The sequence below is a fragment of the Haplochromis burtoni genome, unplaced genomic scaffold (genome assembly GCF_018398535.1).
Source record: "Haplochromis burtoni strain Fernald_Lab_line unplaced genomic scaffold, NCSU_Asbu1 Contig_17, whole genome shotgun sequence".
Classification (NCBI taxonomy): Eukaryota; Metazoa; Chordata; class Actinopteri; order Cichliformes; family Cichlidae; genus Haplochromis; species Haplochromis burtoni.
The window spans coordinates 1,958,798-2,074,446 of record NW_024582378.1 but is presented as its reverse complement, the minus strand read 5'-3'; the positions used below and the strand labels follow the sequence as shown (position 1 = coordinate 2,074,446).

General features: G+C 40.9%; 4 protein-coding genes across 6 annotated transcripts in view; 2 read left to right on the top strand and 2 right to left on the bottom strand.

The window, feature by feature from the left end:
• Positions 1–5,092: 5,092 nt before the first annotated feature.
• On the bottom strand, positions 5,093–44,218 carry LOC102313901 (F-BAR and double SH3 domains protein 2; the record flags this gene model as incomplete). The annotated part of the gene is given in 19 exon segments (XM_005916043.3): positions 5,093–5,115; positions 5,203–5,413; positions 5,650–5,873; positions 5,958–6,141; positions 7,633–7,716; positions 8,997–9,131; positions 9,228–9,380; positions 9,670–9,768; positions 11,709–11,825; positions 16,510–16,605; positions 21,486–21,608; positions 21,690–21,818; positions 21,901–21,955; positions 24,719–24,852; positions 27,532–27,676; positions 29,621–29,691; positions 36,515–36,560; positions 40,583–40,680; positions 43,979–44,218. Coding segments are annotated over 19 exon segments (2,148 nt in total), but the record flags the coding sequence as incomplete, so codon positions are not given.
• Positions 44,219–48,379: 4,161 nt separating this feature from the next.
• Positions 48,380–60,631, top strand: foxred1 (FAD-dependent oxidoreductase domain containing 1). Its single transcript, XM_005916042.3, has 11 exons — positions 48,380–48,679; positions 49,091–49,311; positions 49,511–49,621; positions 49,900–50,018; positions 50,371–50,465; positions 52,577–52,678; positions 55,456–55,532; positions 57,200–57,360; positions 58,768–58,897; positions 59,485–59,589; positions 59,829–60,631. Exons 1-11 carry the CDS (start codon positions 48,520–48,522, stop codon positions 60,081–60,083), a joined length of 1,536 nt encoding a protein of 511 aa, XP_005916104.1. The 5' UTR covers positions 48,380–48,519; the 3' UTR covers positions 60,084–60,631.
• Positions 60,632–65,772: 5,141 nt separating this feature from the next.
• LOC102313312 (ATP-sensitive inward rectifier potassium channel 1-like) lies at positions 65,773–70,695 on the top strand. Its single transcript, XM_005916041.2, has 2 exons — positions 65,773–66,285; positions 68,343–70,695. Exons 1-2 carry the CDS (start codon positions 66,269–66,271, stop codon positions 69,496–69,498), a joined length of 1,173 nt encoding a protein of 390 aa, XP_005916103.1. The 5' UTR covers positions 65,773–66,268; the 3' UTR covers positions 69,499–70,695.
• Positions 70,696–79,696: 9,001 nt separating this feature from the next.
• vps37d (VPS37D subunit of ESCRT-I) overlaps positions 79,697–115,649 on the bottom strand; it is a 44,432-nt gene continuing 8,479 nt past the window's right edge. For all 3 annotated transcript variants that reach the window (XM_005916037.3, XM_005916039.3, XM_042218294.1), the window contains 3 exons: positions 114,793–114,964; positions 95,109–95,191; positions 79,697–84,511 (listed from right to left, as the gene is read on the bottom strand). In XM_005916037.3, coding sequence (XP_005916099.1) covers positions 83,975–84,511; positions 95,109–95,191; positions 114,793–114,964 — 792 coding nt within the window. In that variant the 3' untranslated portion in view covers positions 79,697–83,974. The remainder of the gene's footprint in view (positions 84,512–95,108; positions 95,192–114,792; positions 114,965–115,649) is intronic.

The following is a 115,649-nucleotide window of genomic DNA, read 5'->3' as shown; positions in this document are numbered from 1 at the left end:
CCCACCATAAAAGGTGGAGGCTCACCAGGACATGCACACCTCACAAGTTCCCGGCTCTCTCGACTCGGTTGAAGACGGGTTTCTTGGAGAAGGGGAGGGCAGTGAGGCACAGTCCCCCGTCCCCCGACGCCCCTCGCGATGCCCCTCCTTCTTCGACTAACCCTCTGCATAGGAGCCGTGAGAGCCAGGAACTTGTGAGTTTTGTATGTCCACTCAGGCATCATTCATACCTGGTGTGTAGGAAGTTCCTGTCAGAAGGAGGGGGCACCGCGAGGGCGTCGAGGGGCGGAAGGCGGTGCCTTAGTGCCTCCCTCCTTCTGACATTGTAAAGGAACTCTAACAATATTCTTTTTTTTAATACTAAGATATATATATATATGTATATGTATGTATGTATGTATATGTTGTTTGTCCTCAGATGAGGTTTGAAGTGTCTGTGTGGTGCAGCTGGTCTGGTCTGTCTCTGTACAGTCGAGGCTGCACCCACCTATAAAAGGTGGAGGCTCACCAGGACATGCACACCTCACAAGTTCCCGGCTCTCTCGACTCGGTTGAAGACGGGTTTCTTGGAGAAGGGGAGGGCAGTGAGGCACAGTCCCCCGTCCCCCGACGCCCCTCGCGATGCCCCTCCTTCTTCGACTAACCCTCTGCATAGGAGCCGTGAGAGCCAGGAACTTGTGAGTTTTGTATGTCCACTCAGGCATCATTCATACCTGGTGTGTAGGAAGTTCCTGTCAGAAGGAGGGGGCACCGCGAGGGCGTCGAGGGGCGGAAGGCGGTGCCTTAGTGCCTCCCTCCTTCTGACATTGTAAAGGAACTCTAACAATATTCTTTTTTTTAATACTAAGATATATATATATGTATATGTATGTTATGTATGTATGTATGTATATGTTGTTTGTCCTCAGATGAGGTTTGAAGTGTCTGTGTGGTGCAGCTGGTCTGGTCTGTCTCTGTACAGTCGAGGCTGCACCCACCTATAAAAGGTGGAGGCTCACCAGGACATGCACACCTCACAAGTTCCCGGCTCTCTCGACTCGGTTGAAGACGGGTTTCTTGGAGAAGGGGAGGGCAGTGAGGCACAGTCCCCCGTCCCCCGACGCCCCTCGCGATGCCCCTCCTTCTTCGACTAACCCTCTGCATAGGAGCCGTGAGAGCCAGGAACTTGTGAGTTTTGTATGTCCACTCAGGCATCATTCATACCTGGTGTGTAGGAAGTTCCTGTCAGAAGGAGGGGGCACCGCGAGGGCGTCGAGGGGCGGAAGGCGGTGCCTTAGTGCCTCCCTCCTTCTGACATTGTAAAGGAACCCTAACAATATTCTTTTTTTTAATACTAAGATATATATATATGTATATGTATTGTATGTTATGTATGTATATGTTGTTTGTCCTCAGATGAGGTTTGAAGTGTCTGTGTGGTGCAGCTGGTCTGGTCTGTCTCTGTACAGTCGAGGCTGCACCCACCTATAAAAGGTGGAGGCTCACCAGGACATGCACACCTCACAAGTTCCCGGCTCTCTCGACTCGGTTGAAGACGGGTTTCTTGGAGAAGGGGAGGGCAGTGAGGCACAGTCCCCCGTCCCCCGACGCCCCTCGCGATGCCCCTCCTTCTTCGACTAACCCTCTGCATAGGAGCCGTGAGAGCCAGGAACTTGTGAGTTTTGTATGTCCACTCAGGCATCATTCATACCTGGTGTGTAGGAAGTTCCTGTCAGAAGGAGGGGGCACCGCGAGGGCGTCGAGGGGCGGAAGGCGGTGCCTTAGTGCCTCCCTCCTTCTGACATTGTAAAGGAACCCTAACAATATTCTTTTTTTAATACTAAGAATATATATATATGTATATTATTTTGTATGTATATGTTGTTTGTCCTCAGATGAGGTTTGAAGTGTCTGTGTGGTGCAGCTGGTCTGGTCTGTCTCTGTACAGTCGAGGCTGCACCCACCTATAAAAGGTGGAGGCTCACCAGGACATGCACACCTCACAAGTTCCCGGCTCTCTCGACTCGGTTGAAGACGGGTTTCTTGGAGAAGGGGAGGGCAGTGAGGCACAGTCCCCCGTCCCCCGACGCCCCTCGCGATGCCCCTCCTTCTTCGACTAACCCTCTGCATAGGAGCCGTGAGAGCCAGGAACTTGTGAGTTTTGTATGTCCAGTCAGGCATCATTCATACCTGGTGTGTAGGAAGTTCCTGTCAGAAGGAGGTGGGCACCGCGAGGGCGTCGAGGGGCGGAAGGCGGTGCCTTAGTGCCTCCCTCCTTCTGACATTGTAAAGGGACCCTAACTATTCTTTTTTAATACTAAGATATATATGTATGATATGTTATGTATGTATGTATGTATATGTTGTTTGTCCTCAGATGAGGTTTGAAGTGTCTGTGTGGTGCAGCTGGTCTGGTCTGTCTCTGTACAGTCGAGGCTGCACCCACCTATAAAAGGTGGAGGCTCACCAGGACATGCACACCTCACAAGTTCCCGGCTCTCTCGACTCGGTTGAAGACGGGTTTCTTGGAGAAGGGGAGGGCAGTGAGGCACAGTCCCCCGTCCCCCGACGCCCCTCGCGATGCCCCTCCTTCTTCGACTAACCCTCTGCATAGGAGCCGTGAGAGCCAGGAACTTGTGAGTTTTGTATGTCCACTCAGGCATCATTCATACCTGGTGTGTAGGAAGTTCCTGTCAGAAGGAGGGGGCACCGCGAGGGCGTCGAGGGGCGGAAGGCGGTGCCTTAGTGCCTCCCTCCTTCTGACATTGTAAAGGAACTCCTAACAATACTTTTTTTTAATACTAAGATATATATATATATATGTATATGTATGTATGTATGTATGTTGTTTGTCCTCAGATGAGGTTTGAAGTGTCTGTGTGGTGCAGCTGGTCTGGTCTGTCTCTGTACAGTCGAGGCTGCACCCACCTATAAAAGGTGGAGGCTCACCAGGGACATGCACACCTCACAAGTTCCGGCTCTCTCGACTCGGTTGAAGACGGTTTCTTGGAGAAGGCGGAGGGCAGTGAGGCACAGTCCCCCGTCCCCCGACGCCCCTCGCGATGCCCCTCCTTCTTCGACTAACCCTCTGCATAGGAGCCGTGAGAGCCAGGAACTTGTGAGTTTTGTATGTCCACTCAGGCATCATTCATACCTGGTGTGTAGGAAGTTCCTGTCAGAAGGAGGGGGCACCGCGAGGGCGTCGAGGGGCGGAAGGCGGTGCCTTAGTGCCTCCCTCCTTCTGACATTGTAAAGGAACTCTAACAATATTCTTTTTTTTAATACTAAGAATATATATATATGTATATGTATGTTTGTATGTATGTATGTATATGTTGTTTGTCCTCAGATGAGGTTTGAAGTGTCTGTGTGGTGCAGCTGGTCTGGTCTGTCTCTGTACAGTCGAGGCTGCACCCACCTATAAAAGGTGGAGGCTCACCAGGACATGCACACCTCACAAGTTCCCGGCTCTCTCGACTCGGTTGAAGACGGGTTTCTTGGAGAAGGGGAGGGCAGTGAGGCACAGTCCCCCGTCCCCCGACGCCCCTCGCGATGCCCCTCCTTCTTCGACTAACCCTCTGCATAGGAGCCGTGAGAGCCAGGAACTTGTGAGTTTTGTATGTCCACTCAGGCATCATTCATACCTGGTGTGTAGGAAGTTCCTGTCAGAAGGAGGGGGCACCGCGAGGGCGTCGAGGGGCGGAAGGCGGTGCCTTAGTGCCTCCCTCCTTCTGACATTGTAAAGGAACCCTAACAATATTCTTTTTTTTAATACTAAGATATATATATATGTATATGTATGTATGTATGTATATGTTGTTTGTCCTCAGATGAGGTTTGAAGTGTCTGTGTGGTGCAGCTGGTCTGGTCTGTCTCTGTACAGTCGAGGCTGCACCCACCTATAAAAGGTGGAGGCTCACCAGGACATGCACACCTCACAAGTTCCCGGCTCTCTCGACTCGGTTGAAGACGGGTTTCTTGGAGAAGGGGAGGGCAGTGAGGCACAGTCCCCCGTCCCCCGACGCCCCTCGCGATGCCCCTCCTTCTTCGACTAACCCTCTGCATAGGAGCCGTGAGAGCCAGGAACTTGTGAGTTTTGTATGTCCACTCAGGCATCCTTCATACCTGGTCTGTAGGAAGTTCCTGTCAGAAGGAGGGGCACCGCGAGGGCGTCGAGGGGCGGAAGGCGGTGCCTTAGTGCCTCCCTCCTTCTGACATTGTAAAGGAACCTCTAACTATTATTTTTTTTAATTGACTAAGTATATATATATATATATGGTCAGTGAACATTTTAAGCCCACTCGGCAGCGACAGATGGCCACCCCTTCCTGAGCCTGGTTCTGTCGGAGGTTTCTCCCCGTTAAAAGGGAGTTTTTCCTCCCCACCGTCGCCAAGTGCTTGCTCATAGGGGATTTTTTGGGCTTTTTTTTTAAAACCAACCGCTGATAAGTTCACTGGCATCAAGTTTAGGACTCTGCAAATATTTAAATGGATAATTCGTCATCAAGTGAGGAATGATCCATTTAAATCATATTTGAGAGTCACATATATTTGTATATAAATATGATTTGTTGGACAATAAGGCAAATCACAGACTAATTTGGACAATTGGGAAAAATTAAATAAATAAAAAAATTGGATAAAATGCATGTGTCATTGTTTCATATTGATTTCAAATAACATACCATTTGATTTCAACATATTTTTGTTACACTTGCAGTGGTGTTATTTTGTTATGATCCTGTTCATTTTAAATATAAATATAAATCATCTAAATAGAAATGGAAAACTAGAAAAATTAAAAATATAGCTTTACTAATCTGAAAGTTATTTGTCATTGGATCCATCATTCCCACAGTGGAAACACATTATTTCATATTATGTTCAATTCAGTAGTTAAAAGTATAAAATTTAATAATGTCTATTTTTAGTTTACTTTGTTAATAAACACATTTTTTAGTATTTTAGAAACACTAACATCATACATATCCAAATATGAAGCAATGTTTTAACTCCCATTTACATACAGACCTGTGGCCAACTTTATAAACCATTTTGAATTTTTTCCAGCTGAGGCGTTCAAAATAGATATACTTTTGATTGTCACAGTGTATTGGGGGGAGCTTTGTGCTGGACCTGAAGAGGGCAGAGGAGGCAGATTATTATTCACACCGGCCTTTTTTCTTACAGATAACCACTCACAGACAAACCAGAGATTCTTACTGTGAAAGGGGCTTTTGTGTGGAGCTGGCGGCGGTCTGTGGTGTCCGTTGTGATAGGAGGGTGGTCGGCCAATGGGAGAGGCTGTGGCGCTGCAGGGACTCGACACTGGAGAGGACACGGTGGGGGTCTGAAGGGGGCTGCTGTGGAGAGGTCCCGACTGGAAGGGACCACGAGGGGAGCGGTCGCACTGAGAGAGTGTGGACGGGGAAGACTTCAACACAAACAGTGGACAGGTGTGCAAACTTTAATATTTTATATAAAATAAAAAGAAATAAATTATTTAACAACACAGGACTTAGTGTCATAAATAAGTTGCTACAGTAGATTCGTACTGCGCTGATGTAGAGGCAGCTGATCCAGGGGGGGACATAGTGTGTGTGCGTTCAACCAGAAGAACTTTAATTGTGTAGAACATGAAATTTAGCGGCTAAGTCAGCGTGAGCCTACCTGTGCGCTGCCGTCTCTTTGCCCATCTCCATTCTCGCTGGTCACGGTGAGATCCTCCACAAGAACTGCGGGGAACATACCAACAACGCCGTTAAACTCGCCCTCCCAGAAGCCATCGTCCTCGTGGGTCTCTCTGCTCAGGATGCGGATGATGGCGCCTTCTGGGAACGACAGCTCATCTTCCGTTTGTCCCGCGTAGTCGTACAAAGCCTTTGCGAATGAAACTGCAACACAGACAGTGGCAACGAGGGTATTAAACAAAGCAGGAAATCAAAACTCCGATATTATCTGGTGGAGGCGGATCTCACCACTGGAGTCTCCGTTGACGGAGCCGGTTGGGAGTTCGGTTTCAGGTTCGGTGGAGTTGCTGGAGGAATGGGATCGGGCGTCCAGCGCGGCCAGCGACTGCAGCATGCTCAGCAGGCTGTTGGAGGAGGGCAGCTGCAGGTATTTCTCCGGGACGTAGCCCACCTGTCCGCTACGGTTTCTGGCCTGGAAACACAGACAATGCACACAGACGATGACAACAGCCAAAAATGTTTCAACAGGAAAACTCCTACTGAGAAAAAATAAAGTCAGATGTAAAGAGTAGGGCTGTAACAATATCACTGCATCGTCGCCAGAATTTAATAACAGCCACAAAGAGAATAATAGGAGAGCTTTTGTTCTCTCTTCCTGAATTAATGAGAAATCTAAAATCCTAAACAAGCCTCTGCTGAATTCATGAAGCTTGATTTCATGAACACCGGTGGCCTCCCCTCCCGCTGCTTACTTATTTTCATTCAGATTGAAAACACTCAGAGGTATTGGGATCTCTTTTGGGGCATGCTGTGGGGAATCACAGCACTAAAACAGATCTATATAAATGATATTGCTCACATTTTTATGTATGATTATATTCATTAAAATAAATACCCCATTAAAACACTATATCTGTATATGAAAAGATAATCACCTAAGTAAATATACATAAAATATTGGCTCAACACGTGGAACATTTGCACAATGGCTCACAGGAAAGCCAGACTTGCACAATAAACAAAAGTAAAACAGCAACAATGCACAATGTTCCTTCAGGGAAATGATCTGAAAACAACCACACACAAAGTACACAATGACTACACACCAGCAGCTCTGCAGAGGCGTTTATAAAAGAATGACTTCACACAATGATGGGAGCATCCACAGCTGACATTTCTACATTTAAGTATACACCACTGACCACCCGAAAAATGTCCTCAAAGACTTCTCAAATTTTCTCCCAAAGGTCCAGGAGCAACTTTGTAACAGTCTGTGACAAACAAAGTGAAAATGATAACTAAGTAGCTGGGAGATCATGAAATTAACATTTTATATCCATGACCAGGTCACTCCGCAGATCTAAAACTGATCAAGAGTCCACGAACGGCTGTTAAAAAGCAGAAGCTGACAAACTGTGATCAAACCGGAGCGCTGCTGAGGCAGGATTGGATCACCATCAATCAGGATTTGGCCCAGATTTTCAGTAGCTGCACTTAAGGTATGAATTTAAAAACTGCCTCATTCATGAATTATTGCATTCACAAACTTGGGTGCCATGCCCGCCCACCTGCCTGCCCGGCTGGGTGACGAGAATCTCCCATCAGCCCTTTACGGCTGCGGGGCCAAAAAACGAAGCAGAGAACTGTGTATTTGTACATTTTTTGATTTGTCTTTATGTTCAGCAGAGCTTCTACCACCCAGGCCAACCTGACCTGCCTCAATGCACCGCACGCATTTTAGTTGAATTATTCTAATTCCTGAAGCCACATCAGACCAACTGATCCCAGAGAAACACTAAAACGTCCAGTAGATAGTCTGTACCGGTGCGAGTTCTTATAAAAACTGAAACTAAATGTTTGTCAAACAGTCTAAGAGCCAGAGAGTGAACTAATACACAAAACAACCAACCCTCAAACATGAGAGTGCTTCTGCTACATAACTGTGTTTGTGTTATTTTTGTACCTTGACCCAGTCCTCCATGTCGCCATCATCGATGACCTCCAAGATTTCCTGCTCCTCGATGGTCAGCTCGTCTGGCTGAGAAGCCTGCAGACAGACAAACACGTTAATTCAAATTAAAGCTGCGATGTAACAGTTTAACCATCTTCATTTCACCCGTGATGTATATTTTTCAAATACCGTCACACTGGTGAACGGACAAAAATGCTCACTGTGGCTTCAATAACATCAGCCAGAACACTGAAGAAAACACTGAGACCATGCCTGCATTTATACCACACTTTACTCAGGACTCAGGTAATATAAAACAACTAATACTCCAAAGCAGCATAAAACTCAGACTTACAGTAGAATTTCTGTACAAATTCAGAGAGCAGGTGTTTTAAACCTGGACACAGAATCATTAGTGCCACAAAGTTTGGGAAAGTAAATCTAAATGGGGGTTAAACACGACTGGAACTGATTAAAAACAGCCAAAACAAAAAGTGGCTTTACTTCAAAGTCAGAATTATAATTGGTGACATGTTAAAGATCCACGTCCAATCCAAATATTTAAATCATGTGTGGAGAGGTTAACCGTATTTACATCTTAATAGATTTTATGACAACATCCATCCAGCAGGGATGGAGGAAATCCCAGCCAGCTTTGTAGGCTAACACAGAGAGCATCCACATTATAATGCACCACACAGACGGCAGACTTCAACCACACTTTCAGAAAATATAACAGGAATGAGTCTCCAGCTGTCTGCGTCAGTAACAGAAGCTTTAATCTAACAAGTTTGTCTTTTAATGAAGGAGGAACCTGGAGAGAACCACAGAGGCACAGGAGAACATGACAAGACACTTAAAAAGATTTAAATATTAATCATATAATTACCAGAAAATATGGTTAAACCTACAGAATCTTAAAAATACTTCTCCTTTCACTTCCAGCCATTTTATGTATTCTGCATGAAAATGAGGTTTACAGAGGACAGAACGTGTAACTCTGCAAGTCACTGTTCTTCTAAAAACACATTTTTTGTGGCTCCTGAATCTTCATCCATCAATATCCAGCTACGCCAGCTTCCTGCATTTTCTAATAATGACTGCTTCTGTAACTCCCAACACGCACTCCCCGTGCCTCGAGCTCGAGGCAAGGCCGGCCTCTACACGTATTTTAACGAGTTGTGAATACAGAAAGCGCAGAGATGCTGCAACAGCAATCAAACAGTGTTTTTTTCCAGAGCAGCGACACTGAATGTTTAGAAGACTAAACTCAAGACTCGACTCGCTGCAAACACATGAGGCTTTGTAGATGTCACCATTTCTCTGGGCACTGACCGACTCATCGGCTACGACCCTGCTTAAGCGTGTGTCGTTACCTTGTAGGAGTAGAGCACTTTGCAGGTGAGTGGATAGTTTTTCAAGGTGCTGGAGGGGCTGGAGCTGCTGTCATCCAACACTTCACCGCTGTCCTCCATCTCCTCTTCATCCTCGCGCTCCAAATCTGCTGTTACCTACGGATGTTAGACCGACATCTGTGTTTAGGGCACAAATCTACAGCGCATATACTTCAAAACTACAGCACTGTGGAATTGGAGTTTTCGTCTTACGGAGAGTGAAGGATCGTGGGTACTGAGGTTGTTCCAGCGCTCGTTCTCCAGCTCCTCCATCACCTGGTTCATCGCACTCTTCAGCCACGTTTCAACCGGGACTCCCGCCTCCCTTAGCAGGTCCAGCCGGGCCTCGGCTTTTGCTTTCACCGTCTAGCAGCAAAAAAAAATAAAGGTGAGTTAAAGACCACCAGACTTTCACAACCCACTGACAAGCCCCCCACCCCCCAAAGAATAAAGAAAACACAATGAGATTAGTATGAAAATAAAATAAATACTTAGTGTGTTTTAAACACCTCTGCTCTCTTCTAACAGAACATTAATCCTTTAAATCTGTCACTTCACCTTTCAAACCAGCAGGTGGCGCACTGGGGCAACTTTAAATAAGGAGAAACTGATTCAGAAGATGGAGAAATCGCTGATCTAGAAGTTCAAAGGTTACCTCTGCCCTCCGGAGACTCTGTCTGGCCACCTCCATCTTGATCTCCAGCTCGCTGTTGTTTGGCTCCGAAGCTTCCTGGGTCCCGTACTCCTCCAGGGCCTGAAAAAAACCCAATTACAACTATTGTGGTGACGTATACAAAGGCACACATGGAATAGATGGAAACGGTCCAACAATAAAGCGATCAACATAACCAGGGACATCTGGAAACAGGTCGCTGCACGAGCTGTGCTCACTTATCTTAAACCAGCTTTCGCAATAAACCAGTGAGACGGAGCTCTTATCAATTTTATCCTTTCATGCCACAGTAAAATATGGAGAAGTTTATGATGCCGAGGTTTATTATTATCATCTAGCTGACCGGCTTCGCTGCATTAAAGGCCAAATTCCAGTTTAATGGAAAAAAGTGACACATCAGTGCATTTTGTACACTTCCTGCAAAGATTTTCCAGGGATTGTGTGAGTAAGGAGTGACAAACCACATCAGAATAACTCCAAACCCAAACACAGACATAACACGCACGTTTAGATTCAGAGACTTAAACTTCCCACAGGATTTCCTTCTCTTTGCAGAACGTCACACTCATCATGTTCAAAGGGTCATTTTGACTCCTCTGGAATTGTAAAAACTGTTAAATTAAAATTCCATGATCATCATATTTCATGACTTTTCCTTATATGGGTTTATTCATTATATAGTGAAAGCAAAAGCAACAAAAATGACCACCACTCATACCTTTAACTGCTGAGGATATCATTTTGATAGGCATAGAAATTTATGTCAATGCCAATTTTATTTATAGAGCACATTTCATTACATGCAAAATGTGCTTAAACAGAAGAGGCTCAAGGCAGTGAGAACGAGAAAATAAAATTTAAAATAGAGATTGCAAATGCATTTTGATTAGAAGGCTGCAGTAACGTGAGCCAGAGCTACCTAGACATGACTGATGGGTAAATATATTGCCTCAACTGCTGCTGTTGCAGGATGGGGGCAGGTCTAGCATTACATTTTTTCTCAATATGAAAACATGGACTAATTTTAACATATTTTTAAATCCACAGATTCTCCAAAAAAGCTACAGGATCTATTTTTAACAATAGAGGGCTCAACAAGTAATCTGTAGCTCTAAAACTAGCAGATTTTTACCTAAAAGAGAATTTAAACATCAACTTTGTGGGACTTTTTTTTTAAAGGTGTTTTATGTTTAAAACCTGAATTTGCCAATTTTTTTGCTTCGCTTTATGAATCTAACAAAACACAGAAAAGTTGTTTCTGTTGTGAAACAGCAGATGGTGCTACGCTGGCACTGACCGGATCGTAACAGATGGACTTTCAGGACGTTTCTGTGTCGAACAGCCATCCAGTCAGATCGTCTCTTACACAACAAGAAAAGAACATGCTTATGTCATTACAATAAAGAAAACCTATCTCCTATGTGTGTCTGATGTTTTAAATATAACATCTTATTTGACTGACTGATTGATTCGATTTGAACTAATTCGATTACTGGATCGAATAACGATCACACGCTTTACTCGGAGCACAAGGACCAGTGTTACCTGCTGTGTTTTCAAATATCCACACCGTGCTTTAATCATTTACATACACCATGTGTAACTTAATTCACTGCCCGGTGTCTGGACTGTTACACCACGTCAGCATTATAAACCCTTTCTTAGTCGTCTCATGAACGACATGGTTATATTTGTTTCTATTTTCTTCTAATCAATAAAAATATAATTAAACAATTTCAGCCCTCCCCCCCCCCCCCCCCCCCCCCCCCCCCCCCCCCCCCCCCCCTGATGCATTTATGGACCCATTTTGCACCCACATGCATACAGAACAGAAAATTGACACCCTATGTACTTATTGTTTTATTGTAATATAAGGAACTAATTGTATTACAGGGAGAAGTTGTGCACTGGATATGTGCACATTGAAAATAAAGTACTTCAGTAAACACACAGACTGACATGGTTACACCATCTTTGTCCTGATGCCTGCAGAAACTGTCTGTGTTTGATGAGGTTCTCACCTTCTGAGTGTGGATGATGCTCTTGTATTCTCGGGCCACGCGGCTCGCCCATTTCCTCGCCTCCTTATCCAGAGTGTGCTCCTCTGCCGTCCCGCTCTCTTTCTGCAGTTGCACCACCTACAGCGAAGGCAAACACACCAGCGTATAACAAAGAATGTTTTTACTAATAAGTAAATATTATCAGTCAGACAGTTTTTGAAGTGTTTTATTCTTCAGTGAATTTTAAATATTTTTTAAATCCCAGTCATCACTGAAATGTAAGTTACAGCTTTTTCCCCAGTGATACAGATACAGGCTTTAAACTAACTGCCCTGATTTGCTCCAGGATGGCTGGTGAGTTTCAAGACTTCTGACGAGCCAGGTTTATATTTGTTGACTTTAAGGTGTGACGGTCTTCAGTTTTTATTTTCTTCTAAACCCCGACAAAATGAGTTAAGCCATTTCCACATGACATCAGCTGTGTGTCTGAATATGGAGGGGAGAGGCTGGGTGGAGGGAGTGTGGGGGTCAGTGCACTCTGGTGAGGCCCGCTCACAATGCCTCCTTTTCACAGATGGGCTGTTCACAGGGCCCGGCCTACCTCCTGCCCCTCCCTCCCTCCCAAACTCAGCTCTATTCCTTACCGGATCCCTCCGTCTGGTGCAAGTGGTATGAAGGGTGGGTGCAGGGGGAGGCAGGGGAGGCTCTCCACCACTAATGTTTTCTTTAGGAACAGGCTGCTGCTTGTTTGACTTCCAATGAAAACAACACCAGCGTTTGCAGTTTGAACAAATTGTCTAGTGTTGTCCGGCGGGGCAGAGGAGAAAAGGAGCGGCGGAGCTGGGCGGCAGAATCGGACTCTTTTACATCCACGAACGGGAGTCGTAACACATCGCTTGGCAGACCTGCGGCGTCACCTTGCAGCCTGATAGGAAAATATTTTTGGACCAAAGCTGACATTTACATTAATTTTTATAGTGGGCAAAGAATCCAATAAAAGCCAAATGTGGCTGTAAAATTATTTAAAATAGACTTAAGGCCACAAGGAGACACTGCGGGCTTCATGAGCAGGTGCACCTGAATTGCACCCATGTCTGCAATGGGACTCGTAAAGGAGTTTAGGATGTGTATTTTATATACGCATATCTACTAAAGTGCAGCTCCCAGGGCAGATTTTGACCACAGCAGAGGTTTCAGACCTGAACTGGCACTGAAAAACGATCCAGGCAGTCAAGTTGAACTGAGAAATCCATAAAGCTGAGAGCGTAACAGATGCAAAACAGTCGGAGGGAAGCAAAGAAGGAAGGAAGGAAGAATTTAGCAACTCTGGAAAGTTATCTCAGCAGCATCATTTCACCAGCCATATTGTGGCAATCATGAGGTGAACAGCAGCATTCGATTTTCTGTAAACTTCTTACCTAACTTTAAAGGCCTGTTACATGTTACATGACCTGTTGCAGAGGGCTATCATGTAGGAAGGGAGGTTCAGACCTGCGGGTAGGGCTGCCACAAACTATTATTTTGATAGTCGACTAGTCACCGATTATTTATGCGATTAGTCGACTAATCAGATCATCATCCACTGGACGTAAAACTACAGCTTATTGCACCAGCAGCATCTGCTCTTATATAACTATCATTAGCTTACAGCTTTAAGCTTTTAAGGTGCTAACTAAAAATAAAGACAAGATGATAGTTTATTCAATTTTAATGAAATTTGCAGATTGTTTCGGTAAAGTTTAATAAACTCCTTGCTATCTAAAATATAACAGGACACCGGAGTATATTCTCCAGCATCTCACACTTCTGATAATCAGCTGTCTGCTTGAGGTTTATTCAGCTGTGTAAAAACTATAACTTTAATCTCAGCCAAACTGATTTACTCAGGAACAAATAAAATACTAAAAAAAAAAAATCCAAACAACAACATTTTTAATTTATCTAAGTGACTCATATATATTTAACCTGAGTCGCGAAAGACGGCGGTGGGTTTGAAAACAATTTGCGGGAGTCCGGTGTTCTCACGGCGCTAGTGACCTAGCCCCCGGCTAGCTATCGAGCTAGTGGGTAACAGACATCTCCGAAAACGTCGGAGCGCTTTTGAAAATATGTGGTGTCCTGATAAACTGAGCCAATATTTGAGGTTTACACAGCTACATTCTCGCCTGAAAATATGTTAAACGTTTATTTTGTGACCCAGAAAGAATAATAAGAGTAATATTAAAACTAACTAGCTACCGCCATTGTTGGAAACTGAGCTGGGCTGCGCTATGAATTCTGGGACACAGCTGCTTCTTCTTCTTCGGGGTTTAACGGCAGCTGGCATCCTTGTACATGCAGTGCTGCCATCTTCTGTTTCAGTCCGTTATTACACTCTTAAATCCTGCTATTATTCCTGCGTCTTTTGCGATCTTACAAAGCTTCAAACGACACGTCGACTATTAAATCAGTTGTCGACGATTTTGATAGTCGACGTAATCGTGACTAGTCGACAAATCGTGGCAGCCCTACCTGCGGGTGTTTTATAAAATAAAAATCCTGGGTCATTCCACACACACATGACCCCACATGACCCCGTTACAATCAGCTGAATATATATGTGTAATAACTTTAGTACATTTTTATGAATTATAGGCACAGAAAGTGCATAGTGGTGGGTTGAAATGTAAAACTTTTTCAACTGCGCTTTTGAAGATTCATAATTTTATAAGTACAGGAGATATCTATGTGAAATTAACAGGGCTGGAAAAACACATTAAAGCTCTGGTAAAAAACAAACAAACAAAAAAACTGCAAATAATCAACTTTAACCCACATGCCACAATCTAAAGCCAAAATCTTGTTTCCTTTAATCAACTTTGAGTTGTTTCAAGTAGTTTCAAACAGCAATCCTGCACCAATTTAATCTCTATGATGTGGAGAAACAGAAGCAAACATCGGTGCTGCCGGATGTTTTGTGTGTTTTCTATTAATTCACCGGCGAATACAGCATTTTGAGTAAAACTCTCAAAGCTCTTAACATGTGTGCTACCAAGTGAGTGCAAATGAAACTTCTCCATATTTATACCAGAATCATCTTCTAGCTGGCATCTGTCAGATATCAGTTAGGTAGATTTTGCCTGATGCTGCCGGATGGATTTTGATGGCCTCTAAAATAACTGAAATAGACCAGGTAATCGCAGATAAAGAAGACTGCAGATACTCTGTCTCTTTTCATAACCTTATGGCTCAAGATGAATAAACAACAAGTGTTTGGACTTCTAAAACGAGGCGAAACTCTTTGATTTAAAGCACAAGACAAAACGAGAGCTTGGAAGCAAAAGTAAATGGAAAACAGTGACAGTCTTTTCCAGATTACTGTGTCTGTATCTTGTCTTATAATCACAGGTCATTTAGCAGTGAGGACAATGAGCTGAGACAATCTTTAAAGCACGCGTTTATCTGTTTACACTTCCTGGAAGTGTGAAGTTCAGAGGAATAAGTGCGTGGTGTGCATTAACAATAAAAATGGAAAATGTCATTATATTGTGCAGATATTCCTCTGGGTTTAGGACAGCAACTAGTTAAGATATGCTTTTTAAAAGGTGTGTGTGTGTGTGTGTGTGTGTGTGTGTGTGTACTGAAGTGCAAATTACAAGTAGAGGTTGTGCATTTATTTAGGAAGATAAACAGTCTGATAAAGTCGGAACAAACACGAGCTGGAAATAGTCCCACGGTGAGGAAATGAGACGACACATCTGTAAATAAAAACTAAAAATGGGAAATAATCTAAGTTCCTGTGCAGGGCGAGGAGTACAGTACAAAGTCAAGAGTTCACTGTTCTGCCTTCAGGCTCATAGTTCAGACTAACAAAGATAAAGACCAATCACGCAGGACTTATTATGTTTCCTGCTTTGACTTCTTACCCAGACTTTTCCATAATGTGTGTGCAGCACTTTTGTGATTAAAATATATTTAAATTAATTGTTTATTTCAGTGCAGACAGATTATTGACACTCAAACAATGGAGCTACTTTGTCTGTTACTTACAAATTTTTAGAAAATTAGAAAAATTTGAACATTTTTTCCTGCTTGTGTATCAATTTAGAGGAAAAGTCATCCCCCAGCTTCTCAAGCTTCATACTCCAGTGATCATGAATGTCTAAAAAAAAATAATAAATCTTTTCTGCATCTGGTATTGTTGAGATGTTTAACTCTGGACCAAAAAGGTGGATCTGCTCTGCCTAAAGCCACTTTGAGCATCAAGGTCTTGAGCCGAGTCCAGTCCGGGCTTTTGTGGCCACGGCCAGCTCAGCTTTCAGGATGCCCGTGAGCTGCTTGTTCCACTCGTCTGATTTTGTATTGATTGTTGTCTAAACAAATTAATCTGTCATCTGTTGAGCTTTGTTCCACTTCTCAACAATCTCCTCTTATCTGTTTTCATTACAGCATTTTATCTGTGGTTTCCAACCTGTGCAGTTCAAACCTGAAGGATCCACATTTCACTTCACTTTTCTGTAGAAATAGATTTTCCAGTAAACTGATCAACACCTCCTGCCGACTAAATTAGTCAAACACGAACCTTATTTTATGCTACAAAATTTGTATTAAAAGCAACCCTAACACTTTGAGATTTGGATTTTAATAGTTTCAACAATTATTCTTCAAGTTTTACTTGAACATTTTAGAGAAATCATGTTAAGTTCTAGATTTTTAAGGTTGGGGATTTTATTCCATGCATAATAAATACGAGTTTATCTTCCGCAATAATCACTAAAAGCAATCGCATGTGATATTTTATGCATTTAATAATGAATAAAAAGAGAAAAACATCAGTATTTACCGTGTCTGAGTCGACAGGCTGGAACATCAAGTCTGGTGCTTGCTGGAACGCCATGTTCTTCTGCACAAACAGCTGCTGGTGAAACTCCTGCAGAACCTGCATGTGTTTCAAGGGAACAGACAAAAATATACATATATACTTATTTAAGGTTTATCACAAGCTTACAAATCAGCCCATGTCTAAACCTGCATAATTAACACTTCGTAAAGCCTTTAGGGTTCAGGCTTGCTCCCTATTTAGTTTTAATTTCTTGTTCTATTTAAAATTAACTTGAACCCAAATCAGCTTTTTATTATTTTACACAAGTCAAACGAAAGAAAACGGCAATAACAATTAAGAGAATGACCATAAAGCCGTTTCTGGTTACTATCAGCTGATCTGAATGCTGATGACCACTCTGGTGTTTGTGGTCACAGCCTGACATTAAAAACGTATCACAGGCTCGAGTTCACCGCCTGCCTATTTTCACACAGACTATTTTTAACAAACGCTCACCCTCCAGCTGCTGAAAGCTTAAAGAGACAGTAAACAAATTACATAACATATCACTGTAAGTAACACAGGTGAAGGCACAAACAGTTTTAATTCTAATTTCAGGTTTTTTCTAAAGCCAGCTAAAGCAGCCGGGGACTGGACCACCACCTGGACCACAAAGCTCTCTGCCCACCCGAGGGAGGACGAAGTACCTGTGTGGATATTTTAAGCTGAACTCATGGGGCACAGCTATCAGCTGTTCTGGAAAACAAAGAAACCTCCCCAGTACTGGTCCCAGGCTGGTAACTTTGGTCTTTTGAATTGTACTTAAGTTTGGCCCCTCATCAAGAACCAGTTGCCTTGGGGAGACCATACCAGGGGACAGCATAGCTTCTCCTCCTCAACTGTGATCATTCACAGAAAGGAAAGGAGCCAGTGTAGGTGGTTTGACTGGCATCTGAAATAGGAGGCCTCCAGAATGTCTCCTAGACGAGCTGGTAAGGGCAGACCAAACACACACTGGACACATTGGGACACATTATGTATCTTGGCCGGCTCGCCGTGGTATCCCAGTATTCGCTGCCTGTCTGTTGTCAGACGCATTTGTGTGACCATAAATACCACTTAAGTGGGAAAAGGAACTTCTGGACATCTCTGCTTGGACTGCTGACTCAAGTGTCAAAAAATGATTTGATAGAGGAACTTGTATTGGAAAAAAGAGGAGCAGGGTATTGATCCCTGTTGATTTACCCGTCAGTCTACAGTCATACCTTTACCTATGACTAAAATCTGACACAAATGAGCATCTTCTGAAGGATGTCTGAGCTCTGCCTTAGAAACATGATGAAGAGCTGAGTTATTTGGAAAGCTACTCGTTTACACCAAAAGGCACCAGAGTGGCGGCTCGCTGTTCTCCAGGAAGAGCAGGAGTAGGTGGCTGGGGAGGGGGACGTCTGGGCATCTGCTTAGATTGCTGCCCCATGACCGGACTCAGATAAGCAAGAGAAAATAGATGGAAGGAAATCAGGTTTAGTAATATCAGTTTTATATTCTTTAAATCAAAATCTCTGATGTATCATGACAAATATTTCTTATTAAGGTCTTTATCCACTTTTATCTTTATCTCCACACAGTAACATTACATTATATTTTCTCATATCAGTATGAGATTACAACAACAGCTTTTTTTGGCCCCCAAACTCCAGATAAACAGGAAAAAGGAGCATTTGGACAGTCATTTGTCACAGTTTGGGTCAAATCTGGACAGAGCAGGCGGTGTATACAGAACATTCTCAGTTTACTACTGAACTGAAACTAAAGAGGAGAAAGAACTGGAGTATAAAAAATGAAACATGAATGCACTGTTGGGAGTAAACTGTGATAATAGCAATCTAAGTTCAACAATTGTATTTATCTGAGAGGCATTACTTTCCTCCCATCAGACCTGTAGAATACAATTTAAACTCACTTTAAACATGCTGTTGTGCAACCCCTGCTTTAAAATACCAAGCTTAGATCCTTCTGTGAAATGTCAAACCAAACTCCAGACTAACTTTTCAGTCTAAACTGGAAAAAAAACCCTTTTAGACCCAAATGAAGTCCTTCCTGGATGAACAAGCAATTTTGGAAGTGTTCCAATCTGGCACTAAAACTCACTGAGTCCGCTCTGTTAAGACTTTTTAAATTACATTTTTTAGCAGCTGACTCGGGTGACTGTGTGCTGCTTGTGTTTTTGGACTTAACACCTGCCTTGGGCCATGGACACACCATGGACCATGAGATCTTTATCTATAGGTTGGTGTGGTGGGTGGGCATCACTGGCTAAGCTCTCTGGTGGTTTACGTCCTACCTCTCTGACAGAAGTTTCTGTGTCAGCACTGATGATTTTACCTCCACCTTTACTCCCATCCCTGGGGTGGGGGGCCACAAGGCTGAATTCTTGGACCTCTACTTTTCTCTCTGTACCTGCTGCCTCTTATTGTTTTTCAGAAACACGGCATTTCTTTTCCTTGTTACAAGGATGACTGTCAAGTTTATTTCCCAGTAAAGCACATTGCTGTGTTCCCTGTTCAGCCTCACCTTGACCTCCTTATTGACATTGAGATGGACCATCATTACATATTTGGGTGATGATACCCAGTGGTAAAATACTGTCAAAATTAAGACCCTTCTCTTTAAATGCAATCTTAAAACAGTAACGCTTGCTCTTATAATAATCTCCTCCCACTGCTGCAATATGCTTCTTATTGGAATAAGCCAGGTCTCCTTTGCTGACCTACAGACGCTCGATTTGTAACAGGTACAAGTAAAGAAGAGCACATCACGCCAACTTTGGCTTCCCTTTACTAGCTTAAGGTTCATTTAAAAATACACTTACATTATTTTTAATAGTTATGCCCCATTAAAATGGGGAAAAACTATTAAAAATGAGATGTTGACTGTGACCTTACCTTTCTCTTTAAGCAGTCCTTTATTGTTAACGTCTACATCTCTTATGTATCTTTTACTCTCTGGCCTGTGTTTGTCTTTCATGTTTGGTTTTATTGTGCGGCCCTGTTGTTTTAAAGTGCTTTATGAATAAAAATTGGATCCTATGGTATATTTAGACCACAGAACTCAAAACAAACAATAAAACATTCATGAGAGTTTCGTCCAGTCAAATCAGAACGTCACTTTACGCAGAGCACACATAAGATCTGTTTCTGTGTTGACACAGGAAGCACATGGGCTGTAATGTGAGCCCTGCCGAAAACCGCTGCACCCACCGCTTCCCTCACTCTTCCCTCTGATTTGTTCAGATTCAGGCCTGAGCAGCAACAAGATGCCCCTCTGAAGGTGACCTGAGAGGCCAACGGGAGCAGCGTGTAACCAAGGAGCGGCAACGTAACTCAACCCATTTAAATTAATTAGCAGTTGGTGAGGCGCTCGACTTCAGCTCTTCTAAGGTTCGCAAAGCAAGTTACTGAATTTTTAGAGCCCTCCAAAAGTGATCAAAAGAAGGACTGATCCACATTTACAATAACAGACCTAATGACTACAGCACTGCACTGGGATCAACAATATGACTGCATGAACATAAAAAACTGGGTCATCAGAGAAAGGTCAAAAACATAGATGGTATCTGAGAGATGGACTCAAAGTGAGCTTTTGCCCTCTGCCACGTTACATTTCTGTAGCCAGAAGTTACCAAATTCGGATGAGAGGGTGGATTGCTATCATGCATATATATGTATATATATGTACTGCTAAGTGGCAGATTAAAAACTATAGAAGTATAGACTTCTTGGATGGTCTGTGTTAGGGTTAAACATCAATCAAAGCAGTCACAACACAGTCAACTCCAGTCTCTACATGGATGGCTTATGGAATAAAGTCACCCCTCCCAGAGTTCTTAGAAAAGGAGAAACTATCCATAAAGACCAAACTACTTTATATACTAGGCTGTAAACATGCTTATAAGTGTACGGGGACTGACTCATTTACTTTGAGACTGACTCCAACAACCGTGTGACATGACTGGTGAGCTTCCCAGTGTGTCAACAGTAGGCATAACCAGTGCCAGTGTTTATTTTACTCCTACATCATAAGTGTCATTATTGCAAAGCTGTATCAAACACAGCTTGTTCAAGCATAACTATGCATATTTTTGAAAAAACTGTTTTGGTTTTGCCAAAATTACGTTTGTGTCCAAAGTAAATTTTGAATTTTAGGACCAGATGCAGTAAACACCTTACGGCATAAACTGACTGACAAAAATATTTTTACACAGAAAGCCAAGTGGTTTAACAAAACCCAGTCTATTATACACAAAAAAGTGCTGCACATGTTCCAGCTTTATTCCTGGAAAATGTGGTGGACACAGTTTATAATATAGTCTGACTCATCTTTCATTTAATATCAGTCTGTAGTCCTTAGCGGTAACTTTAAACCTTACTCTAATGACATACAACCAGAGCGGCCAGGCCTTTCAAACAACAGCTGAAGTTACAGAAAAACAAAACAAACATGCAGCTGCACACCTGAAGATATCTTTGGTACAAGCATTTATTTCAGGATAAAATTAAAAATGTATTTATTTACAGTGTGATTTTCTGGTCTTACTGACCCACTACAAGCCACAGTCACCCTTTTTTCTGACACAGCGCTTTATCTTAACTAACGCTGGGTTGTGGGAAGGCTGGAGTCTATCCCAGCCGTCACAGGGTGAGATGCGGGGTTACACCCTGGACAGGCTGACAGTCCAGTGCAGTCCAGTCGAGTTTTTGCAAACCACTTGGAGTCTACCTAAAAAACGCATGCTTAGCTGTTACATCTGACTCACTCTCACATTCACACCTACAACCACAGTGTTACGGTTAATCACAGCACCACCATGCTCTCTTACTCCACATTCAGCTTTAAGGTTAAGCAGGTTAATTAACCACAAACGGGTCTCTGTACCTGCCTATTTGGTACAGACATGGGTGTGAGGTGGTGGATGTCCTGCAGGCTTTAAGACTCACCCCATTTGAGCTGTTGAGGATCTGGTTGAAGATGTTGTGGACAGCCTGGTAGGCTTCTAGCTCTGTCTGACACAGTGACACCAGGTAATCCTTTACCTGCTCGTAGATCCTCCCATCTAAAATCTGTATACAGTGATAGAAAGGTGTGTTTAGATTTACACCATGTCTCCTTTCACCCACCAATTCAGATGTATATATGCTCACCTTGATGCAGTCAATGAGGTCTGTGTTGTAGTAGCGCTGCTGGTGCGCATTCGCGGCTGCAAGCATGAGAAGGTAGTCGTTTCTGGCGTGCGTGGCTTTGGAGTTGCACTCGCTCCGCTTTGCTTTCAGCTAGAAGAGGAAGAAAAGTTTAAACAGCTCATACAACAAAAACGCCACTAAACGTTGGGCTCGTGGACTCAAGATCTTATACCTTTACGCTGGCCCTCTGAAGACTGGATCTGGACTGGAAGAGACTCAGCTTTGACCTGCAGATAAGATACAAAATCATTTCTCTTTGGTTTTTAACATGAGCATCAATGTTTTGCCTTTTCCAGTTTAACCAAGTAATCAAATTTAGGCTGACAACATAAAAAAGGAGCCTCAGTTGGATGTGCAATTACAATAAGTACAAGAATGTACCAAAAGGTGTCAATACCTCACATGGAGGAGAGGTCAAGTTCAGGGACAGTTATTTAAGGTGAGCCCAACAACTGCCCATGTAGAAACATCTATCAATCAAACAGGCCACGCCCCTAAATCCAATAGCCAGGTACTCACAAAACAAATAAATATCTAAAACAAAATAAAACTCATTCTCTGTGCTGTTAGGAAAAGGAAAAATACCCACAGAGGCAAAAACTGCGAATGGCACTTTACATTAGTTAGCCATCAAGTGTGTAGATAAGCTGAGGTTGCAGTAAAGTAATTAATGAAACAGAAGAGTGTTGATAAACTATGAAACGAGCCTGACTGTAGAAGGAGATTATACTCTGTGGTCATGGATGAGAGGCCTTTCGTTTTATAATTTTATCAAATCTGCTTCATGTCTGCTTGAGAGACACAGGAGCAGCTCATGAACTATAGCGTTGTATCTTATTTGTCTCATTATGACAAATTAAAACCTACATTAGAAGGAAGTAAAAATCGAAAGACAGCAGAACAATCAAAACAATGGAATCTGTGTAATGACCATTAACACTACTACAGTGACACATTTAATACCCACGTTACTCTGCTGGAAGCGGATTGTTTACAAAATTAACATATGTGCATTTTGAACATGATATTTCCTTTTAATTTTAATGCTTTTTAATGTTTGATGGTAATTACCTTTGTCCACCTATAGTAAATCAAAAATTAAAATCCATGCTCTTGTTTAATCAGGTAACTCAGTCAGATGACTTTTATCTAATGCAGTTTGAGCCTCAATATTTATTTCCAAATAATTATTGGAATTTTAACCTCATGGCACACCTGCAGTAATGTCGAAAACTACAAGAGATTCCCTTCCACAGTGTGACCACGAACAAAGATATCACTATAGTCATTTCACATTGCTTCTTTTTTTCCTCTGATTTATAGTTTGAACCCAATTTTAGACATATTGTAAACAAGAAACACATCATCATCACCTGTTTAACTCCTGGAGAATAACACGATATATATACAAATAACCAGGTCTCTCATCTGATTTTTATGCATGCGCAGGGTGGATGAAACGACGGCAGGAAGAAGAGTAAATAATCGTTTCCACTGCTGAATGTTTAAACCAAGCTGCTATCATAATGCGTTTAAGATAATAAGAGATCCACTTTGATAAAAAAAATAAATCTGAGCAAAGGCTGGAACTGATTACAGACCTGCTGCTTCCAATTTAAACCCTGACGATGTGCAATAACAGCTGCATGAGTGTAAACAATTGTGAGCAGAGCAGTTTGTGTGAAATTATTAAACTTTAGTCTTCTCTTCTTACTGGAGTGTTTCATTCTGCAGATTTTCAAAAGGCAAACCTCAGAGGAGTCATCTGAGAATGTGTGCGTGTGTGGACACAACAGACCAGAAAAACACAGCATTTATAGTATTATTTGTAAGTGGTGGCCCAGCTATCAATCCTCTCCGACAGCCTGGTAATAAACTTTCCTGATGAGCAGAAAAATGTCTGCTATGTGGTGAGTCAAAGTGCCAGCTGTTCATGTCGTGCCAGGCCAAAGTGCCTCCATCGAGTCATGCAAAGAGCCTGAGAGCTGCTTGTTTGATAAAACTAAAAAATGTTGTTTTTTTAGAATTTTCTTCTCTCGACTAAAATGTGCTTTGATTTTCGTTGGAACTTTTGATCCACTCAGAGCAAAATAATGTGCTCAGATCTGAATTTAAGAGCTGATTTGTGACATCTGATTTGGAAACTATTTCTGTTAACTTAAACCTCGGAAATTTCTCATTTTCAGTGAAATAGGAGAGATTATGTCGAAGTTTTGCAAGTTTTTAATACGAAGGAGTTTTCAGTGACAGAAGAAAGGCAAATCAATTAATTTACAGAAGAACCCCAGTACATACAAGTGATAATTGCTTGCTGTGCTTTTCAGCACATCTGGAGTTTGTTCTAATTAACTGATCTGCAAACAGGCGTCAACAACATCACTGTCATATTATTAATCAGTTTATTTCCAGTGCAGCATGGCGGTCTGCTTTTTCTGACTCCCTTTGAGTGACTTCAAGAGGTTTTTATTTCTGATCTGACTGAGAAACTCCACACATATTGGCTCACAGGTTGTGAAAAAAAGAAGATAGCCCATGACGATACCTCTTTCTGACTCTTAGGATCACTGTAATTTACCAAATGCACTTTATGTTTCATTCAGTGTGATCTAGAATTAGACACTGAGTCCATAAACTTCTCGGGAAAGTGCTTACAGAGGTCACAGACCAAAGGGACATTTTCCCGTAGCCATGTGTGGATCAAACGTTACAGTTAGAAGCGCTACCAATGAGAGAGTGGTGAAAGTTTTTCAAAATAAATGACAGAAAGTCATGAAACTGTCTGATTTTTGGTACAGAAAAGAAGAAAGATACCATTTTTTCCATTACTACCCTGATCTACTGAGGCCATTTTCCACAAACAAATACTTATCATTAAAATGTAGGGGTTTTTTCATCATAACTGCCTCTACAGGCAGCAGCAGAGGCAGATCTGGTTTTACCTTAAACTTTAGCATAGTCTAACAAAGAGAGTAGAGTAATTTGGATCATACTTTGCGTCCAGCTCTGCCTTCTCTCGGACTGCCTGCGCCATCGTCTCGGCCTCCTGGTACTTCTTCCTGCTCTTGGTCAGCTCCTTCACTGACTCCTGCAGCTCAGCTTGGACCACAGTCAGCTGCTCAATACACTGATGACATCAAATTGGAGACATCGAGAACAAAAAACAAAACAAATAAGGGCTTTTACATCTACATGCAACCGCTGAGAAATATGCAAATGCCCTTCAGGCATATCTATACAACACATGGAGTGAGTAATGACATCATGGCACACGCTACATACAGGAGCTTTGATGGAAACTCCCAAAAAGGTGAGGCCCAACAAGAGCAGCACTGTAGGCTGCAGGCATTGGAACGTGGCCATTAGAAACCAGAACGTGGCACAGAGGCGTCAGACATTACGATGAGGAAAAAAACTCCAGACGTGCAGAGCTAACTGCAGAGCTGATAGCAGCTCTAAATGATAATAGGAGACAGTATTGTGAACTCTGCCCTTCAAAGGCTGACTGTTTATTACACCGTTTACAAGAACCTGCACTTTCCACTGGGTAGTAACACTGACCTGAAGACGAGGAAGATGTGACTATGTCTACTCTGCAACGTCATCGTTGTGATGGATTTTTACCAGAAAGTGACGCTGCGTTCCAGGAGCACCATAACGGCAAGCCTGTCTGAAGTTATGAAGTTTCTTTTTTAGTGACTTGCCTGCTCAGATGTTTGCTCCCTCCTGTGAGCACTCTTTTCCCATTAACCTTCATTTTGTATGTCTTGAACAGTCCTCCTTTCAGTGCATACACCCTCTCGTCTCAAAAACTGCCTGACTTTCAAAATAAACTTTAACTAGGAATACATAAAGTTATGTGAAAATTCAAAGTTTTGTGTATCAGAGCACAACAAAAATTAAGAAAATTATCTGGTCTTTACCAAGTCCTAATAAATTAGGTAATTACAAGCTCAGATGAATAATAACACATGACATATTCCACTGTCATTTATTTAAAAAGATCTAAACACACCCTTACCTCCTCTGTGCGAATTAAGAGGGTAAGTAGTAGCCAGGTGCTACTTAATCAACTGTGATCACCTCAATTAAAGCAGAAGTTTTTGCAAGTTTTCAGGTCTGAAGCTTTCAGGTGTGTGATAACACAAAGCCCCAAACTTACCAGGAGTCAGTGTTCCAGCAAAATCACCACAAGGTCAGACTATCAGCACAAACACCTCAAACCAACTGTCAGCACAGCAGTTAAGGGGTCATGATCTGGGCTTGTTTTGCAGCCACAGGAACTGGGCACTTTCCAGAACTCCTCCGTATAACAAAGTACTCTAGATTTAGAGCTGTTCAATAGCTGAAGCTTGGCTGAATTTAAATCATGCAGCAGGACAATGATTATGAGCACAGAAGTAAATCTACAATCGAATGGCTTAATAAGAAATTAATCATAATGTTAGAATGGCCCATCAAAGTCCAGACCTCAACTTGACTGAAAAACTGTGGTGGCAGCTTAATAGAGCTGTACATAAATGAATGCCTGCAAATCCCAACTTTTCAAGCAGAGAGGGTTAAAATTCCCCTATGATGTGAGAGACTGAATAATTCAGAAAACAATTACTTCAAGTTATAGATCCACCTTTACCAGCTACCGAATCACGCAGTGTACTTAGTTTTTCTACACACTTCATAAGCATGTTGACTTAGTGTTTACACAACGACACAGTTCAATATGATTATTTTATATTATGTTTTCTTTCAGTTTGGGCTGGACTGACATGGTCACCATATGGGCAAACCCATGTGTGTCTTAAACCACATCTGTGTGGTCCTGTGTGTAGCCACAGGTTCAGCCACTGGTAACTGATAATTACCGATGCCTGCTCCTTATCAGAAACTTTCACATAATGCAAACAGTCTGACAGATTCTGTTGAAGTCGGCCATGGTTCTCTCAGAAGTGGAATTTAGCTTGTGGCACCACAACCTAATGTTGGCGTCAGCCAACTTCTCCAGACACTTGGGCTGAGGGCTGTTGAAGTCAAACGTTAGGAAGCTTTAGGTGTTATGTTGTCCTTTGATTTGCCCATAAAAGAAAGGGATTCATTTTCCATCTTATCAACCTTACTGATGTTAAACATGGCCTTTCATGTGTCACAATTAAATAACTCCCACCATGCAAAAGGTACATAAACAAACTGGGGTTAACATCATATTTTTAAACTATTTTTCAGGATAATTAGTACTATATAGCAATTTAACAACTTTATCACAACATTTTTTTCCCATTTTGTGCTGCAATCATAACTGATGCACACTATCTGGGGATGACAGCACTACACGAAATGGAAAAAAGGGCAGATAAAAATGACATCAGGGAAAACTGCAGTCGAGCAGTCTGTGACTTCATCATTGTTTTACAGAAACAGGCAAGTATGAAAAGCAGAACTTTATCATTAGTGTGTGGGCATGTCACACCATTTGTGTGTTGTGTGTTAAAAATAATGAAAGCCACTTTGTTCCTGTTGGTGTGCATGAAATAGGAAGCCAGCCGACTTGACTTCAGCTTCCACTGTCACAATTTTGAGGTGGTTGTTTGAGGACAGAAGGCGTCTTCGGATTTAGTTCACGAGAGCCATTAACATCTGGTTAAACAGCATCATTTAGTGTCTGAAGGTCTAAACAGTAACCAATGTGAGCATCATGCTTCTAAAACCATCAACTTCCCTTTTTCACTTTGGGGAAACAAGATAAACACCCTGCATTGCATCAGTACAGCAGTGCACGTCAATGTAAGGACAGAAGTGAGACCTGCAATACCTTCCTAAGCTGCTGCTCCTTCTGCAGTCGTGCTGTCTTGGCTGCGTCGGCCACCTGGACTTTGTAGTTGTCGCAGGTGCTTATTCTGGACTGCGTTGCCTGGACCATACCCTCCAAATAGGCCCTCCAAACACAATACATGTTCCTAAAAACAAACAAACGCAGATTGATGCAGTGAGACATTTTTCGCCATAACGAATGGTAAGTGAGTAACTAAACAGCTAGAGATGCACTATTAAACAAAATAGGATATGGTCTGACGTCCCATCGGGCTATTGCGTGAACTCAAATGTATGACGACCCTGCAAACAAGCAAACAATCCAAAATTCTCCCTGATTTGAACCAACAATGATAAATGTGTGAGTAAATACAGGCAACAACCTGTATACAGGAAGGATGGAAAGTCTAGGCTTCATTATTTACTAACATAATTATTTAAGACTAGATGTTTAGTCTGTTTGTGATTAATGAGAAATGTGTGTTATAAATTCCCACAGGCCAAAATGACGTCCATGTCCGATATAATCAGCTCACTGTTATGTGACATTTGACAAGCTGGATTTCAGTGTTTCAGACGCCCAGCTGTTTTAACCACCACCCAAATACATTTTTTGTTTCTTTTTTTTTTTTTTCAATCACCCGAGATAACATCGTCATTGACTTATTGTCGAACAATACCCTTGCTTTTACTTTGAAAGTTCAGCCGCTGCTATCAAGCTGTTGGAATGCTGGTTAGGTCACTGCTGTGGTGGTCCTCCGTCAAATAAAGGAGGAACAACTTTAACTACAACCTGAAGCAGGTGGAGAGCTTGTGATATATCTGATACCCTGAGCTCAGAGCAGAATAAACTACTGCAAAAATGAAACATATTTAGTGTTTTTTCTGTATCTTCTCTATGATACAGTTATGAAGTAGAGTAAAGACAGTTTAGCAATCTAAACCAAAGGGATGGAAATAGGAGTCTGAGGCTGGCTCTTAAAGCTGTCGTAGAAGCCAACAGTTGGTAAAGACGCAAAGTTTCGGTGTTTTTTTGCTTCAGGCTGGGGTCCTTCTAGTGACAATGGTCAGATCTATTTAATTCAACTCTATGCTGTTCTTTGTTTTATGTGCTGAGTAAAGGATGGAGGAAGCACAGCATGGCAACCTGCAGGTATTTCCTACCTGCTCCAACAAATTTTATTTCTCTTTTTTAAATTTTAACTGCAAACTGTGGTCGAAGTGAGCTGACACGACGTAAAAGATCTGGTGATAACAATGCTTTGGTTCGCCTTCTCTCCCTAGTTTACTTTCACTGTCATTGTGTTCGGCCAGGTAGACGTTATCTCTAGACTATATTCTAGACAACGTCATAAAAGGGAAAAAAATGTCCTATTCTGATTGCACAGAGTTAGTGTTTCCACTGATGACTTGAGATCAAAGGGTTAATGTCAGAGGTAGAATCCAGGAAGGCCTTGGCGTGTTGTAACACTTGTTGTAATGCTTTTATTGCGCTTACTGTATGACAACACGTTGTCACCTCAGTTAATGCTATTTCCTTTCAGCTGTGTCTGTCAGCTTCACACCCAACTCATGAATGTGAGAAAGTTCAGGAAAGGGAGAAACCGTGTGACCGTAAATGACAGCAGCCTGATGACTCTCTCTCTCTCTCTCTCTCTCTGTTTATTAATTTGATATAGTTGGATGTATTGTTCAGTCATATCTTATTTTACAAAGTTAGGAAAGCCATTTTACGTTGCATTACATGTAAAGGAGTGATTCACAACTTAGCACTAGTTTTAGATCAAATAGCCAAAGCGAGGCGCTGGTATCGTTGCAGAAAGGGAAAAAGTTGTACTTGTGCATGTCTTTAATAATAATGAGACCAGAAAAGATTAAATTCAAGAGAAATTATTGTCATAGTATGAGATGAACGTGCCATGTTTTATCTTTTCTTGATGTGATTGAGAGTGCACAAAATTTTAACAAGGACCCCTCACCACAGCTTAACCCCCCCAACCCCACACACACAAAAACAACAACAATAAACAAAATCAATAAACAATAAACAGTCCAAAGCAGCATCTGTGTGTTTTGGAGAAGGAATTTACCTGTGGTCTGACGGTTCTTCTGTCTCTGGCCATTCTCTCTTTAAATACTGATTTGCCAGCTTCTGCAGGGCCTGCAAAAGAGGAAGTGAAAAACAAAAGCAGCGGTGACCTTTCACCTTTGACACCACTCCACATTTCACACGTCTCTTCTTCACAGAAGATGCACTCAGAGGACTGTGACCCTCCCTGACCTTGTCCTATAAACCAGCGGGTGGGCAGAGCACGAAGAGACAAACTCTACTCTACCCTTCAGGCACAGATAGAGTAAACTCAGTAAAAACAGCTGTGATAAAAGTAAGCCATATGAAACTGTCCACATTCACTATAAAGTATGTTCTCTATGGAATGACTTCACAGTGCATGGACTCGTTCACCTGTCAGCCAAAGCCTTGTTTGGATGCTGGCTCACTTGCTGGTTTTTATGCTGACGTGGGCTCTTTTTTTTTTTAGCAGAAAAATGTAATTTATTTAGACCACATTCAGCCCTGGAGATATATTAGGTTCCTCCACCTCAGCCAATGGTGAGGTTAACCTTTGAAGGGCCAAAATAGCAGGACAGGGTGAGAGCAGGAGAAGACTGAGTATGTTTGGTATGTCAGAGAGGTGCGCTAACCTGAATAAACTGACGAAAAGCAAACATGAATATCTTTAGCAGCAGACATATAATGTTGGAGCGACAGTATTCGTATTAAAAATAATCAACGCTTTAAATAAAAAGGCTGGAGTATTAGTACTAGTTATTTATCCTACAAACATATCTGTGTGATGAGAATCTGCAGGCGAGTAGCAGCCTGAGCTACACTGAAAACTGGCATTTAAGTGAAATATGAAGGAAGTTCAGCAAATCCAGGTCACCTTATCTGGCTTCCCTTAACCTAACATCATGAATCAGGCTAAGTGGTCACATGTAGGTGGCTATCAACTGAATAACTCAATGCAATGTTTCCCAATTTGGCTACAAGCGAGTTAAGATGGAAAAGGCGCGGTTGGGAGCAGAAACATGGATATGTCTACTGGGCTTATATTTATTTTATTGTATTCTTTTAAACAAACAATGATAAAACTGTAATTTTAGAAAAATATTTGGCAGTATAACACATAATACAGGCGGAAAGCAGCACAGCTGCTGCAGACAAAGCAGCAGTATGACTTAGAGGGAAAGCGTATTATTAAAAATGTTGTCTAAATGTGTGTAAGCCTTAATCAGTAAGGCTGGAAAAGTGTTTGACTGTGTAAGTTAGCAGTCTTATCACAGCTCTGTCATTAAAGGCAATGGATAATCTGATGTATAATTACAATTTTTATTTTGTTAAATTAATGTTTACACGACTGTAAGATCATTTCAATCTTCCAGCTCGGTAGCATTTAACAGTCTGACACAGAGTAAAGAATAGAAAACAACATTAAAACACAGGCTTAGACTGCTTCCAAATTTAATTTAAGAGCTATGAGGCTTATAGAATAAAACTGTTTTCAAACTGCAGCCAAGAGGAGTATGAAAGGAATAAAAGAAGAATAATAATTCATGTTTCTTGCTGATGCTCATCAGGGAAAGAACCTCTCACTATCTGCACACAGTGGTCTGAGAGATCTTCCTGGATTGGATCGATATTTTCCAGAGATTTTATTGGTCAGTAGTAGGTGGTTTTGTACCTGCTGACCTCTAATCCTGAACACAACCTGTTCCACAGCAGGTTAGGTCTGCAACAGAGCTTACCATGGCGATCTAATGTGGAAAAAAGTGAGCTGCTTTCTGAAAACTGAGGGTTACACCTGAAGCTACCTTCACTAAGCCCCAATTCTTGCCTTGTACTCCAAGGCTTCGGTTTTGTCCCATGTAGGTAAACACTTGTGTGGAGAGCAGAAAAGGGAACACATTTCCCAAATTACAACCTGGGAAACAAATCTAATCTCACCCTGGACACAAATGAAAACCCAAATCTTGTCTGTTGTCTCCAGATAACAGCCTCAGGTAGCCTGTTAGTGGTGTGCTTGAAGCATTTGCTACTGTTTTCAAATGGTATGTGCAGACATTTATCTCATACAGCAATATATGAATCCCACAAAAGTAAAATAAATACCTAAAATTTATTTGTATTAATTTCATGCCAGAATCAAACTCATTATATTCAATATAGTGATGCATGTGAGAACACCAGGAGAAAAAAAAAGCAGCAAAACTTCATTTATAGATCAGTTATAATAGTAATAACAGATTGGCTTCACTTCATTTAAACATCTTATTTTGTGAGGATTACCGGGCTTAAACTGGGGAACAATACCACCAGAACAGAATTTAGAGTGGATAGATCTGGGTGCAGACAAACTGACTTTCCACTTCATGTCAACATTTTCTTTTTATTTAACTCGTGCCTATCAAGAATGTGAGCCTGTCTATCCTCTCTCTGTCCACTGTGAAAAGACAGGCCCTGTCATGCGCTCCTGAGGCAGGCTAGGCCGGGACTCTGAACCCACTGGTCTTGGTGATCTTGGTGCCAAAGCTTCAAAGGCACTACAGACCAGGCCATTGTGAGCTGCAGATAGAGAGATTCGCCTACTGAGCTAGCATCGCAGACACGCCTGAATGGTGTGATGGGAAAAAGGACAGGGGAGGAGGAGGAGGGATGTGAGGATGGCAGAGGAAGAGCCACACAGAGGGGGACATTTAAATCACACCGTGTGGTCTGAATAGCAATCGGCTAATGGCTATAGCAGCTTGCAGGTGTAAGGGACCAAGAAAAAGGCGCATAAAGAAAAGAGATTTGGTAGAAAAAACTGGAAAGAGGGGGGTGTTACCAAAAGGAACAAGAAATCCAGAGACACTCTGACCCACTTTGATTCAACCATTGGCAGCGGGTCTCTAACTGATCACATAACTGAGAGGCAGCCCAACCCAGGCACACAGAACACCTTTGAACCTAATGCAGCACTCAATGAAGACATTTACTTCATTTCAGGCCTGCAACGAAAGATTAATGAGTCTGCCAAATTTACAATACATATACGAGACGATATTATTAAGTGTGTTTAGTCAACTTATTTTTCTTCTGTTTAAGGCTCATTTTTGACATGTAAAGAAGCAAAAGAGCCAACATAGAAACTTCATATGATGTTTAAACAGGTCACAAAACATTGGACTTTTGATTACGGATGTTTTGTGCTGTGGTATTTTCTGGTATCAGTTAATCTAGGGATCATTTTCCCCATTAATTGGTTAATCCTTTAGCCTGTAAAACATCTGAAAATTTGAAAAACAGCTTATCAGATCATCTCAGAGCTCAAGGAAACGATTTCTACTTATCAAATACTCAAATAAAGGAAAATATGATGGCGTCAGTTGTCTTATTTGCCAAGTTTTGGCTGATAAATAACATAAAACTGAGAAAAATCAGATCATGCATATAGTTAGTGAAGAACAACTGATTATCATTTTGGAAATACGGACGCCATAATTTAGTCCCCTACAAACAGACTGGGTTTGATTACTGTTCTCCTGTTTATGGCTCAAAGTAACATTTCATTAAGCGTCTGATCCTTTAAATCTTTGAATGCAGCAAAAAATAAATGCCCGATTCTCACGCAGACATTAATCCAAACTCTTTTTTCTGTCTGATCAAACACTTAAAGCCCAAGACATTTAGCTTACTGCCATAATATTTACAAATATCAGACAAAAAAACCCTGAACTTTGCACACCTGAGAATCTGGAACAACTAAGTTTTTAAAAACCCAGGTGATTCATTATTAATCAAAATACTTTCTCACAGTTATGTTATAAAAGACCACCTGATGTGCTCTCATCTGACAAAGATCTGTCAAGGTCTCGTGTTTATTAAACATGCGAGGATAAAATGTTTGAAACGTTGTGGCATGCATATCCAATAAAACACACATGCACCGGGTTACTGAAGCTCATCTGCAGCCTGAGCTCAACTCTCAGCTGGATACTCACACGTTTCTATTTGAATGTCCTCTCTGCATTTGTGTCAAAAGGGATTTTTATTTAAAAGCTTTACTTCCTCTTAGTCTACCTACAGATCAGCTGATAAGTACCTTTAAATATTAATATCACATCCACATAATTTTAACCTAGCCTATGAGGCTATAAGCCCAAATTCATTTTGTGATGTTATAGATGAATTTATAATTGGAGACACATTAATCTATTGTTGTTCAGTGGTTTTGAAGTTTGCTATTTTCTTGGTATACGAAAATGTATTTTATGTGAGGTGACGTTTCCTCTTTTACAATCTGTAAAGAACAATATATTTGAATGTGTGTGTGTTTTGTCCACATGACGGGTATTGAAGCTGTCTAATTCAGTGTGGCCCGTACACACCTAGTACATTTAAACCTGGTTTATTAAGTCAGGCTTATTTAACAGCTCATTTCAAATACTCGTCTCTCTCAAAGAAGTTTAAATAAATATTTCTCTTAGTTCACCACAAAAATATTCACCTTCACACTACCCCGGTCCTGTTGTCATGCCTCTTACAATCAAGTTCCTCCACAAAAGTCCCTTTTTACTTCTGCATTGTTAAAAAATTGTGTGAAGCCAATCGAGCAACTATTATGTACCCACACTGGAAGTTTTGACAGCATCAATGGAGGAAATTGGTCCATAGACCTGCATTAACAACAACAACAACAACAAAAAAAACCCACACAAATCAAAACTTCAAACTTTAAAGTCCAACCAATCATTGATTAATCTGGCAATAAATAAATAATTAAATAAAATCAAGCATTTATGTGCCTCAGCCAATCTGACCAAATTAAAGAATCTGCAGAGGATCCCAGTAAGTTATACTTGTAATACCTGTATTCCATTTAAAATCTTAAAGGCTGGGTAAATTACACATTTTCAGCATTACTAGACAAAAATAGGTCTTCCACTTGTGAGAGTATAAAAGCCAAAGGTCAAGATTCACTCATTTGTACGCACATTAATTAAGGGGAGAGCTACAGGTAGGGTTGACTGATTATGGGAAAAATCTAAATCCAAATAATAAAGATTAAATGTAACTTTCTTTTCTTTTCTTTTTTTTTGGGTCAACACAAAAATCGAGCATTAAACATCGTGATCTCAGTACTCACACCTTCTGATTGTCTCCTTGAGGATCACAAATAGGATACAGGAGACAAGGGGGTGAAACTGGCCAACAGCCAGTGAGAATGCGCTTGACTCTGTGCCAAGGACACCAACACAGCTCACACTTAAGTTATACAAAGACTGATGTTGTGTAACACTGACCCCAGTACCCTGTAGCCCCACAGTACTCCCAAAAGGATTGCCTGGGGAACCTCACAGATCCATAAAACGCATGCAAACTGTACAGTCAAACTCCTATGACCCCTCCAGGAGTTCTGCAAAGGCAATGAGCGGGATTCACATATTTCAATTAACTGAACAGCCTTGGCTGCAAGAGTGTTTTTTCCTTCTACAGAGTTTGACATAACTGATGGCCAGTAAAAAAAATAGTTTTTTGGGTCAGTGATGATGTTTCCACTAAATGCAATTATGTGAGACAAACAGCTAGATGAATGCTATTTTTCTGGCTGTCAATGCTGTCATTTAAATCAAAGGAAGCATTTCAGGTAATAAAAATCACGTTCTTATTGTCATGGTCAATGACTCCGGTCATGCAGCATTTCACTTTCATTTGAGACTGTAAAACATATTTAAGAGCATGTGTGAATAAAATTATTTACACACGCCCACACATATTATTAGAAAAACCTTATTAGCCTGTTTATCTATAGGAAAAAGCTGCTATCACAGCTGAAGTGAAGATGTTACTTTCATAGATTAACGAGGATCTGCAGCTTCTCATCTCTGACATACAGCGAGCAGCAAAGATGCAACAGCACAACTACAACAACGAACCCAGGTGGAGTGACAGAAAACACTTTTCTAGAGTCGACAACAGCTGTGATCACAACCAAAACCTCTGTTAATAAAAAGCCAGTGGGGTTCTTAATAAAACCAACTTTTCAATGGAGTTTAAGGGAAAAGAAAAACAGTCTTTGGTTAGATTGCCACGATCACTTTCATTGGCATTTCCCTTGTAATTTTTCCAGGCTAACAGTGTCCATCCTCTCTGCAAGTCAAAAAAAGGGGCGCGGAGTATTCATTTCAAAGCTTGATCAGCTTATTTTACCCAACAGTGTATGAAGTAAAAGAAATTAGCTTCTTAAACAAAAGGCTAGTAAAGTTGACATAAAATACTGACACTGCACTGTCTAGTGGAATGTTAACCAAAGCTCTGTAAGGACGATAAGCTCTTGAGCATGACAGAACAATCAGGAACAGATATATACACACTGCAGAAAAGCATTCATTTTCTCTTCTTCTGCTGATGTTCTTTCCCTTCAGCTACCAGCTGGGCTTATAAAACAGATTAATCCTGTTTCCGTTTGTTTGACTTTTCACAATAAACCTCTTGAGCACCAGACACACATGTAAGGTTGCTGGTTAGATAACTACAGATGAGTCCCCTCTTTTCACAGAGCTGGTGGACATTCCTCACAGGGCTGCAAGACCTGAACAGAGAGGGGATTTTCAAACATTCGACTGGCGTCTCTAGGAAGCTGCGGGCAAAAACAACAGAGCGAGGAGGAAACGAGCCAGCGGATGGCTGGTGGATGCTGTTCTTCTCTCTGTTGTGGTGTTTTTTTCTGCGGCTGGTTTCCATTCATGAGCTATCTGGCCACATGAGAACTAAAAGCTTTCTTAGGGCCACATCCTCAACCTCACTGTCATATGGTGTGTTTGGTGGGCTGCATCGTAACAAATAAACGTATTTTTAGCAACAGAAATGACAAGGCAGCACAGCAGCGATGCTAACGCGCATCAGTAGTGGCGTGAAGAAGACGACAAAGAGATTTACTTACCTGGGCGTAGTCCCGCTCTATAGCTGCCCTCTTTTGGCTGAAAGTCCTAAACAGAAGAAAAGGGAGTACATTTGTAAAACAGCACAGCACAATTATGGATAAGACAACATACAACAAATCTACTGTTTGCATCCATAAATAAAACCAGGATTGCAAAGACAATATGAGTTGTGTTTACTTGAACTTCAGATTTTCTTGCCAGTATATACAGATTTCCAGTCAAAATGATCTTTCACTGTCATCTAATAACACACAGACATACATTGCTTTCATAGCGTGGTCAGAATGACACTTTGAGGTATGTGCCAGTTTGCCTTCTTCTTGTTGAGTGTATGTACCTGTCCTTGTGGCAAAATGTTCTGGAGAGACCTACTACAGTGGGAATTACCACAAAGTATTATTGGATTTTGGATATACAATAGACTGATATATCAGCATGGACAATATGTTGGCTGATATTAGCTATACGCCTATATATTGGTATTATATTGGTATCCTTTCCACTAGTAAGCACTCGGCTTGGCTTGACTCGGTTTCAGTCATTTTTCCATTACTACTGAGTACCACCTCAAGGTGGATGGGGTCGTCATAGCAACGCAGCCAAAAGTCACAACAATGGAGGACGGCAAAGCGATGGTGTACTTGCTGCTCGTTCTAAGCCTTTTTGCCAGATCGGGCAACAACAGAACGCATGCCACCGATTGGCTAGTCAGTGGCGTCACACGATGAGTCATGAGAGCGTCCTACTTTTGCAGAACACAGACTCTCTTAATATTGCACCTTAAAATCTAGAAACAATAATGTAAACATCACGTAACTTCTACTGTTGTAAGACACGTTTCTACTAGATATATCAGACAAGTTCACTCGAAAACCAAAAAAAAAAAAAAAAAAAGTCCAACTAGACCTGCTAATTTTAGCCACACTAACATTAGCAGTAGCTCATAATCAGACATGCAATATTTGTACACATCTGCAATTGAATGAGTCTACGGATTTTTTTCTTCAGTTTAATCGACCCTTCTCCTGTTCAAGACAAAGTGACAACACTTGACAATAAAGGTCCAAGAAATCATTAAGAATCTGCTGATGTAAACATATCCCACGTATCCCACACAAACCTATCCCATCTAGCATTTTTCAGGTATTTTATACCCGCATTACTAAAGTTGGGTACAGGAACCTGGTATTAGGGAGGTATTACAGACTAAAGCACTGATAATTTTTGACCTCAGTACTGAAAAATGATTGTGGATATAATGAACTTTGTCATCCATGTGTGAAAGCAACATTCTTTTGTGATACTACACAAGAAATGGTAACATAATTGCCTCCTGAGAAGTCATTAAACCTATATAAAGATAACAGTGGCAATAACATCAGAAACCACCAGAATCTGAAAACATACTGTGATAAAAAAAACACTCTTAAAACCAAATGACCACGCTTCCTGATTATTCTTAAGCTTTTATTACTCCCCCCATTCCACGTCATCCCCTTAGCTGCCGCCCTCTTTCTGTGATAATTAACATGGATGTTTCTAATGACACCATCTAGAAAAAGCCCTACATTTGTATCCTACATATCAGAGGCGCCGATCTTTTTTTATTGCCATTTCAATTATGGTTTTCTGTGAGATGCTCGTGGAAAACCAGCACTTTTTACTCACAATAACAGGAAGTTAATCACAATTCAACTTAAGTTTATGCAAAGTCTAAGAAAAGAAGAGAGGTCAGTGCCCTGGGAAAAATTCGAGTGAAGCAAAATCATCATTAAGTCGTTAAACATGTCGAGACTTGACTTCCATGCTCCACCCTGCCTCCAAACAATCTGCTGTACTTCCTGGGAGCTTCCCTCTCTTCCTCTTCACTGCATTTCCAAGGCTCCCTTTATCTACTGACCCCCACACTTACTTCCTGCCATTTTCCCAACCAGAGCTTTTGCTGACAGCCAGACGTAATTTCAAGTTTGCTGAATCATTTCTTGTCAGTGATTGAGGAGCGACCCTTAAAAAAAATCTGTACCAGCAGAGTTTCACATTGTTCCTGGCTGAGTAAAGTTGCTCACCCTCCCACAGCGAATGGTTCAGGGTAGTCAGAACATCTGGCAGCTCTCTGTGACCTTGACTTCCAGCTGTTTGGAGGTCCACAGCTCCACCACCAACCACAGACAGGAAGCGGGGAGCCAGTAGGCTGTCAAATCTAAGGCTCATGATACAACCACAACCTTTGGCTTTTAACTTTTAAAATGCCTACGCATCTGAACACAGAGCTCTCTATGTCACTATTTGTTTACTTGGCCCGATCCTCAGTTTTATAGACTAATCCACTTTGACTTTTGGATTTGGTTTCTTTAAAAAAGTGAAAAACAACCTTCAAATAGCCTCAGAAAAACGTAAGAAGAAATAATTGGTTTAATTTCTACTTTAAAGTGTGTAAAACGAAAACATGAGAATGATACTACAGAATAAAATCACATCATATTGTCATTTTGTAGGTAGATAATGGTGCCATTATCAAGAGATTAAATAAAAAAGAAAGAGAAGATTAACAAAAACTAGTCTTTGGCTATAAATTGATTTAAATTAGTTGCAGCTTTTGGCAGAGCTAAAATGTGCTTAAATGTGTTCTGAGGGCTCAAAAAAGATGAAAAAAAGGCAAATAAGAAAAGCAACACATTTTGGCCCACCCCTCTGTGCTTCAAGAGACTGTAATTTCTAAAATGTTCATAGTATAAAAAGAAAACTTGCATCCCACGAAAAGGTCATTGTTCAGAATAAATCTGCTGATTCTGAGCTTTGACTGACTTTTTATGGACACTTATTCATTCACATATTTACAACAGCAGATGCCTGAATCGGCACTGAGTAATGGCTTACAGTTATGTGTTTTTGCTGTAGCCCGTACATGAAGCCAGAAGTTTGCTAACTTAGCTAAGCACAAAGCTTCACTTTGTCCAAACATAACAACAAAGAGGCTAATTTTAATGTTTATAGACACCGGCTTTGACTAACCAATCCTGCGTGCCAGGAACAACTATAAGGAAAAATAAAAAAATACAATGCAAATTTGTGTTTTTAATTTAGTGCTTGAACTTGTGGTGGTAGAAGGAATCTCAGGGCATAAGAGGGACTACCAATACCAGCTGTAGAGCAAGGATGGGAGACCTGCTGGAGAAGCAGCTAAGAAGCTGAGGACCTGAGGAGTGCCATAACAGCAAATGAGCCAGATGTTAAGGAAAAAAGAGATGGGAAAGGTCACAGCAAGCTGTTTAGCCGCGACTAAACTCCCTACAATTTTTTGTTAAGTAAACGTTGAACAAATGAATTGGAGAATCATCCACATGGTGGACAATTAAGATAAACTCCATGAATTGTGATACACATAGCAGGAAAACCTGTGTCCTTGTTTCAAATATCAAGACTCTTCAGTGAGAAAATTATGTGTTTTTTGACTATATGGTACTATATATCCCCAGACATACTTGAGCAGCCTGGTCAAATAAAGTCTGTGTGTGCAAAACACTCCTATTTCACTATTTCATACGAACTCATTTTATTTCAGTGCAGTGAGTCTTTTAGTTTCCCTCCTTTGTTGTCATTTTCATAGAGAAATATGGAGCAGAGAGCAGAGGAGAAGCTACAACCAAAGCCAAAGATTTTGACCCTTAAATACTGGAATTTAAACACACCCTAAAACTCAGGCAAGGATGTTAGAAGCTCTGTTCCCAGCAGCAGCTCTCTTGTGAATAATGCAATAGCTTCCAATTAGCAAATCATAATAAAATACCTCTTTTTCAACTGAGTGCTGTCACTTGCTGTGATCATGTTTACTGAATTTTTTTGTGCTGTTTCTAAGGTTGATGGAAAAGAGCATGAGGTGTTTGGTTAATGCTTGATCTCCAGCTACTAGATTAAAAGATTCATGGCCATGTTCATGGAAATGCTCTAAATACTTTTAGAAGACGAACAGCTTTGCATATGAGGACCAGTCTGAAACTGTTTTACCTCTTCAAAAAAATCATCTTGGCATTTAATAGGTACCCTGTGATGCACCTGTGTTTGCTTACCTCAGGTCTTCGAGCAGGTCACACTCTGTCTGGTGTTTGATCTGTAATCTGCTCATCTGCTCAGCATGAATGTGTTTCAACTCCTGGGTGACCCGGACCTGAACAGGGGAACAGAATAAGGCTCATTAGAAACACCTTAAAGCTGTCTTCTTCTTCTTCTTAACCTCATACAGGTAGACCAAGGAGATTTCATCCTGCACAATCACAACAGGAGCACCTCTAGAGGGTAGATTCAGCTTAATTATGAGCTGATTCAGCTTAGCTCATAATTGGCATTACTGGAAGTGATAACCATCATTATCAAGCAGTACCTGCAACCAGGTGAGAATTAGTCTCTCTGGGTTTCTAATTGGATGTGAATCAAAAGACCAAGAGTCTCATTACTGACCACAAGGAGTGTTTTGAACTTGTCGTATAAATACATATGAAATGAACTTATTAATATCAACTGATTTGGAGGTTTTGTCTCATTATTTTGGTCAATTTTCCCCTTTTGTATTACAACTCAAAAGTGAAAATCTGTTAAAAAAACAAAACAAATCAAAAATCAAATATGATCATTTTATTTTAACATTGTATGATGTTCAAAACAATATGCCCAGCCGAAATACAAGAAAGCAACAACGAGAAACCTGAAGCAAGATCAATGGGTTAGCAACACACGTTTGCTTAAAGTCAGCGTTTTCGGAGCGCTCTTCTTACCTGGCCAGGTCACCATGACAACTGAAAGCATAACCTACTCCGTAAGAGGTTATGTTCAGAGTTTTGGTGTAAAACCTTTTTTTTTATTTTGGGGGTGGGTGTTTAGCTTACAGCATGTTCTCAGTGTGTTATAGATTCTCTGTTGCAGGACTGCATGCAACCTGTTGAGCTGTATCTTACTAACAACACATGGAGGAATGCAGTTCTGTAAAGTTGCAGCATAAAAATGTATCGCACAGTCACTGGAATCTGCATGCATCCACTTGGTTATGCAGAAAATGAATGTTTTCATGCTTGGTTCTAATCTGCTGCAGGTCTATTTTACACAGCTGGACACATTTGTGCAACATTTCTTTGCTGATTCATTACAGCTTTATTTTTTTGTGGCGTATTGTCTTAGATCCCTATCACTAGCTCCTCTGATAATGTTTGACTGATGTAGGTGGAGAAAGTTAAACCACCATTGTGACGCCAATTACTTTCGGCCAGGGGTGTCGGTTTTGTCAAACCAGATAATGCATAATAAAGCCTGGCCAGCCTACATGTGTTTTCCAAGCTTCTAAAACACAGGCAAAAACCAAAATTTTAAAATAACCACTTCATCCTCTCACCATCAGTGCACTTCTGGATATTTAGCTGACATCTTAGGAAAAATATATATGTTCTTAACTCAAAATATAGTGTGTTTCATTCCCATCCCACATAATTCACACGATCCATCACCCCGTTTTCATTTTATAACAAAAACAAATAACTGAAAATATCATAAGTAAGTTTAATAACACGATGCTTAACACATCTTGCAATTTAATTATAAAGAAATGACTTACTAAGAGCTAGTAAAAGGTGGAGAAATTAGTTAACTATTCCAGTCATCAGGCCGAAAAGCAATCAGATATTCTGATGATCTATTTTTGTTTAGTCTGCGAGCAAAGAGAGAATAAAATAAGCAATCTAATGATACAATGTATGCTTTAAGGCATTTCTGATGGATATTTTTGATTTTTTTAATGCTTTATGGACCAAAGTACCACACAAAGGTAGCGTACTGATCAATAAAGAAATCAATGTTGTGTCTTTAGTCTAAGATAATTCTTTAGATAAACTTTTAGCTAACTAAGAGTCCAAGGAACACAAGATAGAAAGCAAAGCCTCATTAGTGTCTTGTTTGTCCAAAAATGTCAAAACAATCTGCTAATAACACAATTACAAGCAGAATTAAATTTGTTTTATTATACATTTTGTGGCTGTGTGAGAATAAATCATTGTTATTAATTAATATCTTCTTACAGATATGATTCAGTATCTTTAGGTTGATCCTTGGGCGCGAAACTATTAAGTACAATAAAAGGGAGAGCAGGCAGTGCCTTTATTCCTTCATGAGCGAGTACAGAGGCCAGGAACCTCAGCTAAAATAACATAAACTAGATAAAAAGTCGTCAAAGATGCTTTACCTTAATAAACAATTTGCAAAAACATAGAAAAAATCCAAAATAATCAACACTGCTGCCACTGTAAATTATATTTTCAAGCTATCAGTATGTTAAACGGACTGCTTGTGTAACAGTTAAAAAGTTTTTCCCTAGGGCATCAGCAGGAAAAACACAGATTTTTACAATTACATCACCCTTCATGGGGGTCATGCAAAATGTCCAAACACATTAAAAAAATCTTTAAACGCTCCATAAAGCTCCAAATACAAAACAAAAATTAACCAAAACCTAACAGTTTTATATTTACAAAATGTCCTGTGGTTAAAAAAAACTGCCCTGCTGTTGAGTCTTGTTATTGAAATATGATCCCACATGAACATTTTTTCGCATAGAGGCCGACTTTGCAGAGATTTGTTTGCTTTCATGCTTATTTCTGTAATAAAACACTTAGAACTAATCTATACTTTAACACCTACTGAGCTGTTTTAAGCTTTAAATACACCCTTTTAAGCCAACTAGTGCTTTTCTTCCGTACACAGACTTTTTGTTAGAGAGAAAAAAATTCCACAAAACTCCGTACTAGTATCTGTCAACTGACTCTTCGGAGCTACAGGAATATTTGCATCACAGTTCTTAACTTGATTTGTAAGTTTTACAATAAGGTTAGTCCTCCTCTTAAAATCGGCACACATAAAAGCACAACTTGTATCTGCGTTGGATAAAATGAGGACCTTCTTCCAGCTTTTCACCCCCCCAACTCTGCTCCTCTTAACTAGCGGGTGGCAGCGGGACAGGAGGGAGCCAAAGTGGCATTTACTTGAACTTAAGCGTTGCTTAGCTGGATCAGTTTTGAGCCGATGTAAAACAAAATCTCCGTAATATTATTTATTTAAACAAAATAAACTTTTTCTAAGATGTGCGCACTTTTGCGGATGCATTTATTAATTTTAGCTGTCACTTTAGCAGGACCCTTTCTCCGTTCGAGAGGGAACGGGGCACGTTAACGGGGCTATTCTCCCTTAAAAAAGTGGCACATGGGAGTCTTTTAAAATAAGTTTTCCTCTTGTGGTGGTATTTATAGAGGTAATGAAAGCAAAATCGACATATAAGCAAACAAACAAGGACATATTTGGAGAATAAAAGGGGAGTTTCTTCATTTAAACCGGGAGAAGAGCAACAAAGCATAAATTCCCAACCATTAAATATGCACCAGTCCGTCGAAGTAACGTTAGCTCAGGGGGCTACAACGGCAAAAACTCACCTTTCTCGGCGGAGGCTGCATCCTTGTTCCTTGACATAAAAACTACGCAAAAGAAGGCGAAAGTATGTCTGAAAAAAAAAGTCTGTCCAAACGCTACGACCAAATGATAACGGAAGAAGAATATTTCAGCAGGCTCAAGCGGCCATGGCGAGTCCAGCAAGTAGTAAGTTGAGTCCCGTTGAAAACACTGTGGCCCCAGGGCGCAGAAAACACTGCAGCGAATCAAAACCTGCGCAATTAAGACACACTTCCCGACAAACTTTCGAAATAAGAGCCCGGTTCTGGGAAACATAGAGGCTACTTCCGTGCAGAATGTCGAAAATAAAAGCACGCTCGGTCGGTCAAAGTGTGGTTTTGAACAGATATTTTAAGGTTTTATGTAAGTTATTTTGTAACGAATTAACACATGCCTAACACATAAGGCGCGTTATACATGGGAACATGAGATTTTTGTATAGATAGATAGATAGATAGATAGATAGATAGATAGATAGATAGATAGATAGATAGATAGATAGATAGATAGATAGATAGATAGATAGATAGATAGATAGATAGATAGATAGTACAAATCCATTTATCTATCTAGTTATTCTGCGTGTGCTAAAAAAATCTGCAATAAATAATTCTTAAAAATAATACTACAGTTTGTACTCTAACTATTATTATACTTAATAATAGATTACAAGCATATAATATATATTTGGAAACTAGAGATGGCACGATACCACTTTTTAATGTCCGATACCGATTCCGATATCATAAATTTGGATATCTGCCGATACCGATATGAATCCGATATAGCGTATTTTGTAATCAATAAAACTGTTTTTTATAAATATCTTGCTGCATTTTGTATAAGTTCATACTCAAGTTTTAAAAAACAAGAGACTGAAGCTATTCTGTTATACCTGTATGCAAAAAATACACTCCACCCAAAACATTTTATAGTTCAGCAACACTGATCAATCTAATAAATTTAAACCTACACCATCCTCCCTATTCTGGTATTTTAAAGAGTACTTACCTACCTAACTAATAGGGTTGCCAACTCCCAGCAAAAATATTAGGGAACCACCCCCCGCCCTTAATCGATGTAATCAACTTTAATTTAATGCAAGTGTAAAACAAATGCACAGAAATCAATTATTTTTCTACAATATTTAAATAGATTCAACATCTTTCTTCAACAGAATTGCAGACTGCACAGATGGTACCTTCCCAAAGGAAAAAGTACTATAGCTTACTAGGGTGTATATTAGACTTATTAGTTACTATATACAATAATGGATTTCTATACATTTAATCAGATGACCACTTTTGTTGTAAGATTCAGATAATTATTTATTCAAAGTTTTTAAATGACATAACAAAGAAAAATATTTCTTTGTGCCCCCCTCTCCCTGTTAATGCCCTACCTGGCCCCACAAACTTTGCTAGACCCGCCCCTGCACAGTTACCAGCTGTCAGCTACTTAGAAAAGGATCCTGGTGTTATTTGTCTCTCAGAAACAGTTCATAACTTCCCTTCAACTCATTCATGTCACCTAAAAGGTAAACCTGTTTCTCCATCACCTGCTCAGCTCTGATGATTCAGTAAGGACATCTCCTGGTTTCATCTTCATGTTTCCCTCTCACCACATATCCAAACGATATCATGACCAGCAGCTTTTACAGCTGTGGCTCCAGCAAACATCAGCTGATACTAGAAAGTAATATTAAATACATTCTAACAACAGCTTATCACGCTTAAACGTGCTGCTGTTGTTTATCCACTGGTCTCCTCTTTCTAGCGCAAAGTGGGCGATAAACAAACAAGAAAGATGGGACTTGCGGCAGAAAAGCCGATCAGCTTATCATTGATCAGTTTCATGTTTGAAGTAATAACAGGAGAGGAAGGGAGAGAGAATGAGCAAGTAGATGCAACCTCGCAGCAAAGACAGAATAACTCCAGCTTTGTGTCTATTTTTTTAATTCTAGCTGAAGTACGGGACAAATCGCTTCCTTTTCACCTCAATATGGAACTCTGATGGCCAGTCCAGCTGTGGCTCAATATCTCAGTTGTTAAGCTTAACGTGGAAATACTATGCAAACATTCAGGGATGAACTTACACACTTGCTTTACTTCTGTGGGATAGTTTTCGCCAAGATGAAATTAGGAAGCATGTGGCGAGGCTCCAAATGCTCCAACAGCCTGCTGACAGGTCTGGCAGACAACAGCTCTATCACGTGACAAATACTGCTCTGATGCGCGGAGCTGGGTTATGCTAAGTAGCGCGTTTTGTGAGGTGATTTTGTGATACTTCAGATCGGATAACATTTTTTTTTTCTTTTTTCTCTCTCCGATATCCGATCCAGTAATTTAGGTCAGTATCGGATCGATACCGGATCGGTCCATCTCTAGTAGCAACAGCTGGTTTGAAGGCTCTAGAGAACTGTCTTTGTAAACTGACATTTCTTTGTAATAGCAAGGAATTAAATTTCACTTTAACTGAACTTTTCCGGTAAGGAGCTGAATTAAGGGTCAAAAAGCCAGACATTTTCCATAACGGCCTGTAAATTAGGTTTAGTATCTCTGATACTAAGAATATGGTTTAATTTAACAAGCAGCCAAAAAGCAGATTAAAAGCAGAGAAGGAAAACAGTGTTGGCTTAAGGGGGGTGTCTAATTACAAAATATTCTAAAAGAATTCACGAGGAAGATAATGTTTCCATTGTTAGTCTAATTAATTTCAAGTAAAACTTTTGATAAGCTTTAATATGCTGCAAAGATATTCGCATATCCCAAAATTTGTCTTGCAGCCAATAAAAAAAATATAAGAATGCGCTCCAAGGAGAAGAAATGGATCCACTCCCCTTTCTGATTGGTCCTCTTCACTCACGTGGCAAGCCACTGCCTCTTTGACGATGAAGATCGCGCCTGCAGGATCATAAGTGCGATTTCCTGTGAAGTTTTCAAACTAAAATCATGTTTTTATACACCACGTTTTGTAGGAGCAGCTTCAGTAATCTATGAATTTTAAAATAAGAACGAATATATAAATATATAAAAACAAATGTGGAGTAATATTTAAAAGTGATAATGTTTTAAAAAATCCACAAAAACGAAGCAAAACTTGGTATAGAAATAAAATGTGTAAGAAATAAATGTTTTAAAAGCCCTCCAGCTCCTGAGTGTGAGACATTTTTTTTTAAACATACACAATTTTGTATTTAAAATTCTTTACCAACATACTGCGCATCAGGCTGGATTATTACCATCAATGTAGACTTTAACATAATTAAAATGTATTTAAAAAATTAAATACTGTATAGGCATGGAATGCTTCACATTACAATTTATTTTAAGACAAAATGAGATGTGTTTCTTTCATTGAAACAGGTGTATGCCTAAATAAATTTGATAAATCTATTCAGTTATTTAGTAAATATTTTCTTTCTGATTTTACATTTTTCTACACAAAAAAGCTGAAAACATAAGATTTGAAAGTTTACTGATTAAATGTATCTTAACAGTGATGACCCCAGCATGTATTTCTGAGAATCGCATTTAAGCGGTCAGTTAATTAATAGATTGATCAGAACACGATTATGCCATTGTACATTTTATATTTTACATTTTTGTGTTTTGGATCACTGACTGAATCAAAAAATTACATAAAAAATATTTCAGAAGTTCTTATTAACTATCAGCAGGGGATAATTAGCTGACATAAAAGCTATATAAAGTTTGTATATTCATGTGTGCATGGGTTCATTTAAACACTGGACACAGGAAAATGTCAGCATCATGCACATTTCCTGGATTCAGTGACGTTTTCTGCTCCAGTGTGTGGATATCAGCATCAGTTTGCTGTGGAAACGCCCTCTTTAAATAGGCATCGGTTCATATTCATCTTGAATTTATTCAGTTAAATTCTATTCCTTTGGACCTCCAAAATATATCACACTTTATGCCTGTGTTGTGGAGCTAAACAATGAAGCCAACAAGAAAAAAAAACGGTCTGCTACTGTTATTTTTTGCATCCTTTGCAAAATACATCTTGTTTCTTTTGTATATGGGGTGAAATCTGGACATATATATCTACACACATACACAAATAAAAAGTACAAATCAGATTCTCCAGTTGTGGGACAGTTTGGAAGATATGAAATTAATCCGTGTGATTTTTTTAAAAGGGGGGCAAAATAAAAGTTTTCAAAGCTATTGCACTGCCCTTACTTTAAGTACAATTCAACTTCGAGCGCTTTTTATTGTTAATGGTTGCTTAGGTGGGGATTTCTGGCTTCTGAAGTGTCAGAAAAGGTGAATGCATCACTGCTTCACACACTAATCCGCTAAATGGTCCAGATTGGTTCTTTTATTTTGAAGGACGCTTAAGTGAAACCGGTCGTGCTGCGTGTTTTTGTTAGCAGCGCTGCAAGGTTAGACCGTTAGTGCTGTTGTGATGGAGGAAGAATGAAAGTTTGCTCACGCTGCTCTTGTTTTGGTTTGCATCGTGTTTCACTTTGGCTAGCCGATTAGCTTACTGAAGCCCAGCCATGTCTGCCATGTGGCGGCGGCTGCAGGTGAAGGTGGGGCCGGCTCGTGGATTACTCACCTCCACACAGGTTACACGTCGATCCACATGGCTGAACGGACATCTGTCTCTGTGTCAAAGCTTTAGCACAGGCACATCTCTACGAAATGACTTCTTCAAAGGTGGGAGTAACCAGGACGACTGTTGTGCAACTCAGCAAGCCAGCTTACATTTAAAAATACTAAAATTATCCAATGGTTTGTGTTTCTATAAATATGTGCAACTTTTAGGATCCTGCTAAACAGTTTTAATAAGCTACTAGAAGCCTGTCTGCAATTCGGTTGCATACAGTGTTTCAAATAACAACTTTTATAGTTCTTTGCACTAAACTACTAAACGATTTGGCCGAAAATTCAAAAGGAACAACCATGCATGTTAATTTGCGTTAAAGTGTTTGTAATGTATAAACTGTTTTATATGCCGTATTTGAGAGTGATAGCTAAAGTACCAGGAAGCATTTTAATTTCTTAGCTGAAGGTAAACATTTGCAAGTAACCTTGAGAGAGTGTAAAGTTTGGGGTTTTGTGGCTCAGATCTGGAGACCCATATGGAAGCTATGCGGAAGAAGGCGATGGACGCGCTTCCTGGGAGCAGCTGGACTCCTCTGGAAATCAACCCCAACCTTCCTCCAGAGAGGGCGGATATCGTGATCGTGGGAGGTGGGGTGGTGGGCTGGTCCATCGCCTACTGGCTGAAACAGAAGGAGATGGTGCGCGGAGGGGTGCGGGTCCTGGTTGTGGAAAAGGACCCAACGGTGAGGGACTGAGAGATAATGAGTGTAGACTAGCAGTGTCACTTTATTCCTTTCAAAAAATTGCATGATTTAAATCTATTCAAAGTGTCAGGAGAAAGGATCATACTGTGCTCATGAGTCATGTCCTCACTGCTGTTCAAACTAATCCTCTGCCTTTTCCTCCTCATATTCATAAACTGCTCCCCCTGACTGTTCGCAGTACTCCCAGGCCTCCACAGTGCTATCTGCTGGGGGGATCCGACAGCAGTTCTCCCTGCCGGAGAACATCCACCTCTCCCTGGCCTCTGCCGACTTCATGAGGAACATCAATGTAGGTCACTGGAAATGAACAATGAGGCTTTTAATCATTAAATGTGACAGAACATGTACTTTGTTAATATGTGAACACTTTATAGCCATGTCAGATGAGATCAAAGAGGACCTATTATACTTTTTTCTGTCATACAGTGCTGTGAAAAAATTCCCCCCCCCCTTCCTGATTTTTCCTGTATGTCTCAGATCATCAAACAAATTTTGATATTAAATACAAAATGCAGTTAAATGTTTTATTTAAAGAGTGCAAACTGTCACACCTCTGAATCCCGTCAGGAGCATCTCGGCGTGTTGAACGAAGACCCCATAGACCTGCAGTTTAACCACTCGGGATACCTCTTCCTGGCCAGTGAGGCGGTGGCTCACATCATGGAGGAGAACTACAGCACCCAAAGGTATCAGGCTCAAGAAACCAGTGCTCATACCACAGTAAAAACCCACAGTGTGTAACGTGAAGGGCCGTGAACGGTCATTTGCCATTATTAATTTTCAGAGTTGTAGTTAATTTTAAAAATGTCCTGATATATTTACATTTTGGAAAGAAACTGAACTCATAAAACAGTCATAGGGTTTATAAATTATACATTTTTCCATTTTCTGTCCTAGAGGATTTCTGTAAGGTGCTAGAATTAATCAATAAAAACACTAAGGACATTTTTCATCTTATTCTGTGATTAGTTACATATTAGTTGCTAAGTTTGTGAGTTTTTGGGATATCAGGAAGCTAAAATTTAACTCACATTTCAGGTACGCTGGAGCCAAAGTGTCTCTTCTGTCTCCGACACAACTGAAGGAGAAGTTTCCGTGGGTAAACACAGAGGGTGTGGTTCTTGCTTCATACGGTGAGTGCAAATAAAATGTGAACTGAAGGTCTGTAATGATTATCAGCAGCCACACCAGACAAGGTCAAGACATGTTAGCTTCTCATCACTGATCATGATTGACTGCAGCTGTTATTTTATTTTTTCTGGCATAAAAAGAATTTGTTTGGTAGCACTGACGATACTCAGAACAATTGGAAAGCCTATTTTTAAACAACAAGTCTAAGATCATTTCATAAGTAAGTCCAAGTTATTCAGATGTGTCACCACTTTACCAAGATCTGGAAAAACCAAACAGGCTCGAACGTGCCACGAACCAGAAACTGTTAGAACACAAACGCCACTGTCCATAGTAGAGGAAGTTTTACGCCACCGTGGACTGAAAGGGTGCTGACCAAGAAAGAAGCTCCTGCTCGAAACCGGACACCTTCAAGCTCAACTGAAATTTGAAATTCACCTTCTAGAGAAAAGTTTTATGGTCAGATAAAACAAAGGTTAGGCTATCTGGCCACATCTATGAAGGAGTAAAGGCGACGTATTCAAACCAAAGAACAATGTACCAGCTGTGAAGCACGGTGGTGGTAGCATCACTTGGGGCTGTTTTGCTGCCAGTGGTGCTGTTTTATTACACCAACCGGATGGAATAATGAAGAATTACCTCCAAATTTTTCAACTTGAACTCAAATCAACAGTTTGATGGTTGAAACTTGGACACTGTTGGATGTTCAAACAGGAAAATGATTCCAAACATACTTCACATCTGGTTTTGGGATGGATAAAGCAGGTGAACGTTAAGCTTCTGGAAATACCTTTCCAAAGATCAACCTCAACCTTATTGAACATTTGTGGACTGTGCTTAAAAGGCACATCTTTACTAGGAAACACACCAGAAACACTCCAGCCAGAAGCTTGTGATGGTTAAAGTACAACTTGCTAATGGATATTTAAACAGATATTAGTGGAGGTGCATGCATATATTTGAGCATGAATGCAGAGGTTTTGACCTGATGAAATCCAAAATAAATAAAAATCTGTGCACCCAATTCTTGTTTTTTTTAAATTTCTTAAAGGAGTGTGCTGTACATTCATCACACACTGGAAAAATAACTGTTCAAAGAAATCATTAAAAGCCCCAAATTACCATGACATTCATGCCCATGAAGAACATGTGTAAACATCTGACCACAACTGTATATTTGGCTCTGAATTTTGTTCTTATCTGTTTGTATTTAACTGAGCTGGATATCTACAGTGTGACTTTCTCTGCTGCTGTTTCGTGTTCTGCAGACTAAAGCTAAAGTGCTTTAGCTCGTGGCACCTGTAAATCCCATTAGAGTTCTTATTAACGCCTAAAGTTTTGACTTCCTCTTCTTGGACAGAATTTCCACTAATGTTGAAAACAGTCTGCAGCTCTGTCCTGGGGCAACCAGTGTAACAAATACACACCAAATATATAAGTGAAAAATAGGCGCAAAAGCATTTGTTAATCTGTGTTTGCACACCCAATTACGTCACTGGATTCCCATCCAGGCAAAAATCCCCAACACCATCATTTGGGTCACGATTTTTAAGAAATCTGCAACACTTAAGCAGAAGATTAACTGTGATATATGAGCCTATGACACACTCTCGTTTTAAGACCTTAGAAAAACTAATCTGAGTAATGCAAAGCTGCAGCCAACAGTAATTTAACTTATCAGGGCGTCTGACAGTTCTTTCCATCTGCTAATATTAGATGATAGTGGTGTGGAGTCGCCTAATTATTCTCTGACAGCCCAGTTTTAGATCCTGATTTGTCTTCTTTTGTCACAGTCGGTAAGAAACGGAAACTATTCACATCTCAGGAGCTCCAGCAGTTCTCTCAATTATTACTATTAGTTATGGCATATTATAGTACTAATAGTATTGTAATATTCGATAAGTATTATTCCCTGAAGTCTGGCATCACTTACTGATAATCAGAAAACCAGAAATGTTATATTTCAAGTGGCTAATGGTCTTTATGAAATGAATTATTTAAAAGAGAAAATGTGCCCGTTTTAGTACTTTTATCCAGTTGTTCATGATTTCCTTGTAATATTCAGTAATCGTGCGCACCATTGTGAATGTCTGTCTGATCTTCTGTCATGCAGGGCTGGAGAATGAGGGCTGGTTTGACCCATGGACTCTGCTGAACGCCTTTAAGAGGAAGGCCATCTCCATGGGAGCCATTCAGTGCTGTGGGGAAGTCACAGGTTCGTTTCATGCTGGTTTCTGCCTCTATTTTAAAACCAAACACACACACACACACACACACACACACACACACACACACACACACACACACACACACACACACACACACACACACACACACACACGTAGGAAAATATTTAGTATACACATCCAGAAATGCATACACTATTATATATTGTACATATATTTATTAGTTTCAGGTTGGCCCCCCCCCCCCCCCCCCCCCCCCCCCCCCCCCCCCCCCCCCCCCCCCCCCCCCCCCCCCCCCTTTCTTGTATTGCTCTTTGTGTTGTGTGTTGCACATCTCTGTTGCTTGTGGGGCTCGCACACAAGAATTTCACTCGCATGTGCTGTGCCAGTGTGCCTGCACATGTGATGTGACAATAAAAGTGATTTGATTTGATTTGATATTCTTGGAAATCAGGGTCATTGTGCACTCAGTTATTATAAATTTGGAAAATATAAGCAATAGCTATAATTATAATTAATAAGAATCTTCACTTTTACAGAGCTTAAATTAAACAGGGTGGAAGCACTGCCTGTGGAGCAGCTGTAAGAGTGTATTTTAGGTGTTTCTAATTTTAAAAAAAAATTAATCAGTAGTAATAATATTGTTGCCATAGGCATGTAGCTGGGGACACAACCAGTCATTTTCATTTATACTAGCAGTGTTGGGAAGGTTACTTTTAAAATGTATTCCACAATACAGAATACATGCCCCAAAATGTATTCTGTAACGTATTCCGTTACGTTACTCAATGAGAGTAACGTATTCTGAATACTTTGGATTACTTAATATATTATCATGCTTTTACAACTACGTGAATGTACTATTGCTGTGATTTATTACTATTACTGAAGGTCCGCGGCTCCGAACCGTAGTAAAGGGACCTCTGACTAATACGCAGGGTTCTGTGTCGGGCTCATAGCCAAAAAATAACTTTACTTTGTTGCGTGGGTCAACTCTGCTCTACAGAGAGAGGCGTTGAAAGGCTGCTCCAACTGAACTTATTGTTTCGGAGGAAAACACAACACAGTGTACAATTGAGTCTTAATAGCTTACTTACAACTGGGCTTGTCAGGCTGCAGTGGATATTAAGTGTGCCTATGTCAAGAGGCACACTTATTACTATTCGTCGGATTTATTATTCTCATTCTTATTATTTTCCTTTTTCCGCCTAAAATTTCGCTGTGTAACTCATGACTTTTGGTGTTCATTAATTCTATAGTTTTTTAAATATGAATATTTTAATGCAAGTTTTTGCCCATTGAAATGAATGGGAATCTTTTTCCTAAAGCTCAGTGGGTAGTTTTTAGTGCCTAAACAGAACCAGGGGGGTGACAAAGGGGGAACAAAGTGATCCCACTGGGAAGTGAAACGCTGTCTCCTTGCTTTTAAATCTGGAGCGTATTCCCCCCCTCAAAAAAATAAATAAATAAGAAAAACAAAACAAAAAACCCCTCCAGCTGCTTAGCACAGGCTTTGTAGGTCTCTAAACCAGGACGTTTATCCCTTGGTGACTGATGTTGCCACAGCTGGAGCCTCAGGGCACCAAAGGACGCCTTGTGTGTTACACAGAGATTGAGGTTGCGTTTTACAAAACTGTTATGTTACACAGGCATCTGTATAAAAAGAATTCACTCGTATCGCATATTCACACAGAGCAGACCAATAAAATCAGAGAAGGTTTTCTCTGTCTTAAGAAGAGAGGAAGTCTCTGACTCTGCTGACCTGATTTCCTCAGGCAGTTTTCTTCATGGCTTTAGAGAAATATTAATCTTACATCATTCGTTGGATGAGAGGACTGATAGAACAAGTGGAGGGACAAGATTAGGATGTAGAAATTTAAACTTTGCTTTAAAACTGTAGTTACTCACCATTTTTTGTAGTTTTAAAACATAAATAAAGTAATATGTTTATGATAGATAAGCTATGAGGCGGTAAATAAGCAATTAAAATCATCTCTATGTGCATCGTTAAAGTCATATACACATTAATGAATGATCCAACAATGTATTCTCTTTTATTCTATATAATTTAACTTTAAATGTATTTTAACGCTGTCAGCGTTAATCTCGTTAAAATGACGTTAACGCCATAAGCGCATTAATGTGGCAAATTTCCGTTAGTGAGTTAGTGCAGATCGCCCCATGCGTGGGGCTGCACGGCGCCAACGAATTAACGACATAACTGCCACTAATTTTAATGCAAAAACTTTGGTTTTGTTTGACTTTAACTTACTTTTATTGCCACGAAAACAGTTGAATTAAACTCAAATTATTTCCAGTCTCTTGAGCAGTGATGCACATGAACATTGAAATCCTGCCAAAATTTTCAACACTACAGTTACTAAGACTTGGATACTTGGATACTTTTCCCATTGGCTCCACATGCCACCCTTCTTTTAATTGATCGATTGATTGAAAAAAATGATTTTTATTGTGAAAATCTGGTGTTATTTGGCAGCCCTGAAATAATTTAGCTGATTTTTAAAAAAAAAGAAAAACATATCTCAGAAAACAACAACTAGTTGTTTGGCAACACCGGGCTTCCGTACATGAGTATTTCAGTTCCTACATTCGCCTAAATAGCGAAAGGTTGGATCCCAATAGGAGACAAAAGTTCCCCGTGTTTTGTCTCAGGAAGGGCGTGAAAATCTGCCAAATCAAATATCTGCTGTGGTGACCTGTTGTGAATAAGGGAGCAGCTGAAAGTAACTTCTTCTTCTTCTTTTTCTTTGTGTTGAAAATTGGTTTTAATGTGTTTCTCACACAGAATTTAAATATACGACAAGCGTGATAATGACGACTGATGGAGAAAAGCTGGATCTGAGGAGAATAAAGTCAGTCAAAGTAAGTGGGACTGCAAGTGCTGAATGTCTGTGAGATTAGCGAAGCGTATAAAGCTGTTTATTTATTATTCTGTGTGATCGCTAACATGTTAGAGAAGTCTCTGACTTGTACCTCCCTCGGTTTGGTTCACTTATGTTAATGTTTACTAAGCTTTAGAGGGGAATTCTCAGTTGCTGTGACACTTGTGCAGTGCAGTGTCTTCAACTGCTCAAGTAAAACTTTATTGTATCATTAAATATACTAAAATTATTGCGTACAAAAGCTCTGCTGATTCTCAATGAATGTGTGAAGTCTGAATAACAACAGATGGATGGCATGTTCTTCAAATCCCTTCAGACCATATATCAACTGCAATTTCTTCCCAGGTGACCTCGTCCTGTTTAATGTGTCCCACACCGCCTGATTACTGGCACTAAGTACCTCATAAATTTGTCTTGTGGTGCTTTTAATACCTTTTTTTTTTTAAGAGCACTAAATCCAGGAGGGATTGTGGAGTGCAGGCAGGAAGGAGTCAGAAAAGGAAGCCATAAAACTTGTGAGCTGCATTACGTCGTTAGAAATGTGTCTTAGGACGACTAAACTGTCTGACATCTGTCCAGATGAGGCAATATTACCATCAGCATAGAGATCCTTCACTGCACAATATATTACCAAAGGATTATTATAATCTGTAGACTAATCAGTCATTAACCAACGTTTCCTGCATGTTCACTGAAGAAACCTGGAAACATATTTCCCAGAGGTCATCAAGTAGCTCTCTGCAGTTTTCTGTTACCTCGGGTGAAGGTCTTGCTCTTCCCTTAAACAATACTGCTTTGCAACAATCAGCCATTTTAAAAACGCTTCACAGCTATTGCTATTGGTGTCCTCTTGAGCAGCTGAAACAGTGCTGTCCTTTCTGGGATATTATTTTAAATAATTAGTACGGTTGTATGTTGTTTATGGAATTTTGATCTCAATTTGACAAATATTGTGTGCTAAAAAAGGATTTCTTTAACCGGCCAACCTTCACATTAGAATTATTTTGATCTGTGAAATATGCTGAGCTACTCTGCTAAGAGTCCAAGAATGAAAATATGGAATTCAAGCTCCAGCTGACTGATTGGCACGAAATACTTCTGTTAAAACTGTGCACTGAATCAGAAAAAGCACAAACGTGCATGATGGGTAGAGGAGGTAAAAGTACATAATTCTGTACTTGTCTCTCCCTGTGAAATACGGCAGCTGGACCTTTAGCTAGCAACTTGAAGCAACATGTTAGATCTTTATGCGCGCTTGTTTTGTGTGTGGCTAGCGAGATGCTGAAGTACAGCGACTTATGGACACCTGCAGTCATGCCGGTGTTGTGCCAAAAAAATAAATAAATAAAAACACCGGCCCATTTTAACCTCTTTAACTATGCCACACAGTTTTCCCCCCCTCTTTCATCTCTTTTTATGCCACATCTCCTGGTGATTAATACACGAGCAGGGCTGCCTTTCATGTGTTCCTGCTCAGACTCAAATCGGTTTGATGTTTGAAGGCTCACAGTGCCGTGAAAAAATAACTCCTCTCAAGTACGTCAAACCAAAATTAATGGGCCTGTTTTGAAAATGTAAAAGTAAAAAGTTTGTACTTCTTTTTTTTTTCCCACCTCTGATGATGGGATGTCTGCTTGTGTCGAGCAGGTGCAGATGCCAAACAGCCTGGAGTACCAGCCAGTGGAGTGCGCTATTGTGGTGAATGCAGCAGGAGCCTTTTCTGGTAAACTGACCGAGATGCTGGGAATTGGCTTTGGCCCCAAGCAGTCCATCGCTGGAATCCCACTGCCTGTTGAGCCACGGAAAAGGTAGGCTATTGACTCGAGGGGCTGCTAGAGTTTTCTTTGAAAGGCAGCGCCTCATACAGCGAACCGCATCAATACCAGACAGCTTTTTTCAGACTCTGCACCCCGAAAATTGAAAAACCAACTTCATGCCACTGCCTGTCAGTGTCTACCATCTGCAGTCTTTTCATTTTACTCTTGCTCTGCATCATTTAGACTACAGATAAAAATGAATCTAAGTAGGATACAAGCGAGTCAGTCACATAACTTTAGTCGGCATGAACTGGACTGTTTGAGTATGTTTGAGTATGTATGCCATCAGACTCAAGCATTCTGTGTAAATGGTGGCTTTAGATTTAGGTAGAGTCATTGCACCCCTACTGCCAGTCCCAAACTTGGATAAATGGGTGTGTTTAATACGAAAGGACATTCACCATTAAATCAAAAAATGAGATTTCCATACCAAATCAGTCTGAGCTCGGCTTGACAAAGACCACCTCCATTGGCTTTGGCTAACAGAGTGCTGATGGAAACTGTGCTACTGTTAGCTGAGAACAAAGGATGCTCGGGATAGGGTGAGATGTAGGGAGATGATTTGCTGTGTTGAATCTTAAAGGGAGCAGTCGAAAGAAAAAAAAAATGTAAAGAGGGAAAGTTCGGATACTTTATAATACAGCCTGCACCCCTGATACTGCTGTACAATTATAATGTAAGGAGACGTTAGGTTTCTCTATAATTGTAAATATACAACACAGTGCAGACCGTATTATAAAAAAGCCTACCTACCTCATTTATACATTGCAATCTAAAAAAAAAAAGGAGGTTAGGCTAGTCTATAATATAACGTGTATCCTTAATAATATTGTGTAATTACAACTTAAGAAGGAAAGGTTAGTATAGTCTATAATATAGCCCAGCCCACACCCTTAAAAATTCGATGTCATTAAAACAAGAGACGGATTTTTTTGATACTTTTTTCTTCTATTTCTTCTAAAACTCCCAAATGTTGCTTCCTTGCTTTCCTGCACCCACATTTTAAGTAATCATTGGGGCATGGTATTTTTAGGTATTGAAGGTTACCTGGCATGAATTCAGAAAAGCCACATGTTAAATTAAACTTTCACCTTAAGCTGTGGGCTGTGTTTTGAAAAGCTACCCATTTTTCTGCCTTATTTAAACCTCCACTAAATCTTTCCTCGTGCCGCCTTGAACGGCTGTCAAACCATCACATAAACATTTTATAAGACAGAGTTTTGAGCTCTCTGGATAATTCTTTGTAGACACGCAGTCCACGCAGAACAGAGTAAATGTCTGATCACGTTCATGCCAGAGAAACCTCACTTACATCTTGGCATGAAATGAAATATCAGCTGATATAATGTCATACTGGATGTACGACTCTGAGCTGTTTACTTCGTCACTGTTTTTCAGGTATGTGTATGTGGTCCGCTGTCCTGATGGTCCCGGTCTAGACACTCCTTTCTTAATCGATTACTCAGGAGTTTACGTCAGGAGAGAGGGGTTAGGTGGGAACTACATCACCGGGGCCTCGCCAGAGGAGGTTGGTTTTTATCTCTGAGTTGTTTCTCCAAAAGTTGATTCTGTTCATCTGGACGTAGCGTTTTGTGGGAGAAACATTTCGTCACTCATCCAAGTGACTTCTTCAGTCTCAGCTGACTGCAGGTTTTCCCAATCTTATAAACTAATGACTGAAACCAGCCCACTGAAGGAACAATGGGCTGGGAGGTCAGTTACTTAATCGTAATTATGCAAATTCTCATGACCATTGATCAACAACCACTGACCAAAACCCACTGATCAATGGCCATGAGTACCATTCACAGAGAGTTGGGGAATGGCTGCAATCACAGCGTTGTAAGATGGCGACAGATGTACCCTTAGGCCCCCTCCTCGATTCAGAGATGGTCTTTCCCTTTTCACGTAAATGGCCTCCTTGACTCCGCGCTCACACCAGCGTTCCTCCCTGGAGGAACTCAAACGCTACATCCAGATGAACAGAATCAACTTTTGGAGATTTACTTTCCTGGATGATTGAGAATGCATCAAGACGTCTGAGCTGTTTCCTTATGTTAACATTCAACAGCTGAGCAAATCATGTCGTTGTTTGCACTGGTTGTGTGTCCTCAGGCGGCAGAGCCAGACGCCAGTAATCTAGAGGTGGACCACAGTTTCTTTGAGGAGAATGTCTGGCCTCATTTGGCCTTTCGAGTTCCTGCTTTCGAGAAACTTAAGGTACAGTTGGGAAAGTGTGGTCACCCACGTCATGATTACTTCCAGCATTACAGCATTATTATCAGCCAGAACTGGTTTTATTTTGAAGCTTGCAGATTAATTTTATTGTATCCATATTTTAAGTGAATTAAATTTAAAAACTTGGTACAGAAATGGGCTTTTCCAAAACAAAAACAATGATTATGATCTCTCTTTATCACTTAGAATAACATCATTTGTCCTCACATTCTTCCCCTCAGGTGACCAGTGCCTGGGCAGGTTTCTATGACTACAACACCTTTGACCAGAACGCCATCATCGGTACGCACCCCTTGATCAACAACATGTACTTCGCCACGGGCTTCAGCGGCCATGGCCTGCAGCACTCGCCTGCAGTGGGTCGCGCTGTGGCGGAGCTGATTCTGGACGGAAACTATAAAACACTGGACCTGAGCGGCTTCAGTTTCAACCGGATTCTGACGCAGGAACCAAAGCTGGAGAGGAACATCGTGTAGCTGAGCCGAACCCTGATATCATATCTTTTACATCCTGCCAAAGCCAAATTATTATAACCTAAGTCTTATTTTTGTAGCTGCAAACATAACTTTAATGACACAAATTGATTTATAAGATCTGGGTGGTATAATTTCTACAATCCAGATAAGCAAAAGCAAAACCTCAGTGATTTAAGAAAAGGCCCGAATACGGCACATTTCCAACCTTCAGGAGCTGCGGGAATAATGTCTCCTGACCATTTGGGACTGCAAAGAGGTCAGAGTGGACAGATGTCTCAGGTTATTATTAGACATCCTGCCAGGTAGTGACAAAATAATGAAAGGACCTTTTAAAAGATTCGTCTTTAAAGATTTTAACACAGTTCTCACAACAGCAGGTTCAGAGAACATTTATTTGGTTCTTTAAATAAGATTTTTCATAGTGTGATCTCTCTGATGTGTCACTGAAAGACATAAATGAGTCTCGTATCTTAAAGGTATTTATATGTTGCTTTTTCTGATGTGTAGCTGACGTGTGATTTAGTTATTAAAATTAAATTATTTGACTGTCACAGCCTCAGATCTTCACTACACAATTATCACAGCCAAATGGTGATGATAGCTGATATTGTTAATCAATTTTACAACTTTCTGTTGTAGTTTATAATCTGATAATAAGGAAAAAATGTATGTATTAGTGATCCCACTTTTTCAATTTTAAAAATTACAACAACAAAAAACAAATAAATTAGGGTATTAATGGATGTTACCAAAAATAATGAGTCAGTATGCCCTAAATTTTACTTTTTCACCCTGGATTTTGATACATTTCTTTATTATATTTAAAGATTTTGAATTTTTTCCAATTCTCAGGCACACAAATTTTCAGAAAACACTATTTAAGATCTTAAAGACATTAAACACAAAAAAGGCAAACAGTAAAACTGTTGCTCAGACTATGTTATAAACCATAATAGTAAAAGTGTCATATTTAATATAACAACCCTGGAAATGACTTCCTACAAGATTTTGTTTCAGAATCAGAGCACCTACTCTGCTTGGGGTCTTTTATTTTGAAACTGACTGGCTCCTCTGTGCATTTCAATTTGGTAAACTATCAAGCGTTGAATTGAGTGGGCACCGTCAGCCGGTCACGTGGCCACGCCCCGCTTATTGCTGTGATGAGACCAAAGGTGTGGTGAACTGAATTATCCTTTAATTTGGACTTTTTCCGTGCATATAGAACATGTTTTAAATCAAGAGTTTAATTCTTTTAAATGATCATTTGATTTCATTTAATAATGAACCTTACTGGCAGCACCAGTATCTTTTATTAGTCTGATTTCAGAGGCAATAATGTTGCTTTCTAAAGAAATCAGCAGGAGGAACCACTGAGAATAAAGTGGAACTAAGAGATGCTTCTTCATTAGAAGACAAAAAATATGCATGGAGGTGAGCCAGCAGCTGACTCACTCCTGATACAGAATAACAGGAATAACTTCTGCTTTCCAGATTTCCAGATTTCCACTGAACTCGGCTGTTTGGTACCGTTACGCAGTCGGAACGTGCAAATTTAGAGTGAAACATCATCAGATGCATATGTGCTGTCCCATGCAACGGTTTAACTGTGGTACTTTTAACAGCTTTGTATACTTTTTGTGTATTTTTCTAATTTGATCAATATACTGTAATTGTGTTGTATTGATCAGTGTAATTACATTTTTATCAGTAAGACAATTTTTCAAGAAAAACGTGGAGTTGTTGCCTGACTTCCTGTTTCCTTCATTTGTTGCCGCTGCTCCTCTTTTAAATCTCCAGAAGGAATAGGCATAAAAAAGGTGCAGTGACTCATTTAAGTTTAGAAAGAAGAAAAGCTAATTTTCCAAATAACTAATTAGTGACAGGATCATCGGATTATCCTGTGTAAGCTGAACTTTGCAGTTTCCATGTCTTAAAAAACATCATTAAAAAAATGTCTTTGACGATCATCTGCTTACTGAAAGTGAAAAACTATATCTGTCATACACTTAAATGTGTAAACATATATAAGGTGGTGTTATCTGCTTTCTCTCAGTATGATTTACTGTCAGAATGTTTACTCTGTATTGAATTTGTGTGATTAAAGGAGGCACAGCAGGTGGTCAGTACGATCATAAATATACAGATACTGAACCTTTTCAAAATAAGACCTTATATGTAGACACTCTCAAAGCATTTCATTTCTTAAAAACATCCGCCTTACTTTCTTATCGAGCACTGCAAACAAAACAATAGTCTTTTATGTAGGAGTTCCTGGTGTTTTACACAAAACATGCAGCAGATGGAGCCATTTCAGTGGGTAATTTTAAGCTTGGAGGGTCATCGCTTCTGACATGTTTCATGCAAACTCTGTATAGATTTAGAACCCAGAGCTAGGTGATTAATTCAAGTCAGTACCACAGCTGCCACTTGTATATTTTGCCTGTGATTATCATGCGAGTTAATATTTCTTCGGGGCACACATGTAGGCAGCAGGAGCTGCGGTCTGGATGCTAGATCGGAGTCTGAACGTTTCAAAACAGACTTTTCATTTTTCATACCAAGACTGGATCTGTTTATTCTAAATATATTCAAAAATTAACCTTTCAAACTGGAAAATGTCACACTGGTGTGGATGATAAAAAAAAAAAGAATACTGCTGTAAGGTCAGGGGAAAGAATTAACTGGCTACAATAATGCTTTTTAGGAAGAAGGATGTACACCACAGTGATGAGGTGCATAAGAAGGGGAAAAGGCGAAAACTGGCCCTAGTAGGTCTAAGGGACAACCCCCACTACCTTGAACTCTTTATCTTGTGGTTTTAGAACTGAAGAAACTGAAGATGAGGTGAACCATTTGTTGTTTTCAATTAGTGGTAGAGATAGTGATAGAGAAATCACTTACGTAAATACAATAATGGTAAATGGCCTGTATTTGTATAGCGCTTTACTAGTCCCTAAGGACCTCAAAGCGCTTTACAGATTCAGTCATCCACCTATTCACACACACATTCACACACTGGTGATGGCAAGCTACATTGTAGCCACAGCTGCTCCGGGGTGGCTGTGGCTACAATGTAGCTTGCCATCACGTAAAACATGTAAAATGTATTTTTTGGTGTGTCATAAAAATGATACAATATCTTTCCCCATTGGACCATGTTGTGAATTTGATCAAAAGTGACACTAAATATTAAGAAACGTGCTGGTGAAGGGCCCTGATTGACTTCAGGGCTCCGTGCAAGTACCCACTGTTCCCACATAGTAGTCCATCTATAATTTTTAAATTACAGAAAACTCTACAAGTTTAGGTTAATTTATCACACCTAAGACAGGCACCAGATCGTTCAGGATGGCACAGCTGTTCCCTCTTTAAAAACAGTGAAGAGGACTGCCAGGTGCTGCAGAAGAAGTACGAGCAGCACACAGCGACAAGTTTGGGACTAATTGCACCTGCAAGTGTTGCCTTCCATCGCTGAAAAACAATTTTGCATTATTTGTGGTTTCGCCTTGCAACTTCAGAGGAGTTTATGAACCATCCTGCTCCCCACAGACCAGACACCTCCACATCCTCCACATCTCAGCTTCCTGCCGCTCAATGCAGCAAACCAGCAAAGAATGAATCATTTTGCACGGCAGAGTCAGTCACCGGCAAAACCCCACCAACAGGTTCCTTCACTGCCTCTGAGGTAAGTATGAAAGCAGAGCTACGACAAAAGCCCCTCTGCCAAAGTTACCGGAAAGCAATTCATAAACTGCCTTGAAAGTGGATCATGTTTTCATCACAGAGATGGTAATGAGTGAGCTGTCGGGCTGAACTTAACCCCCTCCGTCATCAAATCAGCTCAGGGTACACACGATTAAAACCATTGGGGTTTATTTTACAGTTAAGGGATGTTGAGAAAGCTGCTCATTAAATCTGTCATAATTTATGTGGAAAGCCAAAGCAGACACAGAACCCAGTATAAATAAATTAAATGGTTTATTTGGATTGTCTGTGCTCCTTTCCATTCTGATTGGTCTGGTCTGTCTTGTTTTGGTTCCTTTCAACTGAATTAAATTCAATTTTATGTTATTTATTTCGTGCCAAATCACAATACCAGTCACCCCAAGGCACTTTATATTTTAAGCTAAAGACCCAACAATAATACAGAGAAAAGAGAGAAAAAACCTCAACAATTAGATGACCCCCTATGAGCAAACACTTTGGTGACAGTGGGAAGGAAAAGCTCCCTTTTAACAGGAAGAAACCTCCAGCTGATCCACGCTCAAGGAGAGGCAGCTATCTACAATGTGACCATCAACACTCCTAGGCTCCAACCTTCGCTAGCTCGCTGTGCACCCAACCCCAGTGCCTGTCCTGGAGGGTGGTGAACAGGGTCCACAGCTCCATCCAGACCTGGCCATTAGACACTGCCTTAAATGCTCTCCTCCTAGTTCTGGCTCCAAGAGGAGACCGCGGTTTCCCACTTCCAAGCAATGTTGTCCCGCACTTGGATGTGTCCAGGTTTTCCAGGCAAATCCGAGTAGGAGGACGCCCCAGGGTAGGGCCTAAACCTGCTGGAGAGATTATATATATCTCAGGATCTCCATGGAGGAACTGCAAAGTGTTGTTTTCCTCCTTAGCCTGTGGCAGTTGAAGGCCACAAGGCTGAAACCTTTGCATTGAAAAAATAAGTGTCACGTCTTTTCTTTGAATTTTGTGTCTTTTTGCTGCTTCCTTACCTTTGAACTCGTCATCATTGGATTTACATGATTTGCACAGGTGGGCATACTGGGAACGAACTTTTGTGTTTTTGACCTCGGCCTGGATAAGCGATTTGGATTGAACTCTTTCTGCTTCCTCTTTCCCCCTCTTCACGCAAAGATCCACTTTGTATCACATTTAGAGTGAAAAATGGTGTAAAAATAAAAATAAAACAATAAAAATAAAGTATTTTCTCTGAACAGTTGTAGTTGACGTGCTCTGACTTTGTTGGTCACAGCAGTTTCTTGGAGTCCTGCTGGGAGAATGTGATGATTGTTAATGGTCTGCACTTATATATCACCTTTTAACCTCAGCTTGCTTCATAGTGTTTCACATTCACACAGTTCTCCTTTTGTATGAATCAACGTTCATTAGTGAGATGTGGAGGACTAAACCAGGGTGTGCTCCTCTTGCCGTTTCCATTCTTTTTGCACAGCTAACTCAGTCAAGGGTCGTATTTCCCTCATATCGAGCATACAGACATGCTTTTTCTAACTCTTGGCAAGAAACTTAATGAGCTTATTTCCCCAAATGCTGAACTTTCCCTTCAATGAACCTGCAGAGTGTGATGTGCAGATGTGTTCTGCCAGCACGTTTAGAAATGCACAGCGCCTGGAGCTAAACACACTTGGGTGTGAGATGACTTTCTTTAAATTACGCTGCTACAGGAGCCTGTAAGATTCTATCTGAATTGCAGACCCTCTGCATCCACTTCCTTCTCCCTTTACTTACATGCAGCTGTGGCATTTATATTCATCACTGCTGGGGTTGGGGTGGGCTTATCAATTCAGCATCACAGATCATGGTAATCTGCTCCACAGATATGAAAATGGTCCTCCTGCAGCCAGCAGAATATTGCAGACACTCTTGCCCTGCAGCTCTTCATTCTGATGTAAATGGGAGGCAGCCTTGCAGGTTCAAAGAGGGGGAGGGGAACCAGGGGAAATGCAACTGAGGGAATTCTTTGTGAGGCCTGACGTAAATCTCAAATGTTCTCAGGGCTGAAAACAAAACAGCATGAGTGCTTGCACCGGTCACTGAGGCCTCTTCAATAGACGCACCTTCAGCCACACAAAGGCGTCGAGGCCTTTTACACCAAACTTCCCGAACATTCCCCCCTCCTCGTGCTGGTCCCCAAATCTACACTGTCAAAAGCTGCTGCAGCCGAGGCGAGCCCACTCCCGATGAAGCCCGAGGTTGTGTTATTAAACTTTTTTGATGGGTTGAAGAAGAGAGTCCTTCTGTCGGTCTCAGAGGACTGACGGCCACTGGGAGCTCCCTGGCTGGCTCTTCTGAGTGTATGGAGCCAGTGTACATGGTGGCATGTGGCTGGGATTAGGAAATTTCACTGTGGATTAAAATCTTTCCAACGCCTCCATGGCCTCTTGCTGAAAGAAAGGAGTCTGAAGGTCCTGCAGAGATCCAGTGAGCACTTTGGGCCCATGGTCTCACGGAGCAGGTATGTCCCAACAAAACTTTTCTATTTTTCTACAAAACTGAAGATCTAAAGCTTTACTTATTTCACATACACATATATATATATATATATTATCCATAGTGTTTTTAGGGTGACTGTAGCTGCTTGGAAGAAAATTACCTCCGTTTTCAGTCATTCACCTCCATGAATGACTGAAAAAAAACCAGTTGTTAAAACGGTTAAATGTTGAACAAATAGCTCTTAAGATACAACCTGTGGTTATTTTCAATCTGGGGTAAACTTCAGTCCAAAAATTTGTAACTTTTAAAGTTTTGGGTCCTTTTTGCCATCTATTCAGTACGTCTTATGCAACACTCAAAGTGGACCACGCGGTACACGCTGCACGGTACATACTCTGCTATTTAACGACCATTCAGATCAGTTAATAAGTACAATGTATTTGTGCATACATAGGTTGTATATTATCTTGTTATACTTCTATTCTAATGATAAAAAAGGAAATTCTCTACCTGTTATACCCTCGATCTCTGAATTTTAGTCCCCTTTTCTGTCTTGTTCTGACATTTGTTTACTGGTTAAGGCTGTATGGTCAAGGTTGAACGAGCCTGGTGCAGGTTTTACATGTTTTATAAGAAGACCAGAACAATGCATCTGTGAGTGGTCTTTTTTTCTACTGAAGAATACATTGGGGGGGCAAAATGTAATTTACAGTGCAAGAAATGAGTCTGGGTCACCTTACTTGACAGGAATCTATACATTTTCTTTTTACAATTTTTTTTAAAAATATACTATAATATCTCATATTTGAGTACATAAAACCTTAATTAACAAAACTGGCTAAAACTGTATGATCATATTGCTCATATATTTCTGCTTAAAACCTGTTTTTTTATTGCTCTATTTGTAAATCTTCATAAACAAAACTAAAATCCATCAGATGCATTACACTTTTATTTTTTTAAAAAAGGTTCAGTAGTTTGCTGTGCATCATAGTTTTTTTTAAACAGGTAAAGGTGTAAATGTGGATTTGTGGAGGGGCTATTCTCAGTTCCAAATTCCTGTAATTAGTATTTACAGCAGCAGGGCATGTGTATGTGTGATTAAATCTAAATTAAATGTAGTGTGTGTGTTTGTGGTAATAAACTGAGTGGTTAATTGATGTTTCTAATAGATTTATAATGATAATGGAGCTCCGTGTCACACGGGAATGAGCAACAGGCCAGCGCAGAAAATACTTGTTAATCAAAATCGAATCATTATTTGTTTTAGTCTTTAAATTAGATTTTCTTGGTAGTTAGACATGCATGGAAACACAGATCACTAGTGTAACACACTGACTTTTGCCCTGTTTGTCTATGTGGACATTAAATCTGTCAAATGTTTTTTTTAATATTATCTGTGTAAGGTCTCAGCTAACTTTCTCCTCATTCTAACGATAACGTTAAACGATAGTACACTCAGTTTCTGTCCCAGCGGAACAGTGAACGTGAATCTACTCTCTTGGTCTAATTATTTTACCTTAAAGTAACTGTGTGTACCTTTTAGTACAGTACAATTTCTTCTAGATTTTAGGTGCAATATCAGGAAAGAGTCTTTGTTTGGTCAAATACAAAACATTTAATGCTTAGATTTTAAGATTTTACACTCTGACAAGTTTCATTCTGTATCTGCTTTGTAGTTGTGGGAGCTTTGAGCCATGAGTAAGATGAAAAAAAAGCATATTATAAAATAAGGGGCAGCATGTACCTAATTTTGCAAATTTTTAAACTAGTTCATTTAAATACAAGTCTGACCTTTTAAGGTACAAAAGACAATACTAAAAACAAGCCCTGACAAACGTAAAACAAAGGTAATAAAAGTAGAATTATCAAACAGTAGAATAAAGGTACTAAAGGTGGAATTATCTGAAAGAAGACTAAAGGTACTAAAGGTCATAGCGGTAATAAAGGTAGAAATATGTAAACTGAGAGGGTTTTTTTTTCTGAATGTGTAGGTGTTGCATGTGTGATTTTGCAAGCATTAACTTCCCTAGAGGAGAGTTTGTACTCTCTAATACTTAACTGTATTTGTTCCTCCAGCTCCAGGATGTTCCAGCTGCTCCAGGGTCACAACCAGCCAGCTGGACAACGAAACCACAGAACCCGCCTGGTCACCAAAGACGGGCACTGCAACATTGAGTTCGGGAACATCGAGTACAGTAACCAGTTTGCGTACCTGGTAGACTTCTGGACCACCTTTGTGGAGATTCGCTGGCGGTTTGTTCTCCTTTTGTTTGTGGCTGTGTTCACAGGCAGCTGGTTCATTTTCAGCCTGTTGTGGTACTGGATTGCAAAGAGCAACGGGGATCTCGCTGGACAGAACCGCACTGAAGGACACATCCAGTGTATAGACAACGTTAACGGGCTCACAACGGCATTCCTGTACTCGTTAGAGACCCAGACCACCATTGGGTATGGAGGCAGGGCACTGACTGGCCACTGTGCTGGCACGGTGGCTCTAATTGTCATCCAGTCTCTAGTTGGGGTTTTTATCAACTGCTTCATGTGTGGTATCATCCTAGCTAAAATCTCCTTACCAAAGAAAAGGGCAAAGACTGTGACCTTCAGCCACACAGCTGTCATCTGCTTGAAGAAAGGAAGTCTGTGTCTCCTGATCAGAGTGGCCAACCTTCGAAAGACCTTACTAATCGGAAGCCAGATCTATGGGAAGTTGCTGAGGACAACGACCACACCGGATGGCGAGACCATCATCCTGGACCAGGTGGATATTGACTTCATGGTTGATGCTGGCAAGGATAACTTGTTTTTTGTTTGCCCCTTGACCCTGTACCATGTGATTAACAGATCGAGTCCTTTCTTTGATTTGTCGGCTGACACCCTTCCTCAGCAGGACTTTGAATTGGTGGTCTTTTTGGATGGGACAGCCGAGTCCACCAGCTCCTCCTGTCAGGTCCGAACTTCCTACATCCCACAGGAGATCCAGTGGGGATACAGCTTTCTGCCGATTATCTCCCGCACCAAGACAGGAAAGTACCATGTGGATTTTTCTAACTTTTCCAAGAGCGTCCGGGTCACCACTCCACACTGCGTCCACTGCTTTGAGGCCGACGTAGACCAGAGAAACCACAATAACCACAGCCAAGAAAATCACAATAACCAGCTAAAGAGGGGGATTGATAACCCGGGCTTTCAGGTGATTGACATACATGACTCTGTGGATGTCACTACAATGTGAGCTGGTAGAAAAGGAGCCTACGCTTTCATTGAAACTGTGAATCAGAATGTGGGAAGTAAAGTGGTAAAAGCTGGCGCCTATCACTTCCTTTGAACCAGTTTCACTCTAAGTCAGACTGCACCGGCGAATAAATATTTGGTCACGGTGAACTATTCAGCATCTGAATTGTTGTCAGCTCTTTTTCCTTAAACAGAACGAACATCCACAGCTGTTAAACTGTTTGAAAAAAAATCAGACAGAGTGGGAGTTGCTCATTGAAATCAAACCTCTGTTGGGACTTTGAATAGGTAACGTCAGAAAGATGGATTGTAGCTCTGACGCACAGAAAATGAAAGGGGGTAAAAGAGCAGATGCACAGTGGGTACTTCTTGAGAAGATTAGGACCTGAGCCTGTTATAATGAAAAGTGTGTGCCTTAAAGGCTGCAGGAGGAAATAAAAGGTAGTGCCTTTTGAGTTTGCATATTATTTCTATTACAACACTAACTTTGTGGTGTTTTTTGTCATTTTGACAGATCCTGTATGCCTGAATAATTAGGAAACTGGGATTTTAACTGTGACCAGTCTACATTTTGTAGATCATCCTGTGTAACGCTGTACGCTAACTTCTCAGGGAAAGTAACATCCTTAGTTGGAATAAAAGCTTTTTCACAATTCACTGACTTACATTTGATTTTATTGCACAATTTGTACTTTACACATTGAATATTTCATCAGAGTGTGCTATAAACAGAACTGAAATATACCACAAAGATGTAGATAATATAACTTCAAATTGACTGATTTATGCGAAATGGGTGTATCATGTAGTAGATGCATTGTGCAGTACTGTGCATGCAGAGATAGGACAACCCTTAGTAGTTTGGGAGCTGGTGATCGGACTCCCAGGACCTTTGCCCCTGAGTGCCACCCCAATCCACAGTTGAAGGAGGCCTTATACCCTCCTATGAGTGACGGGTCCACAGGAGAAGCAAGCTAACGTAGTTCTGGTACCCGACTGGGGCGTCTCCCATGTGAGGTCTTTCATATAGCCAGGAGGAGGCCCCCTGGGCAGACCCAGGACATGCTGGAAAGGTCTTGGCTGGCTCTGGAACACCTCAGTGTCCCCCGAGAAGAGTGTCGACTGCCTCCCCCTTCACAACCCAGACCCATGTAAGTGCCAGAAACTGGATGGATATAGGATGTCTATCATTTGCTGACGAAAAATTAAAGCTTTTTTGTATTGCAACAGCTTTTGATAGTCATTCTGCATTAGTATTAGTATTAGTATAGTATTAGCTTGAGTATAAAGGATTATTTCCCAGATTTCATGAAACATAAATGAAATGTAAAACATAAGAGGCAATGAGGACTCATCCTGATGACTCTGTATAAGATGTTCGTCACATAGTCATGTTCTCCTAAATTGATGTCTGTTTTCAACAATACATAAAGATGCCAAAAAAGCTGAGACAGCTGGCCGAACCACCAAAGAAGATCAGACCACGGCTAGGATCAGTGCCATCTTACATTACAAAGAATTCATTCAGCAATAAAGACGGTTTTTTGTTGTTTTTTTCTCTCCCAACTGTCCCAGTTCTGCCAGCAGTCTCTCATATTCTCAGGGATGTTTGAAAAGGTTCATACAACAAACTTTTGATGTTCACACTTTTCCCCAATGCCCCACAGTGTACTGATGGCAGAAGACAGAACCGACAAAACAACATCTGATAACATTCATCCACCGTTTCGGGGTGGATTGATGGACCTTGTTATGGCAGCACCGCGTCTCTGCAGGTGTTCCAACAGCAAGGCAGGCTGTTCATTTAAGACCGGCATTCGACATTTTTGTCAGTGAGGAAGTGACAGACTTCTGAAATGGCTTTCATCCCATTTGGATTTACAGAGGCAAGTTTACTGGGCTTCATCTGCATAACAATGAGCAGAACTGCTGAAAGAGATCGGCACAGTGAGTCTGAAGCAGCTGAATAGAAAAAATTAAGTAGACAGAGATGAGAGAGCTGAGTGGAAGGTGCAGAAGCTTTTGTTAATCTGGTAGAGGCCTGATTCGTTTATAACGACGCACTTTATCCCCCAGTGCCATGGAGATGGAATAATTACACAAAAGCACTGCTTTCCTTGGTTACTGTTGCTATGTTTGTCTAGTTTTTATTTAGAGGATGTTGTTTTAAAGTTCTGGTCACAGAACTTTGAAGTTCTAGAACTTCTGAGACCTACATAAGGCTTTAAGACCAGACCTGGGTATTGTACAGCTACATCCTGCCCTTTGGTTGTCCCTGACACTGAATCTGACTTTAATGCACTTGTTCAAGGCCAAATAGGCTACATTTCTCTAACCGAACAAGAAAAAAAGAAGTGAAGACCTGCAGAAGCAATTAAACTACAGACAAAATAGTAACAGCACTTGTATAAAGTTAAAAGTCTATTAAAATTTGCAAAACGTGGACAATTTTTTTGCAATTGTTGATTAAATAGTGATAAAATTTTGGCATTTTTAACAATAGCTGTTTCACATTTTCATCATTGCCTAATTGTAACATTTATTCTTACCAGTCTCATCTCATTGGCGCCGTCCTCCACAACAGTCTCAGTTCCTACAAGCTTAGGAAGTCATGCAAAGACATTCAAATATAACCTGTAAAATCACAAAGTTATGTAACACAAAATGCTAATGTTATCAATGGGCTGTTAGCTTGTTAGCATCAGCTTAACATACATTTGGCTAACTGTTGCTGGAGTTCTTATGCAAGTTGGAGGGTGGATTTAAAAATGTAATTAGGAGGTTAAGTAATTTCATTATATATTTTCTCATTAATCTTTGGTTTTTTTAAATGATGTATAAGAATTAAGAACATGCAGCTGTTCCCAAGAGTACTTTGATGCCTAATTATTTTTGATAGGTCATATTTATACAGTAGGAGGCGGGGCTTAACTGACATCAGACTAGTAAGAAAAAAATGCATTGAGAAAGCAGTGAAGTTATAAAAACTTTATATAGGGATTTTCTCAAGAAAATGACATGAAAATTTAATACCAGAATGTAGCCTTTGAAAAAGTGGGAGGTCAATGTTGAGCTCTATGGAAATCTATGGCAAAACCTTTTAAAATAACTTTTTCTTTTCTATTCATTTGATAAATTATGGTTTTATTTAGTGTGTGGGTCGTTATTTTAGTAGTTAACACATGCACCTAATATTTTGAGAGTACGGTAGTGATGTTATTTATATGAATTATGACAAATTTACATTCAAGACTGGCTACAATGTGCAGATGTGACCCATTTTTCTACAACCATAAGTAATGCTCGCTTTATTCATCTTTTGTCCTGATTTATTTCTTTTAAAATTTGCATTTTTTTTCTAATTATGCTATAATTTGCTGTGATGCAAAACAATAGATCCAATATTCTACCATCAATCTGGATTCTGTTAGCACAAAAGAATTCAATGTTCTGACTGTAGTCAATGAAGCACAACAAAAGAAATTCAAGAAACTGTAATTAAACAGTAATAAAGTGAAGGACAGATTCACTCCGAATGTTAAATGTATTTTATTGTCAACTCCTCTGGATTCATGTGGGAAGCAAATGGAATTCATTTCACATGTAAACATGTTGTTTAAGGTCACTTGGATGTTGGAGTGTTGGCAGGAAACACACTGTAGCAACAAGAGATGTCATCCCACTGAAATTCTTCAATAGTATGTCAGCACGATCGTATTAGTAGATTTCTTATGTAAAGCTCAGCATGCACAAGAACTTTCCCAGCAGCCTTTATTTCACTGGATGAAATGAAAAAAACTGGGTCGGAGAAAAAATATGGATGGCTGAGCCTTTACTAAAGAACATTTAGTTATTTAATTATGTTTAAATCAACAGAAGCCTCATATTTAAACTGTTTAAGTCAAGATGACCCACATTTGGACAGTCACGATACTGATTTGATAAAAAGGCTCAGTATTCTTGTTAAACTCAGAAATCTGATTTCCAACCATGTTTGTAAGCTTTTTAAAAAAAGAATTAATGAAAGAGTTGACTTCTGTATTAATTTCTGTTGTAGACATAGATGTATTTCCACTGATTGAGAGACTCTCATATGGTCAGTAAATACAGCTCATAAACAGTAAAGAGAACAGGAAGCCCCATCATCTGATGCTTTTGAACTGTGGGAGGAAACAGAATGAGCAACTTGCACTCCGACACCTTAGTCAGTCTACTCGCTATGTGATCAGTGCCAACCACTGAGCAAGTGTGCTTCCTTTTAATTAACTATTTAAGAACTAATTAATTAGTGAAGCTGATGGAGCTGCCTTTCATTTAGGACCTATTTCTGCGTTTTAATTACAGCTGCGATTTAATTTCGCCACCTTCAGTTTCCAACAAAACTGAGAGCAGAGCTACATGTTCATAATTTGAAACTATCTGTTGGCTCTCCTGAAAAACATTGTCAGTGAAGTTTTTATTTCATCACCTATGACTATGGAGGGCCAGGAGAAGTCACGCCTAATCCTCCACACAGGCCCTTTTGTTTGTAAAATAAAAGAATATACTATGAAATTAATCAATTTCCTGGGAAGCTTTTTTTTTCTTCTTTTTTTTTTGAAATTCCTATACAATAAATTTGGATTGGTACTGTAATATGCCACAAGGACGGACAAATTGGACATCCTTGTGGCATCTGGATTATTGGCATTGTCAGTATGGCTTACAGCACCTTTAATCTCTTTTAAAATAAATAAAAGCAGCTGCAAAAAGGGGACCCCAGCAGCTTTAGTAACACATCACAGACAAACAGTCTTTACCTACTTATCTTAACTCCACATCAGGTTTTTCCACAATCTTGCCAATCAAAGGCAGTGGCATTTCATCAGGGCAAGCAAAACAGGCCCTGCTTGCCCTTCCATAAAGCTGCTATTTGCATCGTCGTTTGTATTACTGTCATCTTGTAGCTATTGTCCATGGAAGCCCAGACAGTGGGGATGGAGTGTGTGTTTTGTGTGCATATAGACCAAAACCTTTTATTCTGCAAATTCTTTATTTGGACGCAGCCTCAAGTGGCCATAAAAGGAACTGCAGTGTTTAATACTTTGCGGTGGATTCATTTTTCAGCCCGTGGTTGGCACACTGCTGGAATGAATGGCAGCGTAGGTTATCTACATTTATCAATTACTTGTTCATGGTAACACTGCTAAAAGGCAGACACTTTCCAAGGTAACCATGGTTACCATGCTCACCATGTTATTCCACTGTTTCAGTATGCAAACACAAAGCTAAAGCCATGGGAAACATCCACTTTTTGTCTGCATTTAAACTTGATGGTGGTGCTACATGAAAGTTAGGAGATCAAAAGGGGAATTGAATCTCTAAACCAGGAGAAAACTTCATAGTGAACCTCGTGAAGCAGTCAGGGACCGCTAAAATTCAGGATTTCACTTCAGGGGACTTGAATTTATGTATAACTATTAGCGCCCCCCCTGCAAGTCATCAACCTAATTATTTCAGTCTGGACCAAAAATGCTGGATCAGTCAGCAAACATACCGATCCCCAGAGTGAGAGTGGCTAATGTGCTAAAAATACTGATTAAACAAAGTTTAAATATGACCTAAGTGACACTCTCTCCAAAAAAAGATGCAGGAGTCATGAGTGGAGCAGCTGCTTCTGCTTTAGAAGCTGTCCTCGAGGGCTGGTGTGCTAAATCCAGATGTCACAACTGCAGTGAAGAGATTGTGATATCTCAGTGTCAGGGGGAGGAAAATGATGCACAGAGCTTTTATGCTATCATTCCTAAAATTATGCCTTCACCAAACAAATTCAACAGGGATGTTGCTCACTGTGTTTCAGCAAATCAGATGTGCAGACAGCCTCTCTCAGTCGACCAGCTGTACTGCCAGCAAAAATATTCATCACATACATGTTTCAGCAGCTCCTCAACTGAACAGAGAGGCTGTGTATGGCCTAATGTATTTGATGTAAATAATTTATGACTTTCCTCAGCTTTGCCATAAAGACTGATTTAAAAGCGAACTATAATGCATCATTGTTTGGTTTGAGGCATTAGTTTATTAGTTTTTTTGCCCGGCAGTTAACAGAAAGATTTATGAATGCCCGTATTTCCTCTCCCAGGTGGACCAGTGATATAAACCAGTGACCTTTCAGTCACACACCTGCTGGCACTAAGATAGGTGCCTTTATTCTTTTGAACTAATGGGGAGCAGAGTCTCTCATTTTATAGATTGCCTTCCCTGCAAAGGAATTACGCTTAGATCTTCATGGTCATCAGAGCGAGATTGAAACTGCTCAGTGAGGTGAATTTAGTTTTAAAATAAAACTTAAAAATTTAGTAGCTGTTTGATTTGGAGACACTTAACAACAGCTTCTGCAAATGCAGACGGTTAAAGCTTTTCTGAGTCAATTATCCAGGTCCTATAATACATCCATGTGCTCCCTCTGGAGGACTTCACCCAGGAACACAATGGGTTCATATGTGGTTTTGGCTTATCACACTGGAGCAGTTTCAAAAGCAAAATGTTTAGTCTAACAGGTCCCTGTATGTTGTTTTTGCATCCAACTTCCTTCCCGCCTCAGCTGCTCTGCTCAGTATGACGTTATTTCCGTAAAAAAACAACAGACTGAGTCGCTAAAACGAGGGCTGAAGGTACAGCTGCTTCTGAAACATGGTGTGGTGCATTTGGTGGAACTTTAAACTTTACGGGCAGTTTGAATGTTTTTGCAGACCTTGCAAATTTTTGTAACCTGGTGTCGAAAAAGCACCGAGTGGGAGGTCGTTGCAACTGATGGAAAGATCAGACTTTGAAAAGTTTTCTGGGTTATGAAACCTGTTGTTTAGAAAAAGATATTTTAATGAGTCGCACAGGTATTAATAGTTATTCTGCTGTGTGACCAACACACCGCAGCTTTGGTTAGCAGGATCAGCTCTGAGCCTAGTTTAATCCCAGGATACAAGCATTTCTTCTGAGACCATCCTCCTCCATTGTACTACAAGTTAAGGTGTAGGTGTATTATCATCAACCAAAGTGGGTGCCTCAAATCTGCCTTCTTTTTAATGGCCACAAAGGGGCGACTCTTCTGGTTGCACAAAGACTGGTCCTGCATATATCTATTGGGAAAACAGCCCTCAGCTCTGAACTCTATAAACATATAGTTGGGTCGCTCCTTTTAGGTCAAAATAATTAAAACATTAAGCACATTTTATAAAATTTCAGACATGCCTTGGTTTGAAAACTCCAATATGGCAACAGCAAAATTGCTTGGATTAACCGATGGGTAATACCACCATAGCTATGTTCATTTTTTTATACTGTCCATTATGGTGATGTTAAGTGGCTATGTCAATACATACATCTAAGATGAACACGTGTGGAATCCACTGTCCTGGTATCTGACAAACCAGGTGCTTTTTAACCTGAACTATTACCTTGTACTGTTCTAAAACAGGATGTTTTGGTACCAAACCCTTAAGAGAGAGAAAGTGAAACCTGATGTTTATATGGCATTTCAAACTAACTGTTTAGCGGGAGAATTGTTCTTTTCACTTAAAAACAGTTTGGCTTTTATTACCTCAGGACCCTTCAACTGTGGCCACGTGTGGGGTTCTGACCTACATGTTGGGAACCACTGTCGCTCTACTACTTCCCAGTTGGGTTTTTGTTTCGTTTATTTTTAGTCATTTTTTTGAATGTTTTTCCCGTTTTCTCTGTGCAGCTCTGAGGTATACTTGACTTCTCCTGTGTGCTTGTAACCTACTTAACTTTCTGTGAACAACTCAAAGTAAGTACTCACTTCCAACTGTAAGAAAGAGTCTGGATTTCAAGTTTCCGCATCCATGCAAGAAACTTCTGTTTAACATAACGTTGAAACGTCACAGCTCCATCCATCACGCAGGGGACTAAAACGTTTCCATCTTTGACAAGCTGCTGCGACTTGAAAGCTTCCAGAGAGGCTGGAAAATATAAAATTGTGTCTTTAGATCGTTCAGCTCAATTATTTTGGGTTGGAAAGTAGCTGTCACAGCAAATTAAAGCCATGTGGTGTGCTGCACAAAACCTGCTCTGGAGATTTTACGAAGCAAGCTCGGACTTAAATGACAAAACGTATTTACAGAAATGGCACAGCTTTTCTCCCAGACTCGGGACTTTTAATGGCATGTTGCCCTTTAACATGAATATAATGATTCACTATCTGAATCATCATCTGTTTCCCTGCTGTGGGAGTTGACATGCTTTGTTGTGTATTCCCACAGTTTAAATATGAGGCTTCTGCTGTCATTTTGTTTTGAAAAGTAAAAGACCCTCAGAAATCACTCAAAGGATGAAGTTTTTTTTAAAGCACACTCTTATTGTTTCTCCTCAGTAAGATGACATTTACAGCTTTCAGCTCTTTGAGTGCTTCTGACAGCCACGTGGATCCAGTCACACATACTGTACTGTACCATAAGCTGATGCAGGCATGTAAATGACTCAACTTGGATATTATTAGCTCATCTTCACTCACTGTGGCGCTGATCAGCTTTGACGTCACTCATAATCATCTGGTGCGAGCGCCTGCAGCCACAGCTCCTCCACCGCGGATGCTGCGATGCAAATCATCTGAAATGTTTTGAGGCCGTTTGGCTCATAATTTAAATTATAAAGAGACATTCATTTATCTGTTTTATTACTCTCTTTTTTTGTTGTTTTTTTTGGGAAAGGCTGCTGGGATGAGTCCGAGTTAGAAAAGAGACACACAATAACCAAACAAACAAAAAGCACGGGCTCAGAAACAACAAAACAAGCACTTTACATCGTTTTTGAGGATTCTCCAAACACATTAAGCAGCCAGTCTTACACAAATCATCAGCATGAATAAAATCCCAGTGAATTTGGAGGGTTGAGGGGATTCAGACAGAGAGGGGAAAAAAAAAGAAAAAAAAAGGGGGGGCTCTAAGCCTCTGAAGCCCCAGAATCTTACTGCAACTATGGGATGTGCTTGGAGGTGATTTGGTATCGTTGCTCTGGTTATGGATGGGGGGAGGGATCTGGTAAAGCAGTGGTTCTCAAACTTTTTATGGCATGCCCATCTTAAAAATGCCCACGGCCCCATGTCACAAGCTACAGCGGACAACTTCAAATGTTGAGTTTTTCACCCTTTAAAAGTGAAAAATATTAATTGTTTGTGTTTTGTATTATGTAATTTGTCGGTAGAATCACACTGGGGGAAAAAAAATTAAAGGTGAAAGTCTACAGAAATGTAAAAAACCAAAAAACAAAACCAAAAATGTGTGAGTTTGTATTCTGAAACAACAGAAAACATGAAAAACTGCAATTAGAAACATAAAAATAAGAAATCCCCCCCCCAACCAAAATTATGTGTGTCCAGAAACTCAAGTAGAAATCTGAATATCAGAATAAACTCTATACTACTATACTTCTATTTTCTCTACAAAAATCATCCTGATTTAGTTTCATTCCATACGTCCCCTCTGGACATCCACGCCCCACAGCTTGAGAACCACTGCCGTAGAAAGGGGCAACATGAGGTCCATGGCTTCAAGCTCGGCGTCACCTTGGGTCCATCTGTGCTAAAGCTCAAGCAGCACCACTTTGCCCCGCCCCCCAAAAAAGACCCTGAGTGGACACACAACTGCATGTTTGTTGAAGCCAGCGCCCAGTTACATCAGCAGTTTATGCTCAGATGTTTTTCAGATGTTAATTTTCTGTAAATGTTGCAGCTAAAGGAAGGTTTCAACAATTCAGGCTTTTTCCATATTCTTAGTTCTGCAGGAGAAACAGCAGAGAGGGATTAAACCATCTCCTTTATACTGATCATAGAGACATTTGATTAATATCTCAACTCGAAACGAAAGCATATCAGCATATTAAAAAGTAATTAAAAAGTTTCTAATTATTAAGGAATTTGTGATTTATTATTTTTATTTGTGCACATTAACAGGATACTTTGTCATTTAAGTTTGTGTGGCCCAAGGCATGAAGTCACATGTGGAAAAAAAAAATAGAAGTAATGGAAAGACGAGGTGCGATTCATCCAGTCAACAATCAAAACAGAATCCTGGTTTTAGGTGGGTCCATCTTTTAAATATTTATGTTTTTCTGTTTTCAGATCGTTCTGGATGTTTGAACACCTGAACACAGACTTTAAAATAAAAATCTGAGTTATTCTCACGATTTTTATCTTTCAACAACAACAACAACAACAACAACATAAGACCCGTGAACACGTGAGGTTAAAACAGAGTGACTGCTCGCGTTTTTCTCCGACTTCTCGTCTGTTGTATTTACTTTATTGTTTTCCCAACAATAAATAAAAACACAAACAGCATAAAAAACAAACAGAAACACAGACACGTGGAAACAACAAACAGACACACATTAGTTCATAAAAGGCAGACATTAAAATGAAAAGGCGGGTTCATTTAGATCAGATGTAATGCGCCATCTGCAAGTTGCCTTTTAATAGCAGGAATACAAAAGCAAACCTTTTAAACCATTTTAAAAAAAAAATACTAAGATCTCAGGATACAAAAGGTGTTTGCACTCTTAAATCAATGACTGGTATTTTTTACCCAGACATTTTGAGTCTAATGGTGTGTTCAGAGTAAGTGCAAAGCGAGGTTTTGCCTCATGAATGAAGTCACTTTAGCACGTTTTATTATTTTTTTTATGTGGACAATGTGGCCACTAGCAGCAAGCAAGACAACTACTTTTATCCAGACTGCAGCAGATACAGATCCCTCCCTTTTTTCTGTATATATAAAAGAGAATCTCCAGATGCTCACAAACGATTAGATTTTCCTCCTTTTCTGATCACTTGTGGCATCAGGAGAACACATGGGAGGGGTCGAACGAATAGGGTTAAAATTTGCTTTAATGGACAGCGTTTAAGATTTACGGTCCTCATCTTTGAGGGTTAAAGTACCGCAGAACTGACGCTGGCTCACTTGTTTACACTTTCGCCATCATAAAGATCTGCTAAGTTTTAAGGGGCCTTCAAACAGGAAGGGCTGCTTGCAAGGGTGCGGTCCAGGCTCCGGTTGCATGTACCACCTCCTCATGTCAACCAACAGTATCCTTTACTCTTATTAGTACTTGCTTCAATTTGCCTTGACTGCAAAGCCTAGAAAAGCTTTGATCTGGTATCTCTAAGTTTAAGTGGCTTTTTATGATTTCTGGTCGCAGTGACGTTGCTGCTAGTCGCTTCCTGGGTGGACGCCCCTTGAGAACCAGCGGGCAAATCCTGTTGTACAGCAAGGGTGGCGACGCTTACACATCTAGTTGATTAATCGCTCGCATGCCCGTTACAAACATACAAGAACGTATTTTCGCCTCTCTGAGCGCTACAGGGTGCAAACTTTGCTTTGCGTTTACCCCAAACACACCACAACATTCCTGCTTCTCTGTAGTGAGATAAAACCGTTTTCAGATCTCAGGAGTCGACTTTTTTGAACTGAATGCTAGCGGACAGAAATGATGTGCAAAAAAACAAAAAATAATGTAAAAGATGTAAAAAACAAAACAAAACACACAACCTTTAACCTTCAAGCAACCAAGCTCTTAACTACATGGGAACACATTTTGTACAGCTCTGTCCAAGTTTGTGTGGTTTTCTTGACCTGTGATGAAATTTTCTAATAATTAATAATAATTATGGTTTTAAATCACTTTTATCCACTTACAAAAATGCAAGTCACTAGTAGTAGCCACAACAAAAAGAGAGGAAGAAAAAAAAATGTGGAGATTAAAAGTGAAAAATTCTAACAAATAACATTGAAAAACAAAACTCTGCATCATCTTTGCAGCACCAGTTCCAATAAAGAACAATGAAAAGTTGCAGAAGTAGATGGACGAACTTGTTTTCCCACACATGTATAAATACACAGCGCTCGGTCACTTGAAGGTTAAAGAACTCAGAGCCTTGGAATCCATTCACACTTCTAGTGCAAAGTGTATATAACGACTCTTCCCATACTGTGACGCGCTGCATGTAACTGGGCGCCGGGCTGTAAAAAGGCATTTTCATGTACTTCGTCAGGCTTTAGTAAGCACGTACTTATGAGTTATTCATCAGCGAAATGTATGTTGAAGAGCAGAGTCATTACAACTACAATGCAAAGCTTTTCCCTCCTTTAAATGATGCAAAATGGCGTGATGAGAAAATGAAGAAGGAAACCTCCTCTCATTTTACTGAGGGCTCGCATTCTCATAGAGATCAAGTCTGCCTCACTCTGCAGTTCAGTTTGACGGAGAGAGAGGAAAAAACAACAAAAAAACAACAACAACAACAAAAATGAAAACAGCGGGCTGCTTTGAAAAGGAGAAGCAGCTCCTCATTTAGCACGGTAAACAAGAAGCTTTGAAGTCAGCCATTTAAAATAGGATTTACATGAATAAATAAATCGCTCACTGATGTGAGGCAGAAGGCTTTGGGTAATCGTCTGTGATTCTAACACACATGACACTGCAAATAACACTGCGAGGTTCAAGTCTGGGAATTATTAATAAATACCACCTGCTCCGGTCTGCGCTGCGCCTTTGTTCAAACTTTGCTCGGCGGTCGCGAAGAATGAAAGTCGCTTTATTCGATGAGGCGACGGATGATGAGAGTTTATATTAAACGCCACTTTATTGATGTCATCGTTCACGTCGGTGACGGAGCGTCTCCGTCTGTCCTCGGCTGTACAAATTAACGACGACATACTCGTCCGTCTCGCCCGGCTTGTAGATGTGCGTCGCAACTCTGTGCTTCACCTCGATCTCTTTGAAATATATTAAAATAACAGTTAAAACTCTCACTAGGGACGGGGTTGGATAGCATTTCAAGTGTCAGATCTCCAGTAACGAAAAGCTGCTGTTTTTAGTGGCAGCTTGATTAAATAAACATGAGCCGAGCAGCATAAAGTATGAAATATTAATTAAATGTATGTGACACATTTAATTAAAAGCTGCAGGCTACTGTACTTCACCAGCGACTCTAAAACGCTCGGGGTGATTTAACGAGGCAAAAAACAGCACCGACTCCACGCTGGAGCGTTGCAGAGGTGAGAGAACGGCCTGTCGTATAAATATGTTTGTTTATAAGCGAAATTCACGAGTGGCCCGGATCACTGGGGATAAAAACACCCATCTGAACTGAACTTGAACAAGTCCGGCAGGTAAATACGAGACTATAACAACATGATGCTAACACAGCTTTCATGAAACTGTATGCCTGTGTAGTTTTACTGGTGTTGTTTGCAAGCTTCAGCCCGAATCAGAGTTTAAAATATCGAATATCACACTTTAACTGGTGCCCGTGTTCTTCCTGCAGGTCTCTATCCACGATCGCCCTCTGCTCTGCTGCTGGCTCTATTTTTCAGACATTTCTTTTACAGAAAGTTGAAAAGACGACATAATTTGCAGGCCAAGCAGGAAGTTCATGTCGCCGTATGTGCCTCAACAACCAAAAACGCCAGAAAAATAAGATTTGTAACAGAGAAAAGCTCATGTTTTATTGAGCAACATAATCTTAGGCTATAAAAGATTTAACACCACGCTATCACCGCTAAAGCTCGCTGGGTGTTTGGTGCCCTTCCACAGAATCCACGAGTGGACTATTTACTGGCATCTTTTATGTTGTGGAACAAAACGAGGAAAAAGTGTAAAGCTCACGTAAAACACGGGCCTTAATTTGAGCTACGAAGGACCGGAAGTGCAAAGTCATTTCCAGGTTTAAGACTCGTTCCTGTGGCTGTGAAGGGGAGAAGCACCTATCATCCACCTTTCAACACAGCTTGTTGATGGCGCAGTGTTAATTTTTACAATTGTTTCAGGCTCTCCGATTTCAATCTAACGATTTCTTGCAAACTTTTGCAGTTGCTCAAGTGACTTGGGTCGATCTCCAAGTCGTCAGGGCCTGTGAAAATTGTTATCCCAGCAGGTGGGAGAAAAACAAATATACCACCTAACACGCTTAAAAAAAACCCAGAAAACAGATTATTGTTAGTTTTTTCTTTAAAACAGAGTTAGGCTACTTATATCTCACAGGGTTAGAAAGTTTGGCACAAAAAAATCAAAGTACGAGAAGTTTTGGATAAGAACCTGAAAATGTCTGAGTGTGAAGCTAAAACTTTGAACAAACGCCGAAGTTTTCATTTCAGCCCCCATCAAATCAAGTTTTCCTCCAGCTGAATCTGCAGCCGGCTCCTCTTTTTGCTTTTGTTGTTCTTTAATAAAAAAAGGCTTAATGAGAGATTTGTTTACCAGCTATCACAGCCCATCCCTAGCCCCCCCTGCCTCGCTCCCTCTGCTCGCCTTCCCTCGATGTGTTACGTTTGAGTGTCATGGATGGAGAACAGAAACGGACGTCTGCAGCGCTGCCCGTCTCTCGATCAGTCTTTGCTTACATGATTGTGACAGCCACCGTTTTCTTCCAACGTCTCGGAAGACCTCTCGGCTTTTCATCCTCCCCTTGCTCCTCCTCCTCCGGCTTATCGGTACGGCGGTTCGGGCTGTTGAGGGTTCGGCCTGTAAAGCTGCTGCACTCGCACGGGGCGCCCGTTAGCCGGCCAGCCTCCCGATAGCTGTCCGATAACCCTGAGGCCCACCGCGTGGCCGTGTCCTGGAAGTGGGGCGCTGGGGCTGAGGATGTGGGTCTGTCCCAGCTGGGGCTCAGCGGTGGGGGCGCTACTTTGAAGGCATGGCGCCGAGGCGGGCGGGGAAACAGGGTAATGAGGGAGTAGAATGGCAGGCGTGAGGCCATAGCGCACTTGGAACACTCTAAGAGGTCCCTGCGCTAAAAAGCCGTTGGGCCGCTGAGGCTCCTGCAGCTTTTCCGAGTCCTTTACCTCCGGGGCTTTGCACTCCTCCGCTCTCTTGGTTTTCCCCTGCTGCTTCCCGGCCTGAGCGAGCTCTTGCATCTTCTCTGCCTGAGCCCTGCGGATGTGATACGTCTTCCTGGAGCTTTGGAAGGAGTCCAAGAACTCGTCCAGGCTTACGTTTCCCCCCATGAACTTCTCCAGGAGCTCCTGTGAAGCAGGGTAGACAAATAAAGCGGCATCAGCAGACAGGACGTCACACTAAGCAGAGCGGGACTCGTTCAAACAAGCTCAATCTGATCAGGGATGTTTACCGGTGAACTTTGTCCGACACAATATTTCACTGCAACTAAATTTAATACTACTACACATGTCCTACAACTATTACTTCTGGCAAAGCTTCAAAGACTGTGTGTGTGTTCTCAGCACCATCCAAGCATCGTCTGGCTGAACCGAGCACTGACAATAGAAGTTTTATTTATGGAGTAATCACTGAATTAATCACAGTCAGGTTTTTGTTTTGTTTTTTAACACATACTCAACCAAAACTCAGATTTATTCCACAATACTTACGTAGCTTCTTTAGAGTTCACCAAATTAAGTTTAAAACTTAACGATTAAAAGCAAGCTTACCCACTTTCCTGGAGCCTGGAGTTACTCCCGTTTGGTTTCCACACACCCACACACACACAGAATTAACTGACTCAAATCTTTGCTAAAATTGACACTTCCTCCTTTCAAGTTGTTGAGCTCATTCGGCTGTGCAGCTGACAGTGTTTGATGTGCAAACTGAAAGCGTGCGCACACAATCCACTGTCAAACCACGCTCGGTTGTTTGTAGGTGTTTATTGTCTCCTGAGAGCACACAAAAAAAAAAAAATCCACACAAAGCAGACGCCACTGTCTAAGAAAAGCTAGAGAAAATATTCGACTTTCGTGAGTGTAATCTAGGACATAATACGTTTTTCAGGTGCTTAAAGACGTTCAGATACCTCTGGTACGCCGTCCTGCTCCATGCAGCTTTGAGCGTTTAAAGTTGATGTAAATACGGATACTGTACATTTGTTAGACTTCTCTGTCACACACGCACACGTCCTTTAACTGCATTTTCATAGAAGCGTTATAAAGGTGGAGGTCATTTTCATGGTCATGTATACAAATAATCAGGTTCTAAATGGGATTTTAATTAAACATGTGCATGGCAAAAGCTACAAATGAGCAGTGAGGAGTGTGATCAGATGATAGTGAAGATCAGTGTGATCAGTGTGAAACTAAAGTTAATCTAACTCACAGCTTAGTGAACTTTTTAAAATCTTGGCATATTTGTAAAGAAACAGATTCTGTTTTCAGGGACTGATTACTAATTTTTGGCTACATGTCTTTATTCTTTGACTCTACTAGAGTGGCTCGGTATGATCCAAAGATCAAAATAATCCTTGTGTATCTTACACAGCTCCTCATAAATCCCCTGTTTTCTTTTAATTGGCTTTAAAACCGTGAACTAATTAACAAACAAACAAACAAACAACAAAAAAACCTGGAATTAAATAATAATAGAAATCGTCACATCTGAAGCTCTGAATCTGGTAAATGTTTCGCTTTTTTTGCTTGAAAACTAAATTTGTTAATAAATTTGTTGCCAGATTTCTCTGTCAGGTGGCTGATGGATATTTTCAGGTCTAAATGTGTTCTCTGATGTCCCCTATAACCTGATTTCTACCACTGACCTGGTTTCTGCCACATGTGTCAAAGCACAGAGTGATGCAGAGAGCACAGGGTGACCAACTGGACATCAACCAGCAATAAAACCTTCAATAAAACCTGATTTTTGATTCAAAACCTGCAATCTTTATTATCAGGTATTTGCATGTTCTTCTTTATTTGCTGGTATGTTGTGCATTAAAAAAATTAAAAATTGGACTAAGAAAATAAAGTAGTACAATTATGTACTGCTGTGATGGTCCTGGTGTTTATAGCCTTTAATTGCCAATTTAATTGTTGTTCGTATAATTATTTTATCCTTAATACTGTGATATATTTGTTGTCTAGTTCCTCTTTTATTTGTTGGTTTTGTCATACTTTAATGTTAGATATTTGTCTATCGATTAATTTTATTTTGAAGGCTCTTTTTCTTGTCTCATATTGTCTTTACGTCCTGCTTTTGTTTCTTTCCCTCCTTTATCGATATCCTGGTTTTTCCTAAATGGTTTGCATTAACCTCCTAGGACCTGGCGTCCACATATGCGGACATCACATTTTGGGTTGTCTAGACCAAAATACAAATTTTGCTCTACAAGGGCCTGATATCCACTTACGAGGACATTATACTGCCACTGTTCTATCAAATTTAAAACAAATGTCCTCATATGTGGATTCTAATTTTTCTCAGAAACAAAAATCAGGTTAAAAAAAAAAAAAAAAAAAAAAGTTAATTCTTTGTTTTTACATTCATCAGCTCCTAATCAGCCAAATAGCAAATAGAAATTAAAAATGCAGCCATGGAAGAGTTCGGGTCTTAGGAGGTTAAGAATGGGAAGACGTGGAGTCACCAGCGAACTGATGGACAGATGAGGCTGATGTTATTCTAATTAACTCTAACTTTAAACTTTTCAAGATTTAAAATGTTCAATTTGAAAGTGACCAAGCTGAATAATTTCATTTTCATTTTTTGATCACTATATTGTCATGCTCTGTAGTACGCCATGGCTGACAGGCCTAAAGTAGCAGAATAAAGCAGATTTATTCACAAAATCCTTGTCTCGTCTTTAAAAAACTCCCAAAAAGAAACAAAACTAAATCTGATTAATAATAATAATAAATAAAACTGAAGGTACTTTGGAGCAAATTGTGTATTATAATACATTAATATCATTTTAGTAATAAAATAGTATTTTTGAATGATGTGCATCAGGGTTTTCTATGCTTTGTTCATTTTATTTCTTTCTTTTAACTTTTAAGTTTTTTGCGGACTTAAAATAAACCCCTACACTTCTGTGAAGTACTTTGTTAAGAAATGTACGGTGTAAATAAAGTTTATTTTATTATTGCTATTTGACTGGATAAAAGTGAAGACAGTAAGGGATTTTTTTAAATCATTATAATCATAAAATAGCATAGGTTTTGATTTTATTCTAACTTGCCACTTGCCGTCACTGTATTAAAATGTTTTGCTGCTAGAGATGCAGCATTTACTGCTGCAGAAGTCTTCACTTTTAGAGTCTCTGCACAAAATATTTGAAATAGAAGATGTAAAAGCAGAAAGAAACTGAAGCATGGAGGCAACGTTTAAAGAAATATTCCTGTATGAAATATAACTGGGTCATAATTGACCCCCAGTTGGTGATTTGAGTTGCTAGAGCAGCTTGGTCACGTGAGGGTTAAAAATGGGTCATAAACACTGTATTTAATTGATTATTTTCACAGTGATTTTCTCAGTGGGTCAGAAGAGTTTGATACACAGGCGCATGAATTTGTGACAGTGAGGGGTTAAATCACAAAAACAGCTGTTAAAGCGGATGTTTACTCCTGCAGAGTACCCTCCATTAACAGTCACCGTCATGTGACTGGTGGATTTTTGGGTTTATTACATTTCCTCCCGCTGTGTCTTCCCCCCACTGCGACTTGTGAGAGGTTCTCCATCTGGCGTGGACACCGTGAAACAAACAGAGCCCCGGTCCCCGAGAATACGTTGGCCTTTCTGACAATAAACAACAGCTGCTACAGGCAGAGTGCTTTTAATTTCATCCGGAGTGAGCAAACTATATGTGACATTTTAGTTTAATGTTCATACTGCGCAGCACACGTCCAGAAACCAAAGTCAGGACAGGAAGAAGAGCCACGACTTTGACTAACACGCAAGTCAAACATCACGTATGAGTGCATACTTATCTACAATAAAGCCTGGCATCTTTCCTGGTGTTCCCAGCTTCTTAGCCGTTGAACACTAACAACGGGTGATTTCTAACCACATGAACAGCCTCCATGGCCACAGTTATATACAATCAGCACCTAGCATCAGATGCTTTGACAAAATTTGTGAAAGAATGGTCCTCTCAGGAGCTCAGTGAATTCAGCTGGCTATCGTGTAGGAGCAACCTGTGCGACAAGTCCAGTCTAAATATATTCCTAGTGAATATTCCACAGTCACATGTTATTGGTTTTATAACAAAGTCAAAGCGATTGGAAATGACAGCAACTCAGCCACGAGGTGGTAGGCCATGTAAAAGTCGGAGGATCAGTGGATGCTCAGGCACATAGCGCACAGAGGTCGCTGACTTTGTGCAGAGCCGTTATCTACAGACCTCCAAACTTCACGAGGCCTTCAGATTAGCTCAAAAACAGAATGTAGAGAGATTCATGGAATGTGTTTCCATGGACGAGCAGCTGCTTCCAAGCCTTACATCGGCAAGAGCAATCCAAAGCATCAGAAGCAGTGGTGTAAAGCACATCGCAACTGGACTCTAGAGCAGCGGAGACGCGTTCTCTGGAAAGACAAATCGTACTTCTATGTCTGGCAGTCTGATGCACGAGTCTGGGTTTGACGGTTGGGTTTCAGGAGTTGGGCCTGGAACCTTAGATCCAATGAAAAGAACTCATGCGTCCAACTTAGTGGGAACAATTTGAGGATGGCCGCTTACTCTTCCCACCTGACTGTGCAGCAATGCACAAAGCAAGGTCCACAAAGACATGGTTGAGGAAGTTTGGTGTGGAACACCTTGACTGGCCTGCACAGAGTCCTGACCTCAACCCAACAGAACACCTCTAGGACGAATTAGAGGGAAGACTGTGAGCCAGGCCTTCTAGTCCAACATCAGTGTCTGATCTTACAAATATTCTCAAACACACTCCAAAACCTTGCACAAAGCCTTTCCAGAAGAGTTGAAGCCATCATAGTTGCAGTTGGTCGACATCATAGACGTGCAAAGGCAGACAAGGCTTGTATACATTTTTATGTGAATTTTGTTTAGTCTTCGTTAGAGCACCTGTCGGACCCCCAACATAGCTGAGCCAGCGCTTCTCCCTTTCTTGCTCTTACTTTTCTCATGTGCGACTAACTTGCTGCCGTTTGTTTTATATGAAAGTGACAATCACGTATTCTTAATGGTCTCAGCCCAGTAGTTTGCACCTTCACGAAGGTGCCCCTTGTTTGTGGCACACATTTCAATCCAACATCTGTACCCGTTACAGGAATTATGGTTTGTTTTTTTAAGTACAGATGGTGTGGTAAGACATGGAAACCTACAAACATTTACCACTAGTAGTCATTGGGCCAATGATAAGGGTATGCTGGAATTCAAATCCTACGAATTTGCTCACTTTTCTCCTTTTTCCTGTCTAAAATGTTTGCCACACTGAGTTTTAGTTTAATGTAATAACCTTGGTGCCACATCTCCTTATAGAATGCACATTTTTTGGTTGTTATCATGTATTAGTCTTTATAACAGCACAATACTGCTTAGGTAATTTTTATTTCTCATTTGTTTTAGTAAAAAATAATAACCTTGGTCTGTATGACAAAGACTAAACATGACAAGAACCAATGTTTCCCTCTGGGCTTTTGTCTGACAGCTTTTACACTTTGCCAGCAGGCCTTTAGGAAAATGGAGCTGTGAACTAGCGTTGTCAACTTGAAAGAAAAATCCCAAACCAGTGTGCGCTGTGTTCCCTCAGCTCAGCAAGTAAAACAAGGTTAGCTCGGAGGCTGACAGGTGATTTAATCTATGCGAGCGTGGAAGCCAAACACACGTTTGGGTTTTGTTTCCTTCATCAGATATCCATCTTCATGTCGGTACCTGACGAGGAATTTTCCCTATATGGAAGAATGTTTGACTTAAGGCGACAAAATAAGAAGATGATGCTGTGCAGAGTCTTCGAGGGCTGGGATCCGTTTGTCATGGTGGCCAAGAAAAAAAAAAAAAGCTTTGAGAAGTTTTAAGGCCACAGAGAGACTAGTGTGAATTAATCTGAGAGATGATGTTGGGAAACAGCTGTATCTGATGTCAGCTCTCCTGACGAACGACCATGAAAATCAAGATGGCTTCCCACTGAACCGACCGCTCTGTGAGGGCTTAATCTGAAATGAATCCACACAGATAGCCGTGGAGACATAAAACAGCTTCATGTGTATGGATTCGAGCCCAGTAAACTGTACAACTTTTATTAAATGCCGACTTGAATATTTTTACAAATTCTTTCATGTGTCGCCAAATAGTTTAAAATCCCGTCAGCTGAAGCTGTTCTGAGGCTGTTTGTAAAGCAGCAGACCGGGATGTTTACCAATGTGTCTGCTCTCAGGTGTGCTTTTTCATTCAGTGAGGCTGCTTGGTTTGTGCTGGGTGTTGCTTAATCAATCAGCAAGCAGCCGATCCAATGACTGAGTCGTGCTGGTATTGATTGCAGCCACACGAGATGGGGGAGGGAGGCGTGCTGGGCGGATCAATCTGAGCCGGGTGCAGACGTGTGGGTTTGAAGGTGGGGATGAGACTCTCTCAGAGTCCTGATTGAGGCCAGAGGAGCGTGCAGGATTTAAACAGGACCGCTGTGTTATCGTGGCACGTTGTGTATGTGCTGCACACCATGACAAAGATAAATGTCAAAACATCGCTGCTGATGCTTTATTCCAGCAAAGGCCTTCCTCCAGTCTACTTATAAGTGTTTTATGTTTACACAGAGCACACTTTGGATACTCCAAGCACTCATAGTTTATACAGGATTGTGCAAATGTTTAGGCGCTACAAGTAAAGTAAGATCTTTAAAAGAAAAGACCAATACCAGTCATATAATCAAAGATTTGGTCATTAATTTCACACTAAGTGAAGGGGAAAGGAAAAGCAAGCCTCCAACTAAACAGCAACCAGAAGAGCTAGAAAACCTTTTTTTTAAAAATCAGTTTGACTCTGTTTGGTGAAATAAGATGAGAATCCAAATACACTGCTCAAAAAAAAATTAAGGAACACTTTGAAAACATCACATCGCAATTAAAAAAAAAAATCACGCTGATATCTACACTGATACGTACTCGATAATGTATTAGGAAGGAAAGGATGCCATATTGTTTGATGGAAATGAAACATGATTAAAAAGTGTTCCTTTAAGTTTCTTTGAGCAGTGCATATGAAGTTGTTGAAAAGCCTTCCACACTGACAGGAGCCAGCTGACGTGTTTTGGGCATGTCGTACCAAGAGGAAACCCGGGGTAAACCCGGGATAAACTGGAGAGATTATGTCTCTTGGCTGGTTTGGGAATACCTCCGAAGTGCTGGAGGAAGAGGTCTGGGCCTTTCTGCTGGGACTGCTGCCCACACAGCCCAGACCCAGATATGAATCAGAAAATGCACGCATGGCTGGTTTTATGGTGTATTACTGTATTAGAATAAATTTCTATAATGCATGAGATTATCACTGGTATACCAGTGCAGCTGGTAACTCATACCTCAAACTAATCCTTATTTACCTCATACTGTACTTTGATGCAGCTTCTCACTCTTTACCTTACTATATTATTCTACGTATTCAAGCTATATCCTCCATCTAAAATGAGCCGCTTTAGCTCTCTTTTCCTCTGCCTCTACGTAAACTGTCTGCCGATTGTCCAGCTATTTCTTCCCCATTCGAATTGTGTGCGTAAAGCAGAATAAGCCTGTCAGTTTAATTCCAGTTGGGCTTTAAAAAATGACCGATGTGCTGTTGATAAACACTGCCTGTGAAAAATCCTCCACTAATCCACGATGAGCCGGCCAGGCAGGCGAGAGAAGTACGACTCCAAAAATCTACCCAGCACATGCACGGCACTGTCCGCTGTTTAGTAATCATCTTAAATTGGACAGTCATGAAGATGGGATGAGCTGAACGTGCTCACTGGGCTGTGGATATTTGTCATGCTAGTGGATGATGGGAATTACACAGTACAGGCCTACATGCAGGTATTATTTACTACAGTGATGAGCTCATCCTGATCATCCATTCACAGCCTTGTTTATTCCTGCAGAACAAATCAAAGGCACTGGCTAAATTATATTCTAGTGGACAATCAATTACAGACAGTTGTAGCTGTGGAGTGTCCTGAGCTGCTGTGATCCAAAAACATTGTTGTCAGTCTCATTTCTGCGGCTCATGCAGGCGTGTGTGGTTTGTTTGGATGTGGCGAATCTTTTAAACTAAAGTTTTTACTTACAAATTTTTATCAAGTTTAATTTACAAGACAGCCCATTTCTCCTTTTAAAGTCAACAGGCAGCTGTTTGGGATCACCCCACCAACACAGAGGGAATTTAGAGTTATTTGGAAACTATTTACATTTTAGTGAGTCATAGGATTTGGCCACGCATAGTAAGGAATTAAGTAGGAAGGAGCATCAACTTTTTGGCAATTAATGAGATTGATCCCTTATGTTTGGAACAGACGTACACTCACTGGTCACTTCATTAGGTACATCTCTTCATTGCTCATGCAAATATCTAATCAGCCAATAACATGGCGACCTGCTCAAGTTTAAACTGAACATCAGAAAGGTTATTGGTGATTGGCTGATTTACTGGGACTTTCTGTGCAGGGAAAGGCAACATGAACTCATAAACACTTGAGTAACTACATCTCTGAATGCACAACATGTCAAAACTTGCAGATGGGTTACAGCAGCAGAAGACCACACGAGTGCCACTGCTGTCAGTGAAGAACAGAAAGCTGATGCTGCAGTTCACACAGGCTCACTAGAACTGGAGGAGACAGAACACTGGGGATATTTTATTGACACACGTTCTGCCCTTCAGTATCAGTTGAGCATTGTTTAAAAACCACAGCCTACTCGAGTACTACTGCTGAACATGTCCAACCTTTTAACCACAGTGTTCCCATCTTCTGATGGCTGCTTCCAGCAGGATAGCATGCCATGTGATAAAGCTCAGATCATCTCACATTGGTTTCTTAACATCATAATTAGTTGTCTGTACTGAAATGGACTCCACAGTCACAAGAGCTCAATCCAACAGAGCACCTCTGGGATGTAGGGGAACAGGAGATTCACATCATGGATGTGCAGCTGACAAATCTGTACGATGCTATCGTGTCCATGTGGACCAAAATCTGAGAAATGTTACCAGCACCTTGTTGAATCTAAGGCTACGTTCACACTGCAGGTCTTGATGCTCAATTCCGATTTTTTGATCAAATCCGATTTTTTTTGTCTGCTTGTTCACACTACAAATAAAATGCACACAACCCTCAGTGTAACGCTCAAAGCGGCCCGCATGCGCAAAAGAAGACGTCACACACAACGCGCTCTGTTTAGACCCAGAGCAAACATATTGTTTGACTGATGGCCCTTAATATAAAGACTTCGGACTTTACGTTTCCCAATTTTTGCTTTAAGTTATTTTGTTATTTACATAATAATGTAAATAACCTAATAATGATCCTTATTGCTGTTTTAGAGGAGCGGTGCTTCAAAGGATAGTTGCAGATTTCTGTCAGAATCTGCAGATTATACAGTACAAATAAAATGTTCACGTTTCTCCAACGTTGTCTTCCCAACAGTTTCACTAACATCTACCTGGATGGCCAGGAAGCGTTCGCGATGTCTTCTCGGGGCTTCTCCGGAGCTGATAATTGGCGTCTGTCTTGTGTCAGTGACGTAAAAGACGGATTTAATGCGACATGACCGTTCAAACAGCAGTCGCTTTCTAAAACATCGGATATGTATCGGATTCAGTACCACATACGAAAGTGACCCAGATCGGATTTGAAAATATCGGATTTGTGCCGTTCACACTGTCATACCATGATCGGATATGGGTCGCATAGGGTCAAAAAAATCGGATTTGATGCGCTTTCGCCTGCAGTGTGAACGTAGCCTTAATTAAGGCAATTCTGAACACAACACGTTACTATCACATGCTTCTTTTCCACTAGCAGTGTTTGAGTTTTGGATGTTTTCCATTACAATTTAGTGCCACCTCGATGTGGGTGGCCCAAAAGTCCTGTGATGTAATTTTTATGCGACACAAACAACACGACAAGGGTTGACATTGAGGTGATTGGAAAAGATGCTAAAGGTGTACCCAGTAAAGTGGCCAGTGATCATACATGATAGGTTTAGGTGTATATTTGTGATGGACTGAGGTGAGACAGACCTGTACGTCTCCTGCAGACATGTCTGCTCTGTTTTCTTAATCCTTAACTTAAAAAAGAAATCTCTGCAAATCTCCAGAAAGGGATCGAGACAACACCTGTTTTGCAGTGGCATGGACTGCATATTCTAGTCTATGACAGTCAGGTTAGGATAAACAAGAGGGTCGGGAGAAAAGTCTGGAAAGATAAAAACATTTTCTGTCTTTCCTTAATCGCTTTCTGAAGCCTCACATTAATCTTCACATTGATCTATGTTGAGCTAAATTCTGTGTCTTTTCTCATCTAGGATATTGTGCTTCTTCCCTCCTTTCTGCCTGCAGCTAAATGGATTTGAGCCCTGTCTTCAGAATTCAATGGTGCAAGGACACTTGGTAGCTATTGCAGAAAAAGGGCAATTAACAGAGAGGCAGCAGTTTGAATGCAGTGCTGACTAAACACGTGTACGTGGGGGCATCGCTGCTGAGGCTGCTCTGGTGAAGTGGGTAGAGCTCACTGTATGTACAGCATGCCTCGTGGCTTTCGAGATCAGACTGTACAGAAGAGGGTGGGCTGTCAGCTAGACTAAAGGCTTTTGAGAGGCAGCCGCAAGAGTGCTGCCAACGTGATGAAAGACTGTTTGATTCTCTGCAAGAACAAGAGAAACCAGCTCAGTTTTCACAGCTTTTGCGCGTCTGTGTGTTTTTACCTCTGAATGCTCCTCTGCACGTGCCACCTCTTCTTGCAGGAGGTTCTGCGCCGTCTGCAGGCTGTGCTTCTGCACATGAGCCTCTGCAACGACAAAGAGAAACAACATGGATGCATGAAGATTACTTTAAAGGGAGCTGGAAAAGAAGAAAAAAAAAAGATCCAGAAACCAAGAAACCACAGTAGAGAAAATTATTTTCCAAATCACAAAGAGCCTTTAGGGTATGTGCTGACGAGGAGACGCTGGTGATGGGGTGGGCGTTTTCTGGCTAGTAAAAAGGGGAAACAGGGGCTGTAAATATTCTACTTTGAGCTATTTTGGGAAACCGGTTGCAGTTTGGTTTGACCACGAGGTCAGGCTGATCCGGGGGCTCATTCTTGCCAGTCTCTCATTTTCTCATTTGCATTTACTATTGACAAGTACATAAATGATTTAAGTCTCTGTCAATATGATAAAAACAAATGCAGGAAACTCTTAAATAAAAAGATGAAGACAGCAGCTCACAGAATCGTAAGAACTGCATCACAAATAAATGCAAATGCCACCAAAGGATTTAAACCGGCTCACATCAGCATCGCATCTAAGCGAGTAAGCGGCGACGTGATGGCTGACAAGATTATGTTTCGACGTTTTAACGTGTCAGCAAACTGTCAGACGCTGATGAATGCTCAACACTCCTTTAATGTTAAAAATCTAATAATAATGCTCTAATTTAATGGTTTGACATCTGGAAAAATCTCAACAATGACGAAGTCAGATGATCGGACAGGTTGTAGGCCTAAATCACTAATATGGACTTCAAGGTGAAGGCGAGTGTCTAATGAACCACAGTGGTGCCACGCTCACGTCGTGCACCCGTTTGAAAGGCAGAGATGGGAAAAGATTACCATGTTTACAACCTTAAAAATGAAAGGAGACAGTGCTGTGATGACACAGCAGCACTGCGCAACAGTCATGCGAGTGAAACTATCACGAACACCAGACTGGTGGGTGGAAGGATGACGTCTGCTTCCTTTTTTCGGACAGAGAGCAAAGAGAGACAAGTTGCTCCTCAAGGGAAAGATTCATTATGCTCGCTGTTCTTCTGTACGGGTTAGGGTCACCTCTGCTGGCACTAGCCATCGGTTTGGTATTGTTCTGGGGGTTTGTCGACCTTTTGGATTTTTGTAACCTGGCGCATACTGCCACGGTTCTGGGTCGGTTCGACCCAGCATTCTGTGTTTATTATATTTTGGTTTATTCTTGAATGATCGTTTTGTTATCTTTGTGATTTGTTGGTTATTATTTGAATTCCATGTTTCTGTTTATTCACGTTTAAGGATTTGTTCTTCGGTTGTGTCTCACGTTTAGTTTAGTTCAGGTTCCATGTGTTATATTCTGTCTGTCTCTCAGTGTCGAGTCTGCGTCTTTGTGTAGTGATTTCTTGTTTCCTGTTTTATTGTGAAGGTCTGCGTCTCATGTGAGTGTGTTCAGTTTACCTCCCTTGTCTCGTCTCGTTAATTACTCCCAGCTGTGTCCCCCACCTGTGTGTAATCTCCCTGTGTTTCTCTGAGTGTATTTAAGTCGTGTCTTCTGTCATTAGTAGTGCTGCTGTGTGTACCCAGCTCATCTGTGTTCTCCCTGCTAGTCCGTCCGTCATTTCAGTCCTGCCTTTGTGTTCACTAGTTTAGTTGTTCTCAGTTTAGAATGATTTCTGTTTCCTGTTTTATTGTGAAGGTCTGCGTCTCATGTGAGTGAACGCATGCACTTTACAAGTGCTGCGTTCGGATCCTCCTCTATTTCTTCCACGCGGCTCATCTCACTTGCCGTGACACATTGTGCTGCTGCCACTGAATATACAAAAGGTATGGTTGGTTCAGTTTTTGCTGCCATTTTAATTATTTATCAGCACAGAAGCTCTGATATTTAGATTTAAAGATTATACAGCGGGAAACGTTGCAACAGTTTGAAACCCATAATTCATAATCCAGTGCTGGTATAAATGGTACACAGCTGTGGTGACGTCGCCGTTGACTTCCAAAGACCAGCATGGTGGTTATACTGGAGCCAGTAGTCTGCATATATTCAAGATCAAATGTACAACTGTTACATTTGGTTGGCATTACCAGTTTTTTTTTGTGCACATAAAAAACAAATAACAAAGTTATAAAGTTTAACAAAGTGATTTAAAAACCAGCGGTGCTTTTTCTGCATTTCCATTTTGGTGTTTTCACCTCACATCGAGTCAAAGGCGGCTCTGAGAGGCTCTCAGAGGCGGCTACCCAACTAATGGGCAAACATCTTGTGACCAACAAGCTACTTGCCAACCAGCACGCCCCCAGGATTCTTCCTTTCTGATTAAAGACTAAGAAACTCGTGAAGAAAGCTTTTCCCACTGACAGCAGTCTTTTTCCCATCCAGATGACTGGTTCCTTGGTGGCCATTGAAAAATAAATAAATAAAATAAAAATGCAGCTTTACAGCTTATGACTTGAACAAATGCCATGCTTGTCCACATTACAAACAGGAAACCAGAGAATCAGTACATCATCACAATCACCTTAAACGTTTCTCAGTTTGGAGTTCATAAAGCAGCATCTATTGCTTTGCTGAACTCCCCCAAAGACTCCTTCACTCATTTCTTCTCTCTGTCCCAAAGGTTGACACTAAATCTGGAAAAACGGCTGCAGAATGAAATAAAACTGAAGGAACTGACCTCAATGAATTTTAGGTGATTTTAAGTGACTTGGATGTAGTTACTCCAGGCTTTTAATGTTTTGCATGAATATTATCACCGTTGTTTCTGGAATAAAAGTCGTGATTAAAAATGAATAACTTAGTAAGCAACACTGAAGGTCATAAATTTGATAGTTGCTGTATTTCATTGCCTGTAATTAAGTGGTGTATAGATTTGAATGTGGACATACATCCTACTAATTTATAATATTTATGACTGTACTACTGTCTTTGTTGACCAGGACACTCTTGTAAAACATTCAAGTCTTTTTTCTTGGTTAACAAAAAACCTACTCATAAATCTCTGTGCCCCCGTTTCTCTCTTTTAATGTCTCTTGTATTATTGAAGGGCTACACAGTTGTGTGGTTTGTTTGCCTTGAGCTTCCAAAAACTACAACATATTCTGCACAGTGTTGTCCATAAAATCTTCTTATTTCCTCCAGTTTCCAACTTTTGGCTGGCAAAGCTCACATTTTCCTTCTGTGATGGACACTTATGAGCTAAAGTTACTCAGAGGTTAAAAGGAAATGTGCATGCAGACGCTTTAAAACCAGCTACTGGTTACTGATTGTAGTTTGTGCCAAATGATTCCCCCTGCCTCTGAACAGCAGGGGTTGTGACACAGACGGAGGTAATTCAGGAATTTGGGAATGTAGCTGCCAAAATCTGCATAAAACGACACTCCTCGCAGTCAAAACTGAACACACAGAACTGATACACTTATTTTTAGATTTGGCGCGACTCTCACTTGCCAGAGGATGTCATTATCTTTGAAGCCGATTGTGAATAAAACTCCTTAAATCTCCTGGAAATCAAAGAAAAAAACGAGAGGCTCATAACTGTAGCACTTGCCTCAGAATAATCATTTCTCTTTGGCATCAAAGCCGTCTGCATGTCTATGAGCCTAGTGTAAACAAGGACTGCAAACAGCTAATCTGCCGCACTTCTAACGGTGCCAATTTGCCCAAATGAAAACAAAATGAGGTTCAGATCGCATCCCACAGACAAACTCCTCGTTTTATTTGAAGATGCCTTTAGTAATAAACACAAAAATGTCTAAAAACTCTCAAATTAGAGGTTTCCATTTGAGTTTTGATTTAATATAATTTGATTATGTAATTAAAAAAAGAGAAAGTATCCCTAATGGTACACCCAACTGCCGGCCATCATCACAAACTGGTGCAGCGTGCAAACATAAATATGCATGTAGTGCCGCTCTCGCAGCATGTGTTCACCTCCTGGGGATCACAGTCGGTCGTCACTGCGAACACAAACTGACCCAGCTGACTGCAAAGTGTCTTGTCCCTCCGAGAGACGATATGACAGCCACGCTAATCCCCCCCCCACACAAGTCAGACCGGGTTCAGTCGAAACCAAGGGGCAAATAAAGGTCACAGTAATAACTCTGAGTCCCTCGGGAAAATCCTACCCCCCATCTAGTTGTATTGGGCGGGGGGGAGGGAGTAGTAGACAATGCGTTCAAGGCAGTCGCTTCCCCTTCGCTTGCTCTTACTGAATGTCAGCACCCAAGCAGTGAAGTCAGTCACGCATCTTTAAATGCGATAATCATCGTTACTGGGATTCTGAAATGAAAAGCTTCATCAGAGCTAAGCTGGCACTATTAGCTGATTCCAGGTCTAGACCTGGTTTAGACCAAAGCAAACACATGGTGAGGCACTTCTGATGGTTAGAAATAGTCCAAATGGAACTAGCGAGCCCCTTCACACCTTTGGATGTTCTCTCGCAGGGAGCGGCAACTAATGGACAAGACTCTCATAATAACCCAGTGCTCGGGTATTCCAAAGCTGTCTGGGTGGAGGTGCACAAGTTGTGTGGAACATCTCTCTAAGACAACCTTATGCCTCGCTATGGAACAATATTGCTGTACGGATTGGGCGGAAAACTGTGTTCTGGAAGGAATGGCTTGTCAAAGGCATACGCAGGATAAGTGATCTTTACTCAGGGGGAGTGTTTATGTCATTTGCTGAAATAACCCGAAAATACGGTTTGATAAGAGAAAATAATTTTTGGAAATATTTACAAATAAGGGATTGTGTTACCAAGGAAAATTTGCTCAAAGCTTGAATATGGTGGTGGAGTTTTTAGAATTGTCCAGTACAGCACATAGGTCGGTGGTTTTCTACAAACTGTTTAACAATCCAAAAAAAAGAGATATGTGAAAACTTGAGGATTATATGGCAGAGGGATCTGGGTTGTGCAATTTCTAAAGAAGACTGGCGCAGAATTTTGTCATTCTCTGATAAATATATAAGAGAGGCCAGGGGTAAATTTACTCAGTATAAATTAATACACAGGTGGTACTTCACTCCATCCAAACTTTATAGAATGGGAATTAGTCCCAGTAATGTATGCTGGAAATGTAGATCAGATCCAGGGACATTTATGCATGCTATTTGGGAATGTGGGAAAGTTTATCCCTTTTGGCAAAAAGTATTGGACAAAATAGGAAGGTGGATTGGTTTGATGATACCCCTGTCACCAAGACTGTGCTTATTAGGGGATCTGTCAGTATTACCTGGGGTTTCAAAATATGACTTTGTGGTTATAAAGGTGGGGGTGATCGCAGCGGCTCGAGTTATTCTCAGTGTGTGGAAGGAACCGTCTCCTCCAGAATATAATAGGTGGAAAGAAACTATGCTGAAAATGGTGTCGTATGAAAAACTCTTGGCTAGGATTAATGATGATAGGGAGGGTTTTGACAAATCGTGGGGACGTGTTTTTGGCTGAGATGGTTGGAACTTATTTGGTCAGGGCAATTATCTTTAGTCATGTTGTACGCTTGCTGCACTGTTTGTTTGTGTAGGCACTCAGTAAGGGAATGAGTTAAAGATTTGAGTTAACTGTCCTTTTTTTAAATTTTTTTATTATTATTATATATATATATTTTTTTCTGTTGTTATTTGTTGTTTGTTTTCGTGTTGTGAAATGTTAAAAACAAATAAAGACTTCAATTATAAAAAGAAATAGTCCAAATGGGCACAGAGAGATGCCATCATATGGCAGGAAGACGACGCCGGAAACTTCAGGCCAAGAGGACGTCTGAGCCAATCGACAATGAGGTTAGTCAGCAACTGTTTTTCGGCATGTTTTTGGATTATTCACAGTGAAAAGGTCCAGATTCTAAACCTAGTTGGCCCGAGAGCAACTATTTTCTTTTTAGGCTGAAGATGTCCTACTAAAGTATGAAGTACGCTTGAGTCTTAAACTGTTTGAACATCACCGGAGACACTTGGACCTGAAAACGGGGTCTTTACTCCATCGCTTAACAGACGGATACCACCTTCACATCCACATTAATAATCTATCACGCCACGCTACGTTCTAGTGCTCGCAAACATCCGCTCAGGTGTAGTGAAAAGCAGGCATGGCCCTGCAGCTGACCCCACGCTGCAGATGCTGGGAGATGGGGGTGCAATGAGAGGTGACAGCCAAGCAAACAAATGCTCTTAGAGCAGCTGTATGTGGCCTACATTCAGGAGCTGATGAGGGGGGCGGGAGTAGACCTGGAGGCTGCTGTCAGCTGTACTAACGAGTGAATGCTATCGACGATGGAGTCGCACGTCCTGCCTGGGAGCTGATGTGAGACAATGAGGCGCCGAAGCAGTCGCACTGTGACTCTGTTTCCCAAGCCTCCCTTTTTTTTTTGCCCTCCTGTGGACGCTTCACACTAAAAGCAAACAGAATCCGTCTATCTACTATTCATCTTGTGTGATGCCGCAAACAATTTTCAGTAAAATTAAGTCCCTCCGAAATCGACATCATGCCATCTGTTAGTAGATGTCTCCAAATTTCTTCCAGCTAAAATGGCGATAAGGCAGAGATACGAATCATACCTCTGTCAGTGCACAGCTCAATTATGAAACGCCACTTTGCAGGAATTTCAGTGTCATCTGTGGATGCTGCTTCATCTGAGATAAATCAAACTGCTGAAAGGGACGTTTAGGAGTGCAGGCTGAAAGTGAAAATCATTTTACTCCTACTCCCACTCACAAACCTGAAAGCAATTTAACATGTAAGAGCCCTAGAGGTCAGGCTGGTTAATAGAGGGAAGCGCAGAGGTGAACATCATCTTCCCAAAGCTAAAAAGAAAGGAGCAGTATGTTTAACTCAAAAATGATGTCGTTTTAGCTTCTACTCTTCACTCATAACACCGCGTGATGAGCATTTAGAGGAGTACAACTGAAAGCTGAATTCAGGTTACCGTAACATTTTTTGAGAAGTTACCAAGAACTCCCACAATGTCGCTCTCTGTTTCTCCAGGCCCTAACTCTTTTTTACTGTTTCTATAAAAAGTGGAGTTGAATCATTCACACCCAGCTGCCCATAAACAGCAAGACTGTCCTTAACCGCGCTGTCAGGACAATCTATGGGAAAACCCAAGCTGATGGGCTTTTAAGACCCAGCGTGAAGCAAATGCAGATTGCAAATTTGTATCCATTTGCATCGCCTGGCATGGGTTCACCTCAGTACAGATGCTGTATGTAACCATGTGAATACATCAGTGTGTATTTGCTGTGACTGCTCTGCTATAGTAACTCTTAATCCTCTGTCTACTTCTACTTCTCTCATTTCCAGCTCCATATTTTAATTCTTGGATTCTAGTAGATCATGATTCAGAGTTCAAAATAATCCTTGTCTGTCTTATTCCTGGACTTCAGTTCATCCTGTCTGAAACAAGCCGTCTTGTTTGTTTTGGCACAAGAAGCCTGAGGCGCGAGGGGCTGATCCACAGGAAGGAAGCGGAGGTGGAAATACTTAAACGCAGGTGAGTTATGAGGGCGAGGCAGACAATCAAAGGAGGGAGCAGACAAAAGCAGGAAGTAAAAGACTCAAAAGACTTTAAAAATGATCTCCTTGAAGTTATTCGCGGTCCCTTTGATCAATTTAAAAACCCAACCCTCATTTTTATCACTCTGTGTTTTGATTTCTTTACTTCAACACTGCGACTGTGCTCTACTGAAACTGTCTCTGGAAACGTGAAGCTGCCTTTACCTTTTATACTTCAGCCAATATTTGCAAATTGAATTTCATTTCATTTTTTAATGTGTCTGAAGGTGTAATAAGCACTAAATTTAAAAAAAAATTATTTTAACGTTCAGGCTTTGAAAAGGTTCACTTCTTTTATTTTTTTCCTGCATGCTCAGTGGTAGTTCACACTTTGTGCAGCACACTGTGCTCCATCTGGAATTTAATGTTACGTAAATCAAGTTTTTCTTCCTAATTAGACTAAACACAGCAGAAAGTGAGATAAACCTTTAAACTAAACATTTCTTACTTAGCAGAGTCTCTAGTTGAACCGTAAACACAGTTCAGCAGGTCACCAAAACATTTTAAATCCTCCTCTGGGAACAGGCGAGTGAACAGAGGGCTGGGCTCACAGATGGACAGATGGACGGACCGGCATGACCTCGCTTTGGCGTTTTGCTGTTAAAGGGTCAGTTCACAAAGATTACACTTCCCCTCTTCTTCAAAGGAAGAAATACACATTCAAGGCAATTTTGGTTTCATTTATTAAGGAGATAGAATTTAAATTTTTTTTCCTTGGAGTCATTTTCTGTGGTGTCAGGATTAAACTTCCTTCACTTCCACTGTATCGGGGAGGCGACTGAAATCTCAGACAGTCTACTTATAGACAAAAAGGAATAAGCACACTTTTCACTAAGGATAAAACTACTTGGTGATTAAAGTTGAAGAAAATTCATTTTCGCCAATGCTGAGTTGTGATTAAGATTTTAAGATTTCAGATTTCATTTATAACATTAGCCTTTAGTTTTCCACGTCTCCTTGTGCATTGCGATATTCTGCAGTGAACCGAGGCTAACAGAGCTAAAGTTGGCAGCTTTATGGCTGCAGAGGCCTTGAGGCAGACACTTCATGGCCCAAGTGAACGAAAGCAACAAAGCTGATGTTGGAATTTGTCTCGTTAACGCCATTATGCATAAAAATGATTGAAAACTACGATTATTACGTCAAATAATTTCTGATTATGTGTGGGCAAGATAAATACAAACAAGAGCCTTTAAAATAAGGACTGTTGCTTGAGGGTTAATCGCTAACTGAGGACGCAATCAGTCATTAATTAAAATGCCTAAAGATATCTGATTCCAGTTCTACTTTGTTAATAATTTGTTCTTTTTCCGTTAAGCAAGTTAGACGGTTGGAATTTTAAACTGCCGGCCAGACAAGGGGAGAAAAAAAAAAAAAAAAAAAAAAAAAAAGCATTTTTATAGTGAGCTTTGAATCTGGAAAAAATGTTAACGGGCAATTTTAACTGATGTGATTTGGATTTAGTTTGAAAGCTGAACAAGACTGTGTAATAGAGCCATGTCTGCTGCTTGTGGCAAAATGGTCCATTTCAAAATTACTAAATCTAAACAAACATGATATTTAAAATATGTTGTGCAGAAACAAAAAAAGAAGAAGAAAATTGAAAATATCAATGAAATAAAAGCCTAAAAGGTTTATCCTGTTATCAATGGGCCAAATCCTGTAAAATAAACTATGGGAAGTTGTAGGAGAGGTGGTTTGATGAATTAATGGTCAAAGATATAAATGACTCCTGGTCGCATGAAGGTTAACATTTAACTGAATCTTCTGTTCTCAGCATCATATTTCATCTCCACACAGTGTCACGGCTCCGTCTGCACACGCAGCACTGAACACGTTTAAAAAAAAATAAATCACCGTTTTATTTATTTATATTCGGTCTGGACTGGTCTGCAGTTCAACAGCCAAAACAAATTACCCAGATCGACTCGACTCGTCAGGCACCGATGCCCCTTAAAGCTCCGACTACACGGACGCCCACGGAGTCGGGGCAGGTTCGCAGTCAGCATTAAAATCCTCTACACTGATCTGAGATGATGTGCAGTCCAAACCAGCATCGTGTTGTTATCGGTCTGGTGCTGCGGGAACACTGATCGATGTGACAGTTACCGTGAAGGCAAAGAAACAAGCTCTCAGCAAACAGCTGATGTCAACATGTTAACAGACCCCGCTGAGGCACCGCCGAGCACTGAGGTACATTAAACAGAGTTAAATCTTTCCCGTAAAGTGGAGGAAGAAGCTGAAATCAGTAGGATTAGAGGATTAGTAAGCTAACTTCAAGTTCGACCTTCAGTATAATGAAGGTGGTTAATTTTTCACTGTGTTATCTTATACTGCAGACCTAACCTGCTAGGAGGACACTTTTAACGAACGCCCGAGGCGAATCAGGAGAGGAGACGGATAACTGCTGCCCAGGCGAAAACCAGTGATGATCCTTTATGTGTCGGGAGTATGAGAACAGCTGAGATACTGTGTCTCTGTGTCTTTCAAACCCCAACACAAGCTACCACCCCTGGGATCGGGTCCCTCGGTGCAAACAGAGCAATACAGTGTATGCTGTTGAGTGCAAGTAGGACTTCTGTGAATTATAACAACCTCTGGCTAAGCATCAGGCCAGGACTCTATTTACACCCACAGGCTCTTTACAGTCATTGTGTGCACATCCTGGACAGAAACGCTGGTTTGAGTAGGCAGTCAATGTAGTAACCATTCAACCGCCATTGCCCAAACCTCTGTGAATAGCACTCACAGCCACTGATCAATAGTCGTGGCAGTTTCCATATTACCGATCGTGAAACTGACTCATCGCACATGGTTAGTCGGTGGTGCTAGTTTCGGTCGTTCTGCAGCTGTGCCATCTATAAGGTCGCGCTCAGCTGAGACTGAGAAGGTCACACAGATGAGTGATGAAACATTTCTTCAACTGAAAACGTTCAGATTAACAGAATTAAACAGATTAACAGATCTTAAGAGCAGCTATACATCTTTGAAGTCCACGGGCTGGGTGCGTGTATAGTTTGTGAAGTCAATTCTCTGCAGACAAGTGTGCAGTCACAAAAAGCACTGCTGCAGTGCAGGTCCCCGCTGTGATCGGCAGGCAGAAACATCCTTAACGCTGCACATGAAAATGAGAGATCAGTTTTATCTCTCCTCACCTTGAAACTTGTTTTCACTCTCTGAAAGAGACAATCAGACATTTAACCTAGACTTCACACTTCTCTCTGACACTCTTTACGTCTACAGCAGAGTGTGACACAAAAGGATGGCTTCAAGGAGACACCGCAAGTGTGCATCGTTAGCAACACCAGTATGATATAACGCATCGCGGCAACGGAAAGTCAGAAAGTCCCTTCTCTTGCTGCACAAGCACAGTGATCTGTGGTAGGTCCTGGGCTCTGGTATTGTGGGTGCGATTAGCATCTTCTATTTTGGTCGAGGAAGTGCACCAGGGCAAAGTGCAAAAGACCCGTGGGCTCTGAAAGAGCAGTGAGTCAAAAAGCCCACCTGCTCCTCTAACCTACCCATCGGACACATGTAGAGGTGTGTGTGGGGGGCGGGAGTGGACCTGGAGGTGTGTGTGCAGCCGGAAGATCGTGATTCTGCCCTTTTCAGCTTCATATTTTTAATCTTGGGCGTCTAACAGAGTAGCTTAGTATGATTCACAGTACAAAATAATCCTAATTTGATTTATAATAAGCACCAGTGCAGCTATGTCACCATCTGAAACAAGCTGCTTTACCTACACTTTAAGTCAGTCCGCTCAACTGAAAGATCAGACTGATCTTTATGCAGATTGATCTTTATTTTAAATTCATGCCATAAACGTAATCTTTGATTCTAAGCACTGTAAATCCATTTTTGGAGAATCAATAGTGATTATACGTGATTTTGCCAATCAATCAATCACATATTTGGTATGGTTAATGATGATTTAAACACATCGAGTAGTTGAAAAGTGCTGGATTCATATTTGAGGGATTGTTCTCAGATCGATTTTAAAGCAACTTCATCACAGAGACTTCTGTGAGACTGTCAGGGCTGAATTTAATTTCCATGCATGTGCGTGTATATATGTAACTGCTATTGATGTTAAATGAATATTATCATCATCCTATTTATGCAGTTTTCTTATTTGCTGTGCCAGATTCCATTTTTATCTTTACAGTGTTTATTCTCTTTTGATGATTTCTATTTAACCTTTATTTCTTTGCTTTTATCCCCAGAAATAAATGAATAAAACCCAGTGAACCATGCTAAAAATAAATAAATAAATTTGTTCATAGTTCCGGTGTGCATGCCGAAAAGCGATACGTTAGCTCGGCCGATCAGTGAACTGGGAATGCAGTGAACCAATTTACTCTGTATGACCAACAGAAATGGCTTTTATTAGAGTCTATTTATGCCTTTAAGCACGACACGTTCGCACACTGCACGCCTGTCCTGCTGATAATGTCCTCTCGGGTCGAAGGCTGCGGAATATCAATGAGTACGACTAATGGAGCAGCAGCTGGAAACACAAACATGTGGAAGCCAACGCTCCACAAGAGCTAATGCGATCTTTTTCCCCTCGAAGGTTGCTAAATTTGCTGCACTGACACAAGAAATCAAGTTAAGAAATGCAGCTCAAGATGTCGGGGAAGTGATCTGTCGCCGATCACACACAAATAGGTCACGGTATTGCAGATGGGGCCCTTGCAGGACTTGCATGTATCAGAGGATTGAAAATTAACTAGCAAGTCAGCAGCAGTGAATTAGACCCCCTGCAGCACATCAGCCTTGTGTTTGTCCTCTCTAATGCAACAAACTGCTACACAAGTGTGATAACAGCTTCACAGCTTCTTCTAAAAATGCTCAAAACAGAAACTAGCACTTTGCTGAAAGCCAAAGAAACAAGATTTGAAGTGTAAAGATGATTTTCCCATCTGCTGCTGTGGCCCTTCGATCACGTCTTTTCCCTGCCCCTTCACTCTCTGCTCTTTGAGTTTTTGAGGGTTAACGATGTTTCTCCAGCCTCCACGGTCAGCACAGCTCATGGGATTAAACTTGGCTTTAAGACCGCTCTCTAATGCTGGAGCCCGACAAGTTGAAGACCTCCGCTCGCAGCTTCATATTCAATCTATTTCAAGGATTTTGCCCATTTCGAACACTCCTGCTGCTGTGCACTTGCTTTTTTGTTACAATGATACAGATGCCTTTTTTTTAATAAATACAAACCCAACAGGAATCAGATCCACCTGCAGACAGACAATCTAAAACTGCATTTGATGGCCTGCAAGGACAAAATAGGTTTTTAAATCATTTTTGTTGAATAGGCCCAAAATGTCTGTCAGATGAGCCAACTCTGACTCCTACTGTCTGCAGACTCACTGTGCTTATGTGCCTAGTCACCCCACAAAGGTCCAATCTGTGCCAACAAAAACCCCACCAGCAAAAAGGTCCAATCATATAGACCTCTATGAGAAACTGACCCATCAGCTTTCATGATTCATGACCTCAGTAACCTTCCTTATGAGCATTCGTGGGCTTGGTCACTAGTTTCTAATTTTAGTGAAGACAAGATGATGTTTGCTTTGATTTGTCCCCACTAGTGTCACCATTATACATCCAAAAATCACCAGCTCACTGTGGTGGACACAATGTGGTGGTGCTGAATTTTCCCAGAAGCCTTAGTGGCCCAAAGCAAAGTGTCTTGGATAAGAGGCCAGACTGAACACGTTTGAAGAAAAAAAGAAAAAAGAATAAAAAACCCTATGAACAAATAATCTAGGGGCCAGATCCTGGGACAGGATACCGAGGTCCATGGGTGGGTGCCTGGTGATGGGTTTTAGCTCCTATTTCTGGGGTCCTGGGTGTTTGAGATGATTTCTGTTTTGAAATTAGTGGCATTTGTTCCCTCGTCATTTCCTGCTCTACTTTGAAGGTTAGTTTTGTCTTATGTGTAATCTAACTTTTCCCTCCTTTGTGACCGTCTGCTCCGCCCTCATTTGTTCTCCAACTGTGGTTGATCGTCTGTACCTGTGATTTGCTCCCACTTGTCTTTTGTTGACAGTTAGATTCCCTCATTGTGTTTGCTGTTTGCTTTGTGCATTGGAAAAGGGAGGTCTGCATATCTCTGCTCAGAGTGCTGCCCCTGTGAAAATCGATATGCACATTAAGTTATATCTGAGCTGCTAAAGAAAGTGTTTAAACACCACCCGGTCAGTACAGGGCAAGTGGTGAAGCAGCCAACAACGGTCACACCGATAGCCTGGATTAAATACTCACACGTGCAGCCCTCGAGCTGAAAGCGGAGGTAGAAACATGCACCCAAGTTGAGTGCAACACGCTCAGCATCTTCACTTTGCTCTGCATCTCCTCTGACACCACTTCACTCACTCTGAATCTCTAAAATATGCAACAGACACTGAGCCAACTAACACAGTCAAAAAGTGAATGATATCAGAAGGCCAAGTGCCTCATAAATGTCTAAATCCACACGCAGAGAAACCCGAAGAAACGTTCAGCTCTTTTAAATCATTCAAACCCACAAGTGACTTGTTGACTTTCAGTCAGAGGGTGTAATCCTTTTTATTTAAATCAGAGTATGGAAAGTCCCGAACAAAAAGCTTGGTTAGGCACTTTGTTCTCCAGCAGCAGAGGTGCTGGATAGTCTCAGTCAGCTGGGTCCACAAAGGAAGGGAACATAAAAGCCCCGTCTCACAGTTCCCATTCATTTAGATCTGCTATGATAGCAACAAGAAAGCCAATAATCCCATTTTAATGACCACACCCAGCTCCAAGTATGAAACAAGACACAGCAAGTACAGTCCCGTCTAATGCTGACCTCTGATTGTCCTGAACATGTGGGTGTAAAGAGAACTTATTGAGAGGCCACTGCTTTTATAAATTGCTTTATGACAGGATATTAATATCTGCACTTTCATTCTTATTACTCTGTAAAATTAAAAAAAATGTAAAAAAGCGATCGGCACGTGGATATAACAGAAAAAAGGTGCAGTCAGGTCGCTGTTAGTAAACCACAGAATTCAAACAGCTGAAAACATTCAATGGCCTCAAACGATCCGCAACGATCCGACTACCTACAACGGTTTGATTAAACTGGTGCCAGCAACTGTTCCGCTCGCAGCGCTGACAAGCGGCGTTACAAAGCTGCCATGCCTCATTTTCATGTTTTCAGCTATGGCAAAAGTTTTGATATCTCTTCAAAATCAAACCTCATATGAAGTCTACATAGTTTATAGCCTTAACAGTGGGTAAAATGGTTCCCAGTTGCAACAGGCAAGGACTATGAGATCATCCATCGCTTTCCAGAGGGCCATTTTGTCCTCATGTGCTCCTCATTTACTATTGCTACAAGTCAAGATTTGGCACCTTACACAACATATTTCCAGTTTGCAGTAATTAAGGTGGCAGATCTACTGTGAAACCAATCAGTAATCATTAAAATAATGGGCCCTTGATTCCAGAAAGGGACAAAAGCAGCTTCTAACCATTTATACTTGCATACTGCCAATGTTCGCAACAGAAATCACTGAAAAATAAAGAAATATACACACAAATGTTCCCACCAACTACTGACAGACTGTCCCCTCCATAGAGACACCAAAAATGTTAGATTTGTGTTTTTTTATATACACTTTGCTTCCACGGTCCTGAAATGAAACTAGTACAGTCTTTACAGTTGGTTTCTCTCCTCTGCTCCTGGTTTCACCACGTTTCTCATGTGAAGACTGTGCATTACTTTTGTTTGTTTTTTTAAACATGTTCACTAGTTTAACTTCACCGCAATACAAGAGTCTCTCCTGTGCTCTCGATTTCACTGCATGTCTGTTTCACTCTGTGCTTCTAGTCAGTAGAGGCAAGCAGGAAGCAGAGACAACCGACATAAAGACAAGGTTATTTTAAATGAAGACAGCTCGTTGTGTTACTGTAGGAGAGAGTGTTTCTCAAAATGAACCATGGGCCCCACCAGCAAACTGTTGAGCCACTACAGGTCAGTTGAGGCCAACCGGGTGAAAACTATAAGGTGAAACAAGAGTTTGGTGGCGTTTGGCAATTGCAACAACCTGTATTTAATGTGAATTTCAACTTGGACCATTTAATTTTAAAAATCATTGGGTCTGAATTCTTTAGGCATCTATAAAAAAAAAGGGAGAACTACTGCTCTAAGAGCAATAAAGTCTTCCATATAGGTTAAACCGCATAAATCAATGGGGGGTGACTCTTGCTCAGCTTTGAATTTGAAAAAAAAGAGCAGCTGATAGGCAAAAGATACCCCACCCCCAACTCCCTAGCTGAGGCCCACCGCAAAGCTGTCAACCCAGGGGAAAACCACTGAAAGGTTAATTAAATATGCACTCGATGGCTACATACATGATACCACTCTATAAGACTGGAGCTAATGTGCCTCGGGCAAACATCAGCCTCCTCAAAAGCCGACGACCCACACAGAAGAAGAAAACAGCATTGTTCTTGTGTTTCAATGCAGAGCAGTATGGAGCAATAAGGACAAATATAGCTCTTGTCAAACGTCCACGTTATTGTACCCATAATTCAATCTTTCCCTGCTGTGATACCCAAGCAAAGCTTTTAATGCCTCATTTGAAAAACCGAGAAAACAAAGGCAGGGTGAAGGGAACATCACTACCAGGTAGCGTTTCCTTGCAGTAATTACTTTCTCATTAACCAAAGACTATGAGGATACTGAAAGAACGATGCAGTTAATCGAGCAAATTTGTGACATGAAACTAGAGGCATCCAGACTGTAAAATGTAAAAAATTATTTTAAGTATTATGAGATTCAGCCCAAGAAGCCTCTTCCCCGACCCCCAAACAAAGAGAATTGATAACACAGCCGATCGACAGTTTCAGAGATTTGTTCCCCTCAGATGCAATCGATAATCCAGGAAATTGGAAATGCTATCAGCTGATGTTTGAGCTTGATCTCAATGTGACTTGACTGAGAAATCCAAAGTTTGAAATGCTGTTCAGTACAGTTACCTGCCTCAGCTGGACTTCCTCTGCTTTGCTAATAGGCTGTCCAAGAATCCTTTTCAAAGTAAAATATAGCAAAGATACCATTTCTTTTCACGCGTGCGCCTGTGACTGTGGACCGACTTCCAACTAAAAACAACTTAGTTTCAGCGGCTTCCATATATCGTGACCGATTGAAGCTGCTGTCATTTTAAGTATCTGTAAATAGCAAACAGACCTTTTCGGCTCAGGTGTTCATATGGAGGTGTGAGCGACTGAAGCACTGACCTTTAGAGTAGTTGACAACTCCCTCCATCTCCTGAGCCACAAGAAATTCATCATGGAAAACACGCTCAGAAAAACTGGCCACAAATGTGTTTTTTAATAATTTGGTGGGTTTTTAGTTTGGGGAAAAATAAAGGTTCAGTGTGAAAATGGCTACTAAAGTAGTGAGTAAATGGGTATGGAAGGAGGAGGCAGCCAAGGGGTGTGTGTTTACGCCCATGATCCACATTATTTATATTTCACATCATATTTTATACATCCATCCAACCGTTGCTGCTTATCTGGGTTGCAGAGGGTGGCAGTCGCCAACGTACATTGAATGCATCCAAGTGTCCGTTTAAAGTTTCTTTATGTGGCATCTAAATATGAGGTCAGAGAAGTCAGTGGCGCCACAGCTGCAGCGATCCCATCAGAAGATAGTCTCTAGTTACATGCCTGCCTGTCTGTGCACAGATACAGTAGCAGAAATCAAAACTAAGGTGGAGTTCGAACGCGGTTGCGGTCCAGACAGAGTGCAGAGTACTTGTTAAATAATGCATTAATGTCTTATTGTTGGGCCTCAAGGTCAGAGGTTCTCAGTCTGAAAAGTGAGTCTAACACATGAGTGGCTCAACCTCTAAATATCTGCCAGTTTCCCAGTGACCTGTTTAAGGTTAGGTTCACGTATACTGATTAATATGTCATTTTAACCTATATTGGTAAACCCAAAAGGAAATTCTATAACAGAAATGTGTTAACCTAACCAAGCCTTGTGGTTTCCTTTGGCTTGAATTGTTTGTTAAATGAAGGGTTTAAAGCTGTATTACTTCTACTGACCAGCAGGGGGCAACTCCTCCGGCTACAAAAGGCGGTGGTAAACTGACCCTCTGCACACTTGATCTATGATGTTAACACAGTAACAGCTTGAGGCTGCACTATGGGACCTCAGTAACCAATGGATGATGTAGAGTAGTGGTCTCTAGTAGCCATAATTTCTCTCTTTCCCTCTCTTTCATGGTGACTACTTTTAAATTTGAAACAGGGCTGTTGATTGAGTGTGAGCAGCCATCTATAAGTACCCCATCAGTACTGTGTACCTTGTCAATGTTTACTAGTTAAACACTACCTAGTTTCTGCAAAGTAACACCAACACTAGTTTCTATTTGGGCTGATTTGTGTTTTCAGTGCAACTGGAGACTGGTCCAGGGATTAGTTTTCACCTCCACACCTGTCACACACACACAGGTAACTTTTATGTTTACAAATATTGCCGTTTAAAGAGGTCCAACTAGTAAATCTTACTGGTCTGGTTAGGCAGTTAAGTTGGCGTGATCTGCGAACATTAATCCCAGCTTTGGAGTCTCTTTTGGCAACATAGTCCTCTTTTGTGTCACATTCCAGCGATCTCAAGTTTCCCTTCATTTATTTCCCCCCGCTCATTAGTGTTGTTCCTCCTTTTCTCTAGAAACCTGATGGTTGTCATAAAAGAACATCTTCAACAAATATTTCTGAACAAGCCACAATATGTTCATGTTTTTAGTGGGTTTCCATCCCATGGAAGTCAGAGCTCTTGGTTTCTAGTGTAACAGGAGAAGGCAGCAGTGGAAAACAATGCCAATAATATTTGTGAGAAACTGAAGCAGAAACACTCAAGGCCTCAGCTCCACCCGGGGACTACAACTACAGCTCACCCAGGCCAGCGTTCCCTACACCAAACTGCAGGATGTATTAAACAATACAGCTGTCTGCCTTGATCCACTGCGACGTTTGTCTCCGCTACGATTATTCGCCTCATTCATCTCCCCCCCCCCCACACTCCTCCAGCACCAAATGAGAATCAGATGTTTTGGAGAGGAAGTACGGACCCCCGCCCATCCTGCTTTGCAGGGGAGGTGGGATAGCATCTGTGTAATAACGTGAACACATTGACAGGAAGTTTAAAATTCCACCCAAGTTCCAACTTCCACCGCTGGCCGGCAGCTGTGTCAGAAACCACGCACTAGACCTGATCCATACAAACTCACACATTAGGTTTACAAATAAGCAGCAGCAGCCGTCGTTACCTATGGAAACTCATGCAGCAGGATTTATTTTATCAACTGTTCTTGGAGGAATGTCTAAACTCGTTCACGAGGCTTAAAAATTTAGGAGCATGGCTTAGAGGACATCCTCTGCTGCTGCCGCGCCGTCAAAAGCATGACTTCCCTAAACAAAGACAAGGCCCCTTTCACCCCACAAATTCCTTGACAACTGCTGCAAGCTTCCTGCTGGCATTTGATATGCTCCATTTCGTTCCCATGACCGAACTCCAGTCACGCCGAGGCGGTTGAAGGCTCGTCTCGCTGACACTCTGAAGCGTTGCTGCACTCCCGACGTGAAACTTCCATCATCTCATCCTCTGAACCAGCGAGGGTGTCGCATCGAGTCAAACGTGATTTACATTTAGTTTTGCTTTCTGTGTCTCAAAGTGTGCAACAGCGAGTGTGTGTTTCTTAGTGCAATCACATGGGGAAGAGACAACGAGGAGCCGCTGTGGGTTATCGTGTGTAATTAGTTTCAACCTTAAGTGGTTGGGATGAAACCTTTCCTTTGGATTTGAGGAATTTTTTCTTTTGGTTGAACCTTTTGAAATCTCTGAGGCTATCATCAGAAAAATGAAAAATTCAGTGCTGCACTCTCACTTAGAAAGCCCATATTTACTCACCCGCTTTTGGACTCTGAACCAGTGACCCTGTCATCACAACCACACTCGTCTTGACTTATGTCTTGACAGTGATTCTGCGCTGGCACCCCATCCACCCAAAAAAAAAAAAGAAGAAAAAACCCAAAACTGGCCTCCCCCCCTCCCCGTCTTTGTCTCCTCGGCGGTGGGGGCAAACTTACCAAGCTGACTCTGTTTTTCCCAGCATGTGGTTGCCAGGTTGGACAGTTCCCGGTATTTCTCCGCCAGTTGGAGCTTGCCGTTATTAAGGCGAGGTCGCCGAGCGAGGCTCTCCTCGGCCAAACTCCGGTTAGAGGTCAGCAGCATCTCCCTGTCAAACTGGAGCTCCTGAAACTGTGAGGGGAAAGAAAAACAATTAGTGTTAAATTAGCTGACATTTTTCCCTCGTACATGCAAAGACTCTCGTGACAACCGGCTCATGAACAGCTGTGCAGCCACAGTGCTGCACAGAACAGTGAAAGTATTTGGGCAATGACACAACTCTTGCAATTTTGCCTCCGACTTTGACTGTGGTGTGTATAAACCATCAAAACGCTAATTGCAGACTTTGTGCTGTAATTCAAGAAAGAACTGCATCACCTGCATTAGGAATTACAGACATTTTTATACATAGCGCCTCATTTTCAGAGGCTCAGAAGCAAGTGGACAAAAAATTTAACTAGAAGGATGTTTTTAACACTTCAGTGAGAGAAACTGATTGTGGACCTTAAAAATGATACACCTATTCTCTCAAGTGTTCTTGACAACACACTAAATATTGTGAAGGTTTTTTTCTTAGAAATTTAAATAACAATTCTGTGATCATCCACTTTGTCTTCTGTGATTCCTTCTAAATAACTAGATTATTTGGGCTCTTCAGTCTCCTGATGGCCACCTTCACATATATTCACATCCCTTTGGCGCTCCTGTTGCAATTTCAGCTCCTGAAATCGACTTAATTTGTCATGAATTAACAGAACGGGGGGACTGGTCTTCTGTGGCCATGATGCTGCTTATCAGTTATTAGTCTGACTACTTC

Bases quoted from the DNA above. Each gene is read 5' to 3' on its own strand.
- foxred1 (XM_005916042.3), top strand. From the start codon at position 48,520: ATGTCTGCCATGTGGCGGCGGCTGCAGGTGAAGGTGGGGCCGGCTCGT. The intron at 50,466-52,576 runs GTGAGTGCAAAT...TCTGTCATGCAG, and splicing joins TGTGGTTCTTGCTTCATACG to GGCTGGAGAATGAGGGCTGG. The intron at 52,679-55,455 runs GTTCGTTTCATG...TTTCTCACACAG, and splicing joins GTGCTGTGGGGAAGTCACAG to AATTTAAATATACGACAAGC.